The following is a 124,176-nucleotide window of genomic DNA, read 5'->3' on the forward strand; positions in this document are numbered from 1 at the left end:
TATCTATATCTATATCTATATCTATATCTATATCTATATCTATATCTATATCTATATCTATATCTATATCTATATCTATATCTATATCTATATCTATATCTATATCTATATCTATATCTATATCTATATCTATCTATATCTATCTATCTATCTATCTATCTATCTATCTATCTATCTATCTATCTATATCTATATATATAATCTACCTACCTACCTACCTACCTATCATCCATCCATCCATCCATCCATCCATCCATCCATCCATCCATCCATCCATCCATCCATCCATCTATCTATCTATCTATCTATCTATCTATCTATCTATCTATCTATCTATCTATCATCTATCTATCTTTCTCTCTCTCTCTCTCTATATATATATATATATATATCACCTACCTACCTACCTACCTACCTACCTACCTACCTACCTACCTACCTATCATCTCTCTCTATATATATATGTGTGTGTGTGTGTGTGTGTGTGTGTATGTATGTGTATGTATGTATATATATATATATATATATATATATATATATATATATATATACACACATACATACATACATACATACATACATACATACATACATATATATATATATATATATATATATATATATATATATATACATATATATATACATATACCCAATATTATATATATATATATGCTAATTCTGTAAACCATTTAGAGAGGGCTGTAAAAGCACTGTGAAGTGATATAAAAGGCTACAAGTGAGCTGTTGCTATTGCTATTACAGCATACATTTAGATCCAAGTTTACCAAGTATTTGGGAAATCCCCTCCCACTTTCAAGTGCTGGCTAGGCTCATTAGTATCAGACTTTGGGAAAATGCAGGGGACATTTCATAGACAGGGAGAGCTGGCTTAAGAACTGCTGAAGAAATGAAAACCAGGGTTTTATTTGTGTCAAGGCTTAGAAAGTGGGGTTAAACATAAAAGACTTGACATTTCACGGAAATCAATTTAAATGTGATGATTGTTGGAACAAATTCACAAACCAAACAGAAAGATGTTTTTGTTAAAATGCTGTAATTTAGGACAAAGTATTGAAAACAGCTCTTTTAAGTTAGAGAGTTAGCTATCTATATAGCCATAGCACTTATACCGCTTCACAGTGGTTTTACAGCCCTCTCTAAGCGGTTTATAGAGTCAGCATATTGCCCCCAACAATCTGGATCCTCGTTTTACCAACCTCAGAAGGATGGACGGCCGAGTCAATCTGGCAGTCAGCAGAAGTAGCCTGCAGTACTGCATTCTAACCACTGCGCCACCATGGCTCTATAGATCTATAGATCTGCATACATCTGATGGCTGTAACCTTTAACTGGATAAAACAGTGCTCTGTAGGGCAATTTTTTTTTCCAATCAAGAACTTCAAATGGGCTAATTTAGAGAATGTGTCCAAAATTCAGGAATGTGTCCAAAATTCAGGACCCATGATTCCCATGGAATTAAACTTTGACAAATTTTATAAAATATTTATGATAAAATGTATCATAGAGTATTTTATCACATAATACAAAATATCATCAAACATTTCCTGTGATCAGTTGCTAATGTTTGACTGTACCATACAGTTCAACATAGGCTACTTTCAAGGCAGAAACATTTCTGAATATCTTCTGAATTTTAAAGAATTTTTTCACCTACATTAGAAATTCTACCATTGTTGAAGGGATTCAATTTGGTAAGGAAATATCTCTAAAATGGGGTCCCAATGTGTTACAGGTTATCTGGTTACCTTTTGTAGCTGTGCAGTCTCTAAAAATGAGGCAAGTTTGGTGATAAAAAGATGATTTATCTTTATTAAAGGATTTTTTCCCATGGGTCTAAGCATCGTATACATTTCAGATTTACAGTCATTTTTTGTAAAGCTTATAAATCTTGCAGAATGTGAAATTATTAGGGGAAGGATGATCCAAATTAGAATTCTAGACCAGTGGAAAGTACCTAAGAAGAATATATTCAGGAAGATAAATGGTAAACTTAAGGAATTGTTCTTTAAGTTGAATTTATTGAAAGGATGGGATGAAAAATTGGTTATGATTATGGTTGCACATATGATTCACAAGCCTATAAAATGCATAGGCAGATTTGTTTCATCTCTTTTTCAGCATAAATCATCTCTGACAGATCCTGCTATGGTAATAATTACACATCACATTCCACTCTGTGCAATGTAAATGAGATCCTATACAGCCCTCAGACAGAATTTAACATTGCTTCTGTAGTATATGTTTCCAGCTCTTAATCAATAAAAGCAGCCCAGGAAAACTGATTTCAAGAAATTCTCCTTTACCAGACATGAAGAAATGGGAAACATTTTTAGGAGAAAATGTATGAAACACTGGGATATTTTAAATCACTATAAAGGGAAAAATCTGTTCAGAGTAAAAAAGCCTCTAAAAAGTGTCCTCTACAGGAGGGGGCAGGAGAACAATGTGCCTCATCTAGTCTGGCGTTTTATGATCACTCGAGCAGAGTTAAGCAAGGGTTAAAAGCCGAAAAATTCCTGACGTAGATGAGGCACGTCGTTCTCTTGCCTCCTCCTGTAGAGGGCGCTTTTTTTAGAGGCTTTTTTAAACAGTTAAGCACTAAGCAGAGTCATCCATGGTGACTCTGGCAGCAACTAGCTCAGCCTGACCTCAGCTCTCGCCTTTTTCCTTTTACATTTTTTTTCTTTTCATGGCGGCAGGCAAGAATAGAGTTGAAATCCTCTCTGAAAAAGCTGGAAAAGGTACGTGTGGGTCGGAGGGAGGGGGAGGAATTCAAACTTCATCCTCTTGGTGCAACTTTGTGTGTGTGTGTGTGTTTGTGTGTGTATATTTGAGAGAAGGGGGAGGGAGCATATTGAGACAGTTCTTTAGTTTATGCACTAGTAACACTCTAATACTATGCCTTTGGGTCTTCTGAAATTTTAATTATCCAATCATAAGCAAAAACAATGTTTTCAGTAGAATGGATTTCCACTTCTACCTACGCCTGCCAGCCAAAATGCTGCTAGTGGTATTGCTAACATGGGCTGAGGAGGAAAACCTAAATTTTCTGAATCCTGGTGCAACTTTGTGTGTGTTTATGTGTGTGTGTGTGTTTGAGAGAGGGGGGAGGGAGAGAGAGAGGGAGGAAGGAGGGGAAGGGAAAAGAAAACGAAAGAAGGAAACTTATTTAGCAAAGGAGAAAAACAAATGCTGTCGCTTTAAATCAGAACTGAGCATGCCTGGCTGTGGAATTCTGGGAGTTGAAGTCCACAAGTCTAAAAAAAATTGCTGCTTCACCAGCCATAAACCTCACCACACGTCACTGATGTAAACACCATTCCCAAATTAAATATATCAAATATTAGAAAGAATTTGGCATAAAGATACCTGAAACCATTGCCTGAAGAGATTCATTTTGGACAATATGTAGACCAATACAAATGGAGGAATTTGATGTTGATCCAAATGATGTGGGTCTGATCAATGCAGAGTCCCATAAACATTAACAAAGGAGCACTTGTTAACCCCAGTATATGAAATTTGTCAAAAGAACAGTTGTGTTGATTTTAGATCAGGCTTTTCAGCAATTCTGTTTGGTTGCCTACCTTGCAGAAAGTCTGGTGCATCATCAACATTTCCCCAAAAACTTTACAAAAAAAAGTTGAGCTATTGTTGACATCTAAAACTCAAGAGCGCTTAATTTATTTGCTGAAATTGTCAATTTATAATGTAGGGAATCACTGTCATTGAGTAATTATATTCATAGACGTGCTTGGAATCTTATGGACAATTGGGACATATTGTGTAAAAGAAAGAGTATACTAGCTTAAAATCTGTGAGTGTAGGTTTGTATGGTATGTGTGTGTCTGTATGCACATTGCCATATCACCCCAAAAATAAATAAGGCCAAAGGAAAGAAGCAAAAACAGCCAAGCTGAGACCCATGTTAGAAATAAAACTATCATGTACATTGATACCAGTTAACTCAGATATTAATCTCTTTCTCATTCATTTTCAGCTGTGAAATGGCCAACCAGAACCAAACAGACAACTCAGAAATAACCCTTTTGATGATCTCCAGTAGACCTGAATATCAGAGTCTTTTCTTCTTGCTTTTTCTGTCCATTTATTTACTGGCCCTTCTAGGGAATTTTCTCATTGTCTTGCTTATCCGCTTAGACAACCATCTCCTTCGGGCCCCAATGTACTTCTTCCTGTGCCATCTCTCCCTGGCTGACATCATTTTTGTTTCCACTACTGTTCCCGAAATCCTGATAAACCTGATGTCCCAGACTCAGACCATCGCTTTCTATGAATGCTTGACCCAGATGTATTTCTTTCTCACCTCTGGTAACACAGATAACTTCCTCCTTGCCTGTATGGCTTATGACCGCTACGTGGCTATCTGTCACCCACTGCATTACGTCACTGTGATGAGCCACAAGTGCTGCCTATTTTTGGTTTCCGGATCCTGGATCATTTCCGGGCTCCACTCTTTACTCTATACCCTTCTGATATCACGACTTTCTTTCTGCACTTCTATGGAAATCCCTTATCTTTTCTGCGATGTCTATCCTCTCCTGGAATTCTCCTGTTCTAATACCAGGCACATAAAGTTCTTGGCACAGACGGAAGGGGTGGTGGATTTGCTGGGGCCTTTAGCTGTCATCATTATCTCCTATGCACTAATATTCTCCACCATCATGAAGATTCCCTCAGCAGCTGGGAAATGCAAAGCGGTTTCCACCTGTGGCTCACATCTGGCGGTGGTGATCTTGTTCTACAGCACTATCAGCTGCCTTTATTTCCAGCCTCCCTCTGCGTACTCAGCCCAAAAAGGCACTTTTATTTCTCTCTTGTATGCAATGGTGATACCAATGCTGAATCCCTTCATCTATACACTAAGGAACCAGGAGGTAAAGACAGCCATAGTGAGACTTCTTGGCAGGATGAGAGCTTTCTTAAGAAAATAAGAACAAACAGAGTGACATTTCCATAGTTGCTGGGGGGTTTTTTGGGGGGAGGAGGAAGAGATGGAGGGTAAAGGTAAACACATACGTGTTAGTCATTCCTGACTCTAGGGGGCAGTGCTCATCTCTGTTTCAAAGCTGAAGAGCCAACCCTGTCCAAAGACGTAATGTGGCCGGCATGACTAAACACTGAAGGTGCACAGAATGCTGTTACCTTCCCACCAAAGGTGGTTCCCTATTTTTCTACTTGAATTTTTATTGCTTTCGAACTGCTAGGTTGGCAGAAGCTTGGACAAGTAATGGGAGCTCACTCCATTACGTGGCGCTAGGGATTCGAACCGCTGAACTGCCTACCTTTCTGATCGACAAGCTCAGCGTCTTAGCCACTGAGCCACCGTTGGAGGTGGAGGGTACTAGGGCCTTTAGCCATCATCATTATCTCCTATGAAGACATATTCTCTACAATTGTCAACATTCATTTTTAAAACCTAGGAAACACAAGCCACACACACACCCCGTCAGTTCTGACTTGATTGTCATAATCTTGTTCTCTGTAGTATTGGTTTCTAGCTTGCTTTTGTTTTCTCAACCCCCAAAACAATCTTTGTCAGGACTGTGACATCTGTGTTGAATCCATTCATACATATCCCAAGGAACCAGGACACAGAAAGAACTGCAGTTAGAAGAGAATAGGGATTTCTTTAAAAAAAAAAAATGAAAATTAGGGGGCATTTCCAGCATTTCCATGCATTGTTCTGGTCAGTTTTGTACCTTTCTATCACAATATCATCTTTCTGAAATTAATGTTATTGTTTTTCCCTGAGCTAACCCACTTCACTGCCTTTAAAGAATGGTTCACTGGTGTACAGTTTCATCACATTGGCTGTCACTTCAGATGGGGAGATTTCACCGCACTGCCAAAAATCCAGATGAACCAGAACTGAAAAATACTTGTTGTTTACATTGATCAGGTTTAAATTAAAAATAATACAAAGGAAGCTTCCAAATTTCTCCTGTTCTTCAATGATCTGATTTTTTTTTTAAACAGGAAAAGCTCAGTAGTAAGGTAGACACCTCAGGAAAAGAATAATAAAAGAAAAGGAGTGTATTTTTTTTAAAGTTCTTTTGCTATCTTGTGAGTTGGTAATTAACCTGTGATCTTTGCTGTGGTAGTCTCACCTATTGTTCTACCATCTGCAGCCAAGTCATTTGCTTTACCTACATTTTATTCTTTGCTTTCTAATACACTTGTAATTTGTATTGTGTTACAGCCCATGACGGGCTTATATCTTAGTAGACTTCAACATACGACATCATTCAGAGATGGAAAGTGTAAAGAGCGATAGCCTTGTTAATTTTTCTTGCAGCAAAATCATCTAAAAATAAATGAGGACACCTCAAAAATAAACACACTCATTTGTGATTTGGGATGCCAACTTTGTACTTGTTTCATAGGACGTGAATCCAAAGTTTTGGCGTTAGAGACCAGCATCCCAGGAGCTATTCACACTGCTTGTCAAATATCTCTAGGGCTTTCAGTATAAAACCTCTAATGCAATTCTTTCTGCTTGTTGCTGGAAGCTTGAGATGTTCAACCAAGTCAGATCCACCTGGCTTTGTTCTATTTTATCCAGTGCTTTGATCCACTGTTGAAGATCACACCCAGGAGAAAAACCAAGAGCATCTGGATAGAGGTAGGCAGGAGTAGAATTGCTATCATTAAGGTTTGCGGCAATCTCTGATGTTTTGGCTTGTACATAATGCTACCAACACTGTCTTACCTCTAAAGCCATATCCAGCTTGATGGAAGTAGACAGAGAAGTTCCATGTGTTTGAAGATGACTAAAACAAGGTAGCCATAATTCTAACAGAAGGATAACCTAGCATGAAAGATGAGAAAGAATAATGCTTGAACTATTGCCATGAATAAGCATGATCTGCCTCGGGGTTACCAGTTAATCCAAAGCATGGCTGATATGCATCTAGATCTGCATGACAATAAAAAATATGTTTGATTTGCATACATATGGAGAACAGTAGATGACTTTTTCTTCATGTTTAGAGCAGGAGTTTTTAATCTTTTTGTCACTTGGACTTTTTTGAGAGAAGGATGAATCCTATGTATCTTTTCTCAGAAAAGGCACCTAAATGTATGTATGTATGTATGTATGTATGTATGTATGTATGTATACATATAGATACACACACATAAACACACACACAAATATATGTGTGTGTATGTATGTATGTATGTATGTATGTATGTATGTATATACAGACACACAACCAATTATCCTCAATAGTTATCAAAATATGAAAATACTTCAATATAATAGCTTTATTATTAATTATTAAATTATTAAACTAATAATCATTTAATACCATGCTGTACTAAGTTAATGGACATGATTGGAGTTTGACTGTATTCATGTTTACAATAATTGAAAAATTAAATTTCAGTTAGAGGTTACTGAAGATAAACATAATTTTTTTTACCATTCAAGCTCATGGACCCCTTCAAGTGTGTGTGTGTGTGTGTGTGTGTGTGTGTTTGTGTGTGCATGCGTGTCTGGGCACCGCAAGCTAGCAATAACTGGTCTAGAGACAGACCACTTTGTTCTGTGAGATGATTAGCCAATTACAAGGTAGAGATTGCTGATTTTGCTATGATCATTTTTATGGGCTATACCTGGGATTTCAGTATAACTGTGGCCCACATGAAGGCTAGTTTGGTGTAGTGGTTAAAGGAACCAGGCTAGAAACCAGGAGACTATGAGTTCTGGTCTTATTTAGGCACAGAGGTCAGCTGGGTGACTTTAACCAGTCAGTCTCTCTAGGAAGAAGACAATAGCAAAACATTTGCAAAAAATGTTGCCAAGAAAAAGGTATGGACTTGTTCATGGGATTACAAGTTCAAGAATAACTAAAACTCACCCCCCCCAAAAAGAGAGAGATCAATACAATACACAGTTTCCTTGGCTTCTTCCCCAGAGACTGCTGTAGGTAGACCATTTGAGAATCACTGTTAGAGCCCAGATAATAGGAGACAGGAAAACAGATGATTGTCAGACTTTTATGATTTAGCATGTTACAGAAGGCATTATCCTAGAAATGCAATATAAAACTAGGACATGCCTGACAGTATTACCAATAGAAAATCCATAGTGGTTTGAGGTTGCATTGAAAGAAAGGAAGTTACAGTGGGGAAGGTCTTCCACCTTCACAAAGAATATGGAGGCCAATGGCTATTCTTGGCCAGATTTAGAAGTCACTTTCATGGAGGGCATCAGCTCCTTTTTTCACTGATAACAAAATGCAAGAAAGGCATAATTTGAACTTCATACCACTGACATACTCTTAAATGCTGAAGTTCTGTGTTTGGTAGCAACTTCAGTTGAAATAAAGCCTGAAAGGATTAGAGTATTTAGTATTTAGTATTTTATTGTCACTTATAGGCCGCCCTTTTCCCTGAGGGGACTCAGGGCGGCTTACAACTCATGGGAAGGGGGTGCAAGACAGAACGTAAAATAATATGTGAGTACAAATAATAATAGCAATAAAACACAACATTCATTCAACATTCGGGTGGGGTGTATGAAGATCTTATCCCCAGGCCTGACGGGATAGCCAGATCTTAAGGGCTGTGCGGAAGCTCTGGACAGTGGTGAGGGTGCGAATCTCTACGGGGAGATCGTTCCAAAGGGTCGGAGCTGCTACTGAGAAGGCTCTCCTCCGCATAGTCGCCAGTCGGCACTGACTGGCAGATGGAACTCGGAGGAGGCCCACTCTGTGTGATCTGATGGGACGAAGGGAGGTAATCGGCAGAAGGCGGTCTCTCAAGTACTCAGATCCACTACCATGAAGGGCTTTATGGGTGGTAAGTAGCACCTTGAAGCGCACCCGGAGATCAACAGGTAGCCAGCGCAGCTCGCGGAGGATGGGTGTTATGTGGGCATACCGCGGTGCGCCCACTATCACTCGCGCGGCCGCATTCTGGACTAGAATGCGAGAAGGTTCATCTTTTCTATTTATTCTGGTGCATTGGCAACCCCAACAGCAAACCTACGAAAATAGATACACTGAGTTTCGAGGAACAGGTACACTCAATTTTATTCTTCTTTTTCATTGAGTAACCTCTGGAATCTAAAGAATATCTTCCTTGGCTAAAATGTTCAAGAAAGGAAGCTGTTCAAATCTTACAAGAGATTCTGATCCCAATCATGGAGAGGATGAAAGAACTTAGATGTTCCTGATCTGTTAACAAGAACATCAAGAAATTTGGCTAGAAAGACAGCATTCAAGTTTGTTTCTTTTCATCCCACCTTCATTCTTTTTATAAATAATTCAAGATGGGTAAGATACATAATACTCCTCTTTCTATTTTCCCCACAACAACAACATAAATCCATACATTCAATCTTGTCGCTTCCTTAATCTGAGTAACACCCTTAATTTGGCCAGTCTTAGATTCTGATGCTCAGGTTACATGAAATCAATTTTTGTTTCTGTAATGTTTAGATCGCCCAGTTTCAGTGGTGAAATCCAGCAGATTCTGACAGGTTCTGGAGAACCGGTAGCGGAAATTTTGAGTAGTTCGAAGAACTGGTAGTGAAAATTTTGAGTAGTTTGGAGAACTGGTAGTAAAAAATCTTGAGTAGTTTGGAGAACTGGTAGTGAAAATTTTCAGTAGTGCAGAGAACCAGCAAATGCAACCTCTGGCTGGCCCCAGAGTGGGGAGGGAATGGAGATTTTGCAGTTTCCTTCCCCTGCCATACCCACCAAGCCATGGCCACAGATCCAGTAGTAAAAAAAATTGAATTTCGCCACTGCCCAGTTTCCTGCCTAAAGAAAAGCAGACCAGTTGAAATTGTGAACACTTAAGGCCTGTTGACTTCATTTTGATGATGTTGGCTGAGCTTGTGTGGGCTTGGGAATTAAATTGAGTTTGGTCTAGTCGATACATGGATGTTAGAGAATATCACTGCTTAGGATAAACTGGAAAGTTGAAAAAGACTGTCCTTTTATGATGATATCATGAGCCAGGTTTGAGTCAAAGATTAATAAGTTTCTATTCAGCACAAATCATAAGCCTTTAGGTTCAAGAATAGCAATAGCAATAGCAATAGCAATAGCGATAGCAGTTCGACTTATATACCGCTTCATAGGGCTTCCAGCCCTCCCTAAGCGGTTTACAGAGTCAGCATATCGCCCCCATCAACAATCCGGGTCCTCATTTTACCCACCTCGGAAGGATGGAAGGCTGAGTCAACCTTTGAGCCGGTGAGATTTGAACCGCCGAACTGCAGTTAGCAGTCAGCTGAAGTGGCCTGCAGTACTGCACTCTGACCACTGCGCCACCTCGGCTCTTGAGAAATGAACAAGGTATACAAAGAATTAAATATTCTTCAGTTGTTCTTTTTTTGGCTTAGCAGTAGGGTAGGGAGAATAACTCTGGATTAAATGCATTCTGAACTGCACTTAATTGGAGAGGAATTGGATTATATTGAATTAAATGTAAATTGAATGAACTCTGTTTTACAAGAATCCTTGGAATTTCTCTCCCAGACATACACTCGTTGCTAATTGTGTGCTCATTTCAAATAAACATGATCCTATCTGAAATATTTTTTTAAAAAACTTTGCTGCCTAACAACTATAAAAACATTTGGGCATTAAATATTGAAAAATTCAAATTCAATTGGACATTTGGCAGCTGACAATTAACGCTTAAATCATTTTGTGAGATTTGTTTGCAAAGCTCTTCCTAGCGATTATGTTAATTTCTAATTTTATGAAGTTATTTTTCTTCAGGTCTCATGGACTGTGAAAACAGGACAGACATTAAAGAGTTTGTTCTTTTGGGCTTTTCCTACAAACCCGAAAACAAATATCTCTTCTTCCTCCTCTTTCTGCTGATGTACAGTGCTGGATTTCTGGGCAATACCATGATGATCCTTCTCATCACTTTAGATGTGCGACTCCAAACCCCCATGTACTTCTTACTGCGTAGCCTCTCAGTCATTGATCTTGGCTTCCTCACAGTCACGGTGCCCCAAATGCTAGTCCACATCATATCTGCTTCCAGGACCATCCCCTTCTATTCCTGCATGGCTCAGTTCTTCTTCTTCTACGTTTTTGGTGTCACTGATCTCCTTCTCGTGAGTGTCATGGCCCTGGATCGCTATGTAGCCATTTGTAATCCTCTCCACTATGCCTCAGTGATGAACCAAAAGGTTTGTGGGAATTTAGTAGCTGGGTGTTGTATCGTTTCTACCTTACACTCCATGCTGCATGCCGGCCTGCTCCTGCGTCTCAGTTATCGAGGGAAAAATCACCTGGCCCATTACTTTTGCGATCATCAGCCCTTGCTGCAGCTCTCCTGCTCGGACACCAGCGTCAACGAGGCAGTCATCTTCTTTGAAGGTGTCATCATCATCCTTGGACCTTTTGTCTTCATCATCCTCACCTACATTCGTATCGTAGTAGCTATAATGAAGTTCACTTCTTCAGGGAGGCGCAAAGCTTTCTCTACCTGTGGCTCTCACCTTACTATAGTTGGCCTCTTTTATGGAGCCATTATTGCTGTTTATTTCTTGCCCACCTCAAGCTATTCCTCTCAGAGAGGGTCAGTTTTTGCTCTGGTGTACACAGTCATCACCCCAATGTCCAACCCTTATATCTACAGCCTCAGGAATAAAGAAGTGAAAGATGCTATGAGAAACCTCTGGAGAAGATCCATATTTTCTCAAAACTGATAGTGAACTTGGCTCTACCATAGAGCTGCCTTCTAGCTGGCTTGAGGTGAGAGTAGAGGAAGGGCTGCCCATGTTGATGGAACATAATCTTCACACATAAATGATCTTGGATTTAATACTGGGCATCTCTTGGCAACCACAGTGCAGCTGAGTAACCATAAAGTGGGGGCTTAATACTGGGCCCTTTTCATGAGCGGAGGGGCTAATAGGGTGATATATCCTAGATTTTATACATAAATGTGTGCCCACCTGAAATATATATTTTGTATAGTATGTAGTATGGAGCCATTGCTGAGCCAGCTTGACCTCTGGCAGAGTCTGCATTGGGGATGGGGGTGCATCATTGTTGGTGCTCCTTGATTTCAGTAGCTTTCAATACTGTCAGGGATGTGCAGTCAGGGGAGGCAGGGGAGGCAGAGCCTCACCACTGTCATCATGAAAAGAAAAAAAATGTAAAAGGAAAAAGGAAGAGCTGAGGTCAGGCTGAGCTAGTTGCTGCCAGAGTTACCATGGATGTCTCTGCTTAGTGCTTAATTGTTTAAAAAAGCCTCTAAAAAGCACCCTCTACAGGAGGAGGCAGGAGAATGACATGCCTCATCTAGTCTGACTTTAGGCGTTTTATGATCACTCAAGCAAAGTTAAGCAAGGGTTAAAAGTCTAAAAATTCCTGATGTAGGTGAGGCACATCGTTCTCCTGCCTCCTCCTGTAGAGGGCGCTTTTTAGAGGCTTTTTTAAACAGTTAAGCAGAGTCATCCATGGTGACTCTGGCAGCAACTAGCTCAGCCTGACCTCAGCTCTTGCCTTTTTCCTTTTACATTTTTTTTCTTTTCATGATGACAGGCAAGAGCAGAGTTGAAATCCTCTCTGAAACAGCTGGAAAAGGTATGTGTGGGTCGGAGGGAGGGGGAGGAATTCAAACTTCATCCTCCTGGTGCGGGGCTTTGGGCAAAGGCTGGAGGGAAGTGCTCTCCCTCCCCAAGTGTAGTTTGATTGCAGGCAGAGCCACATTGTCTTTTCAAACCTGTAATCAGTGAAGCTGGGCTTGATCCTTCCGGAGCTGGGGGAAGTGTGTGTGTGCTCTTTGACTGGCTTCCTGCCTCCTCCTGTGGTCTCCCTGACTCCTTCTGATCCAACTTTGTGTGTGTGAGTGTGTGTGTGTGTGTGTGTGTGCTTGTTTGAGAGAGAGTTTGTTTGAGTGAGAGAGGGAAGGGGGTAGGAGAGATAGTCCAATCCAACTTCTGTGTGTGTGTGTGTGTTTGAGAGTAGGGGAGGGAGGGAGAGTGGGAGGAAGGAGGGGAAGGGAGAAGAAAAAGAAAAAGAAAGGAGGAAACTTATTTCGCAAAGGAGAAAAACAAATGCTGTCGCTTTAAATCGGAACTGAGCATGCCTGGCTGTGGAATTCTGGGAGATGAAGTCCACAAGTCTAAAAAAAATTGAAAAATTTGTGTCAGTGCCTCACCAGCCATAAACCTCACCGCACGTCACTGATACTGTCAACCATGGTATTCTTCTGGACCAACTGCAAGGGTTGGGCATGGGAGGCACTGTATTACAGAATTTGTCTCTTTCCTCAGAGACTGATTTCAGTCATCGTTGATGGGAGGGAGAAATCATCTCCATAGCCCTTCACTTGTAGGGTGTCTTAGGGATCAGCAGCCCTGTTTAACATCTACAGGTAACTTCTCAGTGCGGTTGTAAATACAGGGTTTGGTATTATCAGTATTCTGATGATACCTAGCTTTAAGTCTCAACATGGCATGTTTAACAAGGGTATGGGATTCGTAACAATGGCAACTAGAAGTGCCAGAACTGCTTTCACCTGACATCACTGTTGTATGTTTTAAACTGTTTTTATTGCCTTTTTTTTGGAAAGCCAAATCTATTAAAGTGGACAGCTATAACTAATATAAAAAAATGAACAAATGAATGAATAAAATATTTCACATGGACATGGTCTTGAATTTAATACCTGGCATTGAGATCCCCCTAATCATTTACATATTCACTAAAGAGTATCCTTGATTGAATTTGTGCATTTATGCACAGGTGTCCCTCTGTTTGTGTATATGTGTTTATACCTATTGGTATTTCATTTTAATCACTTCAACCACTTTGGCTATACCCACTTATATATGATGGTTTTAGTTGACAGAAGCAACATTGGACATTTTGCCCCATATGGGCAAAATAATGTGCAGTCCTCGGCATCGTTTTTGACCTAGATTTTGCAAAATGAAAAAAATATCATATAAAAAAATTAAAATGCAGAAACTGAGAGCACATTCCAATCAATGTAAACACTATCCAACTTAAAATATATAAAGTTCTTTTAAACTCTTGAATTGCAATACCCAAATTCAAAAATACTTGATGAATTGTGCTTATTCTGTCAAATCTTAGTCACAATATTTCAAAGAGTTTTTTACATTCTCCCAGGAATAATATTTCAAGAAACATATCCCCTTTAATTGTAACAGACATATTGTGATGCAAATGTTCATGTGCCATATCTACATATCTACACACCTACTACCTATCTACCTACCTATAGCTACCTACATAGTTATCTTCTAGTTATCTAGCTATCTAGCCATCATTTCTATCTATATACAGTATCTCTATCTGGCTCGATCTCTATCTCAAACTCTATATCTCAAATTCTACCTCTACCTCTACCTCTCTCTCTCTTTCTCTCTCTACCCACCCACCCACCCACCCACCCACCCACCCTATCTATCTATCTATCTATCTATCTATCTATCTATCTATCTATCTATCTATCTATCTGCCAAAATTAAGCCCTAGCATGTTTTTATGCTTGTGCCTAATATAAGCCGTATGCCCAAAATAAGCCCTCCTTAATAGCCTGCATAGCTGGCTAGAAGCCCATTCTGTCTGGTTGCTTGCGGTGCCATGGCCACGAGGTGAGGCAGGGTGGTGGTGGAGCTGCCCCACACCTGCTTATCTCCGACCCCCCCACACCCAAGCCAACCATGCCTCAACACCTGCCTCGCAGTGGCAGCACCAACAGCCATGTACAGAAGGAGCCCATGTGGCCACCAGCCCATTTCTTCTGTTTGCTTGCAGCCACAAAGGAGCAAGAGGTCAAGCGGTGTAGTGGTGCCATGGCTGCGAGGTAAGGCAGGTGTCGGGGCCTGGCTGGCCTGGCTGTGAGTACCCTGAGGTAAACCAGTGCAGGGTGCATGGGACAGCTCCACCCTCACCTTTTGGGGGTAGCACTGGTGTGCTGTGTGGCCTCCTGCCCTGCCACGAGCAAGCAGAAGTAGGCCTCCCCTACATGGAAAAAGAGAACCCGCAAAATAAGCCCTAGTGCTTATTTTGGAGCTCAAAAGAAAATAAGACCTGGTCTTATTTTTGGGGAAACATATATACATTGCACACTATCCATTCCAGCAGAGCAAAAAAACCCCGAACCCCTAAGTTTGTTATATGTTGTTGACATAGGCATTCCAGTTTATGACTAGCTGTATGTTCAAATATTTATTTACTCTGATTTTTCATATATAACAGCCCTCAGAAACCTGGTGATATCAAGCCTGGTTGGGTATGATGGGAGCTGAATACATCAGGAGTGCTCCAGTTTGAGGGAGGTTGTTGGATCACCCACAACTTCTGGAGGCAAGTGGTTCCACTGATTAATTGTTCTTCATTCAAGGAGGGAAGCAACCTAGAACTAAGGCAGAATTTCCTGACTGTTAGAACAATTGATCAGTGGAACAACTTGCCTCCAGAAGTTGTGGGTGCTTCAACACTGGAGGTTTCCAAGAGGAGATTGAATCCTCTCCTGCTAATTTTTTGCCATTACAGAATATGTATTTGCTTAACATTCATATGCTTCTGCCCAAAAAGGACTCATTCTCTCTCATTATCAAATAACTACCGAGATGACTGAAAGGAATTCACTCTGTACATAATCAGTATTGTCTCCATACTTCTATGTATATACTGTAACATCTCTCTCTCTCTTTCTCTCTCTCTCTCCTATCATCCATCCATCCATCCATCCATCCATCCATCCATCTATCCATCTATCCATCTATCAATCTATCAATCTATCATATCCATCTATCCATCTATCCATCTAGCTATCCATCCATCCATCTATCCATCTATCCATCTATCTATCCATCTATCCATCTATCAATCTATCCATCCATCCATCTATCCATCTATCTATCCATCTATCCATCTATCAATCTATCCATCTATCCATCTATCCATCTATCCATCTAGCTATCTATCCATCTAGCTATCCATCCATCCATCCATCCATCCATCCATCCATCCATCCATCCATCCATCCATCCAGCTAGCTAGCTAGCTAGCTAATTTAAGGATTCCCTCCCTCTCATTCTTACAGTTCTGCTATCTCGAGTTTTATATTCTTCAAAATGCCAACCTGACATTAAGAGAATTAGACCCATTCTTACACAATACATCTTAAAATTGTTTCTCAATCTGGTCTTCTCTGTTAAGGCACCATATGCATCTGCCTTAGAAACATATTAATCTTCTAGATGAACTTAAGCTTTGGCAGCAACTCCTGAGTTTTGAGGTATCGTAGTTAAAAGAGCCTGGCAGAATTGAAAAAGGCGTTTAGCTTCTTTAGAGCTTAGCTTTAGTAAGCTTGCCAACCTTCATGGAAAGCCCTGCATTGTTGTGTCTTTCTTTGGCCTCCAAACACTTCCTTTATTTCTCCCCAGAGAGTTTTCTCTCAAAGCTCATCCTGCTTGCTCCAATTTCTGGAGTGTGTGCTACTTGTGCTAGAGAATGGTACTTGCTTTTCTGCATTTTTACTCCTGGTTTTAATAACAAACCATTCTCTGTGGTCTCCACATGACCAGCACTCACCAGATACGAATTGCTATTGACTTGCTTAACTGCCTATGAAATGTCCCTGGTGGTTTCCGCAGCTGATCCTTAAATGAGATCCTGCTGGCTTCTTGTTAGAAGCTACAGACATTGAAACAAAACAATCCTGGTTGACTATCCTTGATGTTCAGTTGGGCTGGAGGTCTGGTTCATTGCCAAAAATCAGTCTGGTGCCAGAGCAGGGGGGATCCATTGATATAGGTAAGAAAGAGACTGATAATTGACAGCACATCTTTGTATCATTGCTGTAATTTCACTCAGATACAGATTCTGCCATAGTTTCTAGTAGATAAGGGCAACTCTGAAAGAAATGGAATGAGGAAGCAATGGAATTGTTCACCCAGAGCAAAGCAAGGCATAAGATTCCATGACAGCTATGTGAGATTTGGCCATGGCAAATGTGTTGCTCAATAGAACCCAGGCGCATATTTTCTCATTCTGGTGCCTTTTAGAGATGTTGAACTATAATTTTCATTACTTTGCCATCCCAAACAATTGGAGATGATGAAACCCAGAACAAGTAGGTGGCTTATTTTACATCTCAGATCCTTCCAAATCTAGCTAAATCCTGTTTATGTCCCAACTGTCTATGGAGATTCTCAGTCATCTAGGTCAAGGTGCTTTTTCGAGAGGCAACTGGACTTTCTGAAGAAGCTTCTTGGATGAGAAGTGAAACGTCTTTAAAGAAAAACCAGAAAGTCCAGTTGCCTCTTGAAAAAGCACCTTTGGGACATCTCATAACATTTGAATCAGCAGCGAGCATTATGTGCAGGCAATGTGGAAATTGTATTTTGATAGATATGGAAGGCTTCAAATTAGAGTGTAGTTGGCTTAGAACACTGCTTTGCTGAGTGGAGATTGATTTGCAGTAGTGACTGAGATCTTCTCCTGATTGTCTTAATTTCTCCATCTTTTAAACACCTTTCTTGAACCCTTTTCTTTACCCATTCTAGCCCTCTATTGCCCTGTTCTTGTTCACTGACTTTCAGTAGATTCAGCTTCTTTCTAGGAAACATAATAGAGTGAATATTGGATGTGGACCAAGAAAACACAGGTTCTCATACTCTTCACATGCAGAAGTACTAACTTTGAGTGTAAACATCTCACAAGGTCAGGGTTTATGCTACTCAAATAAGAACAGGGAAACAAGAATTATTTAGTGGATACTACTTTGAGCTTCTTGGAAAATATAGGATATGATATGATATGATGAATATGGAATAATAGCAATCTGGTTATTCTTCCTCTTCTCATACAGCCCTTCACCTTTTCTTTTTCTAATATTTTCTCTTGGGAGCAGGAATAAACTTAAGACACAACATGGGTGGGTGGTGGGGAGCTCTATTTCATAGAAGTATAGAGACAATATTGACCATGTACAGAGTGAATTCCTTTCAGTCATCTCAGTAGTTATTTGATAATGAGTGAGAATGAGGTTTTTTTGGGCAGAAGTGAACGAATGTTAAGTAAATACATATTCTGTAATGGCAGAGAATTAGCGTGAGAGGGTTCAATCTCTTCTTGAAAACCTCCAGTGTTGAAGCACCCACAGTGTCCGGAGGCAAGTTGTTCCACTGATTAATTGTTCTAACAGTCAGGAAATTCTGCCTTAGTTCTAGGTTGGATCTATCCTTGAACTTAAGGTGGAATTTTCTGACAGAACAATTAATCAGTGGAACCACTTGCCCAGAAGTTATGGGTGCTCCAACACTGGAGGTTTTCAAGAATTGATTGGACAAATATGTCTCAAATGGTATAGGTTTCCTGCTTGAGCAGAGAGTTGGACTGGAAGACCTCTAAGATCCTTTCCAACTCTGTTATTCTATTATTCTGTTTTTCTTACCCAATCCAGATTGAGCATTTGTCATGCAAAAAAAAAAAAAAAGCAAGAAATATTGATTCATGCAAGAAATACAATAACACTTTTGTGTTAGAAAGCATGTGCTGTGATTGTTCTGGTTTGGGAAAACACAATATTCTGTCTTTCTCTCTCCCCACCACTCCAAAGATAGATTACCCTCAGATTTGAGAAAGGAAAGGATGATAACATAGGATGACAACATATATGTTTCAAGTGATGGTGTGACAAAATAGATTATTGACCTGAAAAAAACCATTTCTTTTGAAATGTAGTGCATATGAGTTCAGATCTTTGCAAACATATTTTATGCTTGATTTTGCCATACAAGCACAAGGCATACCAGAATGTCTTGCTATACTAAGATGAACATTTTGTTATTTCCTTTCATCATCCTGTTTTGCAGCAGACATTATAATTATATAAAAATAGTACTAGCACATTTGTTCCATGAGGAGAAAATTCTACCAGCATCGGTTGCTGGGGGAAAAAAAATCAGAGAGAGAACAGATAAAATAGAAAAAAACAAGCACATGACATGCAAATGCACATAGAGATTATAATGTGTCTTTTATCAATAAACTTGTTCTGTATTCCTTGTTCCTTATTATAATAAAGAGTAGAAATATGAAGGACTTACTGTTGTCTTACTGTTTTAATAAATATTACAAGAAACTAGGTTAACATTTAAAAGAAGATACTTAAATTTACAATGTGAAATGACATTACAGTAAAAAGACAGGAAAAGGCTCTAGAAATTTATATAATAAAGAAAACAATAAGAATAAAAATTTTGCTCATACTACTGAAAGTCATCCTCCAAGGACTTTTGTTGAAAAAAGACTGTCTGTAATGGCTCCTCTACTAACTTGAGAAAGTAAAGACTCTTGAAATGGATTATTTCAAAAGGAACCTTTAATCAAGCAGGATGGAAACCATTAGAAGCAAAATAACATCTGAAAACCTTTAGGCCATGCAAATGGGATTAAGCTGATAATGACCCCTCCACTTTGTCCGAATGCAGATTCTGACCAAAACACAAATGTGAAAATGCTTCCTTAACTCTTCTGCCCTGGGAGTCAATAAAGCACACGTTCCCATGGCTATCTCTAGTTAGACATCAAAGTTATATATCCCACATGGCTACCATAAACATCCCTCCGGAGATGTTGGGACCTTCAGTCTCCTGGTGACAGGAAACCAGTTGTAAAGTTGTAAAACTCAGTTGTTTCAGATGTAGCTAATGATTTAACTCCGAGGCTCCCCTCCTCCCAATTGAATGGCAATATCACTTTTAGGGATCTGATGCTGTCTTTACAAATATTGAAAAACAAATATTGATAACCCAGGACTGGAGATTTTGTTGAATTCCCAAAAAGGAAAGGAAAGGAAAGGAAAGAAAAGAAAACATTAAATATTGAAATATCTGAATTGAAATTTGACAGTCTTTCAATAATTTTGCGAGATTATATTCACCAGAGTGTTTTCCTTGTGAAAAATCGATACTACTTTCTAATTTTAATTGACCTTTCCTGCAGGTCTCATGGATTGTGAGAACGGGACAGATATCAAAGATTTTGTTCTTCTGGATTTTTCTACCAAGCCTAGAGACCAGTTCCTCTTCTTCCTCCTCTTATTGCTCATGTACAGTGCTGGACTTCTGGGCAATGTTATAATGTTTCTTCTAATCACCTTGGATGCACGACTCCAAACCCCCATGTATTTCCTGGTCCGTAGCCTTTCAGTCATTGATGTTGGCTTCATGTCAGTCACAATACCACAGATGCTGGTTTGTCTGATAACTAGTTCCAGGACCATCCCCTTCTATTCCTGCATGGCCCAGTTCTTCTTCCTCTATGTATTTGGTATCACTGATCACCTACTTGTGAGTGTCATGGCCCTGGATCGCTATGTAGCCATTTGTAATCCTCTCCACTATGTCTCAGTGATGAACCAAAAGGTTTGTGGGAATTTAGTGGCTGGGTGTTGTATCATTTCTACCTTACACTCCATGCTGCATGCCGGCCTGCTCCTGCGTCTCAGTTATCGAGGGAAAAATCACCTGGCCCATTACTTTTGTGATCACCAGCCCTTGCTGCAGCTCTCCTGCTCAGACACCAGTGTCAACGAGGCAGCCATCTTCTTTGAAGGTGGACTCATCATTTTTGGGCCTTTAGTTTTCATCATTCTCACCTACATTCTCATTGTGGCAAATATAATGAGGTTCACTTCTTCAGGGAGGCGCAAAGCTTTCTCTACCTGTGGGTCCCATCTCACTTTGGTGGTTCTTTTTTATGGGGCCATCATTGCGGTCTATTTCTCACCCACCTCAAGGTATTCTTCACAGCGAGGGTCAGTTTTTGCTCTAGTGTACACAGTCATCATCCCAATGTCCAACCCCTATATCTACAGCCTCAGGAATAAAGAAGTGAAAGGGGCAATGAGAAACCTCTTGGGAAAGGGGTCCTTGTTTCCTCCAAACTGATAGTGAAATCTTGGCTCTGCCATTTAGCTGCCTTCCAGCTGGCTTGAAGTAAGAATAAGTTTAAGTTTAAGTTTTATTTTATTTATATGCCGCCCTATTCCCAAAAAGGGACTCAGGGCGGTGAACAACTTAAATGGGAAAGGGAAACATACAAGTACAAAATAGACATTTAAAATGACCAACAACCACACCTGTCGAGAGGGGAAGGGAACTCATCAACCCCAGGCCTGCCGACACAGCCAGGTTTTAACGGCTTTTCGGAAAGCAGGGAGGGAGGTGAGGGTCCGAATCTCCGTGGGGAGTTCGTTCCAAAGGGCCGGAGCTGCAATAGAGAAGGCCCTCCCCCGGGTCGTAGCCAGATGGCATTGGCTAGTGGATGGAACCCGGAGGAGGCCGACCCTGTGCGATCTAATGGGTCTTTGGAAGGTAATTGGCAGCAGGCAGTCTCTCAAGTACCCAGGTCCAATACCATGAAGGGCTTTATAAGTGATAACTAGCACCTTGAAGCATATCCGGAGACCGATTGGAAGCCAGTGCAGCTCGTGGAGGTTAGGTGTAACGTGGGTGTATTGAGGTACACCCACAATCACTCGCGCGGCCGCATTCTAGACCAGTTGAAGTCTCCGAATGCCCTTCAAGGGCTTCCCCATGTAGAGCGCATTGAAGTAGTCCAGTCTTGAGAATAAGGGGAAGGGCTGCCTGTGCTGATGGAACATATTCTTTGCATACAAATGGTCTCAGATTTCATACCTGGCCTCTCTTGGCAACCACAATGTAGTTGAGGAATCATAAAGTGTGAGCTTAATTCTGGGCCCTTTCAAAAGGGGTAATAGGGCAACTTGTCCCAGGCTTCACACATGAATGGAGGCTCACCCGAAATATAAATATTTGAAACAATGAGTTAGATCCAACATTTTGAAGAGATGAAAACTGATTGTTTAATGTTTAGGAGGAGCTAGCCCTTGCTGAGTTTCACAAAGGGCCTCAGTTAATTATTTTGAGGGGAGACTGTTTCAAGAACATCATGAATTTACTTCTTTGGCAGAAGATGACTTGGCCTTGTATTTCCTAAAAGCATGTCCAAAAACAATCCGGTTGTCCATTCAGACCCTGCATGCCATGTTAGTGTGTTTGGTGATGATTGGGGGGAAAAAAATCTTCCTCCATCACTTACAGTTCTTGATATTATTTACTCCAAACAATGATGTCCCCAGTTAAGAAGCTGATGGAGAGAACCTGGCACACAAACTGGGAAATGGTATGTTTAGCCTTAGACAGAAACTGCTTTCATTCAGGACAACATGGTCACATTCCCCAAGACTGTTCCCTTTGGCCTTGAACACACAGCTTCTGATAGACAGCAGATTTCCTTCCCTTCCCTTCTTTTTTTTTCAATATCAAGAAAATAGTGGAAAACTGATTTCCAAGTAAAAATAGAGCTAGGCACTTTTTTCTTTAATCAAAGCAATCAATTTTGCCATCTCTGCCAACTCCATTAACTTCACTATCCATCATTGCCTTGTTGAGTTCTTCCATCTCTGTGCATAGAGAAATATTGCTGCTGTCTGTTCCTTATAAGAATAAAAGCTCCATGATGTTTTTTCCCTATTTTGTTTGTCCATCAAACCTAGGAGAAAAATCTCTAGTTTCAATTGTACTCTAGTTTCATCTTAGTTTAAAAGTCCTCTAAATTAAAATACATATCTGATTCCAATGTTTCTTAGGTTTCTTGTATGTCCACCAAAGATGATGAAAAGTACCTTCAGGTTGATTACATTTCCAACATATGCTTGCAAAACCTTTATAAATTTTTGAGAATTTATCAGGTGTTAAGTACCAATGATACGACGTCTTAAAAATCAGCTTTCTTTCAAGTTATAATTCAGTGTACATTTCAATTCTTTACTCCTCATATTCTCCCATTGGTCAAACATTATACAAAACACTACTTTTGATGGGGACACACACAAAAAGGACCACGGTTGCCTTTGCAGACAGTTAAAAATGGATTGAGAATGACATTGTGTATTCCTATCCTTGAGAAACAATGATACGTCTCTCCATCCTGGAAGCAGGATATGTGAATGAGCCATTATGTATAATAACATGATGTATGTCCATCATGTTCGAAGAGGATCTTGACATCTAACAAGTTGTGGGCTGTTCATAATATGTCTGCAGATGGCTGGTAAGGCCTTTACGAGCATGAATAATAATAATATAAAAGCACTTCAGAAAAAGGCCTCCGATATGCTTTACAATGTCACTCATCCAGTGCTGATCCATAACTTCATTTGATAATTTGATATTTCAACTGAGCTGAATTAACTGAACTTAAGTGAAAACACAACAAGCGGTGCGATGGCCTAGAGGGGAAGATGCTTTCTTCCCATTCAGAAGGTTGAGACTTCAATCCTAGGCAGTGGCAGATGTTTCTCTACCAGGACGCAAAGATGAAATACCTGCTGTGCATTCCATATAGGCATCAGGAAGGGCACCTGGCCCCAACTCCACGCCGAAACAAGCGGACTTGCAAGGCAGTGGGATGCACATGAGTGAAGAAAATGGCAGTGACGGCAGCTGCTTTTTCAAAGACCAGAGGACTTTTTAGCGGACTGCAGCCAGCCACCTGCCTCTTTGAGAGCCAGTATGCAAAGAGGCGGTGCAAGTGAGCAGTGACTGGATGGGTGGGGTGAGCATCTGGCGACAGGGGGATCGGTTGAGGGGCATGGCCAACTGGCCATCTCTACCGGTTCACCAAACTGGGCAAAATTTCTGCCACTGGTTCGGGCGAACCGGTGCAAACCGGCTGAATACCACCTCTTGTTCCATGTCAGAATCCTACAACAAAACTCAGTGGGGAAGGCAGCAGGAAGTTGGAAGTCACTCCTGCTCCCAGTGCTTTTCCTCCCACCCTTGGCCATTCTGTTTCTCTGTTTAAGTAAGGAAATATCTCTAAAGCAATGACCAAACCGAGCATGGGTTGTATTAAAACTATAAACATTTTTTATTTATCTGTAAAATTTATTATTGCCCAGCTTGTCACACAGTAACTCTGGGCAGGTTACATTAAAAACCTGGCACCAAGCATCCCTCAAGATTTGCCTCATTTCATCTCTAGCCAATGTGAAGAAACTGAAGCTGACATTAGCTGTACAGTTAAAGAAATATCATCCACTTTATCCTGACACCATTTGAGGCCAATCTCAAAGAATGTAAAATCTGTTATTTTGGAGGGAAGTCAGATGATGGGCACTGACTCAGAACAGAGGCAGGTGAAAGATTATCAGTGGACACAGCAAATTTATGTCATTTTTTTGCTGAATCATGAATAGCTAGATAGCCCTGTAATGTGATAATGGGGAGAGCCTAAGAGATTGTTTGGAAACAATTAGGGGCGGGGAATTTTTGGTGGGTGGGGGGGTGTTTGGGGATTGTCATGTGTGATGGGCCTGGTCTCTAGGTGTTATGTGAATTTCGTTGTATGGCTATACTGTGTATATATGTACAATGACAATAAAGTAAAATAAAAAAGACCTAACTCAGTGTTTTTCCACTCTGGTGAAACTCAAAATGAGTTTGCAATGGAATATCAATAGGAAAAGGGAGATTCATTGTCCAAGGTAGAGAGCTCGACAGTTTAGGTCAGTGGTTCTCAACCTGAGGTTCATGGACCTCTGAGAAGCTGCAATATTGACACAGAGGGTCTGCAAAGGCTTGAATTGTTAAGATTTAAATCTTGAGTTAAGTCTTAAGGGATTCATAGCAGTGGTGGTTTTCTACCAGTCCGCACCGGTTCGTGCAAACCGGTTGGTCCGGTGTACCCGGAAGTAACTTCCGGGAATGCTGGCACCAGCCCTGTCACTCGATATCGCCCTTGCCGTCCCATCGCAGCTGGCTCGCTTCATCGCCCGTCTGTACTAAACTAGGCTAGCCCAGCCCGACGGTCACTAATTGGCTGGAGACTGGAGTCCAGCCAATCAGTGAGCAGGCTGGAGGCGACCTGTTTAAAAGCGAGGCGCCAGTGGCCAACACTCTTCTCTCTCATTCCCGAGCTGATTGGTCCTCCCTTCGCTTCGCCTTCCAGGAGCTTGCTGCTTCCCTCAGGTAAGCAACTAAGCGCGAGGGGGGCGGCAAGACTCAGGAGGGAGGATAGCTTACGCCAGCTCACGAAAACTGCGAGCTGGTGTACGCCGTGTGGCCGAAAGCAGGTGGGCAGCAGTGCTTGCGTACGCCATGTGGCTGAAGGCGGGTGGGCGGTGGCGGCCTAACTTTTGTGAGGGAAGGCCTCCAGGAAGGCTGGTGGTGGCAGCGGCAGCAGCAATAGGCCTTCCCTAGCGAAAGGCACAGGCTGGTGGCAGCGGTAGTAGCAGCGGTGGCAGCCTAGCAAAAGGCATGGGCTGGCAGCAGTAGCAGTAGCGGCAGTAGCGGTGGTAGCGGTGGTAACAGCAGTAGCAGCGGTAGTGGCACCAGCGGCCTAGCTTTTGCAAGGGAAGGCCTTCAGGCCTTCCTTAGCAAAAGGCGCGGGCTGGCAGCAGCGGCAGTAGCGGCAGTAGTGATGGTAGCGGCCTAGCTTTCACAAGGGAAGGCCTTCCCTAGTGAAAGCCGCGTCCTGGCATCAGCGGCATCAGCGGTAGCGGCTGCGGTGGCCTAGCTTTCGTAAGAGAAGGCCTGAAGGCCTTCCCTAGCGAAAGCTGTGGGCTGGCGTACACCACGCGGCCAAAAGCCCCCTGCCCCCCCCTCCAGACTTGCCTGGCTGGCTAAGCCTTCCAGGTGACCTGCTTACTGACAACCCTGGCCTTGTCCCTCCAGTCCAGTGTCTTACCTGTTCCTGCTGCCTCTCTGCCTGCCTGCTCCCTGTTGCTTCCATCCATCGCATCGGAGTCGGATCCATCACATTGGAGTGCTGCTGATTCTGCCTACTGGTAAGTGACCCAGGTTTTTTTCTTTTATTTTTTAATGTACATTAAAATAATATTTTATTTATTGTGCATAGAATTTTTTAAAATAGTTTTACTTAAAAGTATTGAGTATAGAATATTTTAAAATGTTTTACTTCAATTTAGCAATAGCAATAGCAATAGCAATAGCAATAGTAGTTAGACATATACCGCTTCATAGGGCTTTCAGCCCTCTCTAAGTGGTTTACAGAGTCAGCATATTGTCCCCACAGTCTGGATCCTCATTTTACTCACCTCGGAAGGATGGAAGGCTGAGTCAACCTTGAGCCGGTGAGATTTGAACCACCGAACTGCAGCTTACAGTCAGCTGAAGTGGCCTGCAGTACTGCACTCTAACCACTGTGCCACCTCAGCTCTAATTATGTGTAGTTTGAAATGGTTACAGTACAAATTATTGCTGGTGGAATAATGGTTACAGTATACTATTGCTGGTATAATACCTTAAAATAGTTACAGTATAAATTATTGCTGGTGGAATACTTAACAATGGTTTTTAAGGATTTTTTTTAATTTATGGAATATCTTTTTTTAAAATTATTTTTAGGGAATTTTTATTTTTTAATTGTTCCTAACATATATTTACTACAAGAAATGTTATTCCTTTTTGCAAATGTTTTCTTTGTGATGCAATATGTTTCTTTTAAGTGTGCAGGTTGGTGCATGGTTTATGTGTCTCAAAGTGGCTGCTTTTCTATGGGCAGGCCAGGTTAGTGCAAGGCAGCTTTGCCAGATTTTGTGTGTTTCACCCTCATTGTTTAGGTAATTGTGAGGTGGCTGCTGGTTCTGTGAGTTTCCTGGCACTGTCCTTTATACTTTCCCACAATGCCTTGATGGTTTTTATTCCAGTGGCTTTGTCTTTCCTGTCCTTAGGGTTAGGGAAAAACTGGTTTCATTTGCAGTCTTTGGGAGGGATTCTTATTTTTTGGTGTTTTCCTGGCACTGTCATAGTTTGTGTGGGTGTGGGTGTGGGTGTGTAATGTCCCGCAGTTATCTACACATTAATAATGATCTAGTAATATTTCCTTATACATTTTAGGGACCTTTCTTTACATTATTTGTGTTTTCTTTCATACTTTTGGATTTCTAATTTCTGTTTCCCTTAGTTAGCAATTGCTAAAACAAATCCCACGTGAAAAAGTATTCAAAGCCTTCTTGATTTCAATTGTCAATTTATTTATCCCTGCACATTGTAATATTTATTCATTTTCATATCTCTGTTTTTCCACTGTTGTGCAAACACAATTCCAGCAGCTGCTAACATGTGTAAAATTAAATATATTTTGTACTCCCTTTCAAATAGCCAACAAAATATTTCTGGTTTTAATTCCATATCTTGCTTTACCATTGCTTCTAACCACTAACTTCTGAATAGCTACTTGGACCGACCTAGGTGGTGTGCAGAAGACCGGCAAACCAGTGATCATTCCTCTGTAAATAGCTGTCTTTATTGCTGGGTGTGCTCTGTGCTGGGTTCATCCTTGAGAAAGTAAAGTCTTGCTTTCTGTGTCTCTCCTTTGTGCAGGTTATTGGAGCAAGGTAGTGAGGTGGTAGTGCAGAAGACCAGCAAGGCAGTAATTTTCCCTCTGTAAGTAGCTGTCTTTATTGTTTTGTGTGCTGGTTTCATCCCAATGATGGCAATGAAGAGTTCATTTCTGTGTCTCTTCTTTGTACAGCCCATTCATTGGAGTCAGTGATACTGAAGACTGGCAAGAACAGTCATCCTCCTGCTGTAAGTAGCTCTTTTATTGTTTTTGTACTTATTTTAATGTTATTGTAGTTCATCCATTGGGGCAAAGAATTCAGTGACATCGTCATGGCCACTCCCACCCGGTCACATGGGTGACAGGCCACTCCCACCCAGTCACATGGCTGGCAAGCCACTCCCACATGGTCACATGGCTGGCAAGCCACTCCCACATGGTCACATGGCCAGCAAGCCACTCCCACAAAGGAGGCCACACCCACAGAGTAGGTTCCTAATTTTTTTGAAACCCACCACTGATCCATAGCCATGGTTCGTGGCCACAAAATGTATTTATAGGGAGTCCATGGTGAAGAAAAGCTTGAGAACCACTGGTTTTAGGTCAAACTTGAGTAGTTCTCTCACTTTTTCCCACTGACTGAACTTCAGAAGATCAGTGCATTGCACTCTTCCAGCCTTTCCTTGTCTCTTCCAATTCATTTTGTTATTGTTGTTGTCCCACTCCCACATCATACATATGATTTTGATTCAGCCTTTCCATTTCACCAGTCTTCCAAAGCTTCTGTGTCCACTATAAATGAGGCTACACCGCTACAGCCATGCAGGTACACAAGGGAGGCGGAAATATGAACTGCGCAATGGACAGTGGCCATACCATGGCATTGCTGCCTTGGCCATACAGACCAGATTATGTCTTCTGTCCCTTGTGAAAAATGGACCATTAAGGGCAGTCCACTCTTGCTAATCACATTACTATGGCTCTCATGGGAGGAGATGGCATTTATTCTGAGACTCCCTGTGATCACTGATACATTTCTTATAGTTTAACGTTCAGCACAATATATTGCAGGAAAAGGACTCACTACACTCCCACTTTCCTGCACAAAGTTCTGCGAAAGGCCCCTTTGACATCATCATTCCGCAGGCTGTATATAAAGGGATTGAGCATAGGAATGACCACGGTATACATGACAGTGGTAACCCTTCCCTTTTCAGCTGAGTATTTTGCTGTAGGCTGAAAATAGACCCCAATTACGGTGCCATAAAAGAGAATGACAACAGACAAGTGAGCCCCACAGGTTGAGAATGCCTTGCGCCACCCAGTTCCCGCTGGCAGTCTCAGGACGGTGACCAAGATAAGGACATAAGAAATCACAATGAAGACAAAAGGACTCAACACCACCAAGGACCCTTCAGTGAAGATCAACATTTCAATTAAGCTGGTATCAGTGCATGATAGGGCCAGCACAGGTTGGTGGTCACAGAAAAAGTGGGGGATCTCCCGGGAAGCACAGAAGGAAAGGCGAGACATGAGAATAATGTGTAGCAAGGAGTGAAGATGTGAGATAATCCAAGAACTGGCTACAAAGACTCTGACTCTCTCGCTCATCATAGTGGAATAATGCAGAGGATTACGGATAGCCACATAGCGATCATAAGCCATGGAAGCCAAGAGGAAACTGTCAGTGACCCCAAAGGCAAAGAAGAAATACATTTGAGTCAAGCAACCAGCATAAGAGATGGTTGTGGCTTCTGGCATCAATAGGTTGGCCAACATCTTGGGGACAGTGACTGAAGTGAAGCAAGCATCCACCAAGGAAAGATGTCCCAAAAAGAAATACATGGGGGCTCGCAGTTGGGAATTCCAAAGGATCAGCAGGATAATCAAGACGTTCCCCAGGATACCCACTGTGTACATCACCAAGAAGATGACAAAGAGGAGCTTTCGTTGTGTTGGGTCAGAGGACAAACCTAGGAGAATGAAGTCTGGGTGAAGTGTGTGGTTTCTGTTGTCCATGTAACCAGGAATCTGAGAGGAAAGTTAGATTAGAATTTGTCAAGCCTTTAAAATAGTTCAATTGAGGGTAGCAGTAAGTGACATCAAAGGACAAAATAATCAGGAAAAGGAAAGCAAGACAATTTATTTTGCATTTATATATAGGAATAGTCCCACATAGAAGTATAAAACAAAAGTGTAAGACTAGGTAAGCCTTAAAAAAGCATCGCTGGCTGGGGAATTCTGGGAGTTGAAGTCCAGACATCTTCAAGTTGACAAGGTTGAGAAACGCTGTTCTAGAACAACAAATCAAATATAAAATAGGATACTGCTATATTTTTTCAAGTTTAGGATAAAGCAAACACATTAAGTACTTCAATATTAGTCCATCTGAAACTAGAAGGAGACACCCTAGTGTCAAACGGGTGGTGTCACGTTGCTGTCACGTGATGTTTCATGATGTCCCGCCCCTTCATAGAGCTGGGGTGAGTGTGGCCTGTGCATGATGCATCTCACTTGTGGGCCGCCAGTTTGATACCGGTGCCCTAGTGGAATGAATCCTTGCGCTTCCATATAGACTAGAAGCTGGGTCTGTTCTGGATCAACATAATTTCCTGAAAATGTAGGGCTTTGTTTATGCTAATTATTATTATTATTACTTGGGGGAAGGAGGAAAAACAAGAAGAATTTATATTTATAATGATGACTATACAATCAGTATCAACCTTAGAGGTGCTGCTTTGCAGTATAGTGCCTTCAGTATAGAGCCGAGGTGGCACAGTGGTTAAATGCAGCACTGCAGGCTACTTCAGCTGACTGCAGTTCTGCAGTTCGGCTGTTCAAATCTCACCGGCTCAGAGTTGACTCAGCCTTCCATCCTTCCGAGGTGGGTAAAATGAGGACCCAGATTGTTGGGGGCAATATGCTGACTCTGTAAACGGCTTAGAGAAGGCTGAAAGCCCTATGAAGCGTATATAAGTCTAACTGCTATTGCTATTGCTAGTTCTGGTCAACATGGCAACTGTAAATCTAAGGAATATCAGATTGCTTTTCTCTGATCTTCTCTGATCACTTTGCCTCCCTTTGTGTTCCCTTATATCCTCTTTCCTTCCCTTCCTTCCTCCTTGCTGAATCCTTCCATAAGCCTTTGTTTCAGATTATTTCTATGAGGCATATTAACAAGGAAATATAATAAAAGAATTCAGTACTTAATACTACACGTAATAACAGCGGCCAGAATCACATATGCACAAAATTTGAAAAATGGAAACATACACACAGAGGAAATGGCAATAAAACCAGACTTTCTAAAGCTTAGTTTGTATGGTGCTTTCATATTTCATTTCATTTCATTTGATAGTGAAGTATATGTCTTTATTCAAATTGTATCTTTTAATCTGTTTAATTGCAAATCATCCAGAGAGTTTTGTCTGCTAGGAGACTTTAAAAATGAAATAAATAAAACAATCCAAAACAATGTACTTCATTACAATGGTTGTCCCCTAATTTTTCTCTAGTGTTTTCTCTTTTGTCCAAATGTAGTCTGCCAGATGTTTTTCCTTATTCACCTCCGGCATCGTATTCATAAAAGAATGCATTTATCTGCCAATTTGCCCTTTTCCATGTTTCAGAGTACAAAACAAAATAATGTATCCATCTTTGAGTAGCTTATCTGAATCCCATTTGCCTGTCTATGCAGATCAAAGCAAAACGTAGCACCATCAAGTGCGTGGGGTTCATTTCATTTCAATCATTCTCCTATTGTCAAAACAAGGTAAGACAAATTCTGCAATTTCTAACATTTGTGATCTTCCTCTTTCAAAGCCTTCTGATACCAACAACTCTTTATGAGTTTAGAAATTCAACTGCCAAGTTGGCAAACCACTCAATAAGTATCATAAATGTTAGCTTACTTACTCCGATCATCTGAACGAAGGTCTCCAAAGGTAGTTTCACCAAAGAAAAACAGGACTCAGCATAAAAAAAAATACAAAGCTGAATGGATCTCTGTACCAACTAATAGACAGAAATGGGATGTTAACGAAAGAAATGTAACTCTAGGAGGGGTTATGTTTACCACTGCCATGAATCCTCCCAGGGCATTTTCCCCAAAGCTCAAGCAGACATTAATTGCCCAAAACTCACTTTGGGGCTGCAAACAAGAGGTAAAAAACATGTTTATTTTACTCTTTATAAAGAAATGTTGAAGTTCTCCAAAGTATATCAAAACACAGCTGCATTCAATGGTTCAGATAGCTAGAGAACATGACCAAAATGTTTCTGAATTGGCTGCCCAGAGCACCTTCATTCAAATGCAAAGTCTTACCACAACCTCCCTCAAACTGGAGCACTCCTGATGTATTCAACTCCCACCATACCCACCTAGGCTGAATACCAGCAGGCTTGGGAGGGCTGTTATAGATGAAAAATCAGAGTAAATAAATATTTGAACATACAGCTAGTCATGAACTGGAATGCCTATGTCTAGAGAATATGACGTCTTCAAGTCAGCAACCCTCTTTGCTCATTAACTTTGAGGTTTGCAATGTGTGGAGTTATAGTCCAATAGCATCTGAACAAACCTAGAGGGTTTTTTTGGCTCTACTGGGATGGATAGTGTGCAATGTATATATGTTTCCCCGAAAATAAGACCAGGTCTAATTTTCTTTTGAGCCCCCAAATGAGCACCAGGGCTTATTTTGGGGGGTGTCTTATTTCCCCCCATGTATGGGAGGCCTACTTCTTCTGCTAACTCATGGTGGGGCAGGAGACCATGTGGCACAAGGCGGGGGTGGAACTGTCTCATGTGCCCCACACCAGCTTACCTCCAGGGTCTCTGCAGCCAGGCCAGACATGCCCCGACACCTGCCTTGCCTCACAGCCACGGCACCAACACACTGCTTGGCCTCCTGCTCCATTGTGGTTATGAGCAAACAGATGTGGGCGGCCGGCCACATGAGTTCCTTCTGCATATGGCTGCTGGTGCTGCTGTTGCAAGGCAGGTATTAGGGTGTGGATGGCCCTGGAGGCAGGGGCCCTGAGGTAAGTCAGTGTGGAGCGCATGTGGAAGTTCCACCACCATCCCGTGTCATCTTGTGGCCATGGCACTGTGAGCAACAAGACAGAATGGGCGGATGGCCAGCTACGCAGGCTCTTAAGTAGGGCTTATTTTGGGGTAGGGCTTATATTAGATGCATGATGAGCCCCTGGGTGCCATATGTAACCTGGCTTGGTATCCTCCTGTGCCATGGTGCCCCTATACGGAGCATGCTCTGTACCCCATATGGCTTCCACCAGAGAGGTGGAGCCTTGCTCCCAAGGCCTTTCCATCCCTTTGGCTGTGCTGGGAGCCTGGTCTAATCTAAACTTTGGGCTAGCCATATGGAATCATGGCTCTGATCCAGGGCCATCCAACCCTGATGCCCATGGCTGCCAGGAAGGGGCGTCCCAAAAACTAGCTCCCCCAAAGCGTTCACTCAGGATCTCCATGGTATTACTTCCAGGGCCGGTGGAGTAGCTCCACTCCCCCTCTTCATCCTCAGTCCAACATCTCTCCCTCCATCCCTGCATTGGTGCTCCAACCCAATGGGATATTGGTAACCTAGGTCCTCCAGCCCCTGGTCAATGCGGAACTATGCCACCACTCCCCAGACACTGTGAGACCTGGTCCCATTCCAGGAGCCCCTTTGCCTTCCACTAGACCATCAGTCCGATTTGCACGTTCTTTGGGCCTCAAGACAGGTTGAACGGCATTCCTCTTTGGCCACAACCTCCATCTCCAAGCCCTCCTTTGAAGTTCCCTCCATCACCCTATAATACAGCAAAATGACTCTAGAACTCTCCAAAAATCCTGGGCTAAATGTAAGAAGAGTGCTGGCTTTCTCTCAGCTTGTCTGGGTCTGCCTCGTGCATGATGAACAAAAAGCCAGGATTCGGTAACAACAACAAAGAGCTTTCTTTAATCCAGGAACAAGGCAGAGCCTTAGAACACAATGAGTACTTGAAAGCACTTTAAAGTCAGCGCTGGGAGCCTTTGCCTACCAGCACTTTTAATGTAGTCACAGTCCCCGCCCTAACCCTTAGCTACCATCTGGTGCCACCAACTCCCTCCCGCTCTCAGCTGTGTGGAGTGCTTTCAGCTGTACTTTCGGGCGGATGGGAGAGCATCAGTATGCAGACAACCATTGCAGGCTTTTTGAAGTTCTCCTTAACTGCTAGCTTTGCTCCGCAGTCAGCCTTCTTTGCTGATAATGTAATTCAACACTGGCATTACCAATTGCTGTCTCTCCACTCCAAGAATGTCGAGCCTTGACTTTGAGCTCAACAGGCGGCCCCTCTCTACCAGGGGCCCTCCTGCAAGGCAGATTACAGAGGGGTTATTTTTGTATGCACAAGCAGCTGTCCCCCTGGTTTGTGTGGATACATGTGATGGAACCATCATAGTAGCCCTGCAGCTTTGATGTCATGTGCTGCTACCTAGGACACCACGGAAAAGGGATACCTTTTCTAGTGATGGCTGGCTGGCCATGCCCCTGAAGTGGCTCGCTCAGACGCTTGCCCTGCCTCACCTTCGCCACATGCATCCACACAATTACCTCCTCCTGCCTACACACCGGTAAGCAGCATTTGCGCTAGCCTAGCCCCCCTCCCTGCCAGCCAGCATCTTCTGAATGCACCCTGGCAAGCTTTGCGTGCTGGAGAGGGCAGCAGCGGCAGGAGGAGAGGGCAGTGGGCTAGCTCAACCCAGATGAGCCAACGAACTGCGGAGAGCCTCCCGCGTGATGCAGCCCTCTCCCCACTGGCTGCAGCCCAGGCCCTGTCTGATCAACTGGGCAGTTCGCCAGGAAGCGGCGGGTGGGCAAGTGGCCAGGACTGGTCTAGCCTCCAATACTCCATTCGGCAGGTGGCAATGAGCAGTAAGGGAATTATAAACAGAAATTAACCATCTTCTTTTAAACTTTCCATTTCAATGAGAATTTTTTCTAAAACTTCTTAAGTTTACATAGCAAGCATCTTCAAAAAAGTGGGGCTGCTGAAGGGCCAACTGCAGCTGGCAATGGGGCGCAAAGGAGCAGCCGTCGAGCAGAGCCAGCTGGGAGCATCGGCAGGTCAGTGGAGTGGTGGGGAGGTTGCACGGAGCTGGAGGTGGCAGTGAGGGGGGATCGAGGCCGCCCTGGGCACCTGCAACAGGACTCAGCAGCTCCCCAGGGTGGGAGGTGGTCAGAGACCCCCCTGCCACCCCGTGGCCAGTTTGGGCCCCACTTGAAGGGACCTTCACTTGAAGGAATGGGTGCCGGGGGTCTTCCTGCTGCCAAGCACCCCAGCCTGGGCTTCTGTGGCATCCCGGGGGTGAAATGCTGCGTCCTAACTTCAGAAGGGAGCCAGGCCAGGCGAGGCTGAGCCGCGATGCTCCCACAAAGGCAGCTGAGGTCCACGCCTAAAAGCCCCAGCAAATCTGGGCTGAGCCTCTCATGAGAGCGGCGGGTCTGGTTTCCTAGTGGGGAAGCCTTCGCGTAGCCCTGGGATGTCTCAGCAAAGCCTCCTGAGGCCCTTCATGGGAAAGCAGTGAGTGAGCGGCAGCAAGCAGTAAGGGAAGGTGAAATGGGAGTCATCCCACCAGCAGAGGCTCTGCTTGGAAGGTGAGAGAAGGGTGCAGCGGCAGGGGAGGTTGGCCATCCCCCAAGATGGCTCTAAGAGGAAGGAGGCAGAGATGCCGGCCAGCTGGCCAAACTGAAATTTTCATGTTTCTGTGGGCGTGGCTAGGTGGGGGGCATGTGACTGAGTGGGCGTGAGTGATGTCAAGTTGGCCACGCCCACTCAGTCACATGCCCCCCCCCACCTAGCCACATCCACAATAAAAGATTTTGAAACCCACCCCTGTCCCGCACACATGCTGAACTTTAGGCATATATAGGAAATTAGGGCTTTCAACTGGATTATTAAGTGATTATTCCATCTCAGAATAACCGCTGTAATACTTTTACTTCAGGATCTTCAGGGCTGCCAAAAGCATCAAATGGCATTTTACAAAAAGTAATCATTTGAATGCCAAAGAGATCTCTTCTACAATTATACACCTTTGTGTAACAGAACAGACACCACGTTAGAAGATTCTTACTTCCTGAATGTGGAAGAAGAAGAACATGCCCCTTCAAGGATGCAAAAGAAAAAAAGAATAATCCCAAAGGCTAGTAAAAATGGTTTTAATAGGCCTGAATACATATTTCTTAATGTCTCAAACAATAAGACCAACCTCTGTGGTTTCTTTTCTTTATTTTGGTCTGAGTCTTACAATTTTGATAATAGCTGATTGCCTAGACCAGTGTTTCTCAACCTTGGCAACTTGAAGATGTTTGGACTTCAACTCCCAGAATTCCCCAGCCAGCATTCGCTGGCTGGGGAATTCTGGGAGTTGAAGTCCAGACATCTTCAAGTTGCCAAGATTGAGAAACACTGGCCCTAGACAATAGTAGGTAAGTTTAAACAGGCAAACATAATTTTTATATTTAAAAAAAAATGTCTATGTGATTTTATCTTCCCTCAAAGGACAATAGATAAACCACAGTGCTAATTTGCCTTGCCTAATGCCTCAGGGCTCAACTCCTCTAGGATTTCTGTTGCCATTAAAAGTCCTACATGATTAATTATAGAAGTAAATAGATCTCATTAAAAGTTCTTTTAGTAACTAAGTTTATTAGCAGCTCCTTCATTTTAAAAAAAAACTTGGCTGCCATATTGGCCTGAGGTGTTCTCCATGTCAGTTCCCCTGTGGCTATTCCTACTATGAATTTCTATCAAAAGGTGCCATTCATTATTTTTTGGTCTTATTATACCATGCTTGAATGTACAGTTCTGAAGAAAAGTATTTGCCTCTTTCAAATACTTTCTTTCTGAATGTTGGTAATTGTGAGAAGCATATCACAAAAGGCAAGAAGTATTGCATTGTAGCTTTTGCAAGTAAAGGCAACCCTTGGGGGGTGTGTGAAATTATACGCCCCTCAGAGAGGGTTCGCAATTTGGGAGTCCTCCTTGATCCACAGCTGACTTTAGAACACCATTTGTCGGCTGTGACCAGGGGGGCCTTTGCCCAGGTTCGCCTGGTGCACCAATTGCGACCCTACCTGGACCGGGAGGCCCTTTGGATAGTCACTCACGCCCTCGTGACCTCAAGACTGGATTACTGTAACGCGCTCTACATGGGGCTGCCTTTGAAGAGTGTTCGAAGACTTCAGTTAGTCCAGAATGCAGCCACGCGAGTGATTGTGGGTGCACCTAGGTACACCCACATTACACCTATCCTCCGCGAGCTGCACTGGCTTCCCATTGGTCTCCGGACACGCTTCAAGGTGCTAGTCGTTACTTTTAAAGCCCTACATGGTATCGGACCTGGCTACCTGAGAGACTGCCTCCTGCCAATTACCTCCCAAAGACCTATTAGATCGCACAGACTAGGCCTCCTCCAGATTCCATCTGCCGGCCAATGTTGGCTGGCGACCCCCCGGGGGAGGGTCTTCTCTGTTGCTGCTCCGGCCCTATGGAACGATCTCCCCATGGAGATCCGGACCCTTACTACCCTTCTGGCCTTCCGCAAAGCGTCCAAGACCTGGCTGTTCCGGCAGGATTGGGGCTGTTGAATTATCCAGCCCCATCCTGAGTTATGAATGTTGTTGAATTTTTAATTGTTGTTTTTATTTTTATGTCTCCCCCCCCCCCCCGCTTTCTGATTGTAAGCCGCCCGGAGTCTTCCGAGAGTGGGCGGCATACAAGTTAAATAATCTAAACTAAACTAAACTAAACTAAACTAAACTAAACTAAACTAAACTAAACTAAACTAAACTAAACTAAACTATGGATAAGGCTGTACATAGGCCTTTGATTAAAAGCTTTTCCTAACATAAGAAGCATTCAGCAGACTGTTTTAGGTAGCTATTATTTTCATTCTATTTTGTTATATCACTTCTTTGGAATATCTTCAATAAATTCAAGAAACAGTGTACAATTTCTCTTTGATGACTGAGAAGATGAAAAAATAGAAGAGTATTTTGCCTTTAGACATGGTTATAGAAGAGACAAAACTTGATTCTGACTGCTGTCCCTCTAGTTGTTTTCAAATAAGTTTTACTGTTTCTGTATTTCCATTTTTAAAAAAAGGAAAGATTAAGCTTTCCTTTGAAGTGTGCACATTTTTTGACACAATTTTTGTATGTACATGTACCCTCTCTCAACACATTCCCTTTTCATCTACAGAAAAGCAGGACCCTTTAGATACAATACTAGCAGAAGTGGTATTCAGCAGGTTCCGACAAGTTCTGGAGAACCGGTAGCAGAAATTTTGAGTAATTCGGAGAACCGGTAAATATCACCTCTGATTGGCCCCCACACCCCATCTATTCTCTGCTTCCTGAGTCCCAGCTGATCGGGAGGGAATGGGGATTTTGCAGTAACCTTCCCCTGCCACGCCCACCAAGCCACGCCCACCAAGCCACGCCAACAGAACTGGTAGTAAAACAAAATTGAATCCCACCATTGAATACTAGATACAATCAGGATTTGGCTTTTTTTTTTGTTCAGAATATAGAGACCTGCCAATGTTCAACCAGGTAAACCCCCTGTTGCTAATGTGCTGGGCTCTGATTTTCAGCATCTGAGTAGAGAGGTTGTGAGATCATTGTTTCCTATTAGGTACATTATCTCATTATCTGGCAATCTAAAATGGTAGAAGGAGTCTATGGTCCAGAATTGAATGGGGGGATTCCGGTTAGGACCTCTGTGGCTCTTTGAGTGTTTAAGGTTGCTGACCCCTGGATTAGGCCTTCCAACAATGTGCTGCAAAGCCCCATAGGTGGCAACACCCTTGTTTTTCTTTATTTCGTTGCTGCCATCTAGTAACATTTGGGATTTCTGATGTCCGGATCCGGTTACCTAAACACTAGTGCTGGGATGGCGAACCTGTGGCACGCGTAGCCATTTGTCAGGGCAAGCAAGGCATTGCCCTGTGAGCTGGCCAGCGCGCATGCGCATGCTGGCCAGCTGAGTTCAGCCTTTTTTAAAGCAATTTTTCACCCTCCCCAGGCTCCAGAGGCTTTATAGGAGCCTGGGGAGGGGGAAAAGAGCCCCCCGCCTCCCCGGAGGCCCTCCGGAAGCTTCGGAAGCCTCCGGAGTGCAAAAAAACACCCCTATGGGCAAATCGAAAGTTCGGGAATGGACTTCCGGTTTGTTCTTAGGGTCGGTTTAAGCCCTCCGGAGGCTTCAGGGAAGCCTCCTGAACGTCCCTGAAGCCTCCAGAGGGCCTCCGGGGAGGCTGTTTTCGCCGTCCCCAGGCTCCTATAAAGCCTCTGGAGCTTGGGGAGGGTGAAAAAAGCATGCAAAAAATGGGGCGTTGCACCTCTCATGTGCACTGGGGAGTCGTGCATTGCATTATGGGTATGGCATGCCTGCGTATGATCCCCCTGCGCTCCCCCCTTTATGGCACGCGAGCCAAAAAAGATTCGCCATCGCTGCACTAGTGCATCTCCCTGTTGTCACTCCTAAAGAGAATAAGATACCTCTTCTATTTAGAGGAGGGCACAGTTCTAGTCTTCTTGACAAAGCACAGGTAATGCTCGACTTACAACAGTCCATTTTTTTGACCATTCAAAGTTACAACAGCACCGAAAAAAGTGACTTATGACCATTTTCACACTTATGACCATTGCAGCATCACGTGATCAAAATTCAGATGCTTAGCAACTGACTCATATTTATGGCGGTTGCAGTGTCGTAGGTTATAAATCACCCTTTGCAACCTTCTGGGAAGCAAAGTCAATGGGGAAGCCAGGTTCATTTAACAACCTTGCAATTAACTTAACTACTGCAGTGATTCACTTAATAACTGTGGCAAGAAAGGTCACAAAACGGGGCAAAACTTACTTAACTGTCTCAGCAGCAGAAATTTTGGCCTTGATGTGATCGTAAGTTGAGGACTACCTGTAATGGAGGATGCAGCTTATGGATGGGAAAACCGCTCCACAGACGGCAGGTTTCTGTCCTAAAACTATTTGGAATTTCAGGGAGTTAGGCAGCAACATCTCTGATATCTGGAGGAGAAATGGTGGAAGAAGGTTGTGGTTAGAACACTTTTCAATCCAGTGTGAGAACACATTGCCAGGGGTGGGGGAAAGAGCTCTTAGGTGACAATAAACAAGCACAGCCTCGTGGCCATGTATTCCAGAGGTGGGTTCCTTCCAGTTCGCACCTATTCGGTAGAACCGGTTCGTCAAATCTACCGAACCGGTTAGAAGAGATTCCACCAGCGGACCTGGAAAGCAGGCCACACCTACAGAAGAGGTTCCAAAGATTTTTGAAACCCACCACTGGCAAGGATCTTGTAACTTGACAGCTTTAAGACTTGCATGCTTCAATGCCAGAGTTTCTGAATAGCTACTTGGACCGAACTAAGTACTAATTCATAATTTCATATCCGGTCACATGGGCGGCAAGCCACTCCCACAAAGGAGGCCACACCCACAGAGTAGGTTCCAACAATTTTTGAAACCCACCACTGATGTATTCCTCAGACTACGACTTCAAGTGTTCATCTTGCCCGCTAATTCTTCCTCTAGGTTCAATCATTCCTAAATGATTTGGAGAAACACAGGGAGACTTTAGAAGCATTGGTGTCTTTCTTTCACTGGAGCCAGGGGTGAAGTCCACTTACCTTTGCTAGTCGTTCGCTAGCAATGTGAGCGTGCATGAAAGTGACTAAGGAGAGATTCAACCTAGAAACAAGGAGGAACTTTCTGACAGTGAGAACAATCAACCAATGGAACCACTTGCCTTCGAAAGTTAGGGTGCTTCATCACTTGAGACTTTCAAGAAGAGATTGGGCTGCCATTTGTCAGAAATGGTGTAGGGTCTCCTGCAAGAAAGGGGGGGGTTGGACTAGATGACCTATAAAATCCCTTTCAACTCTTTTAATCTTTAATATGTTATTCTTTTCTTCCTCCATTCTTTTGGTTCCTTCAAACCATCTAAATTCGCTGTGTGGTCTCCAGGGAAAGGAACATTTATCACAATTACTATATCACCCGAAATAGCAGCACAAGAGGGGAATAGTCATTGAAAATATATTTCCTTTGTCCTTCATTTTCCACCATTGATTATATTTCACGAGGAACAAAGCTCCTTACATGTAACGGTGGGGGGATAACAACGTGTGTAAAATCTAATATTCTTAAGGGTGTTGGTATATATGTGAGTCACATACTGATAAAATAAGAGTCTTTTTTCATCAGTTCCTCTGTTTCCAATGATAAGAAAATAAGAGTTTCTGGTTATGCAGGAATACACCTTTTCCCATGCACGGGAGACAAATATTTGCATATATATATAAAAAGAACAAAACATGCTTAGTAACATATTTATAGGTTTTATTAATGAGTAATTTTATTATGTGTAATTATATTTGACACAAACTGCGTGGGAGTTTTGACAAAATGAGAAGTGTCCAAATTAATAAATAAATAGCTTAGGTTAAAATATCAGAGAAACTGAAAAGGAATGTATGACAATATCTATATACAGTAAAAGGGCTTAGATAAAAAAGATCAAACTTAGAGTGGGAAGTTGAAAAAAGATTGAAGGTAATAAGAAACCACTTTCAAAGCACTGCCAAGAAAATTGGACAGAGACAAGCAAGGGAAGTCAAATATGTATTTAGGGTGTCTTTACTTATTCTCGTTCCTTTTATTTTATTTTGTCTTTCGTCCTCACCTTCCAACAGGATGGAGCCAGATAACAGAACCATCATATTAGACTTCATCCTCCTTGACATCTCAAGCCAATGAGAATGTGACCTGTGGCTCTTTGCCATTTTCTTGATCATGTATGCCATCACAGTGTTGGGAACTCTTATCATTATTTTGGCCATCTGACTGGACTATCATCTCCTTCATACACCAATGTGCTACTTCCTTAGCAATCTCTCACTGGTAGATATATGTTTCACATCAACCACTGAGCCCAAAATGTTGGCTGATGAATTCCCTAGAAAGAGGAGGATCTCATGTGGTGGGTGCTTGTCTCAAATGTACTTCTTTAATGCTTTTGGCATCATTGACAGCTTTATCTTGGCCTCCATGGCACTGGATCGCTATGTGGCCATCTGTCAACTCCTGCACTATGCCACTATGATGAGAAGACACATATGCCAGCTGTTAGTGGCAACTTCTTAGCTGGCTTCTCACTTCCATTTTTCCCTCCTACATGCACTCCTGATGTCCCGCCTCTCTTTCTATGCCTCCAACCATGTTCCCCACATTTTTGTGATGTCTTTCCACTGCTCAGAATTGCTTGCTCCAACACAGCTCTGAACACTCTGGTAGGACGCTCAGAAGGTGCTTTCATTGTTAATGGAGCTCTGGTGGTTATTGGCCTTTCCTATGCATGCATCCTGATGGCTGAATGGACAGTCCCTTCAGCCAACAGTAAGAAGACTTTTTCTACCTGTGGGTCCCACCTGATAGTGGTTTTCTTATTCTATGGCACAGTCATCTGGGTGTACTTCCTGCCCTCATCCAGTTTCTCACCTAAGAACGAAACACTGGCTACCATCATGTACACCTATGCTCAACCCTTTCACCTACACTCTGAGGAAAGACAGGATGAAGGAGGCCCCGAGGAAGCTATTCAGAAGGAAATTAAGCACCCAACATATATAGCCCTAATATTTTCATGTCCCAGTTTGTGGGGTAATTGTTTCTGTTCTGCTATTTACATGTCCAAGGTATCATCCTGAGATGTTCTGCACAATGAAGTGTAGTTATTTACCTACTTAAAACATTTACCGTATATACTCGAGTATAGGCCGACCCGAATATAAGCCGAGGCACCTAATTTTACCACAAAAAAACTGGAAAAGTTATTGACTCGAGTATAAGCCTAGGGTGGGAAATGCAGCAGCTACCGGTAAATTTCAAAAATAAAAATAGATACCAATAATGTTTTTGAATATTTATTTCAAAGAAAAACAGTAAACTAGCGGTGTATTCAATGAAATACTTCACTCACCTCATGATGCTGATGTCCCGCTGTGATGATGATGTCCCGTGCAGCCGCGGGAGCGATGTCCCGCCTCCTATGACACACGGCACAGTGATTCCTATCATTGGATCACTGTACCAGAGGAGGTGGGACATCGCTATGTGGCTGCTTGCCATAACAAGGAGGAGGTGGGACATCGTTGCAGAGCGGCAGGAGGGGGAGGAAGGGGAATCGTAAGACAGCCCTGCATTACATTAGAACGTGAGGAGGGGGGATGGTGCGGTGCGCGCTGCGCGGCAAACTGACACAGAGGGAGGGGAAACTCACAGGGGCACTGGGCCATTCACGAGTGTCACCCAGCGGCATGGCCCCGCCCCTTTTTCTCCTCCATTTCGGGCAAATTTTTCACTGACTCGAGTATAAGCCGAGGCAGCTTTTTTCAACCCAAAAAGTGGGCTGAAAAACTAGGCTTATACTCGAGTATATACAGTATATGGTTGCCCAACTCAGCCAAGGTGACATTGAGTAGCTTACTCCCCCCCAAAAGCAAAAAACCTAACAAGAAGAATACAAATTTCAGTACGTATACCTACAAATAAGAAAACAAGAAAATAAGAAAATGGTGATCTGAATGACAATAACACCATCATTCAATTGGAACTCCAGCACAGCATGACTCAAAGGCCTGTGGAAAGAACCAAGTATTGGCAACTTTCTAAAGAAACCTGAGGCTCCACCTTACGCTTATCTGCTTCAATTGCTGTGGGGGAAAACGATGGTGGCCATCTTAGTCTTTTGTTCCATCTTAATGTCCAGATCCAAAATTAGTTAGTTATACAAATCTTATTTTGAGATTCTGGTCCACCTTAAATTCAAACCAGAAGAGAAGCTGGGGCCATCTTACTCTTTTGCCGAGCAAAAAACAAAAAGGAAGAAGAAAACAAAGCAAAAAAACCCAAACCCTTCGTATTTCCCCATTTGGATTCCGTTATTATTCTGTTGTTATTCTTTCCCTTACGGGTCCGGTCTCTTGTAGCTGCTCACAATATATCACTTGGAACAAGCTTGTGACCAGCCAAATTTGGGCACTCCTCTTCGCCTCCTATTTTTCAAAGTTCTGATTTATGGCAATTGGTTAATTAAAACTTCCCGCACAATCAGAGTGAGGTTATCAGTTATCAGTAAGACAAAGTGCTTCTTCTTCTTCTTTTTTTGAGTTAAGATATATTAGTTGAAAAAAGTTCAAACAGAATAAATCTTTCAAAGTGTTAGGTTTCTTTTTCAAATCCAAAACCAAGTTTAAAGTTTATATTTGAGTGGGTTTGTCATTTCTCTGCTTTCTCCTTTCTGCCCAAAATTGTTTCAAGTAAATAACTTGGGGAGTGGGGGCTGGTAATTGAAAGGAACAAGTCTTATAAGAATTAACTACCAGCAGACTTCTATAAATTGCTGCATTCTTTTTAAGGTGTTTAAAAATGAACCCTTCATTACATGTTCTTGGATTTTCTCACGTATTAATGTTAAACCAAATGATGTGTCCAGCATATGAGGGAGGGAGGGAGGGAGGGAGGGGGGAGGAAATGTTTGTCTGCCATCCTCAATAATTCCAATGTAGAATCCCAAAAAATCAGCATGAGCAATTTGCCTCTGATCATATTTATTTGTTTCATTCACTCCTCTCTCAAAGTTTCACCTGCTATATTAGTTTCCTGAGATACACTGAACGCATTGCAGAGACCATTCAATGTGAGAACAATTAATATTCTTTATTAATCCTCTGTTTCCTGAAGTTCAAATCATAATTATACATCTATAGAGGCAGAAACACACACACACACACATGTTCAGATAATCTATACTGGATGCTATTCATTTGGGAATACTTATTTGGTTTATAAAATTGATAGTGATTATTTCACTTGAAGAGATTTTTTTTAAAATTAAGGAACCCATGATTTGCTTTAATAGGAAAATAATTGGAAGCATATTTCATCTCCAGGACAAATACTGGCATTTCAATCCATTTTCTATATTTCTGCCTAGAATAATGAACATAAAGATGGACGTAATAGAAAAATGATTAAGCTGTTAATGATGAATTAGATCAGCACTATCAATCAAGATGAAATTTTGGTAATTCAAATAGAAATACGGAATGGAGAATTGCAACATACATCTCTGTTTTTATTTATTTAGGAAGAAATGGCAAACTCATTAATATTTATTTAAATGTATGCAAGATTTTTCATTTATGGGATAAATTTTAAAACTACTTAAATATGTCTAGTCTGATGAAAAGAAGGACTAGGGGAGACATGATAGCAGTGTTCCAATATCTCAAGGGCTGCTACAAAGAAGAGGGAGTCAAAGTTATTTTCCAAAGTATCTGAAGGCAGGACAAGAAGCAATGTGTGAAAAATAATCAAGGAGAGAAGCAACTTAGAACTGAGGAGAAATTTCCTTAGAACAATTAATCAATGGAACAACTTGCCTCCAGAAGTTGCGAATGCTCCAACACTAGAAGTTTTTAAGAAGATGTTGGATAACCATTTGTCAGAAGTGGTGTGGGCTGTAAACAGGGGATTGGACTAGAAGACCTCCAAGGTCCATTCCAACTCTGCTATTCTATTCTATTCTATTCTATTCTATTCTATTCTATTCTATTCTATTCTATTCTAGTCTATCTTTTCCCCTTTTACCCTCCATAATCTCCTTAATTAGAAAGAAAGACAAACAGTGAGAAACAAACAAGTCTCTGTGGAACAGAGCTACAGAAAACAGAACAGAAAACAGCTAACCATTTAAAGAAAGAAACTATAGTTGTTCCCATGAGGGTCTTTTCCATGAAGCACTGAGAATTACATCACCTTCTCAGCATGAGGGGAGATGATGGTGGAGCGAGGGTGGGTGGAGAACTTCCTAAAGGAGTATAAGAAATCAGGAAACAAAGACATCTAAAGCAATCTCACAAGAACTGATAAAGGAGATTCATACTCTCTGCTCAGGTATGATGGGAGCACGATCCATGCCGCAATTAGCCAATAGGAGTAATAGTTTCAGGGGGACTTTCTGTTTACACGATATTATATTTTACTTCAGCAGCTTTGTGAATCCTTGGATGAACAATATTGAGATCCATTTCAAGACTTGCTATCAGACAGAGACAATGGAGGTCAACTGAATCGATCATCTACATCAGGAGTCGGATGAGGAAAGTGCAACTCTATCTTAATTTTTAGTATTAGGGTTTAACCATGTCCTCCTTGCCCTAACAAGTCTTTAGTATTAGCAATTCCATGGAGGAGTTCTTGTCTACATTTGTCAATGATACCCAACGTTCTTTAAAATAATGGGAATTGCAATCCTTCAGAAATAGAGTGTTTCCTTCAGAAATGCAGTAATAGATTTTGGAGTGGGGGGTGGGGGTCATTTTTATGGCAATAGGTACAATGGCTCTTCATCACAATGCCAGCAAGGTAACCGAGTTTATTCTCCTGGGATTCACTTCTCAACGAAACCTTCAACTCCTTCTCTTCAGCTTCTTCTTGGCCATCTACCTCCTTAGTGTGGCAGGGAATCTGGGTCTAGTCATTCTTATCCGAGCTGACCGTGCCTTGCACACACCCATGTACTACTTTCTAAGCCACCTGGCCCTGATGGACCTGTGCTCCTGCTGCACTGTAGCCCCCAAAATGCTCTTGGGGCTCTTGAAAGGTTATGACTCCATTCCCATCCCAGCCTGTGCCCTTCAGATGTTCTCCTTTGCAGCTGCTTCAGATGCTGAATGTTGTCTCTTGGCAGTCATGGCCTACGATCGGTACGTGGCCATCTGCCGCCCATTGCACTATGCAACTGCCATGCCACAGCATCTCTGCTGCCTCCTAGTGGCTGCTTCCTATATGGTAGGGATGGCCTCTGGAGTGATCCATTCCAGCATGGCTTTCCGCCTGCCCTTCTGCCGTGCGAATACTTTGGACCATTTCTTCTGTGATATCCCCCCGGTTCTGGCTTTGGCTTGTGCAGACACACATATTAACCAGTTCTTGCTCTTTGTAGTCTGTGGAACTATCCAGAGCGTCACTCTGTTGGCTATTATAAGTTCATATGGAATTATCCTCTGCACTGTAGGACGAACAGGATCATTTCGAGCTATGTCCACCTGTGGATCTCACTTTACAGTTGTGGGAGTTCTTTATGGTACTCTCATTTTCATGTACCTACGGCCTGATGGCACATATGCTCCTCAAACAGACAAGATGACTTCTGTCTTCTACACAGTAGCCATACCTACCCTCAACCCTGCCATATACAGTCTTCGTAACACTGAAGTCAGGCAGGCAGTCAAGAAGAGGCTCAGTAGCAGAAGGTTTAAAAGAGTGGAAGTATGATAGGAGGGAACAGCTCTTCCTAACTCATTGTAGGAAGCCCGCCCCCCAGAAGAATGAAAAATTTGGGAAATATTTTAAAAGACAGAATATTATATTTCCCCTAAGGGAGGAATAAAAAAATATTTAGAGAGGCAGAAACCAACCCCAGTTTCCCTGCCCCAAGCAGAAACTGAGGAGGTCAACTTTTAGAAATGCAGATTTGGTAATCCATTCAGAAAGGCTGGGTCAAGACAGAAACTCAGATAAGCAACGAACAAAAGGTTTACAAAATTAGCTCAGACAAGTACCTAGGACTTGCATTTCCCCCCTTTTGCCTATAGAGCCAGCCACGACCCCAAAGCAATCTGAAAACAGCCAATAGAATATCAAGGGACACGTTCTTGCACAGGAACAGGAAGCTGAACAACAAAGCCCAAAGAAGGTATAAAACCCACCAACTTTCAACTCCATGTTGTCAACTGCCCAGAATCACATATAGTTGGTGGTTCTGCTTCATCAATAAAGGGAACCCTACTTTCTGATCAGCCTACAGCCTCCATTTTATTTCCAGTGTCTTTCTCTCGGATTGGATCTGGACCTGGGTATTTCTCCCAACATCATTATAATATCTTCCTGAACCTGGTGTCTTCCAGCTGTTTTGGACTCGCTGTCTGGAAACGGAAGGCCTGAGAATTATAGGAACTGTAAACCAACCTATCTGGAGGCTGTAAAAAACTATGGTAGTATGCAATATATCTAAGAGAATGTTCTGTTGAAACATCAAGACCTACTTCTGATGGGACATGCATATTACTCCACTCTCTGGGAAGACTTTTGCGCAGCAATTATGATGGCATCTAAAGCCTCACTACAATCAGGCATAAATAAATCAGTTAACGCAATAGGGGGAGAAGCAAAGTTATGAAGCAAAAAAACAAAGTTAAAGCCTCTTAAAATCAAATCAGCTAGTAGTCTTACTAGTTCATTATTACACATTTGTGCAGGATGGCTTTAAAGCACCAAAATATAAGAACTTGGTTATGTTAGCATTTTGATATAGGAACACAGAAGCAAGGAAGAATCAAAAGTCATATTGGCAGCTTCCTGAAGAAATGGTGGTGGCTTTACTTTTTAATGAGGGAGTGGAATTAATAATTGCATTCTAAAGAAAATGTTTGACATTGGGGGGGGGACGGACAAAACTCCATATCATTTCAAAACTATCTATCATTTCAAGGAATATTTTTGGTAGTTTGCCTTGCATCATTTTTATCCAATTTGCTGATGTTCTTTGGTAAGCAGATTACTGCATTCAGATCTCCCATTAGGCACTAATTTTCGTAAGACAGCTTTATTAACTTTCCCATAAGTGCATTAAAAATGCAGATTTATTTTCATTTGGAACATAAATCCCCACTAAAAGGATCTTATTTTCATTATAATTAATCTCCATTCTCAAGTATCTGCCTTAATCGCCAGATAAAATTATTTTCTCTTGCAATTGTGGATTTATGTCTATAAACTTTAATTCAGCTTCCTTAAGCAAAAAATAAAAATCCTCTCTCAAGTTTTTATTTTAATTTTTTCCCCTTTATTATAAGTGTTTTTGTAAACAAACTACATCCAACTTTAATTCCTTCAAATAATGAAATAGCTTCTTTCTTTTCTGGAAGGCACTCGCCCCATTTATATCCCACGTTAGGCATTTAAATTCCATTTTTATAAATTTCAAAAAGTCTCTATCAGTGTTACCTAAAATAGCGGTATCTTCTCATTTTCTTATAATTGCATAGCTTCCCGTTTGTCTTTTGGGTATCTCCTCCAATTCAACCTTAATATCTTTCCAAAAATTCTCTTACCTTTTGAACTGAATTAAATCAAAATCGCTGCTGCTTAAAAGTAAAAATCAATTTGTTTCAATTTCAATGTATACTACACAAATGGTATCTTCCATTTTAATTTGTCAGTCATGAAGCTATAGTCTTTCCTTTTATGCAGTATTTTAATAAATATTTAAGTAGGATTATATCAGAGTTATTTATCTTTAACTTTAGATTAAAACATTGCTGTAGAATTGTTATAGTGATGTACAATGTTCTCTTCCTAACAAAATACTATAACTAATATGTCTTTTGGAACATTTCTTAGTTTTGGTGTACCTTGTATTAATTCTATAAACATTATCCAATTCTGCTTCCATATTTTCTTTGTCCCATTGCAAAAACTTTTCTGAGACTGAACTATTCTGTCCCTTATACATTCCCCGGATTTTTCTGGGTCTAACTTCAAGCAAATTTTGACAGTGCTAAATTATCTAAATTGTTTTCTGTGTCTTAGCTTATTGCTTCAGTCTTGGTTTCTAAAATTTCTATTATTTCTTTAACTTGATGAACCTCATCTTTACTCTATATTACCAATTCTTCAAATTTCTTATTCATTATTTCCTCCAAATTCACCAGTTTCTCCCCTATGGAGGCTGTCACTGCTGCTGTTACAGGTGGTATGACAGTTTTGCCTCATCTCTTCAAACATCCTTGGTAAATTCTCAGGTATATTCCCAGCTGGTTGATCAGTCAATGAACCTCTTCTTTCCTCTTTCATTGCTTTTCTTTCTTGAATTTTATTTATACATTTTTTCTTTAAATATACGTAGGTGCTTAATGAAGATTGTATTGTCTGAGTCATTTTAGGTTGACAAAATAATAATTCTGATAATAATGATAATAGTAATAATAATGTTCACTTATTTATATAAATTATTTTTCATCCTCTGCTTATACATAATGGTAATTTTTCATCTTCTAATTTCTACCTCTTTTATCTATCCACTGATAAAACATATCCCATGTTGAAAAAAATATTCTGTTTCTTCCTTGTCTTTTATTTTTAATGTCAATCTATCCATCTTGGCAAAGTCTAATATTTTTTAAATTATATTTTCATCTTTAGGGGTATCTTCATTTTCCCAATATTATGAAAAATCCAATTCTTGCTGCTGTCAACACATGAAGTATAAGTATATATTCCTTTTATTATAGCTTTCTGGTATTATGCCTAAGAAGAATATTTCTGTCTAGAGGAGGAGAACAGGGAAAGTTACTAGAATAATAAAAGTAAATAATCTGAAAAAAGATACAATAACCACAAAAATAGGGAAAAGAGAAAGAAGACATTAGGGGAAAGGGAGAGAAGAAGGAAAGAATTAAAACTGGGATTTGGGGAGCCCAAGAGAATATAGTGAAAAGAGGAAGAATGGGAAAAAGAGTTACATTAGTCGACTAAAGAGAATAGTAGTAAGATTGTTATTGCTACGTAACTAATTAAGAAATAAAGAAATGATAGTATATTGTTAATGGTAGAAAAAAATTGAAAGAAATGCTCTCTATGCTTAAATTGAATCAGAGGATCAGAGGTGGGTTCCTACCAGTTCGCACCTATTCGGTAGAACCGGTTCGTCAAATCTACCGAACCGGTTAGAAGAGGTTCCACCAGTGGACCCGGAAAGCAGGCCACACCTACAGAAGGGGTACCAAATTTTTTTGAAACCCACCACTGCTACACAGAGAGAGAGAGAGAGAGAGAGACAGACAGACAGATTGACACAGAGAGAGAGAGAAAGAAAGAAAGGAAGAAATAAATAAAGAAAAAAGAAAAAAGAAAGAAAAAGAGTGAGAGAGAGATGAAAGAAAAAAAGAAAAAAGGGACAGAGAGACAAAAGGAAGGAAAGAGAGAGAGAGAGAGAGAGAGAGAAAACACATGGCCGGCAAGCCACTCCCACCAGGTCACATGGCTGGCAAGCCGCTCCCACAAAGGAGGCCACACCCACAGAGTAGGTTCGAAAATTTTTTGAAACCCACCACTGCAGAGGATGTATGCTGTTTATAGTAAAATATACCAATGGAGAAAATAATAAATGAAAAATTGGTGTAACTTTGAAGGGGCAATTGAAGATATTGTTTATGTATTAAGAAAAAATGACTATAAAGATGGAAAATAATGGAAGAGAATAATTTGGCTGAAAGTGAAAACAAAACTATGGTGTAAAAAGGACGAAAACACCTGGACAACTCTTTGTTCCTATAGTATGTATAATTTGTATTAAAAAAATAAAAAACCTTGAATGGAAAAAATAGAATATTTCTGCCTTCAAATCTATATGTTGCTTTATCATTTTTTCTAACCATGTGTGTATTTTCATCCAATTTTTTTGTGTGCCTTTGGGTATGTCCACCACACAGGATAATAAGAGCCTGTGTACATTTCCAACATTTAGTGGACATGTTTTAAAACATCTTTGCTAGTCTTACTGGTGGCAAGTGCCACCTATAAAATATTTTGTACAGGTTTTCCTTATAAGACGTTGCCATTGTCATTTTGTAATTTCTGCCCCCAAAGTTTTTGCTATTTATCTAGTTCTATAGTATAACCAGTTTTTCGCCCATACTATCATTGCTTCTTTCACCTGTTCATCTTTTATTGTGATAATTAAAAGCTAACTGTATAATTTCTTTATTAGTTTTTCATTCGTCCCTAGGAATACCAGGACAAGTGTTGTTGGCTCTTTATAAAAACCACATATCTTTGCATCTTTCTCATATCTAGATTGTATTTGCAGGTGTGGCCACCATGCTAAATCCACCTCTTGGTTTTGCAATTCCTGCCTAGTTTTAAGTTCTCTTTCTTCATTTAAAATGTCTTTGTGTATTACAATTTTTCCCAGATTGACAACATTTGGACATGTCAGTGCTTCCATCACAGAAAGCCAGACTGGTATTTTCATATAATTTTTTGCTCTAACTTTTTCCCATACTAAATATAGAGCATTTCTCACATAGTGTCTTTGAAAGTATCGCTGTATTGTATTTTTTCTGTACTGCAGTGGCTCTCTCTGTCTCTGTCTCTGTCTGTCTGTCTGTCTGTCTGTCTCTCTCTGTGTCTGTCTCCCTCTCTCTCTTTCTCTCTCTCTCTCTCTCTCTCTCTGTCTCTCTGTCTGTCTGTCTGTCTGTCTCTCTCTCTCTCTGTGTCTGTCTCCCTATCTATCTATCTATCTATCTATCTATCTATCTATCTATCTATCTATCTATCTATCTATCTATCTATCATCTATCTATCTATCTATCTATCTTAATTTACAATCCAAATAAAAGGAATAAGCTTTAACTTATGCTTCCCTTTTTCTTGTTTCTTAAACCCTGCACTTTTACAACAGTCCTTGAAACTTTCATGAATCCATGCTCTTGCAGTCTGTGCATTTTTATGACTGTGCTTTACCCCTTTTGTTTAAGAAAGCTAGCCAGTCATTCTCCTTGGTGAGCCACAACAAAATGTTTGCCTATGAAGGTATGTGCTATTTATTTAATTAATTGTCATGAATTTAAAGTACATGAATTCAGCTGGGGGAGGGGGCAGGGCTCCAAGGTACTTCGTTGTTGAAAAAGAAGTGGTTCTGCAATTTATCTTTCAAATGGACAATAAGTCACACCTTTTACTTCCTAAACACTTGATTTGACTATTATCTTTATTCAGCTAAAAGAGGCTCTCTTCAGTCACAGCCGATTATTCCTGTTTGAAGACCTGCAGATCTTTTCAAGACGTCGCTATTGTTGAATGATGATGATGAAGATTGCCAGAGGTGACTTAAATAAGGTATAGGAAAAAAATTCTTCTAATTTTGATAGGGATACCTTCCCCTGCCATCTTATTGTAATAGATTCCCAAGAAGGCTGTTTACAATGACATCAAAATTATAGTAGAAAAGAAGAAACTGTGACAACAAAGGTCTGTAATAATAAAATAAAAGTGTCATCCATCATGGTGCATCTTCTCAGCTGTTTGTTCTATCAAAACACAATCTCTACAATTCCTTTCAAGCATGGTGAACCTTTCCCAAGACAATATTAGGGTTAGTATTGGCTGTTGGCTAAAAGAAGAAGCCATGTCTTTATTAAGATTCTTTATTAGACTTTATTAGAAGTTTCTAACTGTATTAGAAGTTCATGCCGAGATATGAGAATTGCTTCTCCTCTCTGCATTTCCTCTCCTGAATTAAAAGAGTTGAGATCTCTGACCTGGAGTTTAATGGCAGTCTTCCACTCTCTAGTTTCAACAAGAGTAGATGAATGGACAAGGAGAAGGTCAGGGCAAGGATATGGAGAGAAAATCTTTTTATGCAGTTGCTAAGAATCAACACCAACTTGATGCTTGATGTCACATGATGAAGCACCTACATCAAGAGCCTCAGTAGGCTGGGGAGGAGGACATTAATGTCACGGTGAAACGATGGACTTTCCCGGGGCTCCGGGATCACCACTGAATTCTAGTTGCAGGATGGTCCAATCCAGCCCTAAACCATCCCGAAGAGATGGTGACAGGTAGGGGTATATCCTGTCAATCCCAGAGACACCCACAAAGTCTCTGGTGATCCAGGAAAAATCCCCTCTTGCCGGCGACTATGAGTCAGCCATTAGGCTGCTGGAACTGCTGACAGCTCCATAATGCAAGGGCAGGAGAGAAGCATGTCGTTTTGGTGAGAGTTTTAATTTTTTTTCTTTATTAGAGAGAGAACACCCTAAATTTGGAGATTTAATTTAAAATAAAGACTGAAGAGAGAGCAAGTGGTGGACTTAAGGCATGGTCAATTGAAGGTTCCCTTTCCCCCCTTTTTACTGGTGGACTTTCTTCATTGGATTCTTTGGAAACATCGATATCATTAAGGTTTAACTGTCTAAAAATTTCCTTTTTTTTACTCTTGCTTAATGAACTATTGTATTTCCCTTTTCCTGGCTTTCCTTTTTCTATTTTCTTTAAAAAGTAAAAGGCAGAGCATAAAAGAGAAAGACTGAGAGTGGGAAACAAGTATCACTGCTACCTAGTGGGTTTGAAACAATATTTTTATTTTTGCATGAATATTTGGAGAGAATTTGTTCAAGGTTACTTAATCAAGGCTTGATATTGAGAGGAACACTGGAAATTTACCTTGAAAGAATAAATAACATTTTTTAAAGGGAAAGCACAGAGTGACCTTGGAAAGGCTTTCACCGTATAAAAGCTTTGAATTCTTTTTCTTCTTTTTTGGTGGCAGTGTTTACCTCACTCTGTTATGGAAGTTGTGACTCCTTTTTGTCTCCTTTTTCTTTTTTGAATTTTTTTTGAGTCATTTGTTAGCTTGTTTTAAGTGAATTTTTGAATTTTTATATCTCTATATTATTATTTGGGGATTGTTATTTTTGCTCCCATTTTTTTCTTTCTTCTTCCTTTTCTAATTGGAACCAACTGGATAAGGGCATACAAGAGATTAAATAGCAGTAGACTTATATACCGCTTCATAGGGCTTTCAGTCCTCTCTAAGCGGTTTACAGAGAGTCAGCATATTGCCCCCAACAATCCGGGTCCTCATTTTACCCACCTCGGAAGGATGGAAGGCTGAGTCAACCCTGAGCCGGTGAGATTTGAACCGCTGAACTGCTGATCTAGCAGTAGCCTGCAGTGCTGCATTTAACCACTGTGCCACCTTGGCTCTTGGCTCTAAAAATCTCTTAAAGATTTTTACCTTTCTGGTTTTTTTATATTATTGTACATTTTTTTCTTTTTGGCCTTTTCTGTTGCCCCTTAACCCCTGTTTATTGTTTTATTTTCTATTTTTTGACCTCCCCATGGTCACTTGGGATTATAATCCCACCTCACATTAGGCGGATTAAAACACAATTTTTTTTGAAGATGAGTAAAAAAAAATAACAACCATTGGCTCTGCAACAACAACCCCCTCCTCTTCACCTGCAGGAGGACAAAGATCAATACAGATGATGCTTCAACAGGAGAAAGACAAGGGAGTAACATTAGAGGTGATTATGCAAGGAATACAAAAAAACTACAAATAAGAGCAGAAAGCATTGAAAAGAGAACAGAAACCATCAAAAAAAAAAAAGAACAGAGAATATGGAAAAGAGAATTGAGATGATAGAACAAACAAAAAAGAAAATATAGAACAAAAGACAAGTAAAACAGAGGAAAAAATTGAAAATATTCAACAATTGATGATGAAATATGTGTCACCGTTCCAAATATCATGCAGAATTAAATCAGAGTCCAAGGCAGAGCTATCCTTAAAGTTCCAGTTTAATAAGACAGACATGTTGGCAATGGACTGTGGAAATCTCAAATCTGAAAACTTCCTGGGATTTCACCATTAATAGCCTAGCTATCAACTACTGAAGCTTTTTCATATCCAATAATATACAAAAAGGAACAAATAATTAGATATGCTGAAATATTGAATGCAGAGGGTGAACGTAAATCTATGCAAGATTTGAAACAGGAAGGAATAGGAATGAATTGGTTTTCATATGTGCAAATACAATCTAGATAAGATAAAGATCGTAAAATGGAAGGTTTCCATGATAAAATGACTGAATTAGATAACATTTTGACAGGTACTGATGAAAAAGTAATTAAAAAATTATATGGACATTTACTAGAGGTTAAGTTAAAGGAAGAACAAGTTAAAGAAACTAAGATAGCTTGGGGAAAAAAATTGGACATGGGATTGAACTAGAGAAATGGCAGAAATTGTGGTCTCAAAATTATAAAATGACAATGTCAACAGCATACAAGGAAAATTTGTATAAGATGTTTTACAGATGGCACCTACACCCAATGAGAATAGCAAGAATGTTCAACTGGTCGGAAAAGTGTTGAAAATGTCATCAGACACCGGGTTCATATTACCATATGTGGTGGACTTGCATAGAAGCTAAAAGATACTGGACTAAAATCCACATGGGGTTGGAGAAAATGATACAAAAACACATAGACTTTAAACCAGAGATTTTTTTTATTGGGAATCATACCAGAAACATATAATAAAGATCTGAAATATTTGATTGTAAATGTTCTAACGGCAGCTAGAATTGTATTTGCAAAAAATAAATAAATGGAAAAACAAGAAAATACCAACGCAGGAGGAAGTTATTTGAAAAATAATGGAATGTGCTGAAATGAGTAAATTGACATTTGAAATTAGAGAACAAGAAGATGAACAATTTTATAAGGTATGGGATTTGTTCTATCAGTGGTTAGATAAAAAAATATGGGAATGAAAATTTTTGGAGAAGTCTTTCATATTGTAATAATAGAATGAGATAGGTGATACCATAAAGACATATTATTATTAAATAGATGTAAATGATGCAATGGAATATTGGTATATATATGAATCAAATATTTAGAATATTTTGTTTAAAATGAAGGAATAACAATTGTAGTTGAGCATATGATTTACAATGGTGACAACGTATCTAGGTATATTTGATGGATAATCTGTGACTTTATATACAACTGAAAGTGGTGATGCACAAGTACAAAATGTTGGAGATTTTTTTCATATTGCAAGAACAATAGAATGTGATACTGGAAAGACATATTATACTTGAGAGACCGCCTGCTGCCAATTACCTCCCACAGACCCATTAGATCTCACAGGGTTGGCCTCCTCCGGGTGCCATCTACCAGCCAATGCCACCTGGCTATTACCCGGGGGAGGGCCTTCTCTGTGGCAGCTCCGGCCCTCTGGAATGAACTCCCCGCAGGGATTCGGACCCTCACCTCTCTCCAGGCCTTCCGAAAAGCCGTCAAAACCTGGCTTTGCCGGCAGGCCTGGGGGTGATGAGTTCCCTCCCCTCTCGACATGTATGGTTGTGTGACTGTTGTCTACTTTTATTATTTGTATTTTGTCTTTTATGTTCCCCCCCTTTTTCCCCCCCTTGAATTGTTCGCCGCCCTGAGTCCTCCCGGAGAAGGGCGGCATACAAATAATACAATACAATACAATACAATACAATTAGTCTATAAATAGACTAATAATGATGCAATTGAATGTTGGTATATACATGAATCTATTCTCTGGAATATTTGTTTAAAATGAAGGAATAACAATTGTAAGCTGAACATATGATATATAATGATAATAACGTACCTATGTATACTTGATGGACAATCTGTGATTTTATATATAATTGAAAGCGGTGATGCACAAATGCTTGTAACCAAACAACATGCTATATGTATATGTAATTAATGATGGTTTTATGTTTCATGTTTTGTTTGTCTTTGTTGGTCTAAAAATAAAAAACTTTTATACAAAAAAAAGATCCTCAGTAGGCTGAGAAAATGGACTAAGGAAGTTCTTTATGTCACCCCGCAAGAGGAATTTTAGGCCATTCCAATCATGTAATATTTTAATGATGTTTGCTAAAGTTGCCTCCATTTTAAAAGGTAAATATTGTACATAGTCATTTGCATAAAGTAATTATTGTGTTTTCTCAAGAGAACTAAGCAGTATAATAATATGCACCTATTAAACAAACAAACAAAAGTCCAGGAAAAAACTAGCAGAGGAAAAGAAAAAATGTAATTTTTAAAAAAACTGCCAGGTTTCAAACCAACAACACATAGTAGCCGCTGTTTTTCATTGCTGCTAGTAAAAAGTTAATACAAGCTATAATTAGAGGATGCAAAGTAAGCAGTGATTCAGAAGGGTTTTCTTTCTTTACAAAGCAGCCAAAGAATTGCTGAAGTTAGCTTGTCATGATGAAAGAAATGTCCTTCTGGGTTCGGCTCCAAGTGGGGAAAAAGACACTGGAGACATGGAGGCTGCTTGGAAAGATGGTTTATTGGTGGACAGGACCACGTGGCTTGAGCCCTGAACAGAAAAGGTGATCACATGCTTCAATGTTGGTGGAGAAGAAGAGAAGGGCTGAGGGAGGGGCTTGCTAGGCTTTTTATAACCTGTTCAGTCCCACCTCTCTGTTTCCTGTTCCTGTGTAAGAAATGAATTCTGATTGGTTGTCAGACTCCCATGGGGCCATGCAGGGGCAACTCTCTAGGCTGCATTTTGAATCCAGGTTTGGTTGAGTTCTCAGATGCCATGTGGTCAGTTGGGTAAAGGGCCATTATCATGCTTTAATCCCATCTCCCTGGAGCTGAAGTGGAGAAGTCTTTATTATGTAAAGTGGACTAGCTTGGCCTTCTTGATGACCCATTGACCAAGTGGGGATGGGCAGGAAACTACAGGCAGCTATTCTGTCTTTTAAAACATGTTTCTTTCTTTTCACATCCAGAGAAATATTCTGCCTTTTCAATATTTCCTAGGATATTTCATTTTTCTGGGAGAAGGCTGGGTGATAACTTCCTACAGTCACAAAGAGAAACATACAATGTCAAATGTGCTAAAATATAAGAATATTCAAAGTTGATGAAACATAGAAATCATACATTAGAAATGGAGCATGAAAATTTTGTCCTGAGGATGGCAATGAGTGGGGAGAATAACAGAAAGTGACACCATCCATTTCTGCTCTCCAGAAACAGCTGCCTAACCATTTGTGGCAACGGGGCAACCAGGAATTGTGGATACTCTTACATTCTGGGAAGAGCTAAAGTCTCCAAATAATTATATGCATCAAATTGCCCATCCTGAGGTGGAGTTGTGTGTAGCAAAATGGAGAATGTCACCAACATTCATCTTTGTTTCTATTAATTTAACCAGAAATGGCAAACTCATTAATACACATTTAAAAGCTTGAAAGATTTCGCATTTTCGGTCTAAAATCTAAATATTTTAAAAACCTTTTTTCCCCTTTGCTAGCCACCACTATCTCCTGAGAGAGAGAGAGAGGCAGGCAGGGAGGCGGGGGGGGGGGAGAGAGAACGCACTAACAAGTCTCTTGGAAGTACAAAAACCTAACCATTTAAAAAAACAAACGATAGTTGTCCCATGAGGATTTTCTTCAAGAAGTCGTGAAAATTACATCATCTTCTCAGCCCGAGGGGAGATAATGGTGGAAGAAGGAAAGGTAGAGAACGTCATAACGCAGTATAAGAAATCAGGAAGCAAAGACATCTAAAGCAATCTCACAAGAACTGATAAAGGAGATTCATACTCTCTGCTCAGGTATGATGGGATCATGATCCGTGCCACAATTAGTCAATAGGAGTAATAGTTTCAGGGGGACTTTCTGTTTACATGGTGTATGTTACTTCAGTGTATTCAAAATCAAGGTAAGTCGGTTCTTGCTACATTGGGGTGGGGTGGGTGAGTAGAAAGAACCCTTTATCTATTCTGATTAAGGGACTCCTAGACATCTAACCTATGTCCTGTTCTGATGGCACCACAGAAGGGGACTGAAGAATTCAGCAGCTCAGCAGAAAAGAGAGAAAAATAAGAAAGTTCCTAAACTATGGGGAGAGTTGAAGGAGAGATTGTTTTGATTCAGAATTTTAGAAGAAATGAAGTGACCTATAGGATGTGGTTTGTTTGAGGAAGTGGAACCCATCAGATGAAAGTCTATGCGACTTTTCCTCTATTCAGTTGCATAGCAATAGCAATAGCAATAGCAGTTAGACTTATATACCGCTTCATAGGGTTTTCAGCCCTCTCTAAGCGGTTTACAGAGTCAGCATATTGCCCCCAACAATCCGGGTCCTCATTTTACCCACCTCGGAAGGATGGAAGGCTGAGTCAACCTTGAGCCTGGTGAGATTTGAACAGCCGAACTGCAGAACTGCAGTCAGCTGAAGTAGCCTGCAGTGCTGCATTTAACCACTGCGCCATCTCGGCTCTCTGACTATTAATAGCTAAAAGACATCCTTGTTGGAGATGTTCACAGCAGCGGCCTTGTGAAACCTTGGGTGAATAATATTGAGATCCATTTAACAGAATAACAGTGTTTGAAGGGACCTTGGAGGAGTCCAACCTCCTGCCCAAGGAGGAACCTTATACCATTTTAGATAAATGGTTTGCCCAATCTCTTCTTAAAAGTCTCCAGGGTTGGAGCACCACAACTTCTGGAGGCAAGTCATTCCAGTGATTAATTGCTCTAACTGTCAGGAAATGTCTCCTTATTTCTAGGTTGGTTCTCTCCTTGATTAGTTTCCATCCCTTGCTTCTTGTCCTGCCTTCAGGTGCTTTGGAGAATAGGTTGAGACCCTCTTCTTTGTGGCAGAGGGTCCTTAGGGTTTGTTATTAGACAGAGACAGTGTATGTCAGCTGAATTGATCATCTTCATTAGGAGCTAGATCAGGAAAGTGCAACTACACAGTCAATCATTTTTTATTGATTGACCAGCATTACAACTAAAAGCATTAAAAACAATAATAATAATAAATAAATTAAGTGGCGGACAATATATTACGATTGGCGGTGGATTCTCAGTGGGCAGTTAGAGTCTGCCTAATTTTGCCTACAGCATAATAGAATTTGGCCACATTCAGATAAGCTACTTCATACCGATCTGATAACAATAGTAGCGTGTAGAAGAGATCAGTATTTCCCAGATGTTGCATTATATAAGGTGTTCTAAATTGTGTCTCTGAGCCTTATAGAAGATTTAGTAGAGTAGGACATGAGCTCTAGTTTCAATGTCCCCCTGTCCACAGGGACACAGTTTCTGCTCCTGTGATATTTTATCGGCCCTCTAAAACTGCTATGGGAAATGCATTGCAATGCGCTAAGATTAATGCCCTTCAAATTTTGTCGACAATTATTCAATATAAATATCTCGCTGCTTTAAAAGGCAGAGTATGACTGCTCAAAAAAGCATTCTTTGGAAGAGCAGCCCAATGTTGGATTTCCAGATCTTTAGTACGTTATTTAAGTCCGCCCTGAGTCTCTCAGGACTAGGGCGGCATACAAACCAAATAAATAAATAAAATAAAATAAGTACACTCATACCCCATTATTAAATGCACTTCCCTGGAGAGACCAAGATACTGGAGTTTTTCTGAGATGGTCCTGAACTATATATTCTATTCTATAAGGAGGGAACTCAAAGCTCACAATCTTAGTTTTACTATAACTGAGCTCTTCAGAGCAATAACTAGCCAGAGCATTCAAGGCTCATCTAAGTCCAATTTGTGTTTGGGATAAAAGTACTCATCAGCATACAACATGCTACTAGTTAATTTGGGGGGAATGATCCTCTAACTGGTTTAATTGAGCCATTAATGGATTTACACAGAGATTAAACAACAGAGGGACTAGAATGCATTCTTGCCTTACTCCTCGATAGGCTTACTACTTGGTAGTAGCCTTGTGTGCTGCATCGAACTTTGATTCTAGAGTTACCTTATAAATATTGTGCATAAGCAATAATAGTGTCTGTCAATGGTTGTATGTAGAAGCATAGACCAGAGCCTTTCTCTGGGTACAGATCTGAAATCAATAAATGCAGTATATAATGGTGAACTTGGTTTGAACATGAATTTTTTGACCAGTTGTTGAAGAATAGCAATAGCACTTAGCACTTAAACATATATATATATATATATATCACTTCACAGTGCTTTTATAGCCTTCTCTAAGCAGTTTACAGAGTCGACATAAGGGTATGTCCATTAATAAAGTATCTAGACTGAAGCCCACTTGCTCATCTGCCAGTATATGCTCTAAGTCAACCTAACTTACCCAACTAATTTCTTATATAAATATGTCTAGCATAGAGCTTTCTTTTTTTAATTTTTTTTTTAATTTTATCAATTTCATATATACATTCACAATTATATGATCTCATAACTGTTATTAATAATATGTATTTATAACAATTTTTCCCTACAGTTGACAATATACTTGAAGATTGCTTTTTTAACATCCCATAGATCCATCTTATCTTACAACGGTCCTACTTCTTCTTCCCTCCCTCCCTCTTTCCTTCCCTCGTTTCTTCTCTCCTACTCCCTTTCCTTCCCTCCTTCCTTCCCTCCCTCCTTCCCCTTCCTTCCTTTCTTTTCTCCTTCTCTCCTTCCTTTCCCCCTTCCTTTCCTCCTTCCTTCCCCCTTCCTTCTCTCCTACATTCCCTCCTTCCTTCCCTCCTTTCTTCTCTCCTTCTCTCCTTCCTTTCCTCCTTCCTTCCCTCCTTTCTTCTCTCCTTCCTTCTTCCTTCCCTCCTTGCTTCCCTCCCTCCTTCCCTCCCTCCTTCCTACCCCCTTTCTTCTCTTTCTTCTCTCCTTCCTTCCTCCTCTCCTTTCCCTTCTCTCCTTCCCCTTCCTCCCCTTTACCCATCCCCTCTTCTTCCCATTCCTCCCCTCTTTCCTACTCTTACATTCCCTCCCATTCTTCCTCTGCCTTTCCCTTTCTCCTATTCCTCTCCTTTCTTCTCTCCTTCCTATCTTTCCTTCTACTCCTCCCTCCATCCACTCTATCCATTGTTGTGTTTACATATTCTCCTCTTCAGGGGATGACCTGGTTCAATAGAGCTTTCTTATTACACTTAAGAAGCTGATAGGTCAATAGTTAACGGGCAGGTATTGGATGCTCTTTTTTGCAAATCAGCACAATAAAGGCTACACCCCAATCCTCTGGAATTTTTCCAGTGGAATCAATGTAAGTAAAGAGGCAAGAATGGGGGTCCTGATTATTTCGTAGGCATGACAATGGAGGTCAACTGAATTGATCATCTACATCAGGAGCTGGATAAGGAAAATACATAGTAATCTTCAGTTTTAGGGTTTAATCATGTCCTCCTTGCCCTAACAGCTAGTATTTAAAAATTCCATAAAAAAGCGCTTGCCTACAGTTGTCAGTGATGCCCAACATTTTTCTTCAAAATAATGGAAATTGCCCAGGAGCAGAATCAGAAGTTGATATCTGTGAAATACAGCCTTGGTAATTTAAAAAAAAAGGTAATTTTTATTTGATTAGGTTTGGCATTCAGTGTATATGGAAGCCTTAAATCTGAATATACATTTTTCTATGATAACCATGACTGAATGAATACTGGAATTCTCAATTGCATTAGTTTTAGGGATAGTTGGGGAGTGGGCACTATGCTAATATCCTTCTATCTATAAGTATCAACAAATGCAGTGCTTCATACATATAAACCAGCACAACAGAAAATTTGTGAACCTGCAGGAGAAGGTTGGTGGTGCGGTGAATGCATCTTAGCACTTAGACATATACCATTTCATAATGCTTGACAGCCCTCTCTAAGTGGTTTATAGAGTCAACATATTGCCCTCCCCACCTAAATCTGGCTCCTCAGAAGGATGGAAGGCTCAGTCAACCTTGAACCAGTCAGGATCGAACTCCTGGCAGTGAACAGAGTCAGCCTACAATATTGCATTCTAACCACTGTACCACCACGTCTCTTACCTTGGTTGACAAAAGAACATTGTTTGATGGAGTCCTTTAAAAAAAAAAACCTTCTCTAGCTTGGACAGTTATAATATTCTTTCATTCAAATTTCTGCTATCACTTCTTTTCATATTGATCATTGATTTCTGCATTTAGTTCAAGTCTGGAAAGCTGGAGGTTATATATGCGAACCCTCTGCCTTAAAATGAAGTGGCAGTGGGGTAATTGAAAATTTGTTCCATTCCTGTTGTGTTCTTTACACAGAAAAGAAGCAGTTTCCAGTCCAATGCTTTAGAATAGCTCTGAAACATTGGTGGATCCTCACTAGGTGAGGGAAAGTAGGTTCAAACAATAACAGGACAAAAGGAGAACTGAGTCCAATTTCTTGTGGAATAAGGAGAGGAAGGGTATGATATGATTTTTCATTCCAACAGGTACAATGGCTCTTTACCACAATACCACCAAAGTGACCGAGTTTATTCTCCTGGGATTCACTTCGGAACGAAACCTTCAGCTCCTTCTTCTCAGCTTCTTCTTGCCGCTCTACCTCCTTAGTGTGGCAGGGAATCTGGGTCTAGCCATTCTTATCCGAGCTGACCGTGCCTTGCACACACCCATGTACTACTTTCTAAGCCACCTGGCCCTGATGGACCTGTGCTCCTGCTGCACTGTAGCCCCCAAAATGCTCTTGGGGCTCTTGAAAGGATATGACTCCATTCCCATCCCAGCCTGTGCCCTTCAGATGTTCATCTTTGCAGCTGTCTCAGATGCCGAATGTTGTCTCTTGGCAGTCATGGCCTACGACCGGTACGTGGCCATCTGCCGCCCATTGCACTATGCAACTGCCATGCCACAGCATCTCTGTCATCTCCTGGTAATTGCTTCTTATGCAGCAGGGATGACCTCAGCAGCCATCCATTCCAGCATGGCCTTCCGCCTGCCCTTCTGCCGTGCTAATACTTTGGACCATTTCTTCTGTGATATCCCTCTAGTTCTGGCTTTGGCTTGTGCAGACACACAAATTAACCAGATCTTACTCTTAGTAGTGTGTGGAACTATCCAGAGCATCACCCTGTTGACCATTACAGCTTCTTATGGAATTATCCTCTGGACTGTGGGAAGAACAGGATCATTTCGAGCTATGTCCACTTGTGGATCTCACCTTATAGTGGTCGGGATGCTTTATGGTACTCTTCTTTTCATGTACCTACGGCCTGATGATACCTATGCTCCACAAACAGACAAGATAACTTCTGTCTTCTACACAGTAGCCATACCTACCCTCAACCCTGCCATATACAGTCTTCGTAACACTGAGGTCAAGCAGGCAGTCAAGAAGAGGTTCAGCAAGATATGTCATCAAACATAAAAGCAGCACAAATATAAAGGGAGGAAAGAAGCCTTCCCAATAGTTTAGACTACCCTTCCTAGCCTAGTGGACTCCATGGTTGCAAATTGTATATCTGAAGATTATAGGAAATGGACTCTAACACCTCTAGAGGCTAAGGAAGCCAAATACCAAAATTATCTAAGAGGAAGTTCTGTTGAAGCAGCAAGACCTGGATTTTTGTGGAAAAGATGGCGAACTGAAGATGGCTCCACAAAAAGCAGAGCTAATGACCACTGAAGAATGATGAGCCGGTGAGTAGAACATCTCTTCATAATTCTTCGCCAGAGAAGGACATGACTTCAGATCACACAACAGCAATCTTTAGCAGGTTTAGAGCATAGAAGACAAACTAAATCCATCTTTTTGCTCAAACATTGGTCAATGGCTTTCTGAAGGACACTAGATTTTCATACTTCCTTTTATAATAACTTTTGGAAATTGCTTTAACTGCTTTTTAGTTATTAGGACTACTTTGGCTAGATGGGGGAGGAGGTTAATGATTGTCACTATCACTGTTAGTGTAGTTATTCTAGAGGAGGAGGAAGAGGAAGGAGAAGGAGAAGGAGAAGAATAAGAAGAGGAGGAGGAGGAGGAGGAGGAGGAGGAGAAGGAGAAGGAGAAGGAGAAGGAGGAGGAGAAGAAGAAGAAGAAGAAGAAGAAGAAGAAGAATGATGATGATGCAGTGTTTCATGTGACAAATAGTATTGATGAAAAGAAAGTTCAGAACAGAATTCTAATTTCTTGTCATTTTCCATTCTTTTTTACCCAGTTCTTAATAGCTAAGTGTTTTATTATTTTTAACTAAAAAGGAGTAAACACTATTGAGCTTCTAAGCAGGAAGGATGGGCAATCACCCCCCCCAATCTATTTTGCAACTTTCCAAGACCCCAGTTTTGCACAGTCAAAATTGCCAGCAGGGGAATACGATGTTTTGCTTAATCAAAACAATATTCAGGCTAAAAGATGACATTTTCTATGTAGTCCTTCCAAAGTCTCAGGCAAAGAACACTGCTTTCCTTCACCCATTGCCTGACTTTTTAGCTATGGGGAGGGGATTTAATTAAAATATTGGAATGGATTGAACTAGTTTAAAATGGGAAAAGGAAAGTATTATGAATTAACTTCAGAATGTTCACAATGCTCCATGTCTAGTTCAGCCTTAATTGCACACTGTCCATTTTTCTGTACATTATACTCTACTCAATCACACACCAAGCTTCATTTTAAAGACAAGATAAAGATTTCCCCTAGTCATGTCCAACTCTAGGGGGTGGTGCTCATCTCCGTTTCTTAGCTGAGGGAGCCAGCATTGTCCGAAGACACTTTCATGGTTATTTGGCCAGCATAACTATACGCCCAGGTGCATGGAACATTGTTATCTTCCCACTGAAGTGGTACCTATTTATCTATTCGTTTGCATACTTTCAGACTGCTAGTCGGGCAAGAACTGGGCAAGTAATGGGAGCTCATTCTGTAACATGGTGCACGGGTCTCCAACCCGGGCTGTCAACTTTCCAGCTGACAAGTTCAGCATCTTTAATTGCTGAGCCATCACGGTTAAATATTTTTATATTTAAATATATTTCTGCATATTATTTGCTATCCAATCACCAGGGGTAGGTTTCTCGCCCCGTTCCAACCGGTTCGGTTGGAATGGGGCCGGCGGCGTCCTCGTGCATGCGCGCAGTGCACACATGCGTACTAGCGCCTGTGCGATGCTCCAGCTGCTCCTGGAGGATCGCGCAGGTGCTGTATGCGTTCTGCACATGCGTGGAAGTGCAGAACTCGTCAAAACCGGGTAAGAAACGCGGGCGGGCGGGTGGATCCTTCGGTGTTCCCGGAAGTTACTTACTTCCAGGTTCGCCGACCAACCAGTTCGTGGGGACCGCTGCAAACTGCCTGAAACCCATCCCTGCCAATCACACACCAAGCTTCATTTTAGGCATCATTAAAATTATATTGAGACCTGTTTAGTGGTTAAAGAATGGGGATAAAGCCAGGAGATGATAAGTTCTTGTTCTGCCTTAGGCATGAAACCAGCTGAGTGGCTTTGAGCTGGTGACTCCTCTCAGCCTTGGGAAAAGTGCAGTGGCAAACCACTTCCAAAATGTTGCTGAGAAACCGTAGGCACTGGTCTAGCCAACTAATAGGGTTAAACGATGAATCAAAATTACATTAAGTGTGACATTTAATACAATTAATCAACAAGTATGTAACCCTTTTTTCTGTTTGATCTATTTAATACTATATTTCAGTAGAAACGTTGGGGATAATGGCCAAGGTTTGGGATTGGAAGTAGATGCACATCATGGTTTTCAGAGTGAATCAGACAGAGCTGCTTGGGACTGAGCATGCATTGATCTACATGCCAAACAGTTGTCCTGTCATTGACGTCTCATGTTTTCCCAAACCCAAGCAATCTTCTGCATGTTCACTAGCAGCCTCAAGAACTGTGGGCATAAATGGTGTCGATTTGAATTTCAACTAATTGCACTGAGTCCATTTTAATAGGGTACATGTTTGAAGGCTTATCCATTACGCACATTGTGAAGAAAATGTTGCAGTGCACTAGTAGCTTGGCTGACAACCCAGGCGTGCCCACAGCTCTTGATTTAGAAGAAGCAAACCTTCTAAGTATCAGAGAAAAATGATTCTTGTCGACACCAACCTCTTTAGTTGCATCAGAACAAGGAGCTTCTATAACTCTCAATCCAAGCAGTATCCAGCTAAAGGCCTCTAATTTTCTTCCGTGAACAGATTGAGGGTCGGAACCAACAAGAACGATGTCATAGAAAGAATACTCCTTGTAGGCCAGCTCTCTGCCCAAAGCCTCCCCACCCACAGGTTTCCAAGAAGACTTTATAATGACACCAAAATTATAGTAGAGTGGAAGAAACTATGGTAACAAAAGACCAACATGACAAAAATCAAACTGTCATCCATCATGGTGCATTTGTTCCAGCCTTCTCAACGGCTTAGTCTCTCAAAACACAAACTCTGTAATTCCTATCAAGCATGGTGGACATGGTGGACCTCTCTGTCCCTAGAATATACATGGCGTGAGATTAGCTGTGGGCTGAAAGAAGATGCCATGCCTTTATTAGGATTCCCAGAAGTTCATGCCAAGAAGTGATAAAGCATGTGAGAATTGCTTCTCATGTCTGTCCTTGTCTCCTTAATAAAAAGAGATAAGGCCCTTGCCCTGGAGCTTAAGGGCAGTCTTTCACTGTCTACTTTCAGCAGGAGTAGATGAATGGGCAATAAAAAGGCCAGGGCAAGGATGTGGAGAAAAACTTACTACACACAGTTGCTTAGAGTCAACACCAATTTGATGGCACATAATTATTCACTCAGAACATAGGTCAATTCTCTATTTCTTACTTCCCAGTAATAACCTTCAAAGGCTGTTTCTCATTTTTTATAAAACGATAGAATTGTTCCGTGTCTAGCTCAGCCTTAATTAATTGCGTAGTCCATTTTTCTGTCTATTTTATGCTATCAAATCACACACGCAGCTTCCCTAAAGCATATTGAGGGAATTGAAAGTCACTTCTGAATGTTTTACTGCCAAAGCCAAGCGTTAGCAGGGTTGCAACAAGATCTAGGAGATTCAGAAGTTTTTTTTTAAAGCAAAATTAGGAATATATTCTTTATAGGATATATAAGATGTGCTCAGTAATAAAAGTCTTGAGAGCAGCCAAGAGTAATTAATTTCACTCTTGACAGACAGAAGGAAAGCATCCAAAGAAGGTGTGATGGGGAAAACATTGTTGTTAATCATGATGTGGGAAGTTATCATTCAGCCCTCTCCCAGAAAAATGAAATATCCTAGGAAATATTGAAAAGGCAGAATATTTCTCTGGATATGAAAAGAAAGAAACATGTTTTAAGAGACAGAATAGTTGCCTGTAGCTTTCTGCCCATCCCCACTTGGTCAATGGGCCATTGAGAGGGCCAAGCTAGTCCACTTTTACATAATAAAGACTTCTCCACTGCAGCTCCAGGGGGAAGGGATTAAGGAACTTTACCCAACTGACCACATGGCATCTGAGAACTCATCCAAATCTGGATTCAAAACACAGCCTAGAGAGTAGCCCCTGCATGGCCCCATGGGAGTCTGACAACCAATCAGAATACATTTCTTACACAGGAACAGGAAACAGAGAGGTGGGACTGAACAGGTTATAAAAAGCCTAGCAAGCCCCTCCTTCAGCCCTTCTCTTCTTCTCCACCAACATTGAAGCGTGTGATCACCTTTTCTGTTCAGGAAAAGCCATGTGGTCCTGTCCACCAATAAACCATCTTTCCAAGCAGCCTCCATGTCTCCAGTGTCTTTTTCCCCACTTGGAGCTGAACCCAGAAGGACATTTCTTTCATCAATGACAAGAGATGTAACATAAAATAATGAAGTATTAATATAAGCCTGAATATAAGCCCAAGGAAGCTGGTTCGTAGAATTTAAATTGGTAGAATAAAATAAAACTTTGTAAGGGAGTAAATAAATGCAAATGGAATTATTATAAAAAGGATGGGAGAGATGAAAAAGCCTTAAACACTATGACCTTGAGGGAAAAGAAGTCACATAACCAAAAACAGATTACTATTTCCTTGAAAAGAATGAATATAATTATTTATTGTTAGGATGAAGTATAGAAATTTATTCTTTTGTTCAATTAATACCCGAGGAACAGAATGGAAGTTTAGAACTGCAGAAACATGGAGGCATCAGTGTTACCAAACCTGAAAAACTATGCCTTATCTGATGTGTATGCACAATTTGGGGATTGCTTATTAATTATGCTTGATCATTCCCATTCTTATATGTAATCTTTAGCCTGAAGACTTCAGAGATTTTTAGATCTTTCGTTAGAGGACCAGTGCATCTAAATACAGAAACTTTTATATCTATCTCCAGAGGAAATGCTGGCTAGATAATTCAGGGAATTGAAGTCCACATTATTTTAAAGTTGCTAAGCTTGAGAAACACTGAATTAAATAAAGGTTCCCCCACCCCCTCCTTTTCTTTATTAATATTAGCAAAGAAAATACTGTATGTCTAAACAAAAGGCAGAACTTAAACTCATAGGTCAAGAACAAAAATTGAAACTGTATGTTATAGTGGTGTACATATTCATTTAACCCCCAAATAATGGATATATACAGCAGAATGGTTTTGCATCAAGTTATCACAATAATAAGAACAACTTCCCAACGTCGACATGGAATTTAGCAGAGGGAGAAAAGCAATAACTGCATCTTGTAATGGGATTCAACATCATGGGAAAAATGGTCAAGTAAGCAACAATTTCCATTGTCAAAAAACATAGAGCTTAATTTCAAAATATGTACCAAATTAACACAAGATGAAAAAAAAAACCCCTAAACTTGCCTTTGCTAGGAAAAGGTTGAAGCCATCAAGATGAATTGCTTTACCAAGACTTCATTTTCTATCTCAAATGATTCCATTATATATTGAAAACAAATGACAAAATAAATAGCCAAGCAAATAATAAACTGCATAAGGTCCTAATAAAAGACCAAGGATTCAATTCAGTATCCTACAGGGTTCAAAACAGTGAAGTGGATGGGCGGTTTTGAACATTAAATTGTATCCCTGGCTGTCTCCGATATTGACATGAGCCAAAACTCTTGTGTTGACTCTTCGCTGTGTACAAATAATGATCCCGACACTTTTGGTCTCAAAGAGAAGTTTGACAAATTTTATTTGTTATTGTGCTTACACTGTGAAGGGTGTAACTTTGACTCCTTCTTTCAGTAAAAAGGGGAACTACCTTTATTGTACACTTAAAGCAGGAGATTAAAAGGAATTACCAGTGAGGGAAGAGGCTTTCTGTTAAGCCACAAACAGGTGGGACCAAGTCCTTGCAGTAATCTCATCCTTCAAGAACATTGACCAATGCATGATAAAACCCAAGTAGCCATATTTCTTGGGAAGTGGGCTGCTCCTAATTATTATGGAAGGCTGCAAGTATTTCCCACAGCTTCACATGCCTCTGCAAGGCTCGCACAAAGGTTCCATTGCAACGTCTACTCGAAGGTTCTTATAGACCATTCCCTTCCATGCTCCGATTTCATTCCATTGTTCCATCTCGCCATGGGCTTTCACTTTTTGGATTGTGGCAAGAAATGGTATGACCACACTATGTACTATATCAACCCAAAAGCTTGCTGTTGCTTTGGTACTGGGAGGCACCTTCACCTTCTTGACTATGTTCTCCACGACTGACCTCACCAGAGTAAAGTTCTGCTGATTGCTCTCTGTGTACTTCACGGTGGGTGTTGCATCCTCAATCCTGAAACTGCAGGAAGAAGGCAATCCCAGTCCCCAGAGATGCTTCCAAATCACTCTGTCGGTGGCATTGGTCACCCAATTGAGGCTAAAAGTGTGTAGGACTGAGGTCGAACGCCTGTTGTAGAAGATCTGTTTATCCACAAAGTGAGAATGATACTTGATTGGGAAACGGTCTTTCGGGACCACACTTAAGATTTTAAAAGCTGGGAGAGCAATATCTCCAATCTGGGGTAGAAAACAACAGGTCTCATCAGGAAAGAACTTGGCTGCTTCCAGGCCATTGAATTCTCTAAATGTTCTGCACAGAAAGAGACCATTGGAGGCCCGGAAGGCTACTACATTGTCCCTGAAGTACACTTCAAAACTCAGGGATGGTTTTGTTGAATACTCTACAGGTTGGATGGGGGTGATTTTTTCTGAACGTACATCCACTGCAGCAAGAAACAAACCTAGCCAGTTTTTCAACATAACCCTTCCGGATGGTGCTGGAATCAGACAAAATTTGCTTGACTTTCTCTTTTCAGGTATGCCTTCCACGGCCCAGTGTAAACCATTGCCTAGTGAATCCCAGTACATCTTGTTGTCCATCTGGAAAGCCACCCCTTCATCTGCGCCAATGTAGGCTTCAAGCTGGCCCAGGCCTTTACAGACTTGCAAAGCCATTAACTGAAATGGGAACATAGTGACTTTAATTCAGGCATAAGCTTTCAGAGTATCTTATTCCCTACCACTCCAGTCTTAAAATCTCTACCAACATGCAACATTCCAATGATATGAAAGTGGTACCCATAGGCTTTATTCTGTGGGAAGTAGCATAGGCTCAGTGGTGGGATTCAGCCAGTTCACACCATTGCAGGAGAACCGGTTGTTAACCTCCTGAGCAGTTTGGTGAACTAGTTGTTGGAAGAAATCATTAGAGCAGAGAACCGGTTGTTAAATTATTTGAATCCCACCACTGCATAGGCCAATTGATTTTAATAGGACAGTGGATGTTTAAAATTTGTTTGTGATTTCATACAAGCACAGCCTCTGTGATTCATTAAAGTAAGCCAGACTTTTGAAGGAATTATGCCAGTCTAAAAAAAAAAATGCTACTAAGTTTAAGAGTCATATTGGGAGACTCCTTAAAGGGCAACATCCTATTTTCAAGTACAGTACATTGGGAAGCTTGATAAAAAAATGGGGCTGCTTTAATAAATGGTAGAGAAGTACTATAGTCATACTTGTAAAAGGTTCAAAGCAATTTAAAACATGTACAGCCATTATGAATTGTAATTGACACAAAGGTTTTTTTTTGGGGGGGGGGGTCAGGTTGAAGATCTAAATCTTCCTAATCAATACAATATCATTTTGCTTACAGTTGGTTTGATTTTGGTTTGTGAACCCAGGTACTAAAGTTAAATATGCCAAATCACAGTACAGTTATTTATGGTTCACAGCTATTAAAATACACTTTTTTGATCATTCTTTGACACCAATAGCTCATAAACCCAGAGTCAGTGGGAAACACAACACACACCCACCCAAAAAACCCTTGGAATTATGTTTGGCTGATTCAGGGAACCCACTTAAGTGAAATGTTTTGATCCCTCTCCTTCCAAATACAGAACTATACTTCAAAGGGTACCATTTATTGAGGCAGTTGTCCATCTGCCCCCAAAAGGGACCAAGTGGTTGAAGTAATTTGTTCTTTAGTGAGTGAGGAACTATGAAATGGTTAAGAGTGCAAATTGATAAATCATAATGGGCTTTTTTGCAAAGACAAAATAGTCCTGCTCAGTTAGTGACCAAACTCATGCAGATTCAGGCACTAGGACAGTATAATTGCTCCTTTCCTCAACATTCATTCTCAAGGCTTCCTTACATGCTATGTAATCATCCCACTGGTATTTTAAAATGAGACTTAACAAGGGTCTATCCCTTGAATAATTTAGCAGTATGGATTCTCACAACTCCCCTTCAGATCCCTGCCATGATCCTAGCAGGTGCCACATGCATGCTATGAGGACAATAAGATGTTAAGAGTAGCTGACAGACAGGCAACAAGCCAGGACTTTTCCATTCCAGTTCCTGCCTAGTCGCTCCCTAAGGTAAAACTTTTAAAAGCCCACGAACCCAAGTTTAATTTAAGAGGATCACAGTGCAATACAGCTCTTGGCTCCTCCCATCAAGGCTTCAGCCACTCTGAACCCCTCTGTAAAATTATTTTAAAAGATTCTGTGTCCTTGCAGCAAATACCTTGCAAACTAGAAGGAGGGAGAGGGAGAGGGGGAGAGAGGGAGAGAGGGAGGGAGAGAGGGAGAGAGGGAGAGAGGGAGAGAGAGAGAGAGAGAGAGAGAGAGAGGGAGGGAGGGAGGGAGGGGGGAGGGAGGGAGGGAGGGAGAGAGAGAGAGAGAGAGAGAGAGAGAGAGTCATATTCATGTAGCAGAGATCACCCACTGGAAGTTTTCAGCAATTGAGAAGTAGCTGAAAGTCTGGAAGTGCGCAAAGTTTGGCAATTTGCCACTTGGGCACTCTTAAAACTAGCAGAAATAGGGCAAATTACCAAGAGAGAAAACTACACCCAGAAATCTAAAACAGGATTCCTGTACTATGCTGAGCCACTATTTAAGTACTACCCTTGGGAGGCTTTCCTCAATAGACTCTGGTTTGCAAATTACAGCAGTCAAGTTCACATTCCACACTGAGCTCAAACCTGGTTTAGCACGAAACATGGAGTCAAGGAAAGAAAGAAAAAACAACCCACGTAAAAATATACTTACTACCAAAAAGTCTGCCACAAGGAGAGTCCCGAGGAGAGGTGGGGGAAAAAAAAGAATAGGCATTCTTGTCCCAGTTGGCCTTCATATCTGCCTGGCTCAGTGTATCTACCAATCAAAAGCCAGCAAGGGCCATTGCTAATTGATTGCAAGTGAGGTGAATAGGTTACCTTCCAGCGCACTGAATGAAAGGGACAAAGATCCTGAAAGGAATGGCAGGGGAAAGGATTAAAGTGCAGAGACGTTTTCCTTTGCTACACAGAGCCACCACCTCCGTTTGAAAATCAAATAAATAACAATCCTCTCAATATCCTTCTCAGAGGTTGCTAAACTATTAAACAACGTCATTCTTTCAAGCTTCCTTGCTAAGACAGATGCATCCAGGGAATGATACCGTTCAATTAATCCCTTCTAACTGACATCCCCAAGCTGGGCTTTAAATGAATTTCTATAAGAAGGGTTCTCTATTGCTGCAGCTTTTTAAAGGCTTGTGGTTTGCTGACTAACCCAGAATGACTGGGATTATGCATCGTGTTCAGACATGCATCAGGACTGGCCAACCACAATGGTTTGCGTTCACTTGCTAAACCATCATTGAGTGAAATGCATTAAACTTAATGCAATGAGCATGACTTATGGTTTGTACTACATCATCCATAAGAAAACCTTTAATAGGCACACATACTTGATCTGTGTCACACACAGTTCTTTCTTATAGGTAAGGGTTAAAGAAATCCCATCTTGCTGAATTGTATCTATGTCTAGAGTTACATGTTATTTTAAGTCATACATTTAATTCACAAACTACCATAGTCCATTATAAGGCCTATTTGCTTTTTGGCTTAGTATATGAACCCATGATTGCTTTGTAACACATGGCTTAATCTGTTTTCAGCTTACTCAGCCAAGTATCATTAAAATGGTTGCTACTCAATGTGTGAACTAAGTCACCATGTAACCTGTTTATTTGCAGCATTTATGCCATCCATTGTTCTTAAAACATCCTTTAAACGTAAGAATGTGAGTTCAGAAAATTGTGGTTTATTCAATAAATCATAGTTAACAAAAGTGCATTTGTGTATATGTGAGTAATGGAGATATCAGGAAAGTCATAGCATGGAGGGCAAATGGTTCATTTTTCCAGTTTAGGGAGGAGATTTAAGATGAGCCTCCCACTTCTTTTAATTTGTTGGATCCCTTAAATAAACTTAGTGATAAAAAAATTAATAAACCTTGATTCATTCTACATGTCTATTTATACAATGCATTTTTTTAAAAAAACTTCAAGTGACATTCTTTAATATACATCAAAATGTTAAATCAGAGCATCCAGATCTGAGTTGCATAAATCCTGATGGCCATTAAGAGACACGAGACCAGGGGTGGGTTCCTGCCAGTTCTAACCTCTTTTATAGAAGAGGTTCCACAAATCTACAGTGCCGTTTAGAACTGGTTCCAGCTCCCTCCCCTCGCCCGTCCGTACCACACTTGCCCCACCCACCGCTCACTGATTGGCTGGATCACCAACCGCCCCGCCCACCTCTAGGAGTCCTATCTAAATCTTAAAGTCTTAAAGCTGTCAAGTTTGAACACCCCTGAGGTTTTTTCCCTAAAGGGTTAGGGGTGCAAGGGTCTTGTAACTTGACAGCTGCTTCAAATGCCAAAGTTTCTGAGCCAACATTTTGGTTGCTAATCAAAAGCATTGTTAAGTGAGTTTCACCACATTTTACAAGTTGGCCATGCCCACCCAGTCACATGGCTGCCAAGCCACTCCCACTCAGTCACATGGCTGGCAAGACACTCCCACCTGGTCACATAGCCAGCAAGCCACTCCCACAAAGCAGGCCACACCTACAGAAGAGGTTCTAAAAAATTTTGAAATCCACCACTGCATGAGACGTCACCGTTTTCTGCTTTAGAAATCAGGGGGAGTTTTGCAGCCCAGGCTTTAACTACTGGAAAACTTAAGTAGTTCAATCCTTTTCCCTGTTAGTCTTTTGGAAGTCTATGAAAACTTGGTTCTTCAGCAGACTTGGGGATCTGATGGGAAGCCTGTGTAGTGGTTGTGTTATGTTTAGATGAGTGTCTCCCACAATCTTGTTTTTGTTGCCTTGCTTATCTTGTTTTAATTTCTTTTTTTTAAGTGTTTTTATATTGTAATTTTGTTTTAATAAAGAGTTTGTATGCCTCCTAAAGTCAGGTTCAGAGAGAAATTCCCCCATTCAGAGTCAATAATGAAAATCATCAGATCCCAAAGAAGTCCAGCCAGTCCGGTTTCCTTGGCAGAAGAGGCTTGCCATTGGCTTCATCCAGGATATATTTCTGATTTCTTAATCTAGTTTACACCACTATGAATTCCAGAGGTCCTAGATTTTTTTTTTTTTAAGATCAAGCATGCCACCTGCAGGACAAATCTGAAATAGTTGCGCCTTTTTGGAAGGAAATTGGAGCGGTCTTGGATGCTTGTGATTGGACCTTCCTACCATTTTGCTTTTTCCCGTTTCCCTTTTCAATACACAATTATTATTTTACAATAATGTCATTTATTTTAAAAAAAACTGTCAGGGGAAATAGGAGAGTTCCAATTTCATTCAACAAAAAGTGATACTAGTGAGAATTCTTTTTAAACGTCCTTGAATTTGTGATGGATAGGATTCACATCATGATCCAAAGCTCATGTACTGCATATGTATAAAATGTATAAAAGAGGAAGGGCTTGGACTGCAATGTACACCCACCATCTTGCAGAGATCTTGCTGAAAGCACGGATTATGACTTTGCTTGATGTCAGCCCATATTGCCTTAGTAAGGTAATTGTAAAGGTTTCCCCTGTCCAGTCATGTCCAACTCTAGGAGACAGTCTTCACCTCTTTTTCTTAGCTGAGGGAGTCAGTATTGTCCAAAGACATTTCCATGGTCATCTGGCCAGCATGACTATACACCTAGGCACAGGGAATGCTGTTACTTTCCCACTGAAGTGGTACCTACTTATCTATTTGCATGCTTTTGAATTGCTAGATGGTCAGGAGCTGGGGTAAGTATGGGAAGCTCCGTGACCCGACAAAAGCGTGCACGACAAAAGCGTGCCGACAAAACCGCGTCGCTAAAAACCGTGACATCATCACCGTGACGTTAACAGCGTGGCGACAACAGCGCGGCGACAGAAGGGCGCTTTAGAACAGCGCGGTGACAGAAAGCCGATTTAAGTTAAGGGTTAGGGTTAGGTTTAGAGTTAGGTTTAGGTTTAGGTTTAGGTTTAGGGTTAGGGTTAGGGTTAGGGTTAGGGTTAGGGTTAGGGTTAGGGTTAGGGTTATGTTTAGTGTTAGGTTTAGTGTTAGGTTTAGGGTTAGGTTTAGCTGAGCGCTTCGGAAGGCGCGGATTTGCCCTCCGCGGTTATGTCGGCGCAGAAAAGGGCTTCGCGGTTTTGTCTGTGAACCGGGAAGCTCACCCCATCACTCAGTGCTTGAGTCTCAAATCCAGGCTGTCAGCTTTTAAGGGGAATGAGCTCAGCATCTTTAACCACTGAACTATGTTCCATGTGTAAATGAGATCAAAGTATAAGGAACCTAGAAGAAAAATGGATGGATGACTCACTCTCCCCCATGTGGGTGTTTCTTATGGATTCAGCAACCTCTTTCTCCAAATCTCCAGGCACAAATAATCTAGATTTTTCTTTAAAAATGTTTGACCATTTTATGAAATTGTCTTTATTGCCCGGTGTGAGGAGTCTCCCTACCTCATCCCATTCTCTTGCATTATTAAAAAGGGAACCAACTTCTAGTCCTTCAGTGGCAGAAATTGTGAGAGAAGCTCTTTAGGAAGCTGGTAGATTTTTCATTCACAACTTTCAGAGGGGAATTTGTCCTCGCAGTAAAAGTATGGGGAGGGGGACCCTGAGGTAGAGAATCTAAGCAAACACGTTCCTTCAGAACAGCAAAGCTATTAGCCACCAATTCACTGTTACCCAGGATGGGTTCCCAATGTCTAGAATTTGCTTTGATTGACAGGTTTTTCATAGTGGCCTCCAAGAACAGACCACAATAGACAACTCCATCCCAGGGCCTACCTTCATTCTGCCCCATCATTTCTCTTTTTTTTTTAGCAATAGCAGTTAGACTTATATACCGCTTCATAGGGCTTTCAGCCCTCTCTAAGCGGTTTACAGAGTCAGCATATTGCCCCCAACAACAATCCAGGTCCTCATTTTACCTACCTCGGAAGGATGGAAGGCTGAGTCAACCCTGAGCCGGTGAGATTTGAACAGCCGAACTGCAGAACTGCAGTCAGCTGAAGTAGCCTGCAGTGCTGCATTTAACCACTGTGCCACCTCGGCTCTTTTAAGCATACACTTCTGCACTGATGGTAGCGTGTGATAGAAGAAACAATAATGTGCTTCCTGACAAAACAGTCCATGAGCTGAGGTCTTAGGGGCACCTTCACAATCTTGGTTTTCATCTCCTGGATATCCCTTCTCAGAAATACAGATTGTTCCTTCATCTGGGTGTTGTGTCCACAGTTGTGAACTTCTCAGAATTGTGATCCAGGTAATTGAGTCTTTGCAACATGAGGGCCAAGTCATAGATCTTGTTAATATAATGTAGTTCATTTCTCCAAGAAGCAATTTCTAAAATGAGTCACACTCACAAAGGTTGAATGAGTAATATCTCAGTTAGGGTCTGGAAATAATAAACATCACTTAGAAAATATGCCACTGACAGCTGCCTTGCTGATTCTATGGTACCTATTATAAAGCAATGCAGTGTACTTTTATGTGTACTTGGCACACTGAATGGGTAAAGCTGGGGCTTTGCCTGTAGGTACTGTGGCAAGGAACATGCGCATACCATTTCTCACCATGGCTTTTCCCAAAGGCAAATAGGTGATCCAGAATTTACAGGATGCTGTCTTTTCACTTAATATTTTGGACGGCCCATTTGGAACTAGTATCCTGTAAATTCACAAATTGTCAGTTGTCCATCTGGGAAGCTACCACTTTCTTTCTGTGTATCAGTGTAGACTTCAAGCCAGTGGTGAAATTCAATTTTTTTTACTACCGGTTCTGTGGGCGTGGCTTGGTGGGCGTGGCAAGGGAAGGATATTGCAAAATCTTCATTCCCACCACACTCTGGGCCCAGTTAGAGGTGGTATTTGCCAGTTCGCCGAACTACTCAAAATTTCCGCTACCGGTTCTCCAGAACCTGTCAGAACCTGCTGAATTTCACCCCTGCTGGGGAAATGAGCTGCAGTGGGAACAGAGATTCAGGTCAGGAGAAGATCTTAAGGGTTGTCACCATCACTTCAGTTCTGTAAACAAGGAAAGTCTGGGAGAATATATAAAGGTCCCCAAACCAAGATGGAGGATTGGACTCCAGATTCTCACTCCTATTCCACCTACAAACACCCTTGTGAAAATTTTTAGTTCATATATATATATACGTTAAAGTACACCACAATTATACACTTTATAATAAGTGACCTTGGAAGAACTAAAAAAATATATGAAAAGCTCCTTGGCATGAAATCACCAGCCAGCAACTTTAGTCTTGTATTGCATAAATCACTGAGGTCCACAAATGGAGCCCTCAGCAGATGCTCCAGATCAATATCTGCCTAGAGATCACTGGAGTTGCGTGGCTTATAAATTTAAATAAATATAATTGGGTTCTTTAATATCATGCATGAAAAGAACATTGCACAGGATTTCTCTGAGGAGAAGATATTCTTTTTGTTTCTGAAGGTAAAAGCACCAGTATATAACAATTAGCACAATTTATTCCCCTGTCTGTACCCCCCTTCCCTGATTGAATTGTGAGCCACCCTGAGTCCCCTTCGGAGAAAAGGGCGGCATATAAATGTAATGTAATAAATCCAATCCACAAGCTTTTTATTTTCTTTCCCACCTGCCTAGAAGCACTGGAAGTAACAACTCTAATGGCAGTTTGGTCACTGGCATCCTCCACAATGGCCAAATTGAACATCTATCCTGGGGCACTCAGTGGAGAGCATGACAACCAAAAATAAAACAGATTGTTCCGACAAAGGAGAGAAAAGAATATCTTGGCCCAGAAAAACATCCCAGCAACCTTGTCTCTGCCCAAAGCTTTATATCCCTGTTCAAGCCTGCAAGCCTTGAACTTGTTGCCAATGAGAGAACTGGAACCTTTCTAAAACTTCATAGGCAGGACACCAATAAGGGTAGAGATCTCCATCTTTCATTTTTCCATGAGATCAATAATGGAACCCTGGAAGTGTGGAAGAGAAGTGCACGGGGAGTGCACTGAAAGTGACCCATCCATAATGACAGGCTTCTCAAAGGTGAAGGAAGCTGACAGCTATGTATGTGTCCAATATCATATGACATATTCCAACACCTTCCCTTCCTTACCTGCTCTAGTAGGACAACACAGCTAGAATTTGTCCAGAAGTTCAACCCCATAACTTTTTAAGATGGTTCTCTGTTGCATCACACTTTTGATATGGGGGACAGAGTGAGCGGGAAGATAATCCTTTTTTGCTTGAAGCATGAACTGTGATGGCTCAGTGGATAGAGTGCAGTACTGCAAGCTACTTCTGCTGCCTGCCGGCTGCCTGCAATTTGGCAGTTCAAATCCCACCAGGCTCAAGATTGACTCAGCCTTCCATCCTTCCAAGGTGGGTAAAATGAGGGGCAATATGCTAACTCTGTAAACCACTAGAGTTTACAGGAGGGGGCTGTAAAGCACTGTGAAGCAGCATAGAAATCTAACTGCTATTGCTATTCACTATTTTCCTATTCAAGTCACGGATTGGGGCAACCTGCACATTTCTGTGAGAATGAATTGTCCTTAGAGAGCCATACTGGAAAAGATTATAATGTTTTCCATCTCAGTAGTCTCCATTTCTGCTTACTTCTCTGCTCCCCCCCACCCCACCATCAAAGTTTCTTTCCAAGTCAAACAGGACTTCAGGATATGCAGGTGCAAACAGGGTTCAAGGGAAATCCACAAGTCTATTAACCCCGTCTGTCCAGTGGTGGGATTCAGCCAGTTTGCACCAGTTCGGGAGAATCGGTTGTTAACTTTCTGAGCAGTTTGGTGAACTGGTTATTGGAAGAAATCATTAGGGCAGAGAACCGGTTGTTAAATTATTTGAATCCCACCACTGAGTCTTTCCCCCTTGCAGCCCAAAAGCTGGGCACTCGCCATTATGAAATGTTTTTGTGGTCTTCACAACCAGTAAGATAGAAGAGGAAGAAAGACACTGAGGTCAGCCATTGCATCATTTGAGGTGTTGGAAGCAAGCTGGACAGGAAAGCTGGGTTTCAGCCTCATATAATGCAGCAGGGCAAACTGCAAATAGAATCCAAAGAACTGCCCTGAATCCTCTTCCTTCTTTTTACCCTTTTATACAGAAGATCTGAGTTTTCATCCAGTGAGAAGTGAAGTTCTTTTGTCAATAAAAAAAATCTCCTGGAGAGCCACCATAATTCAAATACCATCTCCAGTGATGACCTGAAGAAGTTTCATTTCTTTATAAATGTCCTCCAGATGATTACAGTAGCCAACTAGATCCAGGGATATCCTCAGTTGTAGGCACATATTGCACAAGACTGTAGTGTGGTTTATTTGTTAGTACTTTACATGAGCTCAGCCTACCGTGAACAAGTCAACAAACCTGATTTAGCAAAATGTGGCAACCTGACATTAGATGGAAGAACAGAGATAGAATCAATCCTGACTCTACAAAGGCTAAGGAAGTTTTCTACCACTTACCACTTTCTGCCACTGCCATTTTCCAAAGCACCAGAGGGCAGGACAAGAAACAATGGATGGAAACTAATCAAGGAGAGAAACAACCTAGAATTAAAGAGAAACTTCCTAACAGTGAGAACAATTAACCAGTGGAACAGCTTGCCTTCAAAAGTTGTAGATGCTTCATCACTGGAGATTTTGAAGAAAAGACTGGACAGTCACATGTCTGAAATGGTGTAGTCTCCTGTTTGAGCAAGGAGTTGAAGACCTCCAAGGTCCCTTCCAGGTCTATTCTGATTGATTGATGTGCAAACCCCTTCAGAATTAGTCACTATGTTTTCATAATATTGAACCTGGCAATTAGATGCTGTGGCTGATTCACAGTAGGTAAATACAATTATTCATATTTTGCTCTGCGTACAACTGCCTAGATAGAGAGAGGCAAATAGCTTACTATATACTTATACTTATGTGTGTTTATGAAGGGTGTAATAATGCCAGTTACTGATTTAATCATATAGCAACATCATTTAGAGATGCACCTTAAGATGGTCAAAAGAACAGCCTTTTTTTCAAACTATTCTCACCATATGTGAGATCAGTAGCTGGCTTTTAAGGCCTGGTAAATAGCTTAGAATCTCATTGCTCAGTCATTCATCTCCCCTGTTTGTTTTTTCACAGGCATCAAAATATTGCAGATTTCAAAAGCTTAAAAGCAGAAACTTGAAGATATTTTTGTGAGTCTAAAAAAAACCCTATTGTGCAGCCTGAAAAGTCTCTAAACCAATTGTTCTGGTATTCAAATGTTACTTTGAGGAACAACCCTCCTGAACAATGGGCTCTGTTTGCTTACCGTTCCCACTCTTTTCAGGAACAGCTGAGCAAGATGGTTGTGTCTATGCTGATTCAGCTGCAAAACTGGCTGTACAAAAGGCAGTTTTTGTACAAGTTAGAATAGCATAGAATAAAAGAGTTGGAAGGGACCTTGGAGGTCTTCTCGTTCAATCCCCTGCTTAGGCAGGAAACCTACACCACTTCAGACAAATGGTTATCCGATCTCTTCTTAAAAACTTCTGGTGTTGGAGCATTTACAACTTCTGGAGGCAAGTTGTTCCACTGATTAATTGTTCTAACTGACAAGAAATTTCTCCTTAGTTCTAGGTTGTTTCTCTCCTTGATAAGTTTCTACCCATTGCTTCTTGTCCTGCCCTCAGGTGCTTTGGAGAATAGCCTGACTCCCTCTTCTTTGTGGCAATCCCTGAGATATTGGAACACTGCTATCATGTTACCCCTAGTCTTTCTTTTCATTAAACTAGACATACCCAATTCCAGCAACCATTCTTTATATGTTTTAGCCCCCAGTCCTCTAATCATTTTTGTTGTCCATGTTCACTTGAAAGGTAAAAATCTATAAGAAGGGATGGCAAAGGTCTTGGAATTATTCACTAACAATGCCTATGCAGGAGACATACACATACACTCCTCAAAATTTTACACCAGTATCTATGCAAATGTGTGTCTCCTTGTGTACTCACATACTGTAGTTCCTTGTTTTAGTAATGCACTCAATCCACTCCACTCCACTCCCATCTGATTGGTTGGCTGGGAATACACTACTTCTGGCTGAGAGTTGCAGACACAACATGTTTAAGCAGCAGCAGTCTGGAAGAGACTGATATAGATCAAGAGTTCCAGCTTCAGTGACCACACCCCATTGACAACAAAAGCTTTTTGAGTATTGAGTTCAAGGATTTTAAGTTCCAAGAAGGAAAGAGTCGCCTAAGCCTTTGGAAGATTGAGAATTATGAATCTTAATTATATTATGAATCAGGACTGGAAACATCCAATACAGTCCTCCAACTTTGGAGTCAATCAATATCTGGAATGTTTCATCTTCTGATTGTGATATATTTTGTGAATAGTCTTCTTCTCCCTGCTCCTCCTTAAGATCACCCATGGCTGGTCTGCTAATATGCCTATCACCTCCAAAAGATTGTTTGCTGTAGCTGGATCTGATAAAACATTGCTTTGTGCTACCAGAGCCAGATTTTTTTTTTAAATCACCTTCTTTATCACACTGGAACTTTTATAAAAAGTCAAGTTTGAGAGGAAATCCGTTTTATCTTTTTTCTGGGCCAATCTATATGTCATTTCTTTTTATTGGGAAGGTTGGAGAAAACTGTGGCTCTCTAGTGGCATTTTTGGAAGACTGGTTTTCTTTGGAATGGACGTGTTCTGCTTTTACTTTTGATTGTTTTTAATATGTTTGTGGAATATCATAGCTATAAACAGGTGGCTTGTATTTTCCTCCCAGTTTCATGGATAAAGATATTTCTACGAGCCCCTTTAAAACAGGATAAATTTTTGAACAAAAGGAACACCCAATAATGAAGCTTGGCTAAGTTGCTGAAATATTCCCTTGTCATTTGCTTTGTTATATAGGTAGTCCTTGACTTACAACCACAACTGAGCTCAAAATTTGTTGCTAAACTAGACAGTTATTCAGTGAATTTTGCCCCATGACATTTGTTGCCACAGTTAAGTGAATCACTGAAGTTATTAACAAGGTTGTTAAGTGAATCTTTCTTCCCCATTGAGTTTGCTTATCAGAACAGCCAAAAGGTGATCACATGACTCTGGGGTTATAAATACATACCAGTTGCCAAGGGTCTGAATTTTGAACACGTTACCATTGAGGTGCTGCAACGACTATGTGAAAAATTTTTATAAGTCACGTTTTTTAGTGCCCCTGTAACCTTGAACAAATAATTGTAAATTGAGGACTACCTGTACTGTGTGTAGGGGCAGATAATGGGGTATGGATGGGACCTACTCATTCTATCATGAAGTAGTTGACAGCATGTTTTTACACTTGTTTCTTGGGGTTCCACCACAAAACCGCGGTAGACTAAAGCGCGCTCGACGAAAGCGCGTACGTGACGTCATCACAGGGCGATGAAAACAGCACGCTGTGAGCGGTAAATTTAAAATTAACGCGAAAACCTTACCCTAACCCCCCCAAACCTAACCCTAAGCCTAACCCTTAACCTAACCCTAAACCTAACCCTAAACCTAACCCTTAACCTAACGCTAAACCTAACGCTAGTCCTTAACCTAACCCTAACCCTAACGCTTAACGTAACCCTAAACCTAACCCTAACCCTTAACCTAACCCTAACCCTAACCCTTACCTTTATGTGAATCGGCTTGCTTTAATTTTATTTTAATTTTAATTTAATTTATTTTTAATTTTATTTGTCGCGCTGCTGATGACGTCACGTACGCGCTTTCATCGGGCGCGCTTTAGTCGACCGCGGTTTTGACGGGTCACGGTTTCTTGGTACAATAGCAGCCAACAAGTACTTTGAAATTGTTTATTCTCAGCCAAGTAAATAGTGTGTGTTTATGTGTGTATAGCAGCCAACAAGTACTCTGGAATTGTTTATTTTCAGCCAAGTAAATACACACACACACAGACAAACACACACACAAACACACGGATCTTTTTGTTTCACAATATTGATAGCCAATCCTAACAAACTCTAGAGTACAAGAATGTTTTACAAAATGCATTACAACATTTTTAAATAGCAGTCAACAATAAAAACTCTCCTGCACCAGTAGCATCCTAAGAGACAAACACTTGCTGGAACAGTGCTGCTTTGGCCTGGTTTTGCATAGATATGTGAAGTCTCAGCTTTAATGTCACTGGCTACATTCACACAACTTACTTAATAAATGAATTTTCTGGGTCTGTATGCTCAACCAGGTGGCAGCACCTGGTCAGGTTTGGCTCTTTCCAAATGACTGTGTAGCACTTTGATGTGGGACCACCACAGCAATCTCAGAATTATAGGATATTAACTTGAGAAATAAATAAACTAGGAAGGAAAAAAAGTCAATGGCAAGTATTTATGCCCTGCTGAGATAAAATCTCCAGGCATGTATACTCATATCACTGGGACCCAGTCTTTAGTAACGCACTAAACCAAATGAAACTGGGATTAGTTTGCTAGGGGATTAAATTTACTAGGCCTGGATTGACTTAAATTTGTTGTGTGAACACTGTCATTGTCAATAGGGCAAATAATTGTCTCATCTTAAATTACTGGAACCCTTTTCTTAGGCATCAAAATAGACCCACTCTGTGTCTGCATTGGATCTTGAGCTACAAATGAAGAACTATAAGGTAATATGTTAATTAATCCTTATTTTGAATGTGTTACAAAGGTGTAATGTTACTGGATATATGAAAGTTGATAACAAACAGTTAACTAAGTTTTATAATTAGTAAGTAATAATTTAGTAACTTTTAGATTGTTATGTTAAATAAATAATTGATAATGGAAATAAGGTACACATATGTGTTGGCTTGATGAGAAGAAATTGGATATAAACAGTAAAGGATTTTCTGTTAACCAACATTAACTATAACAATAAATAATGGGATGATAATGATAAGGGATATAGTTAATATTGTGTGTGTGTGTGTGTGTGTGTGTGTGTGTGTGTGTGTGTACTACCATAACAAAAGGAACTTTGACACAAATTGTAAAGTGACTTGAAAAAAAAGGCTTAGAAACTTTGTTAACTAATCTTTATTTAGAATATGTTATAAAGGCTTAAGGTTATTGGATGATTTTTATAATAACTAATGACATGCCATCGGGTGGTTGTGTTTTTAACTATGGAATATTTTAGGCAAAAGGACATTAAAACAACTTTAGTCAAATGAGAATTATGCTATGTTGACAGTAAGATTCATAAAGACTTTTTGATATCTGATATGAATATAAGCAATGACTGTGGAAGAGATGCACGAAAGTTATTTTTAACCAATTGACACACTTTCTACAAGATGTAATGTAAGATGATTCTTTTTTTGTGTGTTGTTTGTTTAATGAAAATTTTAAAAATGCAAAAAAAAAAAGAACTATAAGGTAGAACTTTTCCAAACTGCTGATATGTGAGGAATAATAAAAAAAGACTGTAATAGAATTCCTCCCCTTAATATATAGGTTGCCACCTTGCAAGAGATTTGAGCAAAGAAGCCAGGCGATTTTATTCACTCAACCAGATGGGGACTGTTTTTTAGAACTACCTACAACTTCTCGAAGCACAGAAGTAAGAAAATGCGAATCCTATTACAATCCATCTAGTAATTGTCTGGAGTTGCGTAGCCCAGATCTGCGAGCCTTAGTTAGGAGACTCCATCCGGCTTTGAGCAATTTTTGCAACAAATGTATAACAAATGAAGTGTTTGTATATGTGTATGTATATGTGTATGTGCATGTGCATGTGCATGTGCATGTGCATGTGCATGTATATGTATATGTATATGTATATGTATATGTATATATTATGTCACAACCCCTGGTATGCCCAAATATGGGAGGAAGCATATTGCTTCCTTTCTCTGTCTATAGGCTCATCTCAAGAGACCATCCAGACAGAAAGCCATTATTTTTACTGTTGCCTTTATTACATTTGTGTTGCATTTGTGCTGATAAATAAATTTATTTATCAGCACAAATGCAACATATATATATATATATATATATATATATATATATATATATATATATATATATATATATATATATATATATATATATATATATATATATATATATATATATATATATATATATATGTTATCGCTGATAACAGATAAGAGCCTGTGGCCTAATGGCTAAGAACTCTGCCTAGTATGCAATTTAGCCCAGGTTCAAATCCCAGTAAGGGTGTGGCTAGCTGATGAGAGCTAAATAGCTTGAAATAGATCTATACTAATCTCCCTTTATTTATTTATCAGCACAAACACACACACACACACACACACACACACACACACACACACACACACGTTTGTGTGTATGTTTGTGTTTATGTTTATATGTTTATATTTATATATGTCGTCTAATACATGCTTGATGAAATAAATAAATAAATAAATAAATAAATAAATAAATAAATAAATAAATAAATAAATAAATAAATAAATAAATAAATAAATAAATAAATAAATAAATAAAGTGCTGCTGTAATGCTGAGGAGATTCATTTTGGAAAGTCTGATGTGAGCGTGCGTACAGTGTAACCTTTAATTCAGAAACACAGAATTTATTATATTTAACGTTATTTTACTCAAAACTTCTAAGAAACCAGGGGCTGCGCAACCAGTTCTGGTTTTCGCCTTAGAATGCCCCGTGTCCTTCGGTCTTGTGTCTCCAGCCTAGCGCGCCTTCACCGCGACACCTTCCAGCCAACGGCACAGAAGGAGTTAAAACTCCTTTTCTTGAGCGGGGAGATTCCTTCCCTCCATGATGACGTCGTTTCGTTGGCCACGCCCCTTCGGAGCGTTCATACAAGATGGTGGATTTTTGTCTCTGACAGGTAGGAAGGGGTTTTGTGTGTGTGTGGTTTTTTTTGATCCGTCTTTTACATTTTCTTTCATTCCGCTCGCCTGGTTCGGCTCCACCCCTCGGTGGTAGACAAGTGGGCGGGTGAACGGCTGGAGCGTGCCTCTTCGGTCATGTACAATGGTTTCCCCCGTGCCGTTCTGGACGGAGGTAAGTCGCCTTCCCCTCTTCTTCCCCCCCCCCCATCCCGGTTATGGTATCTTCCCGTGTAGTAGGAGCCCTGATACGAACTGGAGGTGCTTCAGTTCGCCCCGCCGGTCCCTCTCCGAGCGCTTCCGATGGACCCCCCGCCCACTCCTCGCCTTAAGGGATCGCTTTTGTGGACGGGTGGATCTGCTGGAGGCCCTTTCCCCGTTAGCCAAAGGAGCTTCTCGGGCTTGAGCAGGTGAACGCGGGGGAGGGCGGCTTCCTGGGTTCGGGCACAGGTTCGGGCAAAGCCGCGCTGGGGAAAGGTGTGGCGGGTGGTGGGCCAGCAGTTAGAGCCAGAGTCCAAACGACCCGCTGGTAACTAGCCTACTGTGCCTCGGGAATGCTGCCGAACCGGCCTGGATTTGGCCTGCGGCTCTGGTTCCATTTACAGGTCGGTGGATTTTTTTTTTCCCCTCTTCCGCAAATCTTCCCCGCCCACCTTGTCGTGGATTCCTTTGCCTAAAAGTAAGCCTGAGCCTCGGCTGTGGAACCAAGAGAGCCCCGGGAAGTCTTCTGCAGGATGGAGATGCCTTAGATTTAAAAATAAAATAAAAAAGATGCCCCAGAGGTATATCTCCCTGCTCCTGCCCCTCAAAAGAAGTGCTAATTTGAAGAATTTCCCCTTAGTGGAGAAAGTGGTTAGAACAGTGTTTGTCAACCTTGGCCACTGGAAGATGTCTGGACTTCAACTCCCAGAATTCCCCAGCCAGCAAATGCTGGCTGGGGAATTCTGGGAGTTGAAGTCCAGACATCTTCCAGTGGCCAAGGTTGACAAACACTGGGTTAGAACACTCCCTTGTATCTGCTAAGAGGGAAAGGCACTTATCTTTGGTTGAATGTGGCCCCAAGATAATTTGATGAGAAGTCCTGGGTTTTTTTTTTAATAGATTTTTTTTATTATTACATAGACAACATAATCACATAACAATAGGGGGAAAAAAGGCAGCGGGGAAAAAAAAAAAGAAAAGAAAACCCATCATCCCATGCAGTATGTCATTTGATTACAGGTGTTTTGATGAGAAGTCCTAATGATGCTTCTGTCTGTCGGTGGGGCCCTGTTATTTATTTTTCAACTACAGCTTAAATAGTACTCTAATCCAAACAAATAGGGATGCAATGGCTCAGTGGCTAGGACGCTGAGCTTGTCGATCAAAAAGGTCGGCAGTTCGAATCCCTAGCACCGCGTAATGGAGTGAACTCCCGGTACTTGTCCCAGCTTCTGCCAACCTAGCAGTTCGAAAGCATGTAAAAAATGCAAGTAGAAAAATAGGGACCACCTTTGGTGGGAAGGGAACAGCACTCCGTGCGCCTTTGGCGTTTAGTCATGACAGCCACATGACCACGGAGCCGTCTTGGGACAGCGCTGGCTCGTCAGCTTCGAAACAGAGATGAGCACCGTCCCCTAGAGTTGGGAACGACTAGCACATATGTGCAAGGGGAACCTTTACCTTTTTAATCCAAACAAAGGTTCTAAGTGCCTTAAATGTCAATCCAAACATTTGAATAGAAATAACAGCCAACAAATAGCAAAACAGAACAGCAACAGCCCCATAGCCGGAGAAGGCTTCTCATCCTGAATCTATTTCTCGAATGCTTTTGAATAACCAGGTTTTTAATGGCTATCCGAAACACAATAGTTTTGCTAGGCCAGTTTTCTTGCAGTGAGGCCATGTGCTTGAGGGCATTTCACTACGCATGATTAGTTTGCTGGAATTGGGCTTTCATGGGAGACGGTTGTGTTGCATCTTAGCAGCATGGGAAATCGGAATTTATTTCTCACGTTAAAAATGCTGAGAAAGAAACCCCTAATTTGAGAAATAAAATGTAATAGGTCCAAGATTCTGCAAGGTAAAAATACAAATGGCATCCGTGGAAGGCAAATGAAAATGGCTTCTTCCAACTGGACTGTGTTTAGAGTGAGTGACATCAAAAGGATTTGGTTGCTTGAGACTCCTTGATTGCCCTCAAACAAATAGACATTTACCTGATGTCTGGTCGGGAAAAAGAAGATATACTAATAAAATACTGTTGATCCATACAGTTCACTGACAAATGCGTGCTCGACAAAAGCGCGCCTGACAAAACTGCGGTGAGAAAACCATGAGGTCAAAATCGTGCCCACAGAAGGGCGCCGACAAATGCACGCCGACAAAAGCGTGCCATCAACAAACAGTGCGAAAACAATGTAAGAACCCTAACCCTAAACCTAACCTAACCCTTACCCTAACCCTTACCTTAACCGTAATCGCGCTTTTGTCAGCGCCCTTTTGTTGGCGCGATTTCGAACTCGTGGTTTTCTCGCCGTGGTTTTCTTGGCGCGCTGTTGTCGAGCGCGCATTTGACGGGTCACGGATCCATACAGATACACTATATTGCCAAAAGTATTCGCTCATCCATCCACATAATCAGATTCAGTTGTGAGCGAATACTTTTGGCAATATAGTGTATCTACTTAGAAGGATTGAGAAGGTAAAATAAAAAAACCAGTGGTTAATCAGCAAATGAGTTTAACTTAGGCTGCTATTCTGTTTGCAGTACCTGCACTTCAACAATGAAGAGATCTTTGTGAACGAACTTACCTTCACTCCAGCTCTCGTTTCCTTTTCATAAGGAAAAACAAAATATCGGTACAAAGATCTGCCTCCACTCCAGACGCAGCTGTGTCTTAAGCAGAGACTTGGCTTGATTGACAGGTGCAGTGCAACTTTGCTCCTCTCTGCTGTCAGATATGAAATATCGGGGTAGATCTGAAATCCGCAGGGCTGTTTTTTTCTCTGGAACTCAAGACCACGCAAAGGAGGTCTGCTGAACCCCCGCGCCCCAATTGCTTTTAAATTATGGTGAAAAATCTGTAACTTTCTGGATGGGTTTCCAACATCTCTTCACTTTGGGGATACTCACAGGGAATGTGGGTGTTGATGACTGCAAGTTATCCGGTTGCAGAATTGTTTCCTTTTGATGGATATGCTGAGGATCTTTGCTTTATTTTGCACTGAGGATAGATTTTGTATCCCAATCTTGATTGTAAGTTGTTCTTAATTAGTTTTAATACAAAAAAAAGGGATTGTGATGATTGATTACAAACAGATTGGAGAAGAGCTACTAAAGGGACATTTATCCTATAGACAGTTTCTTCTCAATTTGGGTGAGTCTTGTAATTACCCTTTCCATTCACACGCCTGTCTTGGTTTTCTATTTTGAGGTAGCAGTTTGCTGCTTATAATACCTATGATTAACATGGACTTGAGTGACAAAACTGCTTATTTGTTCTTCTTATGGATATGCCTCCCACGTTATTAGAGAACAATTTAACAGCAGAAAATGTTCATCTAGTGAAAGCAGCTACTGAGGGCTAGGCTTTAACCAGGAGCAAGTCCCTAGAGCTCATACAAATTAATTGCTGACAGGAAACTCTTGCATGAAGAATAGCAGGGATCTTGCATTTACTACCCATGAGGGTCTAATTTTGTGACCTGAGATGAAATTAGCCCTAATGTATTTCTGTATGCTGCTCCCTATGGACTAGTTTGACTGAAAGCAAGTGAGCTATATATAAATACAGTAAAAGTATATAAAGAGCAATACATGTATGCACACTCATCATACATTTCATACACAGAAATATAGAGTGTCTACTGCAGTTGAAATTTGAAGTTCTCAGTGCTGAAGAGCAATTACTACTTGGAATTTGAATGGTGGTTGTAGCAGGGTATATACGTATATTTACCAAAGCTGATTACAATCTGACTATGTTGCTGTCTCCTTGTTTATCTATCTATCTATCTATCTATCTATCTATCTATCTATCTATCTATCTATCTATCATCTATCATCTATCATCTATCTATCATCTATCTATCTATCATCTATCTATCTATCTATCTATCTATCATCTATCTATCATCTATCATCTATCTATCTATCATCTATCTATCTATCTATCTATCTATCTATCTATCTATCTATCTATCTATCTATCTATCTATCTATTTCAAGCGCTCTGTTCTATACATCTGTGTGACCACCCACAAGATTTTCTCCCGGAGAATAGAATAGAATTCTTTATTGGCCAAGTGTGATTGGACACACAAGGAATTTGCTTGGTGCATATGTTCTATGTGTACATAAAAGAAAAGATGCATTTGTGAAGAATCATAAGGTACCACACTTAAGGATAGTCATAGGGTCCAAATAAGCAATCAAATCACATTAGGAAACAATATAAATCATAAGGATACAAGCAACAAAGTTACAGCCATGCAGTCATAAGTGGGAGGAGATGGGTGATAGGAACGATGAGAAGATTAATAATAGAGGAAGACAATATCACTTAATTAAACACTATCAGTTATCACATGATTGTTAATGTGCTGGGGGTGACCTCAGAGCCATTATTCTCCCATTTAATCAGGCAAATCAGAAATGGATCTTGACAAATAGGCTTCCTAATGTGCTGTATGACATCTTCCCGCAACTCCAGTTCCTTTCAGCCTTAGCTGGCATGGTTAGAGATGGATAAGAGATGTAATCCAAGCAGGGGTGTCAAACTCAATGTCGTCACGGCGGTGTCATGTGACATATCAGGTCTTCCCCCCCTTCGCTAAACCAGGTGTGGGTGTGCCCAGCTCGTGACACATCTGGCCCATGGGCCAGGAATTTGACAGCCCTGGTCTGCAGGGTAAAAGAAAGGAACTTATGAATTAAAGGATTGGTTGTCGTGCAAAAGTAGATCACTACTTTGTTAGTGAAGTAGTAGTTTAGTAGACCAGTTTGTATAACATGCAGTCTCTTTATGCAAGAGAATTTGACTTCTTTGACATCTGTCATTTTAAAGTGTTGCAATCTTTCAATACTTATAGACTAGTCCTAGTTTTTTTTGTGAAGCTTCTTGCCCTTCTTCCTTGGGGATGAGAAATTAGTAATAGCAGAGATGAAGTGATTGACCTAGAACAGGGCTGTCAAACTCACAGCAGCCTCACGTGACGTATTGGGACTTTCTCCCCCCTTCGCTAAACTGGGCGGGGACAGGATTGGCACATGATGCATCTGGCCCACGGGCCGCGGATTTGACACCCCTGACCCAGATTGTCTCTGGTTCTACCTCAGCTGCGGAAGTTCTGTCTATACAGGTAGCTTTTTTGACTTGTGACTGTAATGGAATCTTCCCATTATGGTCATTAGTCATGACAGTCATAAAGCGTGTCACCCATTCAATTTTGTGACCACCTTTGTAGCCGTTGTTAAGTGAACATTGCAGCTTTTAAGTGACTCCCACAGCCATAAAGCAAACCCATTGTTCGCTTTGAGTTGTTTTTGCCGAAAACTGGACATAAATAACAGTTGTTGGCAAAAACATGGTCATATGACTGCAGAATGCCGTAAACTGCTGTAAATGTGGGCCGGTTGCTGAGTGGCCAATATGCAGTCGTGGTGGACTTTGGAACTGGGTCTTAAGTACCTTTAGAGGAGGTCCTTCATAACTTTGAATGGTCACTAAGTGACCAGTCATAAGCAGGGGACTATTTTTATTGCTGTGGGTCAAGACGTCAAGTACATTCTACAACCTCTTGGTCCCTTGCATGGTGTCGGGGGGCAAACATTCCTGCTGATATACTGTATTCCTTGGCTACCATCAATATTTCTGCCATACCTAATTTATAAGAATGATTCTAGCATACTTTCAACTTTCCAAATGACCTCACAGACCTGGATTTGGGGACTATAAAGGGAGGGGTTGACATAGAAAAGAGGGAGGTGAAAGAGTAAGATGGTAACAACTTGGTAGAAAGGACAGAAGTCATAATTCTATTTTTTTTCCTTTTGTTCCTTTGATTCTTTATTTTTAATAGTTTTTAAACATTCTAATAAATTTAAAATAAATTCCAAATGTCCTCACCAACCCAAAAACAATTGGAGACCCTTGCACTACACCTTAATACCAATAAACCATAAGTGTCTGTGCAGAGCAGGCCAGAAGAGATCCTTTAGCTGATACCACTGAGTGGTACATCTACATTCATAATATTGGGGGCAGCAGTACCTAATTTTTAAGTGTATCCTCATAATAGTAATGTAAAACTCAGTATGATGTGATGAAGGGACGTGGTGGCTCAGAGGCTAAGATGTTGAGCTTGTTGATTAGAAATGTTGGCAGTTCGGCGGTTCGAATCCTTAGTGCCATGTAATGGAGTGAGCTCCCATTACTTGTCCCAGCTTGTGCCAACCTAGTAGTTCGAAAGCATGTAAAAATGCAAGTAGAAAAATAGGGACCACCTTTGGTGGAAAGGTAACAGAGCCTTCGGTGTTTAGTCATGCTGGCCACATGACCATGGAGACATCTTCGGACAGCGTTGGCTCTTTGGCTTTGAAACGGAGATGAGCATCGCCCCCTAGAGTCAGGAACGATTAGCACATATGTGTGAGGGGAACCTTTACCTTATGATGTGATGAATATTCATTGAATATGTCAATTAGGGAGCATAAGGGCATCAACAGCTGCATTACATTGATTCCGATTATTGATTCATCCAGCTCAATATCTATACTGATTTATACAAGGCTCTTTGAGTTTTTAGAAAAACTTAGTCTCTAACTTTATCTGGAAAGAACAAGCAGAATGCCTTAGTCTATTCGGAATTATTAACACCTGACTACACAACAATAATTCCCATTGAAGCTCCCTCTATCCAGAAAAAGTTTGAAATGCTTCCTGATTTGTCTCTTAGCTGACCAGAAGTAACAAGGCAGGAACCTTGGTGAAGAGGTTGAGTTAGAGCACGAGATATGCACTGCCTCCTCTCTTTCTCTGGTCATTAGGATCTCCCCACAGGAATGGGAGGAATGTGTAATAATACTTCAGTCAAATTTCCTGTTGGACAGTTTAGTTGTGGTTTTGCTCCAGATGCAGTTCAGTTATCCCATGTGTGTGTGTGTGTATGTGAAATTGGGATTGAGTTAAAACAAGTTCCATTTCACTTGCATCTTTCAATCAAGAAGGCGCAAACAAATTATTGCCAGCCAGAGATTGGACATGTTCTAGTACAGTGTTTCTCAACCTTGGCAACTTGAAGACGTCTGGACTTCAACTCCCAGAATTCCCCAGCCAGCATTCGCTGGCTGGGGAATTCTGGGAGTTGAAGTCCAGACGTCTTCAAGTTGCCAAGGTTGAGAAACACTGTTCTAGTAATAGTATTGTAGGACATGCACACAGATGAAAGTGCGTCTCCAATACCCATTTGGGTCTGTTGTCCTTTTTTCTTCCCTCAGAATCACCCACATGAGGCGCAACCTACACTCCGCTGACTCGCTCTCCAATGGCTTCTCCTCACCTTCTCCAGATCGAGACCCTTCAAATGGGGGTAGCAGTGAGGACATCTCACCTTTCTTGACTAGCGTGACAACGGTGATTGCTTCTTGCAGGAGAAGGTTAGAAAGGAGGCCCATGGCTGAGAATCGGAGCACTATTAAGGTGGCTCTTCCTAACCAACAGCGAACAGTGGTGAGTTGACCATTTAGAGAGCTCTGAAGAGCAAAGGGTCTGGAGCTTGCTGTTGATTAAAATGCTTGGTATCCTATAAGAGAGGGATACACTTCCTCTCACTTTCCGGGTGCTTTGGACTACAACTTCCATCATCTCTGGCCTGGCTGGCTGGGAATGATGGAGTCCAACAACAATTGGCATCTCAGGTTCTCTATGTCTGCATGAGAATGATGAGTTGTGCCCCACCCCCATCAAAAGTGGGCTGTGATTTAGCCCAGTAAAATCTTTATGTTTGTTTACCTTTTTGAAGGAAAGGAAAAAAGTATGGAGGTAGAGAATGAGAGAATAGCAGACAGAAAGGGAGAGAAGGAAAATCTCAAAAGAGGAAGAGTGAAAAAGACAAAGGAGGACATATGTGGTAATAAATATATGTAGATCCTATTGCTTGCAAGTTAGAGTTGAAAGTAAATCTTGCTGGTTTCCTTTATAATGAATCAGTTGCTTTGTTCTGTTTTTTTTAAAATAATCAGTGTTTGTTTAATTTTTATTTAGAGATTTAGAGATTTATTAATATTTGTAGGCCGCCCTTTTCCCTGAGGGGACTCAGGGCGGCTCACATAAAATCGGGGAAGGGGAGATACAGACATTAAGATAAGACATATAATAAAATAATAAACAACATACATTCATCATTCGGGAGGGGAATTATCCTTGTCCCCAGGCCTGACGGGCGAGCCAGTTCTTCAAGGCTGTGCGGAAGGCCTGGACGGTGGCGAGGGTGCGAATCTCTACGGGGAGCTCGTTCCAAAGGGTCGGGGCTACTACTGAGAAGGCCCTCCTCCTTGTAGTTGCCAGCCGACACTGGCTGGCCGATGGTATACGGAGGAGGCCTAATCTATGTGATCTTATTGGTCGCAGGGATGTAATTGGCAGAAGGCGGTCTCTCAAGTATCCAGATCCACTGCCATGTAGGGCTTTATGGGTGACTAATAGCACCTTGAAGCGCATCCGGAGATCGACAGGTAGCCAGCGCAGCTCGCGGAGGATAGGTGTTATGCGGGTGAACCGAGGTGCACCCACAATCACTCGCGCGGCCGCATTCTGTACTAGCTGAAGTTGCCGGATGCTCTTCAAGGGCAGCCCCATGTAGAGCACGTTGCAGTATTCCAGCCTAGAGGTCACAAGGGCCCGGGTGACTGTTGTGAGAGCCTCCCGATTCAGGTAGGGTCGCAACTGGCGCACCAGGCGAACCTGGGCGAATGCTAGTTCTATGATAGTTCTAAAACAACGGCAATTTATTTTTGTAATTTGTCATCAGTTTAAAATTTAGAAAAATAAGCTCTTGAGTAATTCTAATAAATGTGAGCCAAAGACTCAACTGAACGATGACTACATTTTTATCTGTACTGAAAGAGAACTGAGGCTGAATCCAACTATCCAGTCAAAGCAGGGAGTTCTCAATCCCATCACAATTAAACCTGGACCAAAATTAGTACCAAGAGAATATAAAATATGCTAAAACTTCAAGCTGTGGAGTTTGCCTTTGAAATTTCATTTTACATTGTTGATCAAGCATCTGAACCCGAGCAGACGCTCCCCTGGCCACAACCTCCACCTGCTCATTAGGCAGAATCCATCAGTGCTGGAGGACAATCGTGTCATAGACCTCCTTCGAGGAAAATGCAACAAAGCTCAACATGAGCCATGATTAAGCCAGAGTAGCTGTAAACAAACAGTGCCTCCATCCTGTTAGGATTCAATTTCTGCTTCGTCCACACCCTTCCCAGAAAAAAAAACTCAGTAAGAGTACCATCCAGCTTTGTGACCACACACACACACTCCTACCCTCCAAGCCTACCAATTTCCTCCTCATTCAACTTTAATCAGAATCCATAGTGGCTAAGGTGTCCAGCTAGAAACTGGGAGGCAATAGCAGTTAGACTTATATACCACTTCATAGGGCTTTCAGCCCTCCCTAAGTGGTTTACAGAGTCAGCATATTGCCCCCAACAACAATCCGGGTCCTCATTTTACCCACCTCGGAAGGATTGAAGGCTGAGTCAACCCTGAGCCGGTGAGATTTGAACAGTAGCCTGCAGTGCTGCATTTAACCACTGCGCCACCTCGGCTCTTACAAGGCCATAAGTTCTAGTCCTCCCCTTAGGCATGAAAGCTGGCTGGGTGACGTCCAATCACTTGATCTTAGCCCAACCTCCCAAAATGATGGGTGACTTCTGATAGAGATGTTAAATAACATGGGGCAGATAGATGGGCCTTGTGTAGTGACTCCTCCCTCTTAATTACTGTGTGGAACTCGCTGCTTAGGATTATATGGAGCCACTATAAAACTGTACCTTCCACTTCCAAACCATGCCAAGAAGGCAGTCCAAGAATACACCATGATTAGTGGCAGTGAATACTGCCAAGGGGCCCAATAAGATGAGGAAGGCCACAATTTAGTCTTTACTGTGGTTATCTACCATAGCAATCAATGTACAGTAGTTTCCATCTTATTCAGCTCTGAATCCTAACAGAAAGATCATCCACTTCCTGTAGGATCCTTTGCAACTGTTTCCCTGATCAATGTATTAGTCATTATGTGCCAGGATTCTCTCCGGCTTCAGTGAACTACAATGGATTTCATTTTAGCAGCATTAGTTAGGATTGTGGTTTCTATTTTTGTTCAGATGATCTCTTGGCTGAGATCTATATTGTAGGGATCAGGGAACAGGAGGTAGAATTTAAAACCAGATAGAACCTCAGTGGGAAATAGGAATTGAAGAATCAATTTGGCATCACCAAGTCTCGCTGTTTCAGCAGAGTAAGGAAGATACTTAGAGATGATTCACACCCTGGCCAGTGTCTCTTTTCACTTTTACCATCGGGCAGAAGACACCGAAGTATAGGCAGCCGGACAAACAGGTTTAAAAACAACTTCTACCCATGGGCTGTCAGACTCCTAAACACAATCACAATCACTCCATGTACATATGGAAATGTGTTCTGACCCCCCCTTCTCCATCCAGGAACGAAAGCCGAAACCAACGTAAATGAGAATGTTTTTTAATCAATCCAGACTCTCGTTGGCTGCAAGCCACATAAACAAAGAGATAAGCACTCTGGCATCCTACAAAACTTGGCAGCAATGCAAACAAACTCTGGCAGCAATCCAGCCTGCCAAGTTTGTTTCTTGTTAGTCCTTAACGTTGACTTCTGCAGAAGGGCGTGGCACAAGCAGTCTCTTTTATAATCAGGAGAGGATCTTAATGAGCATCAGCTGAGTGTAATTACGCAGTTGTTCTTGACGCCGAGTAGCCCTTCGATAGCGTGCATCCTGGAACAACTCACAGGTGTTTTCTGGATCACTCACTCTTGTCTCCTCCCCACTGATCCAAGGCTCAGGCGCCACCTGGTGACCAAATAGTCTCTCTGTGCCCTGCTCGGAGTTGAAACCCTGTCCAGGGTCCTCCGCATCCTCCAGAGCCGACTCATAAGACCCCTCGCTGTCGGAGTTTGGTGGCAGCTCCAACGGCTCCTGCCGAGCCACAACAGAAACGTATGACTTGTTTTTTCCCCAATTACTTGTATAAGGATTATCCTCTATATTATTCATGTTGTCTTGTACTTTTGTTATGGATTGCACCAATAGAAGCTAAACCAATTTTGCTGTGTACATGATGTACAATGACAATAAAGGCTATTATTTATTTATTTTAAAAATGACCCTACACACTACCTTGATCACATGACTACTGTGCTGTTTCCTTCTAGGTCACTATCCGGCCAGGTATGACTGTATATGACTCCCTAGACAAGGCCCTGAAAGTACGTGGACTTAACCAGGACTGCTGTGTTGTTTACAGAAAAAGGGGTAATGGGTAAGTAACCCCAATGAGGAGACAGATATGAGAAGAAATTGGAGGAAACATGAGTGCAGTGAGTTGTGTATAGACCAAAAACTGTCTCCTGCCACTCTTAAAAATGGGTAGATCATCTTCAGTTTGTTTCATTCTCTGTGGTTTTTGCGAGCATTCCTCGTAAGTAGCATAAATAAATATCTAGAAACAAATTCCAAACAAGCTCCAAACTCCAAATAAACATTACACTCCAAAGTTTACATGCCTTCACAAGGAATTACTCACTGGACCAAATGTCTGCCTACTGGTAGCAACTCTATCTCCAGCTTTCATCAATTAGGCCACGAGGCTCTGGTGTTTAGTTGTAAAGAGAAAGGAAGAGAACAGTCCAATCACTGAAGTATGAAGGTTGGTCATTTCTGAGGCTCAGACTGATAAATCGGGAATTTGGTCCCAATTTTTAGAGTAAAGAAGGGTTGTTTTCCTCACAGCCCACTTTCTTTCATTTAGGAGAACTTCTCCTTCATCCAAAGGCACACTTGCTCTCCAGACATTTGTGAGATTTTAATTTAACAATTCTAATTTGACAATTCCCCCTTCCCTCTCAGCATTCGTGTGCCGACATTTACCGTATATACTCAAGTATAAGCCGAGTTTTTCAGCCCACTTTTTGGGCTGAAAAAAGCCGCCTCGGCTTATACTCGAGTCAGTGAAAAAATTGCCCGAAATGGAGGAGAAAAAGGGGCGGGGCCATGCCGCTGGGTGACGCTCGTGAATGGCCCGGCGCCCCTGTGAGTTTCCCCTCCCTCTGTGTCAGTTTGCCGCGCAGCGCGCACCGCACCATCCCCCCTCCTCACGTTCTAATGTAATGCAGGGCTGTCTTACGATTCCCCTTCCTCCCCCTCCTGCCGCTCTGCAACGATGTCCCACCTCCTCCTTGTTATGGCAAGCAGCCACATAACGATGTCCCAGAGCTAGTTTACTGTTTTTCTTTGAAATAAATATTCAAAAACATTATTGGTATCTATTTTTATTTTTGAAATTTACCGGTAGCTGCTGCATTTCCCACCCTAGGCTTATACTCGAGTCAATAACTTTTCCAGTTTTTTGTGGTAAAATTGGGTGCCTCGGCTTATATTCGGGCCGGCCTATACTCGAGTATATACGGTAATTTTGTTTCCTGAGCTGTTGTAATATTTGTCAACATTAACATTCCATAGTGAGGTCAGAGCTGCTTCCTCCTTTTCCCAAACACAATATGGAAAAAAAAGCAGATACAGTGGAGAATAAGTAGAGGGCACAAATGTACACAAAGGGCTATAGTGTTGTTGAAAAAAGATCCTTGTTTCCTCACTGCCTGTTGAAGATTGTTTAGCCATTAACAGTTTTGCTGTGGTAAGGTAATATTTCAGGCAAAGGAGAGGATTTCATATCTTGGTTCCCCAAATCTGCACCCTGAATACTAGGGACCTACATGGAACTCGCCTACATGTGAACACATTTTAAATTGGTCTTTCTAAAATGGGTAATTTTGCCCCTGAGGAGTGAGAATGAACTCTGATTTCAGAGTTGAATTGGAAGGAATATTAGATTGGTAGGCTTGGGGGTCACCAAGTTAGATAGTACTGTTGTGGCCTGCCAGCAGCCAGCAAAGCTGGCACCAGATGCAGACAGTGAGGAGGTTGGGGAGGAACATGGGACAGTCCTGGAGTCTGGGGAAGGCTCTGATGAGGGCTCAGAGGCAGAGAGGGGGCCAGAGCCATATGCCATTTATCAGCTGCCTTCCAAGTCAGACATCAGTAAGGCAGACAAACAGCTGGAGCCTGTTCTCACTATGCGCATGCACAGAATTGCCAGACAAAGGGAACATGTAAAGAACAGGGGTCGACTTGGTAGTAAAGCCACAGGTGGACGATGAATGGCCCCTCCCAGAAGAAATAAAAGAGCGAAAGGGGAGTGGAGTTTGCAGGAGACAATTAGTTCACTTAATTGGCTTGTGACTCTCCGAGACTCCTTGCCAGGTTTTACAGATATTAGCTTGTCAGCTCTCCAAGCCAGATAAGCTCTGTGACTATAAATCCTCCCTTGAAAGACTTTGCTGGATGTAAATGAGCAGAATTCACAGTAGATTAATAAAAGGGTTTTTTATTGGGACAAGGAGTTTGCTTCGTGCTCTTGGGAAGCCTAGGTCAGAACAGGTACTTAGTATCTTGTTTTTTATTTTCTCCTATGCAGGCGAAAAACCATCACAGATTGGGAGACAGACTTGGTCAACCTGGAAGGCGCTGAGCTCTTTGTAGAAGTTCTGGAGAATGTACCTCTTACTATGCATAATTTTGTGAGTCCTGCAAAACTCTGCAAAATCATACTACTATACTTGGGTGCTATGGTTCTTGTCCAGGATAATGTGTAAAATGAATGAGGGATCTGCAGCCCTGCAGATATTCTTGGACCAAGGTCTCCCTCACTGATGATTGTGTCTTATTGGCTGGGCAGGAGTGATGAACATGGGAGGCCAGCAACACGGCTGGAGGTTTCCCATCTTATAAAAATGCTTTAACTTCCTCTGTCCCCGAGATCAACTATAGCAGGGGTCAGCAAACTGCAGCTCTGGAGCCGCATGTGGCTCTTTCCTCCCTCTGCTGCAGCTCCGTCACCGGTCGGCACCACAATTTTGAGAGGAGCTTCTGGGGAGAGAGAAGCACAGTGCGCCAGGAGAAGACTCTATGGCAAGGGGAGAGTTTTCCAGTCGTCTCCACAATTGATAGGGCTTTCGGTTATGACAGGTAGAGGAAAAAGAACACCGCACTAGGAGGAGATTCTATGGTGGGGGAACTGAAGTTCCGGTCAGCTTTGTGGCTCCTGGTGGCTCCTGGTGTTTTCTTTTCTGTGGGAAGGGGGTCCAAATGGCTTTTTGAGTGTTTTAAGTTTGTCGACCCCTGAACTACAGCAACTCAAAGGTCCCGCGCTGTTCCGCTGTTCAGCAAAATCACTGGATTCTATTACCAGAGCCAAGATCATGAAAGACCTTGATAGTCTGAACTGATTTGTTTCTCAATTGATACGACTTTGGATATTTTTTCCAAATCTCATCACATAACCTCACTGTCTACTAATGAGCATCAGGCAGATAACCAGACCTTCCTCCTCCAATCCATTCCGCCTCTCATATTCCTAATCCATCTCTTTGTACAGGTCCGCAAGACCTATTTCAATTTGGCCTTTTGCGATTTCTGCCTTAAGTTCATTTTCCATGGCTTTCGATGTCAAACATGCGGCTACAAGTTCCATGAACACTGCAGTAGCAAAGTGCCTACGGTATGCGTGGACCTGGCTACAACCCACAAACCGTGAGTATCCCTCCCTTTGCCCCCCCCTTTCACCTGCTGTGAAGATCAGCTCATTAAAAAAATGGTCTCATTGGTTTGGTATTGAAGACAATTTTCCTCCCTTGTAGTGTTTACAGCCATGAATTGTGTCAAGACTATATCCCCACAGCCTTTATCCAGCCTAGCTACAAACCCATGACCCCTCAAGCAGTCAGGTAAGACACTTGTTCATTAGACAGCTGCATTGGGAGAGGTGAACTGGAACGCTCCACCAGGGAGTGACCCTGTCAAAACACACGCTTGAGAAGTGCAAGAAAAGATTGGTGGTATTTGTTTAAAGGGAATAATTCCTTGATTTCATTTGTGGAGGACAGAAATGTATACTCTGCTGAAAGAAAAATAACATTTGAGGAGAACTCTTACGACATATTTCAGAATATGTAATCTTAACACTTAAGAATTTTCATTTGGAAAGTGAAAGTTCTTAACCTCCTTTTCCTTTGCAGCTCCAACAAACAGTCACCCCACAGTCAAGATGCCTTCAATTTTCCCAACATTCCCAGTGATGGTCGTCTACAACGACACCGCTCAACATCTACCCCTAATGTCCATATGATCAGCACCACCATCCCTGTGGACAGCAGCATTCTTGAGGTGAGGCCATTTGAACCTGGAGCATGAGCTCCTCTCTAAAATGTTTTTTCCCCACTAAGTGTCACCTAGACACTAGTACCCATAGGACTTTGTAGCAAATGTGAACTCCAGAGAGACTGGTCTTAATAAGCTAATATCTATTCATCCAAATTAGTCTAGATATGATAACATGCAAGTTTTGCAGCATATTTATTTATACAGTAGTGTCCAAAATTGTGGAAACATTTTGGGAAAAGTGTATTTTCTAAAACTAGCTGATAACACCACTTTTCTTTTTTTTTGCAGTAGTACCATAAGATTATATATCAATGGAAAGATAATTTAATCAAGAATGCAATGCAGAAACTATTATGAAGGATTTGCTATTACAATAGCAGTTATAAAGAAGAAAAGTGGAACAAGATATACAAAAATTATCACCATCGAAAAAATGGGATATACAAAAATTATCACCATGTCAGTTCATACTTAATTGGGTAACCTTTAGCATGAATTACGGCCTTACAACATTTTCCCATGGAGTGAACCAAGTCTTTTAGTTCTGCAGCTGTTATAATGTGAAAGATTGAATGATTGCTTCTATTAACTGAGTTTTACCGCTGGGTCGCTTCTGACTAACAAGTTTCTTTAGTCGGCACCATAGATTTTCAATTGGGTTAAGGTCTGGGCTATTCCCAGGCCATTTCAGCAGCTGAATATGATTATCTTGAAACTCCTCCCCCCACCCAAAAAAATGTGGTGTTATTAGCCATCAAACCTCAAAAATACACTTTTCCCAAAAGGTTTCCACAATTTTGGCCACTACTGTACTTTAATCTCATCAGGATATTTGGTACCTTTTAAAATATCTTAAAATATAGCTGGAAAGTTAAGAGATCATAGGTCTCAAAAAGATAGTAGGCCTGTAAACTAGGTTTCTTATTCTGACATGTAGTTTGGGGTCCTTTCTATGGGTCCATCAATCTCTGAAAGGTAGATCTAAAAAATTATTCTGATCTAGTTTAATTCACTGGATTTTGCATTTGTCTTTTTTAAAAATAAGATACTTGAATTCAATTTTTTTTAAAGCATCATGAGTTGTTATCTTTCAGCCTGTAGGTAGATTCTATGTTGGTGAAATGTTTTACCGTATTGTTCCTGCATCTAGAAAATTAGATGTGGGAAATCAGGATTTCAAATTCATTGGGTGAATGCATAACATTCTACATTTTATGTGAGAAGATCCTTAACCCTTTCTCTGTGGATGGGATTGAGCAGAGAAGTATTCACAGAGGAGGCTTCTGAAATTGTATCGTCCCATCTGTATACTGTCATGGTATGAAGTAGGCCTAATGCTTTGAAGAAAAAGTGATATGAAGGTACAAGCAAGCAACCTTACTGTGTTGAGAATCCACTAAATGGGAATTCTATTTAGACAGCTACTGAGCACTGAGTCTTCCTTTCCCTTTTCCAGGCCATGTCCAGGAACCACAACACAGATGGTGAGTTTTTCAACAAAGTAGTAATTGAATGGGGTGCCTTGTGAGTGTATGAGCGTTCTGTATGGGCTGTTGCTCTGTATTGTAGGGACCAAGTGTCAGGGAGCAGGGATAACAATATCTGAGAATGATTGACAGTCACTGTCACGCAACAGCGAATGCACCACGGCGACAGATTCTAAATGCTAAAATGATCAGATTGTTTTTGGTGAGAAAGGCTGTTGGAGATCCAGATGATTTTATCACCACAAATGATAAGCCTGTGGTTCACTACATGTTGGACGGCAAGCGGTCATCACTTTGGGCATTTGCTGAGCTAGCAAGAACCAGTAAGGCTTGGAGTCCTGTAATATCTAAACAGCCCATCTTCCACTCCTCTGTAGTCTGCAAGAATTCATGTGATTCTTTTCAAAAGCCACTTTAAAATCAAGCTTCCAGTTATGGGAAGATGCAAAAGTATGTTGTAATATGCAATCTAATGTTGCATTAGTATTTCCCCACTTTTCTAAGTTACAGACAAATTCATGGGCAGGTGAGACAATCTGTTAATTGGACTTAAAGAAATCCTACATTAGCCTCACTGATGTTTGAGATTGCATTCTATGTTATCAAGTCTGGTTTTAATCTTTGTAGCCTTACATTGCATATATATGCAAATGTGCTGATACTGGACAAATCCTGGCTGACAATTTATGTGAAATGAAGTTTCATAAATTAATTGCGCGGTGTGTGAGGAAACCATGCCCTTTCATTAATACAGACACTGATAGCACTCCAGTTCCTGAAATGATCGTAAACTCTCTTATGAGAAGGATAAATTTTGATTTCCCAATCGATGCTTTCTGTGAATTTTCTTTACATACTCCTTGTTTTTTAAGTTAACTTTTGTAATAGTTGTAAGTTTCTTAAGGTCGTTTGAAGAGGTTGTCTAGATGGGAGTAAAATCCCTCTTTTCCTCTTGCCACAACAGTGACTGGGCCCGAATTGGTTCCTAACACCCCACCAGCCCCCTCAGTTGCCGTTTCTCCTGGTCGACGTTCTCCACACCCCAAATCCCCAGGCGAGTCTCCAAGAGAGCGCAAGGTGCCTTCTGAAGACAAGAAGAAGCCTGTGAGTACTGAGGTGGGAAAGTAGATAATTTGGCATGTGGTTCTTGACTGGATACTTCAAAATGGTAGCCACAAGAAGTGATGGTATCTGTACTAGTAAGCATAGTACCAGGGAAGAGTAATGGCTGGGCTGTTTGGGTGGACCAAGAGGTGCTAGGGGGTTGATAGCAAGGGTCTTTTAACAAGAGTAATACTATGGAACAGTATTTCATTGTGGTGATAGCCAACACCGTGACCTGACAAAAGCGCGCCCGACAACAGCACGCCGACAAAACCGCGGCGATAAAACTGCGACGTCGATAGTGCGCCCACAAAAGTGTGCCGACAAAAGAGCGCCGACAGAAGCACCATTACGGTTAAGGTAAGGGTCAGTGAACCGGTTAAGTTAAGGGTTGGGGTAAGGGTTAGGGTTAGGGTTAGAGTTAGGGTAAGGGTTAAGTTCAGGGTTATGTTCAGGATTAGGTTCAGGGTTATGTTCAGGGTTAGGTTTAGGTCCAGGGTTAGGTCCAGGGTTAGGTCCAGGGTTAGGTCCAGGGTTAGGTCCAGGGTTAGGTTCAGGGTTTGGTTCAGGGTTAGGTTCAGGGTTAGGTTCAGGGTTAGGTCCAGGGTTAGGTTCAGGGTTAGGTTTAGGGTTAGGTCCAGGGTTAGGTTCAGGGTTAGGTTTAGGGTTAGGTCCAGGGTTAGGTTTAGGGTTAGGTTCAGGGTTAGGTTCAGGGTTAGGTTCAGGGTTACCTTTAGGGTTAGGTTTAGAGCACGCTTCTGTCGGTGCGCTGTTGTCGGCGCACTTCTGTGTTCATTCTTCGGCGCGATTTCGAACTCGCGGTTTTGTTGGCGCACTTTTGTTGAGCGCGCATTTGTTGGTGAACCAGCCGACACTATGACTGCAAACATTTTTTCTTTCTCTATGTCTCCTCCTCTTCCTTGGTGCCACCTTGCTTCTCATAGAAAACCTTGGGTTATCGGGACTCAAGCTACTACTGGGAGGTTTCCCCGAACGAGGTCACCTTGCAGAAACGCATTGGGGCTGGATCCTTCGGCACGGTTTTCAAAGGCCGCTGGCATGGGGATGTGGCGATCAAGATCCTCAAGGTCACCAACCCCACCAGTGAGCAAGTGCAAGCCTTCAAGAATGAGATGCAGGTGCTTAGGTAGGCCAAGTATGTGCATGACCTGGCAGCCATTTTTGGGGAAGGCTAATTGAAAGGCCGATCCTGGAGACTTTGCCTAGGAAGCCTTTGACCCCTGTTTCATTCCTACTTTTCAGGAAGACGCGTCATGCCAACATACTGCTCTTCATGGGGTTCATGACTCGACCCAGCTTCGCCATCATCACCCAGTGGTGTGAAGGCAGCAGCCTTTATCAGCATTTGCATGTACAGGAAACACCCCTAGAGATGGTGCAACGGATTGACGTGGCCCGACAGACAGCACAGGGCATGGAGTGAGTATGGAGCCATCAAGTCCTAGGGCAGCACGTGTTGTTTTTTTTAATTGAAAATTTTAGAAAAAAAAACTTTTACAAATGTTTACCTCCCCCCCTGCCCTCCCCCCCCAACCTCCCCCCCCCCCCAGAACCAATACAGGGTATAAATCTTTAACAAAGATATTCTAAGATAAACTTTAAAAAAAGTTGGTAGCATCTTTCATTTGAGCTTTTAACTCCTCTTTGCTAGGCTAACTTTAAACAGATTATATCATTCCTTGTTTCTTCAGTCATAAACTCTGTGGAATTTCTTAGTCTCATATTTATTTTGAGTATAGTCAATCCATCTTCTCCACTCCAGTTTATATCTCTCATTTGAGTGCTCCTTGAGATATGCTGATATTTTAGCCATCTCTGCTAGGTTTGTTACTTTTAATGTCCGTTCTTGAATAGTAGGCAAATCTTCCTTCTTCCAGTATTGCGCCACCAACAGTCTTGCTGGTAAGGCAGCACGTTTTGAAGAGCAATTGCAAGGGAAGAGAGCAGACAATGAACACAATATTCCTGGTTGGAGTCTAGTCAGAGCCTCTCAGCTAACTGAGGTGGAAACCTAATAATCCACAGGGTTTTTAGCAATAATAAATGATATGTTTATTTAGCGCACATCCTTCAACAAACAACACTTTAAATAATCACAACTCTTGCGATAATACTATAAAAGCATAACCAACCAATAAAAAGACCACCAATTTACAATCATTAAAAGAGCAGAAGTAATTAAATGTGCTCTACCAGAATCGCCAGGGCAACAACAACCCAGTTAAGGAATGTAAGAACTCTGGCAGACCAGGTTTAGGATTGGAGTTTTGAAACCATCCGACAAACACATTAGTGTTGGCCAACACTGTCTGCAACACTTTTTCTCAAGCAAGCATCTTGAGCATTTTCTCAAGCAAGCAAGAGCCGAGGTGGCGCAGTGGTTAGGGTGCAGTACTGCAGGCCACTTCAGCTGACTGTTATCTGCAGTTCAGCAGTTCTAATCTCACCGGCTCAAGGTTGACTCAGCCTTCCATCCTTCCGAGGTGGGTGAAATGAGGACCCAGACTGTGGGGGCGATATGCTGACTCTGTAAACCGCTTAGAGAGGGCTGAAAGCCCTATGAAGCGGTATATAAGTCTAACTGCTATTGCTATTGCTATCTTCCAGTTGCTTTGGGGCTGCAATTCCCAGAATACTATCAGGGTTCCAAGTAATAGACCCAAAGCAGGTAAACCTCAGAGACAAGCGGATTCCTCAAAGAATAGCTTTATTGGATAGACCGTATTGGCCCAGTTTTGGTGAAAACTGACTCTGAAAGTTCCTGCGGTTTTCACCTAATTAAAAGTAAAAGTTTCTCACCTCCTGCTGAGTTCTGTCCAGAATTCTTTATTGCCCAAGTGTGATTGGACACACAAGAAATTTGTCTTTGGTGTATATGCTCTCAGTGTATATAAAAAGGCAAGATACATTCATGAAACAATCAGTCACATCGTCCAATCAAGGTGCTATCCTGTCACCTGGTAACATCGCTCCTCCTCTCTCTGGCCAGGTGTTAGAATGTCCTTGGTTCCCAGGGAAGAATGTTTTATTTTGGCTGTAAAACCCCAGCTATCTCTAATCTCCACCCCCTCTCCCTATCCTCAGCTCCTGTGTGGCAACACTGAAGCCTCAAAATGGCTACGGTCAGCTACAGGGTTGACAAATACCTAGGTTGGGGAAGGCTGGACTACAATATTCCTGGTGTTATTGGCACAGCATAGAGAATCGGCACCTGGACTGTAGGATTATGTTGAACTCCACAACATCCAACCAACTGTAGGCAGAGGTCATAAGACTCCACTGGGTTTGAAATAAGTATCACAGATGGAGAAGAGACTGTAAGTAGTCCTTCGGTTCCAACAGCAATTAGGATCAAAAGTACCAGCACCAAAGAGTGTATTATAAAGTGTGATGTCACATGACCACATCACTTAGTAAAGGCAATGGCAGCAGTCCTGTTGTCCTTATGCCAGATGCTCACGTGACTGTGACGTCTGACTTTTTGTCGGTACCCCTATTGATTTTGTTTGTGGAAACCCAGCGGGAAATAATCGGAAATTGCAATCAAGTGACTGCGGCTTGCTACAACAATGTGAGCCAAGCATCCAGATGTGGTCTCGTGACCGCTGGGACACTGCAATGGCTGGAATGCTGAGGACCCATCACCAGGACTCTTTGTCCAGCACTGCTGGACAAATTTAAACAGTTTCTGAAGAAGAGGTCATCACCTGAGAGCCACGTCCATGTTCATGGGATCTGAGCTCTGAGAAATGGATCTAGTACAACAGAAATGGCCCTGTAGTGAATGGCGAGATGCCTGAATCAGAAAAATTAAGCACAAAAAAATAATAATAATCAATAGCAATAGCAATAGCAATAGCAGTAGACTTATATACCGCTTCATAGGCCTTTCAGGCCTCTCTAAGCGGTTTACAGAGAGTCAGCATATTGCCCCCTACAATCTGGGTCCTCATTTTACCCACCTCGGAAGGATGGAAGGCTGAGTCAACCCTGAGCCGGTGAGATTTGAACCGCTGACCTGCTGATCTAGCAGTAGCCTGCAGTGCTGCATTTAACCACTGCGCCACCTCACTTACTCCATGTAATGTATGCCCAATATACAGGCAGGGAGGCAGTCAGAAAAGGGAGGCATACTTATGAATGATGATGTAAAGAAAAGGTGATAAGAGGAGAACCATGAAGAGTGTTCGAAGACTCCAATTAGTCCAGAATGCAGCCGCGCGAGCGATTGTGGGTGCACCAAGGTACACCCACGTTACACCTATCCTCCGCGAGCTGCACTGGCTACCTATCAGTCTCCGAATCCGCTTCAAGGAGCTGGTCGCTACCTATAAAGCCCTACATGGCATCGGACCTGGGTACCTGAGAGACCGCCTCCTGCCGATTACCTCTCTCAGACCAATTAGATTGCACAGGTTGGGTCTCCTCCGGATTCCATCTGCCAGCCAATGTCAGCTGGCGACTCCCCGGGGGAGAGCCTTCTCTGTTGCAGCTCCGGCCCTCTGGAACGAGCTCCCTGTTGAGATCCGGATCCTTACTACCCTGCCGGCCTTCCGCAAAGCCACCAAGTCCTGGCTGTTCCAGCAGGCTGGGGGGAGCTGAGAAGCATCTACCTCCACGGAAATTGTGAATGTTGGTTTTGTTTTTAATATGTTGTCTTTGTCTCGTTCCCCCCTTTCCCTTGTCTTTTGTGAGCCGCCCGGAGTCTTCCGGGAGTGGGCGGCATACAAGACAATAAATAAATAAATAAATAAATAAATAAATAAATAAATAAATAAATAAATAAATAAATAAATAAATAATAAATAAATGATGGTGCAGTGGTTAGAATGCAGTATTGCAGCCTACTTCTGCTGATTGCTGGCTGCCAGCAGTTTGACAATTCAAGTCTCTCTGGCTCAAGGTTGACTCAGCCTTCCATCCTTCGGAGGTCGGTAAAATGAGGACCCAGATTGTTGGGGGCAATTTGCTGACTCTGTAAACTATAAAGCACTGTGAAGCGGTATGTAAGTTTAAGTGCCATTGCTTTAACTCATTGTCTCTTTTCCCCAGTTACCTTCATGCTAAGAACATAATCCACCGGGATCTCAAATCAAACAGTATCCTTCTCTTGCATCTGTTCAGTCTTGAGTGGGAACCCTTTTTTAAGGAAACCTGAGTGAATTAGTTACCTAAAAGCCACAGCATGTCAGAGTAGAAAAAAAAGAGGGTTTGTACTTACATTGTTGGCGCTCCTAAACTGTAAGTATTTCCAAGATACTGCATGAGATAAAAGTGAGACTTTGGGGAACTGAGGTCAGGGATAGATAACTGGTGCTTCTTGTTGGACAAGTGGTTAACTACTCAGGCCAAGATACCCGTGAAGGTCCTTCACCTGCTGCTGCCAGATATCTTCCTGCATGAAGGCTTGACCGTGAAGATTGGTGATTTTGGCCTTGCCACGGTGAAGACACGTTGGAGTGGCTCACAGCAAGTGGAACAACCCAGTGGTTCCATCCTCTGGATGGTGTGTATGTTGGGAGGTAAAGCTTTGAAACAGGCCAGGGTTGGGAGAGAGAGGAGAAGAGATAGGTAGCAGAAAACAGACAGTTCTACTTTCTCTGGAAAGTAGAAAGGTTTGGCTTACCCCATCTGCAAATCTTAATGCCTTCCCACTGGACCCCCACAGGCATCGGAAGTGATTCGAATGCAGGACCCCAATCCTTACAGCTTCCAGTCAGATGTCTACTCCTATGGAGTCGTCCTCTATGAGCTGCTCTCCGGGACTCTTCCGTATAGTCATATCAACAATCGGGACCAGGTAAGGAAGGAAGGAAGGGAATACGGGGTTCAGCCACGCCCTGTGTCCTAAATCCTTTTTAAATGGTCCTCGCTGGCTATTTAATGGAGCCAAGAGAAGGGGCTCAAGTGATTCTGAAGGTAGCCAAGGTCTTTGCTGGGTCTCCTCATCTTCTGCCTGTGGTCTGATCTCCTTCTATTCTTCAAGGTATCTCTCTGATGGTGAACCTATGGCATGCATGACAGAGTTGGCACGCAGAGCCCTCTCTGTGGGCACCCGCACCGTCACCAGCTGGTCTTTGCGGGCACCGGAGCATCAGAAAATGGCCAAAATGGTCATTTTTCGGGCCATTTTCAAGCTGTTTTTCACCCTGAAAATGGCTCGAAAAAACAGCCTGAAATATGGCCCAAAAACAGACAGGCGTGTGCCAGCTAACTGGTCTTTGGGCGCTCTGGTGCACGCATTCACACATGTTCCGGTTTAGACATTCTGTGCTGAAAAGGTTCACCATTAATGCCCTATCTTATTCAGATAGAGAGTTCCATGCGCCTTTGGTATTTAGCCATGCTGGCCACATGACCACAGAGACGTCTTCGGACAACGCTGGCTCTTTTTATTAGAAAGTTCATGTTCAAAATTGGGAATTATCCAGCCCAAAACCAGAAACATACCTGGAAAATTCCTCCATTGTCTTCCTTTGGGCCATGGTGTGGAATGCTGCCAACTCCTCCATTCAACTTTTCTATTGGTCATGTGATCTGGAGCGGAGCTATTGGAGGGGGAAGCTTGGAAATAATGTCAGAAACTCTGCACAGTTTTCCTACATTGTTTTTAAATAACACTGCATCTCTCTTGTTCTTCTAGATCATATTCATGGTTGGTCGGGGATATCTGTCGCCTGACCTTAGCAAGGTGCCAAGCAATTGCCCCAAAGCCATGCGCAGGCTAATGAGTGACTGCCTTAAATTCAGTCGTGAAGAAAGGCCCCTCTTCCCTCAGGTGAGAGCTTAAGGGATTGTGATGTAAAATCCATCAATCAGGGTGACGTTTCAGCTGATGGCCAAATTTGTATCTCTGAGAAACTAATCGGCGAAATATCTTGGCCGAAAGTATCTCCAGCAATCTAGCATGCAGAGGTACAGAGCATGTGCACATGGATTTGCCTCTTCCTCTTTTGAAGATCCTCTGCCAACCTAGCAGTTCGAAAGCACGTAAAAATGCAAGTAGAAAAATAGGGACCAGCTTTGGTGGGAAGGTAACAGCGTTCCGTGCGTCCTCGGTGTTTAGCCATGCCGGCCACATGACCACGGAGACGTCTTAGGACAAGGCTGGTTCTTTGGCTTCGAAACGGAGATGAGCACTGCCCCCTAGAGTCAGGAACGACTAGCACATCTGTGCAAGGGGAACCTTTACCTTTTGAAGATGTGAGGTAACTTTTAGTTTAGTTTAGTTTAGTTTAGTTTCCTTTATTTGTATGCCGCCCTTTTCCCTGGGGGGACTCAGGGCGGCTCACAATTCAAAAAAGGGGGGGGGGAAGACAAACAGTAGACAATACAACATGTTAAAAAAAGAGCACAACAGTCACACAGTTCGGGTGGGGCTACAATCTTAACCCCAGGCCAGCCGGGACAGCCAGATCTTTAAAGCGGCGCGGAAGGACTGGAGGGTGGTGTGGGTCCGAATCTCCACGGGGAGTTCGTTCCAAAGGGTCGGAGCAGCCACCGAGAAGGCTCTCCTCCGGGTAGTTGCCAGTCTGCACTGGCTGGAAGATGGAATTCGGAGGAGGCCTAATCGATGCGATCGTATCGGTCTAGTGGAGGTAATTGGCAGTAGGCGGTCTCTCAAGTACCCAGGCCCACTACCATGAAGGGCTTTATAGGTGATAAGTAGCACCTTGAAGCGCACCCGGAGATCAACAGGTAGCCAGTGCATGAAAGCCAATAGAAAAATCTTTGAAAGATAAAGACACTAATCATACCAGTTATATTCATCAATATATTATTATTTGATTTTCAATTGCTGGGAAATGCAAGCCAAAAATACTATCATTGCTCTTATCTCCTGCTTTGGTGGACAAGAGATACTGGCTGGATTAGGATGAGCCTTCAGGCTGTTGCTGTACAGTTTTCCATGCACTCTTGTCCACCAAGTTAATTATGAGTTCTACGAAGAAATGCTTTACAGATAGTCCTCAACTTGCAACAGTTGGTTTAATGACTGTTTGAAGTTACAATGCCACTGAAAAAAGTGACTTACGACCATTTTTCACACTTACGACCATATCAGCATCCCCAGGGTTACATGATTTACATTCGGATGCTTGACAGCTCCACTCGCATTTATGACGGTTGCAGTGTCCTACAGTCACGTGATTCTCTTTTGCGACCTTCTGACAGGCAGTCAGTGGAGAAGCCAGATTGACTTAACAGCCATGTTTCTAATTTGAACAACCGCAATGATTCCCTTGACAAAGGTGGCAAGGAAAGTCATAAAATGGGTCAAAGCTCATTTAACAAATTTCTCCCTTAGCAACATAAATTTTGGGTTCAATTGTGGCCGGAAGTGGAGGACTATGTCAGTGGTCTCTAACCTTGGCAACTTTAAGACCTGTGGACTTCAACTCCCAGAGTTCCTCAGCCAGCTGGCTGAGGAACTCTGGGAGTTGAAGTCCACAGGTCTTAAAGTTGCCAAGGTTGGAGACCACTGGACTACGTGTATTGCCTATGTCCTAAAGTTGCTGATTAAATATGAATTGAATGAATTAAAGATTCATTTTCCTCTCTTGACCTTCTCATCTCCATGGTGTTAGTTGTGAAGTCGTGTCCAACCCATTGCGACCCCATGGACAACGTTCCTCCAGGCCTTCCTCTCCTCTGTCATCCCCCCGAGTCCCTTTAAGCTCACACCAACTGTGACTCCATCCAGCCACCTCATTCTCTGTCATCCTCTTCTTCTTTTGCCCTCCATCGTTCCCAGCATGAGGCTCTTCTCCAGTGAGTCCTTCCTTCTCATTAGGTGGCCAAAGTATTTGAGTTTCGTCTTCAGGATGAAGATGAAACTCATCTCCATGTATAACTATATAAACTGCTACCATACCTGACTTCACCTTCATGTTTTCCTCCTTAGGACTTTTGATTCTGAGGAAGGCCAATGCAATTGCAATGTGTCTCTGTGTTCTTTTTAACATATAACTTCTTTCTAAAAATGAACCAAAACTCCAAGATCAGAGAAAAATTAAGAGACATAAATCACACAGCTCTTCGTATCATCATCATCTTTTTTTATGATCCCATAACTCCTCGCAGGGTGGAGTCTGGGCAACTGAATGGAGCAGAGTGTTTACTGGCTGGATGCCCTTCCTGTCACCAGTGCGGAATTTTATTCAGCAGATAAATTGTCATTGTGCCCAGAGAGAAATATCTGCCTCTACCTAAGATCGAACTCACAGCCTCCTGATTGTGAGGTGAGGGCTCCACCTCCAGGCTACCGCACCACTCAAATCTTCATATAACAAATCTTCATCTAACGTACATCGTCATTCTGCTTTATGGAGATATAGAAAGAAAGAAAACAAGAATAGCAAAGTGCAGATTTACACATGTTCCAGTGGTGGGTTTCAAAAATTGTTCGAACCTACTCTGTGGGTGTGGCCTCCTTTGTGGGTGTGGCTTGCCGCCCATGTGACCGGATGGGAGTGGCTTGCCGCCCATGTGACCGGATATGAAGATGCCGACTACACTTGTCAGAACCACCTTAAATTACCTCACACACAGCACTGGCCTGCATAAGAATACGATGTAAACTTGTTTTTTAAAAGGCATCTTTGGTTTGCATTAACTTCAACACACGCAATGTTCTGATTGCACCACAAAACGCAGTAGTCATCCTTACCTTTCACAGAGGCACTGAGTTTTATAAATAGGAGCATGATAGTGTAGAATAATAGCAATAGTTAGACTTATATACCGCTTCCTAGGGCTTTCAGCCCTCTCTAAGCGGTTTACAGAGTCAGCATATTGCCCCCAACAACAATCCAGGTCCTCATTTTACCCACCTTGGAAGGATGGAAGGCTGAGTCAACCTTGAGCCTGGTGGGATTTGAACAGCCGAACTGCTGAACTGCAGTCAGCTGAAGTAGCCTGCAGTGCTGCATTTAACCACTGTGCCACCTTGGCTCTAATCATATCCAAGGACCAGTGGTGGGTTTCAAAAAATTTTGGAACCTCTTCTGTAGGTGTGGCCTGCTTTCCGGGTCCACTGGTGGAACCTCTTCTAACCAGTTCGGTAGATTTGATGAACCGGTTCTACCGAATAGGAGCGAACTAGTAGGAACCCACATCTGACATGTTCTCTCTTCATCTGTGTCACATGAAGAGAGACAAACTTCTTTCTGAGTTTCTATGGCCTTCAAGTTCTTATATTTTGTGCCTATTCAACAGCAAAGCCCAAAGGATGGGATTGTGCTTGTCTGAAAAAAAGGTGAAACAGATTCCGTAGCTGCTCTGGCAGCTTTATTGTTACTTTTAGAGCTAGGCTAGCTCTACTTACGATAGTATTTTGAACCCCACTCTGCTAAGGTAGCATGTTGCGAGATGCTTGTTCTGAGTGAAACCCTCTTGTCTTCTCTTTCAGATTCTGGCCTCCATTGAGTCACTTCAGCACTCCTTGCCCAAGATAGAGCGCAGCGCCTCTGAACCTGCATTGCACCGGGTGGCCCACAACTGACCACTTTAGCTCTGCGGCTCTGCAGCTGATGTGACTTCAGAGAGTGAGGCTGCCGCGGGCCATGCAGTCCTTGAGGCCAGTAGCTGCTGTGCTCAGCCTTTCTGTAAGGTTGGGAACCTGGTGTAGTCGGGGCACCTGGCATTGCATTGTCTTTTCTACACCTATGGGCAGAGGAAGTCCCACCGAGGAGTCTTGCGTGGCCTGGTTTTTATTCTATTCTTCGCCCTACGGCTTCAAGGAATTCCCAAACAGCAGCTGCCATGTTGTACAGAGCCCACCGTGAGGTGATTTAGGCTCCCATCTTCTCCAGGAGCCCATTTTTGAATGGGCTCAACCTGTTTCAGGAACTCTTGTTCGTTTGTTTTGAAAGTCAGAAGAAAAGTGTAAAAAAGAAACATGATGATTAAAAAAGCAATAACAATGAAAGTAACTACCATGTGGAGTTTGTAATCATCCTTATAAGAAGTGGAGAATTATCAAGCAATAATATCACAGAATTTTTAAGGCCTGTCTGATTTAGGGACTTCTTCTGGGTGTTCAGTCCTGTCAAATTACAGATTTAAGACTGTGTCAACAACAAAATCTTGCTAACCGGTTATTTCATTTCAAGAGCTTCTGGAGAGTAAAAATTTGCTTTAGGGAGATGTTGCTAGAATTCTACCGTAATTTGTAGGCTTTTGGTACCTTCAAAACAATGAGTGTTTTTGACTATTGCCCCCTATTCTAAATACCAAGGCCTTTCATCTATGTGCACCTAAATGAAATAACATGTTTAGTGAATGTAGAAATCTTTATGTTGCCTCATGGAAACAAAATATCTGGTGCCATTTGGTGATACTTCCAAGATCAGACACTGCTAAATAAAGCCAGTTCTCATACACCCACTATATAATCAGTTTAGGAGCTACTATGGTAACAAGAAAATAGGAAAAGAAATGAAAACATCTGAACAATGTGGGTGTTGAGAGTTTTGCTCAGACCTGCAGAATGCAGCAGCATTAAAAGGAAATAAAAAGGAGATAAACCAGATGAAGCTATAGTAACCTTATTTAATAGTGAAACACCAAAAAGCACAATGCCAACAGGGAAAGAAAATGGTAGTGATTATAACTGTGTACACACACATGCACAGTGTTTTTAAAAATTGACAAAATTAACAGAAAAAGAGATGTAATAAACATAAAAAGTAATATAAAAACTAATTTGATCCTTAAGCTTTTCATTCAATCTAGACCATGTAAAAACATTTTCTTTCATATTTTCATTTTTGGAACATAGAATATTAACAAAAACACACAAAAGACTCATATATTGGATCCTTCCTTAAAATCAAGATGGTAAGCTGCTTTGTATAATATAGTATAATACTACCTTGTATAATATCTTATTGCTGTGCCCCAGGCTCAATAAAACCAAAACACTTCATGAGATGACAAGCTCCACATTTTAAGAATACAGTCAAAGAACCCACTCTTTCCAAAGTTGTTCTGGCACGCATAATAATTTGAAATCAAAACACTATAGCCATAGGTGAGAAAGAAGACATTCTCTGAGTTCAAGGTCCATAAAATTTCTTATACACCAGGATAAAAAAATTGATTGTCTCTTTTAAAATTTTCTTTCAGGAGGCCCAATAAACAAAATAATACTTTCAGTGAAGTTAATAGCATGTTTTGATCATGAGTATATTTGACATTTCTTAACACTTGGGTCCATTGACTTTCCAAAATTGGATATTCCGATTCCTCATTCTGCAATTCAGATACATAACTAATACTTCCATTTAACTTTTTTAAATTTTTTATAAAAATGAATTGTTGGCTCAAGCACTGCATTTCTTAAGGCTCCTAAAGTTGCAGGACTCAGGAGGCTGTTCAAGCATCTGTGCCATACTATTTAATTCATAGGTTTCAGCAGCATGTGTTGCCAAGCAAATATTGTAAATAGTCCACCCAGAATTTCTCAAAGCATTTAAAACATTTCAAAGCATTTGAAATTAACTGATTTTGATCTCAAGAGTTCCAGTAAAGCATCTTCCCTATTATTTTCAGTTCTGATTATTTCACAACTTCAATTTCTTGTATGATTTGGAATTAAAACATAACTGCTTATCTATGAATAAACAAATAGGTTTGGCAGCCAAGTTCCTTATATCTTGAAGTTTGCAAAAGTCTTGGACAGGTATACCACCACCACCCCACACACACTCTCATTAGAAGAAATCCACTACTGAAGAGAAGAACTGATGCTAGAAACACAAATGGCTGCTAGGGATCTGCAGCTGTTTACAAGCAGAGGATAAAAGGCAAAAAGGTTCTGGAAGCCTGAAATTCCGAAGACGTCCCATAACAACCTTGGGGTGTCATGGCTACCAATGACCAAGAAACCTACTTCTGTACATCCTTTCCAAAACAAAAATGGCAGACATGACACCTCACGATTACCTGAGATGACCTGAGTTTCAAGAGGAAATTCTAGAGTTGGAGTCCACATAGAAAAATTAAACAGATAAGGAATACCTTGATTTTTATGGTCCTCTTAACGTAACATTAACATAAGATACGCTGTGTCCAAATCTCTCTTCCAGAAATCTAATCTCAGCAAACAAAATGGGGACATATTTTACTGCCAGTTCTTTGAGAAATCAAGTGTGGCTAGTTCGAATAGCAATTATGAATTTCAAGGCAAGAGAAAATTTGGGGGAAGGAGTGAGGAGAAGCTTTAAATATCATCAGGGTACACACTGGGAAACAAACTTCGCCTCTGGGTAAGGAGCCAGGAGTAGCAGAGAATAAGGTGAGGAAACAACAGCCACTTTCTTTTGTAACAAACTCTCTAAGAAAGCCAATTTGATGAGGTGGGTAAGGCACCAGATTAGAAACTTAAGAGTTCTAGTGAAACATAAAAACTAGCTGGGGACTACAAGTCATTCACTCACTTTCAGCCCCAGGAAGAAGTCAATAGCAAAAGATTTCTGGAAAAGATTATCAAGAAAATACATGCAGTTGAAAATGGAGACACCAGCAAGGATGGTTGATTTGAAGTAGAGGTGGGTTCCTACTGGTTTGGATCAGTTCAGCCAAACCGGTAGTGGTTTGCCGGCCTGGGTCGCCAGAACCAGCAGCGACTCAGGCCTGCCACACTTCTGAACCGGTTCCCTGGTTGGCACGGCATTCCCCCCAATTTTTAATGTTCTGTGCATGCGCAGACCTATTTATGGGCAACTGCGCACACAGAAAATTGCACACCCACCGAACCAGCAGTAATGCCAGCAGCAACCCACCCCTGATTTGAAGCTTATAAAAATAAAACACACAATAATTCTTATCTTAACATCTTCCTTCTTGCCTCAGTCCTGTCTCCCCTTAGAAAGTGATTGTCTTTTCTGGGCTAGCATAAAAAACCTCTCATTTTGTTGACTGTTGTTGCACCTTAGAGCCTAACTGGTCACTCTTTGCTCCTCTACAACTCAGTATGTTGGCCCTGCAAGTCAACAAGTCTTTGTTTCATGAAGAGTGACTCACACAATAACAATGCTTTAAATCTTCATCCACAAGATGAAGCCCCCATGATTATTTGAATAATCCTTTTCTGATTTTGGTGTCTGCCTTGTCTTCCCACCCCACAAAACATCCCACTGATCTCTTTCCTGGGAGCAGTCAATTCTAGAACATTTTGAACTAGGAGTCACAATTTACTCTACCTTGGGTGATCTCTCTCTCATAACCCACTTCCAGAAAGCCTGCAACGGAAAGAAAGCATCACCTCTGCCCTAAGCGAGTGGCTTCGTAAAGAGCAAGAAATGGATTCTACAGAATCACATGGATTTTTCCTAGCGAGCTTCCTGGTCCTCGTGTTCTTGGGAGATCTCACAGATGCCTGCCGCTGTGAGCGATTAACTCTCCAGAAAGCATGTTGCAAAGCTAAGATTGGTGAGTTTTGGAAATGAATGTTTTTGTCCCTTCCATCTTTTACTACTCCCCACTTCCTTGCTTTGTAGGTTTTGCTGCCAACATTAATCCTTCCAATTGCAGCAAAATCATTCCTATGGCATGAATGTTGAACATGCACAATGCATAATTATGGGCGTGCATAAGCGCACCAGTGTTCCTAACATCCCTGTCCTACTGTCCCCATTTATTTGTACCCATTTCCTGTTTTCTTATTCCTATTTATTCTTATTCCTGTTATCTTGTACATGAGTGACAAACTAAATAAATAAAAATAAACAAATAAATATTAGTTATATCAGAAGCTTTTGTTGAATAAGTCTGTCTGTCTGCCCCCCTCTCTCCTCCGCCATTTCTCTCCAGTGATGAGGGCCAAATTTATGAGCGTCAAGGAAGATCCAGAATCTCCGTCATATTCACCCGATAATATCTATACTATTCAGCCCATTGAGGTAAGCCTCTCCTCCTCCTGAAACATTATTTTGCAATTCTCCTGACCTGCTCTTGTCCTTATCATATACTGAATTATCTTTCTTTTTGAAGGTGTACAAGGGTCCAGAGAAAGTAAAAAAGGCACAGTTTCTCTACACCTCAGTCTCAGATAATTTCTGTGGATATATACACAAAGGGCCTCTCAAAGGAGAAGAATATGTATTTTCAGGTAGAGAAGACCAATTATCTACTAATAATTAATACATATAAATTAAAGAGGATGGCACATTGCAAAACATTGTTTCAGCATTATCATTTTTACTAATCTGCTCTGTAGTACTACTTGGTCAACTTCCATCGCATTTTTGGAGGGATAAGCCAGTGTCAGTGAGGTACTGTGTTGTCAGTTCCCTTAGAGATGTAAAGCTCGCTTTTTAAAAATTATAGATTTGCTGAGAAAAGCAGAAAGTTGGCTTATATGGAATTGGCACATTCCCTACTTAAAACGTGGGCCAAATACCAACGGATCGGGTTCAGATTCAGATTAGGGTTAAAGTTGTGAATGAATCCTTACAGTGGGGGTACTTATTGACAGGATATTTTTGCACCTTTTCTATTTCAAAAGGGTGGATTTCTGGTGATCGTTTTCAAATCTCCTTGTGCAGCTTTGCAGAACCATGGGATAAACTAAGTGATGCACAGAAAGTGAAGCTCAACAGTGTCGTTGATAAAGATTGCAGTACCATCTGTGGACAATTATAAAATTCATGGCCTTTGCTGTCAATATACAACTGCTTAGAGAATGGCAAATAACCCAGATGTACCCGGATGCTTGTTAGAAGAAAGCAAATGTTCAAAAGAAGATGAGCAGCAAATACATCTAATAAATGAAATGAAAAGAAATGTGATTTAAGGGTGTCATTTATTTTTCAGATCTGTATGTTCTCCATGTCATTCCATCTTGCTATGTACAAAAGGGGAAAAAATCTACAATAAATATCTTTAATAAGTCATGGTAAATAAAGAAACACTGTACAGTGCTGGCCTTAGACAATTCTGTTAGGATAAAGGAATTAGAAACCCCTCCCTTCAGTCTGATGTTGAATGAGCCAATCCTCAGTTGTGAAGATGTTGTGCAGACAGTCATCCTTGGAAGGAGATAAGGCACTTCTTGCTGGAGGCGTCAGAAGTGAGACAAAATGGCCCTCCCCACTTACACATTCCCCAAAGGTAAATCCAATAGCAATAGCAATAGCAGTTCGACTTATATACCGCTTCATAGGGCTTTCAGCCCTCTCTAAGCGGTTTACAGAGTCAGCATATCGCCCCCAACAACAATCCGGGTCCTCAGGGCAGATATGTGTCAGAGCTAGAGTTATAAACTAAGGGATTACAGGATATGTAGAAAAGAGGACAATGTGAATAAATGATCCAGTCCCCACAGAAATGGCAGTATCACAATAGGGATCTGACAGCCGCCCTCTGACACCCTGCTCACTCACTCTCCCGCAAGGTTCTCTATCCAGCTACCTGTGCATTACCGCCAATCCCTGACTGCCCACTTTCTTGCTCACCCGCTTGCCCAGCTCTCCATCTGGTGCCCACGGTGAGTTATGCCCCCAGAAAATTTCCAGTGTTGACATGTCCTGAGAAGAAATGGCAGCAGAGAGTTTGCAGAAGGAATTTGACATTGGCAAGAAGCCACCCGCAGAACTGGCCACGTTACACTAGTGGCATTATCATAGACCCGCTTGCATACGGAGTCACTTTTTTTTTTTAGGAAGGCTGAGTGAACTAAATACTTAATTTAGTACACCAGTGTAAAAAAATTGATCGTCTCTTTTTAAATTTTCTTTCAAAGGATCCAATAAGGAAAAAACAATACTTTCGGAGGAGTTAGTCGTGTTCCAGTCATGAATATATTTGATATTTCTTAACACTGGAAACCATGGACTCTCCAAAATTAGATATTCCAATTCCTCATTAACCAAATTCAAATAATTAATACTTCCATTTTACTTTTTTTTTAAATGTATTCTTGGTTCAAGCACTACATTTTTTAAGGCTTCTAACATTCAAGGAGGCTGTTAGAAGTTCTGGGCCATACTGTTCAATGCATATTTTACAACTGTACATAGCCCAAGATTGTAGATAATATTGAACACAGAATCTCAGAAAGCGTTAAAACATTTGAAATCAACTGATTTTGATCTCTTACTTAGTCCAAGATTTCTATCAAAACACCTTATCTCTTATTTTCAATTCTGGTTATTCCACAACTTCCATTTCTCATGTGATTTGGGATTACAGTGTAATTGCTCATCTATTTATAAACAAATAGGTTTAGCAGACATGATCACTATATCCTGAAGTCTGCAAAAGTCTTGGACAGTTATTTTTTTCCAAACAAAGGCGAATATACGTGTCTCAGGATTAATACTTCAGGACACAGCCAGGGTTGGTCCCCAGGACCAGAGGTTTAGTCTTTGGAGCTTTCAGACTTAGGGAATTTCTCTCCAGCACTTATTTTTTCCTCATCCCCCATTAGACCATGAAGCGAAAAACCGATGCCAGAAACACAAGTGGCTGATTTTTATGGTCCGTATTTACATTAAGGTACGACATGCTGTGTCCAAACCTGTCTTCCAGAAATCTAATCTCTTCAGCAAACCAAATGGGAACATATTATGCTGCCAGTTCTTTGAGAAATCGAGTGTGCTAGTTTGAATGACAAGTATAAACACTAACGCAAGAGAAATTTGGGAGAAGGAGTGAGGGAAAGTTTTAAATACCAGCAGAATACACTGGGGAACAAAGTTTGCCTCTAGAGAAGAACCCAGGAGTAACAGAGAACAAAGTGAGGGGGAAAAAGCCAATTTCTTTTGAAGTCAACTCTCTAGGAGAGTCAGATTGGTATAGTGGGCAAGGTAAGAGGCTAAAAACTTCCAGTTAGGCATAGAAAGGAAATGTACTGGTACGCCAGTTGCGACCCTACCTGAACCGGGAGGCTCTCACAACAGTCACTCGGGCCCTTGGGACCTCTAGGCTGGAATACTGCAATGTGCTCTACATGGGGCTGCCCTTGAAGAGCATCCAGCGACTTCAGCTAGTCCAGAATGCGGCCGCGTGAGTGATTGTGGGCGCACCTCGGTTCGCCCACATAACACCTATCCTCCGCGAGCTGCGCTGGCTACCTGTTGATCTCCGGGTGTGCTTCAAGGTGCTACTCACCACCCATAAAGCCCTCCATGGTAGTGGATCTGCGTACTTGAGAGACCGCCTCCTGCCAATTACCTCCCTGCGACCTATAAGATCACATAGATTGGGCCTCCTCCGAATACCATCCGCCAGTCAGTGCCGACTGGCAACTACACGGAGGAGGGCCTTTTCAGTAGCAGCTCCGACCCTTTGGAACGATCTCCCCATGGAGATTCGTACCCTCACCACCGTCCAGACCTTCCGCACAGCCCTCAAGACCTGGCTATCCCGTCAGGCCTGGGGATAAGATCACAATCTGTCCCCACCCGAATGAAGAATGAATGTTGTGTACTATTTTACTCTTATGTATTGTTTTATGTTTATTGTTTATACCCCCCCTCCCTATTTTATGTAAGCCACCCTGAGTCCCCGCGGGGAAA

At 41.6% G+C, this 124,176-nt stretch overlaps 8 protein-coding genes and 1 pseudogene across 17 annotated transcripts in view; 8 read left to right on the top strand and 1 right to left on the bottom strand.

Moving 5' to 3' along the window:
* LOC116503692 (olfactory receptor 1F1-like) overlaps positions 1-4,979 on the top strand; it is an 18,813-nt gene extending 13,834 nt beyond the window's left edge. The window contains exon 2 of the mRNA XM_032210260.1: positions 4,025-4,979. Within this exon, the coding sequence (XP_032066151.1) occupies positions 4,025-4,979 (955 nt within the window). The remainder of the gene's footprint in view (positions 1-4,024) is intronic.
* Positions 4,980-10,792: 5,813 nt separating this feature from the next.
* On the top strand, positions 10,793-11,731 carry LOC116504043 (olfactory receptor 1B1-like). The gene has a single exon (XM_032210862.1). The coding sequence runs from the start codon at positions 10,793-10,795 to the stop codon at positions 11,729-11,731; it is 939 nt and encodes a 312-aa protein (XP_032066753.1).
* An 8,295-nt stretch (positions 11,732-20,026) lies between these two features.
* On the top strand, positions 20,027-20,968 carry LOC116504046 (olfactory receptor 1B1-like). The gene has a single exon (XM_032210866.1). It carries the CDS (start codon positions 20,027-20,029, stop codon positions 20,966-20,968), a length of 942 nt encoding a protein of 313 aa, XP_032066757.1.
* Positions 20,969-28,493: 7,525 nt separating this feature from the next.
* LOC116503695 (olfactory receptor 1K1-like) lies at positions 28,494-29,429 on the bottom strand. The gene has a single exon (XM_032210262.1). It carries the CDS (start codon positions 29,427-29,429, stop codon positions 28,494-28,496), a length of 936 nt encoding a protein of 311 aa, XP_032066153.1.
* An 11,741-nt stretch (positions 29,430-41,170) lies between these two features.
* LOC116504049 lies at positions 41,171-42,106 on the top strand (annotated as a pseudogene).
* A 3,771-nt stretch (positions 42,107-45,877) lies between these two features.
* Positions 45,878-46,816, top strand: LOC116504054 (olfactory receptor 5C1-like). The gene has a single exon (XM_032210873.1). The coding sequence runs from the start codon at positions 45,878-45,880 to the stop codon at positions 46,814-46,816; it is 939 nt and encodes a 312-aa protein (XP_032066764.1).
* A 16,544-nt stretch (positions 46,817-63,360) lies between these two features.
* On the top strand, positions 63,361-64,290 carry LOC116504070 (olfactory receptor 5C1-like). Its single transcript, XM_032210902.1, has one exon. It carries the CDS (start codon positions 63,361-63,363, stop codon positions 64,288-64,290), a length of 930 nt encoding a protein of 309 aa, XP_032066793.1.
* A 23,159-nt stretch (positions 64,291-87,449) lies between these two features.
* Positions 87,450-116,586, top strand: ARAF (A-Raf proto-oncogene, serine/threonine kinase). Of its 10 annotated transcripts, none has more exons than XM_032210414.1 (17): positions 87,452-87,508; positions 90,259-90,416; positions 94,990-95,221; positions 98,975-99,081; positions 101,296-101,398; positions 102,256-102,410; positions 102,518-102,604; positions 102,896-103,043; positions 104,497-104,524; positions 105,489-105,643; positions 106,576-106,778; positions 106,895-107,071; positions 110,705-110,751; positions 111,040-111,158; positions 111,321-111,452; positions 112,296-112,430; positions 116,064-116,586. In XM_032210414.1, exons 3-17 carry the CDS (start codon positions 95,000-95,002, stop codon positions 116,154-116,156), a joined length of 1,911 nt encoding a protein of 636 aa, XP_032066305.1. In that variant the 5' UTR covers positions 87,452-87,508; positions 90,259-90,416; positions 94,990-94,999; the 3' UTR covers positions 116,157-116,586. The 10 variants fall into 10 exon arrangements, with proteins under 10 accessions (XP_032066308.1, XP_032066305.1, XP_032066307.1 ...); XM_032210416.1 differs by having other exon boundaries at positions 87,471-87,508; positions 90,335-90,416; XM_032210415.1 differs by lacking the exon at positions 87,452-87,508 and adding an exon at positions 87,519-87,684.
* Positions 116,587-119,330: 2,744 nt separating this feature from the next.
* Positions 119,331-121,513, top strand: LOC116504623 (metalloproteinase inhibitor 1-like). Its single transcript, XM_032211767.1, has 4 exons — positions 119,331-120,088; positions 120,470-120,558; positions 120,650-120,767; positions 121,164-121,513. Exons 1-4 carry the CDS (start codon positions 119,959-119,961, stop codon positions 121,298-121,300), a joined length of 474 nt encoding a protein of 157 aa, XP_032067658.1. The 5' UTR covers positions 119,331-119,958; the 3' UTR covers positions 121,301-121,513.
* Positions 121,514-124,176: the final 2,663 nt, after the last annotated feature.

This window comes from Thamnophis elegans, chromosome 2 (assembly GCF_009769535.1).
Source record: "Thamnophis elegans isolate rThaEle1 chromosome 2, rThaEle1.pri, whole genome shotgun sequence".
Lineage (NCBI taxonomy): Eukaryota > Metazoa > Chordata > Lepidosauria > Squamata > Colubridae > Thamnophis > Thamnophis elegans.

Excerpts from the sequence above, each read along its gene's own strand:
- LOC116503695 (XM_032210262.1), bottom strand. The coding sequence starts at position 29,429 with ATGGACAACAGAAACCACACACTTCACCCAGACTTCATTCTCCTAGGT.
- LOC116504623 (XM_032211767.1), top strand. The coding sequence starts at position 119,959 with ATGGATTCTACAGAATCACATGGATTTTTCCTAGCGAGCTTCCTGGTC. Across the intron at positions 120,089-120,469 it reads ATGTTGCAAAGCTAAGATTG|TGATGAGGGCCAAATTTATG; the intron begins GTGAGTTTTGGA and ends ATTTCTCTCCAG. Across the intron at positions 120,559-120,649 it reads ATACTATTCAGCCCATTGAG|GTGTACAAGGGTCCAGAGAA; the intron begins GTAAGCCTCTCC and ends TTCTTTTTGAAG.
- LOC116504070 (XM_032210902.1), top strand. The coding sequence starts at position 63,361 with ATGGCTCTTTACCACAATACCACCAAAGTGACCGAGTTTATTCTCCTG.
- LOC116504046 (XM_032210866.1), top strand. The coding sequence starts at position 20,027 with ATGGATTGTGAGAACGGGACAGATATCAAAGATTTTGTTCTTCTGGAT.
- LOC116504054 (XM_032210873.1), top strand. The coding sequence starts at position 45,878 with ATGGCTCTTCATCACAATGCCAGCAAGGTAACCGAGTTTATTCTCCTG.
- ARAF (XM_032210409.1), top strand. The coding sequence starts at position 87,648 with ATGTACAATGGTTTCCCCCGTGCCGTTCTGGACGGAG. Across the intron at positions 106,779-106,894 it reads AATGAGATGCAGGTGCTTAG|GAAGACGCGTCATGCCAACA; the intron begins GTAGGCCAAGTA and ends CCTACTTTTCAG. Across the intron at positions 110,752-111,039 it reads CCGGGATCTCAAATCAAACA|ATATCTTCCTGCATGAAGGC; the intron begins GTATCCTTCTCT and ends TGCTGCTGCCAG.
- LOC116504043 (XM_032210862.1), top strand. The coding sequence starts at position 10,793 with ATGGACTGTGAAAACAGGACAGACATTAAAGAGTTTGTTCTTTTGGGC.